This window comes from Podarcis erhardii (genome assembly GCF_964252035.2).
Source record: "Podarcis erhardii genome assembly, chromosome: 2".
Classification (NCBI taxonomy): domain Eukaryota; kingdom Metazoa; phylum Chordata; class Lepidosauria; order Squamata; family Lacertidae; genus Podarcis; species Podarcis erhardii.
Genome location: NC_138498.1, coordinates 51868461 through 52012639, shown reverse-complemented (window position 1 = coordinate 52012639; position 144179 = coordinate 51868461). Strand labels below are relative to the sequence as shown.

Here is a 144179-nt window from a genome sequence, read left to right as displayed (position 1 = left end):
AGCTTCATAGCTGAGCAAGGATTTGAATCTGGGTACTTTAAGTTCTAGCTCAACAGTCTGGCCCAGGGACAGGGAACAATTTGCAGACCAAGGACTACATTGCTTTCTGGGCAACCTTCCTAAGGTCATGTGCCAGTGGTAGGCGGGGCCAGATGCAAACGTGGGTAGAGCAATGGATGCAAATGTTTGTCACTGTACACTAGGCTAGTTTCTACACTCACTCAGTTCTAACTTCCACCTAAGCAAACAAGAGACATTATCAGAGTTCAAAGACACATTCCAGCTAGGCAAAAGCTCTGAGAGGTTAGCAGCCAAGCCTAACAAATGCATATTCTTGCTAGTTAGCATGACAAGGGGCTAATTCCATGGAGCAAGGTTTCCTGAACTTGGGTGTCCAGCTGTTTTTGAGCTACAACTCCCATCATCCTTGGCCATGGGTCCTGCTAGCTAGGAATGATGGGAGTTGTAGTCCAAAAAAGCATTTGGACACCCAAATTTGGGCAACCCTGCCATAAAGCTGTTTTGCAGATAGGCAGATACTCAGACCATAGAAATAGAATTGACAGAGAGAGCTCTGTGTGATGTCATTTCCCCTCCTCTTCTGGAGAGGAAGGAGCAAATAGTATTTCCCTTCGCACCCCTCTCTCTCATCCTTTGGCAATTGTTGGATGCAGACATATCTCTGCATGCTCCAGTTTTAGGCACCTGCCTGAAGCTGGTTATACTGCATAGTTTTTACTGCTGCCACCAATGCATGATTATATAAGTAAATCTTATTTTTACTTACTTTACAATTTCTTGCCTGATTCTTTGTTAAACAGGGTAAGAAGGGGCAAGGTAGCTTACTTCAAAGCTGGACTTACTCAAAACTACGTTTCACAGCCTAATTACTATGCTTTAAAGTTTGCTGCCAAGGATGGGATTTTGAAATGCTGTTCAACCCATAGATGTGGGCACCTAGAGGAATAAATGACAATTTATATATCCTCTCCTACCCATTAAAACCCATCCCACAAAAACAACTGGGATACAAAGCAGGAGCATTGGGGTGTGTGCCCTGGGGGAGTGGGGTGTGGGGCCTGGAGAGATTTTTAAGGGTCAAAGAGAAAGACCTGGAAGGATGCATTTGGCAACTGGGCCTGAAGTTCCCCACCCCAACTTTAGCTAGTACACAACATTCATTATCTTGCTGCCTTTCCAACAGATAGTTATTTGCATTTATAGTATAGTATTGTGACCAAGATGTAGAAGACTAGGCAGACAGGAGCCACCATATTGTTCTCAGTAAATACCAAAATATACACATAGGCCTTCTCTTCCCAGCATTCGTGGGTGCACACACCACAGTAAATGTGGGTATTTTGCTGACACCAATGCTTCAGGAAATACACAGCTGACGACAAGGAAGGTGCCTGAGGTACCACAAGATCAGGGCCATGCATTTTTATGCGACACAAAATAGAAACACAGTTAATGATAAGTCATCCATGAAATGATTGCTAGAGTCATTTAAATTAAAGAGGAGGATAGGATGAGTATACGCCAGGTGAATTCATTTGTTGGTTCAGCTCTCTCACTAAGGCTGGTCAAGGCAAAGTTTGCAAATTGCTCAGCATTTTTGCAAAGTACAGCAGAGTTCAGCTGCCAACAGGGCTTAAGGATCTGAGAAGGAAGAAGGCCCAAACTTTATGTGAGTTTTATCTTCACAGCAGCGTCATGTGAGAGTGATCTTCAAAGCAGTCCATTCCCAGAGAAGCATCAGTGACTGTTTCTTATTAAAAGTCTGCATCAGAGTCAATCTGCAACTGAGTAGATAAGGAGAGAAGGAAGACCAAGAGCAAGCTGCATATATATTATTACCTATACTATTAGGAGCAGGATATATTAATTCTAACAGTACTGCACTGTTAAAAAATGTACTAGGTTTTCAGCTTTCCATTTGTTTGTTCCTCTGTCTCAGTGAATAAATCTGTGAAAGACAGGTGTAGAGGCATCTTTGATCATAAACCTCATCTCAGACTTAAAACACTAGTGGAGGCAAGCATCAGCAGGTGTGATTTTATTCTAAATTCAACATGTAAATTTAATTTTACTTTCACAGATTTGATGCAAATGGATACCTGGCTTGTTTTCTTTTGATTGGGCCTGAGTTTGTGCAATGTTAACAGTAGGGTATTTGGCTTATCTTGATATAAATGGTGCAAATACATTTTGTATTGATTCAGCCCTCTAATTTCTTTCCCATAGTTTGTGGTTAATAGATAATTAGCTGGAGGCAGCAAGAATCCAAAAGGCTTGGGTTATTTCCCTGCTTCTTGTTGACATGGCTCCCATTGAGCTTCACCTGATATTTGTAACTTTATTGATATATTAAAGACAACAAAACTGTAAGCAGAGCCATCTCATCATGATTTACAAAACTTTAGGCTCTGTGCCACTGATGTCAAACAAGGACTGAGGGCTCTATTATATATACACACCAAGATAAAGCAGGAGAACTCTTAATGGGATTACGGCGATGTAAATACAATAAGACTCCGGTTATGTAATGCATGTAGCCACCCACCCATTCCTTCCACCATTAGTTTTGTAAACACAGTCAACATTCCTAAGATCTAGAAATAAGTCCTCATCTGAATCTCAACAAATACACCTTATATTGTATTGCCTGAGAGAAGCCAGGTTCTGACCCTGGCAAGCTTCCAAGGGAAGTGAGAGGGAGCCAAGGGTGGAGGCCCTTTGCTCAGCTAGCCTTGTTGCCAGCCCTGCACAGTTCACAGAAGTAGTGCAAGGGAAATGCTATGAGACATGACAACATCAATAGCATTCTCCAGAGAGAAGTACACAGCAGCGTATGCATTATGGGTGGCTGGGAGTTGCTCTTAGCATGCCCCATTGCATATGACAGTGGCAGACTCATGAGCTTAAAATCCAAAACATGTGCAAAGTAGGGCATGTGTGTGTGCAAAGGAGTGTGTGAGCAGGGGGTGCTGGTTCCTGACACCGCCCCTCTGCCCCACAACTACTTCTCTTTTTGCTATAAATTCATTTCTGATATTGGGGCCAATATGTTATCGAAGCTGACTATTCCAGTTGGTCTGGACAACTGGCGATGACTAGAATAAGAGATTTATCTTGTCCCTCCTTGCTGCTTTCTGCACGCAACCACATGTGCACACTCATGATCCTAGCTTCAGAAGCCCCAATCTTTATCATTCTCTACTAGGCTATTTGTCAGATCTGTCCAGTCACTATCTCAGCCGCTTTTCAAGTTTTGAAAGATCAGCCTTGTTCAGACAACAAAAGGAATAATGCAAAGGCATGGAAGGATAACAATGACATGGTGGTGGCAGGCCCCACCTCTGACCTCAGCACATTCTGCTAGAGATAATAATAGAGCCTACACATGAACATTATCTACGTGAAGCATCACCCATCAATTGCTTCAGATGTCTTGTAAAAACATTTTTTTGCCCAGGCTTTCACTGACCTGTAAGACTTGTCCCTGTTATTGCTAAAGTTCTGTTTTTATAATACTGTTTGTGAAGGGTAGCTTCTGATCTCATAAGAGGAAGGGTCTCATCAGGAGTCTTTGAAAGCTGGGACACTGAAGGCACTTGGCATCCAAAAGATAGAGGGGGGAAAGTCACTGTTTTATCGCTGTATCTCTATTTTTATGATACTGTTTCATTATTTTTATTTTATATACCAGAAATGTTTTACAATAAATGCACAGACTGTATTCCAACCTCCTGCTGAATGCATGACGACTGGGAGTAGGGCTGTATGCACATTGCACAATCACATCCCCACCCCACAGGCACTGAATGTGTGAAGAGGACTAGAAGAAGTGTAGCCAAGCTCATTTGGAAAGGTCAAAATCCCTATTCAAATTCTGGGTTGTCTTCAAATAACTTTTGCCCAGAACAGAGCCATTGAAATGAATAGACCTAAGTTAGTAATGGCCATTAATTTCAATGGGTTTATTCTAAGTAAAAATCTGTTGACTACCACTCCTTCTAAACAACAACATCAAGAACATGAATGCATCTCCCTGGTATGCACTAGGTATGCCAGAGACCCTGTGAAAAGAAAGGAGAATAAGGGTAAACAGCCCAAAGCGGAGCCAGCTCCAGCTTATTGCCAGCAGTAGAAAGATGGCTTTTAAAGCGAGAGCTGAGGGTGAAATGTGGTGAAAATGACTAATCCTTCTGCAAATTCTAATTTAAAGACATCCATATGCAGAGCGTCTCTTAGGGCACACTTGAATCTGTACAGGTTGAGCGTCTAACCTCTGAGACAGGGTGACCCTTGCTCTGCAAAGGACAGAACATTGCAGCACAATTCCATGCATGCTTACTTGGGCGGCCAGCGGAACTAAGTCCCCCTGTGTTCAGTGGGGCTCATTCACTCTTTAGTAAGGGTGTTTAGGACTGCAGTATTGGACTCAGGTTCCGATCTCTGCTCCCTGGGTGATCTTGGGCCAGTTACTATCTCTCAGCTGAACTGACCTCACAGAGTTGTTGTGAGAATAAATAAGGGAGGGATGTGCACGCCATCCCAAGATCTTTTCCTTAGAGAATTAATATATAAATTACAGACCTCAACATGTAGCTCAGCGGTAGAGCTGGTAGATTTTGGAGTTCAATCCTCAGCATCTTTAGGTAGGATTGGGAAAGGATTATCTGAAATCCTGAAGAACTGCTACCAGTTGGTGTACCAAGCAGGTGATATTCACCTAGATGGAGCAGTGGTCTGCTTTGCTATTGGGCAGCTTTCTAGACTCCTAATAAAGAAACAACTTCACAATCAAGCTCATCTTGAAAATATAGACTGGTCTGTCCCTTGACACCTTATTTCATTCCAGATCTGATTTCATAAGAGGCTGTTGCTGTTTTATCATGTCCTCTCCCACCACTGCTGAGATGTTTTTTTCCTTTTCTCCCTGTCGCTGGGAACTCTTGTAAATCTCTAGGGTGGGTCCCATGCGGACATCTGGTGCAATCAGAAACACAAGGGAGTGGCCCAGATGATTTGCTGCAACAGATCAAAGTGGCATGGATCTTGATCAAGCATCATGCTTCTAGTGGTGTTTTGTAGCTGCTGCCTCAGGGCAAGGTTGAGCCCTTCTCAGTGTCAGGAACACGCCCTGTATAATTAAGGGAAAGCCTCTGGCAATCGACACTGGCATACTCAAGGTAGGAGATCTCGTGGTGCCCATGCTGTCGAGATGGATCAGAGCTTGGGTTAGCCAGCATATGAAGAAGAAAACGTTTTGTGGGAATCTTTACTGTTGGATTCCTGATGTGTACCTTAATTCTGATTCTGAGTTGCTGGTCAGAAAATGCTGAAAGGACCTACTTGTATGATTCTACCATCTTCTAGTTATACAATGTATTTTGTTCTCAGGTGATTGAATGTTCTGGTTGTTCTGGTTGCACACAAAAGCTCATACCAATAATAAACTTAGCTGGTCTCTAAGGTGCTACTGGAAGGAATTTTTTTATTTTGCTTCAACTGGTTGTCATCTGTCTGTCTCAGGAGACAATGGAAGAGTGCACCTTCAGGTGTGAAGTCAAAGCATTGAAGAGTTGTGGTGCCTGCTGTGGCTGTAGAGAATGATATGGGAGAGATATGTTTTGTTGCAGCCAGATATATTTATTTTACTAGAAACCTGTGGTAAATATTTGGTTGGTTATTTCCAATTAATATCTGAAATTCAACCTTCTGCTGGTCTGTTTCCCTAACCAATTGACAAACAACCTTGCCCATTCCTTGGTCCTATGTGGCATTTCCTCTCATCTCCTTGTTTATAGTTCTCCAGGACTTGGTCCATACCCTCCAACATTTTTCTGATGAAAATAGAGATGTTTGATTCCATAATGAAAATTTCACTAGTTATACCCTATGCATCTTACTGGGTTGCCCCAGCCACTCTGGGCAGCTTCCAATATATATAAAAACATAAGAAAATATTAAACATTTTTTAAAAATCCCTATCAGGATTGCCTTCAGACTGCTCGGGGGTCAGATAACGCCATACTCTCCAACATTTTTCCAATGAAAATAGGGACATCCTAAGGAAAAGAGGGACATCCTGGGATCAAATCAGAAACCAGGACAGCTTCTCTAAATCAGGGACATCCCTGGAAAATAGGAACACTTGGAGGGTGTGTTGGCCTATCTGCCTCCCAAGCTTCCAGTCTCATTGGCCCTCTTAAAGCATACAAATTTTCTTGTGGGAAGAGTGCTGTTGTGTTGATATCTTGCTTGTAGGTTCCCATATGTATCTGGTTGGCCACTGCAAGAACAGGAAGCTGGACTAACTATATGTGCCTTTGGTTTATCTACCAAGACTCTGCTAATGTTTTAACCTATCCCCTCCTTCTCTGGTCTCTTGGCTCCTCAGTCCTCCACTGTAATCCACAATTCCCCAGTCCTCCACTGTAATCCACAATTCCTCTGCCACATGTAGCTCCATCTAGGCCATGTGAGTTGTTTCTTTGTAACGCCTCTACCTAGAGGCTGTATTGGTCATGGAATATAGAGGGATTTGTAGCAGGACTTGAAGGAAAGAGGCATGGAATGTTGGGAAGAAACAGCTAATAGTGGCTGGAGAAATTGAAAAGCAACAGTGATGATGATGATGTTGCATGCCACTCCCATCTCCAAGTGGCACAAGGTTCCAGATGCTTATCCAGGGTTCAATTTCCTTGGAATGAGGGACAGTGGAGACTGTGGTGTCTTTATAACATATGGTTTATTTACACATACATACAACCTGAGCCTACGGGAGGGGCCCACAGGATTAACACTCCAGAAGGTTTGGCTTCTACCATAGTCACAGCCTTGGATTCAAGCAAAAACCAAGTGTAGCTCTTACTGTCTGGCTTCTAGCCCAGCTGATACACATTCCACTGCCCCAGCCTTTGTTTTTCTCACAACCAGCCAGGTGAGGAAGCAGGCACACCCATTTGCCCTCTGGAACAGAGCAACCACCTTTGTTATATTAATAACCATACTTGGGAGGTAAACTACAACCCTTGCCAACTCTTACTGGATACAGGGCCCCAGGAACTGGAAGGGTCTCGAACATCATGCAGACTAACCCAACCCCCTGCAGCTCACAACACTAGTAATATTACTACTGCTACTACTACTAATAATAATGCAGAAGTTGGCAAATGAGGTGATGGAATGCTGAAGTGGAAGTAGACTCACTGTACCACTTCAGTTTGTGGGGTAAACCAAATTTTTAATGCTCTGACATGGAAAATTCTTTGCACATGGAAGAGCAACACAACCAGCAAAAGGCTTGGTTACAACATTTCCCCTAAAGATCAGCTTTCTGTTTGCAGGGATTTTTATCCCCCCCCCCAGGCACGGGGCTGGGGCGGGGGAAGCCCAAGCTTCCCCCGACCCCAACCCCCAGAACAGGCTGCTATCCGCAAGCCTAGGGAGCCCAGCGGGAACTCCCGCTGGTCTCCCCAGGCTTGCGGATATCTGCCCGAAGCCCAGGGTGCGCTCCGCTGTGCTCCCCGGGTTTCGGGCTGCAGGCTGCTGTCCGCAAGCCTTGGGAGCCCGGCGGGAACTCCCACGGGCTCCCAAGGCTTGCGGAGAGCTGCCCGAAGCCTGGGGTGTGCTCCACTGCGCTCCCCAGGTTTCGGGCTGCAGGCTGCTGTCCGCAAGCCTTGGGAGCCCGGCGGGAACTCCCGCGGGCTCCCAAGGCTTGCGGATAGCTTCCTGAAGCCTGGAGAGTGAGAGGGGTCGGTGCGCACCTGCATTCGCCCCATAGGACACACACACATTTCCCCTTCATTTTTGGAGGGGAAAAAAGTGCGTCCTATAGGGCGAAAAATACGGTACTTATTTTTACATGGAGGAAGATTCAAGTGTGGGTTTTTCCACCTGCAACCTACAATCTATTGTAGGTTCGTTCTGTTGCAGGTGTAAATCACTTTGTAAAAGAAAACAGAGTACAGAATGAACTGAAACACTTTTATCTGTCCATTACAAATAGTTGATGGGTCATTTAGAATACCCCCCCCCCCTTTGGTAAAGATTTGCTGTTTGATCCTGGCACCAACTTCATAGTTCTCAGGGAACAGTAGAGGAAGCGCCACACTTCCATTGAAAGATGTGATGGGCCAGATTAATTGGATTGGCAGTAGATACACATAAACTATTTAAACTGGGATTAGCTGATAGCAAATTGTTTGTTTAATTACATATTTAACCTGAATGATTTTTCACGGCTTTCGTTTGAGATTGGATATAGTTAGTGTTTAAACCTTCCCCACAGCAAGGGGTGTGATTCATCTCCATCTCCTCCTCCTCCTCCTCCTCCTCCTCCTCCTTATATTTAATTTAACCTAGAAATTTATACAGTCAACTTTTGCCACTTGGCAAAAGAATCACAGAGTTGGAAGGAACCCTGAGGGTCATCTAGTCCAACTCCCTGCAATGCAGGAAATCCTGCCCACAGCCATTCTTGCTTGGGTGGACTCGAACCACCAACCTTCTGGTTAACAGCCAGACGCACTCACCCATTGTGCCACTACAGCTCCTTCAACCAACCAGGACAACCTCCATCCATGACAGCAGCTCTACAGTTTGTCAGCATTCCATCACTTATCCTTAGATCATTCATGAATATTCTGTGATAATTGGTGTGAGGATTCTGTTAGTGACCTTTTGAACTATTTCATATGCAAGGTTTTCAATAGATGTGTCTGTTTTGCTGCTGGTAAAATCCCAAGGCACCCACACATCACATCTGTCACTTTTGTGTTCAGTCCATGACTATGCAGATGCCTCTGTCCTACTTATCTTCTCGACTATCCTATATCCCCTTAAAAAATGTAGCAATTCCAGACTCACTCCTGGGCATGGTGAATTTTGTCTGCACAAATGTGACTTTGAAAAGAAGAACAATACATAGTGAGAGTCTTTTGGTGGGACTTCTAAAATGTACAGTGCAGCTACCGAGGCCATAATTTGAAAAGAAGAAACTGAGTACAGGGGAAAGAGGAGCTCCTTATCTCTTATTCCTCACGCTGCTTTTTGCTGCTGAAAATTGCCCACACGTACTGCTTTTCTCCCCGTTTGGATAAAGGCAGGAGTAATCATTTCATTCTCTTCGTGGAGGTAACCATAAAAGCAGCTGTTTGGGTGCACTTTTCAATGGAAAAATAGCCCATGCGGAAAGGGATAAGTAGCCCCTTTCTCCCCAGACTGGTCTTCCACCTCAAGGTCTCCCCTCGAAAAGAACTGCAGAGCTATATATGTGTTGTTCCTCCTTTGTAAGAAATGCATGTTACCAATAAACAGTGACAAGATTCAAACCTTCAAGACAATAAAATTGCACATTATCACAAAAGAACACATGTAATTTCTTACATTCTGTCAGACTTCTTTTCCTCTTAGTTTTCATTTGGAAACAGATGTTTAAATGGAATTCCTAGGAAACCCTGGACACTCAGGAAACCTCATTCCTGGAAATCAGATTTGGAGAATTATTGGCATGTTCCTTGCTACCTTGCTGATTACCACCATGGCTTTCTATTTCTGTCTTAATTGCTGCCCCTGCTCCCTTTCCATTTGCCTGCTTTGGGTGTGAAAACAAGAGTTGATTTCTAATTTGATGTCATCTCTGAATGCTGCAGCAGCAGGAAATGTGAGCTACAACAGATGATCAGCGGTCAATCAAACCGGGTATCACATGCAGTCAAAAGTATAACGTTGATAACTAGACTTTTTCTGGAGAAGAGTTGAGTTTTATGATTTGACTGCACAGTAGGTTGGTATAGAAAGTGGAGACAGTGCTTCTAAAAAAACATGGGTGGTGGGCTCAGGCATATGTAACAGTCATCATGCCATATGCCATATAAAGGTTAGACTTCCATACTTAATTATAAGAGTTAATGTGTGTGTGTGTGTGTGTGTGTGTGGACATCTAAGCAGTCATGAGGAAAATAAGTTCTCTAAAATTGCAGAGGCACTTCTCCTCATGTATTCCAGGACTCAGTGCTGGTTTTTGAAAAACGTATTCTATGGTATTATCCCTTGTGACATTGAAGTTCTGGACAGGAGACCATTTTCTCTGTGGTTTGGGCTGGAATGCTTACATTTTTTTAAAAAACAAACAAACAAGTCTCTCTCCAAGGCCTTTGCTTCCTGAGAAACAGAGGCCTTAGGGGAGCATGTGGCTTGAAGGACAGAGGGCTACAGTAGGCAATAAGTCAATGGCCTACTGAGTCTTCAAGCCTTTCTCCTCAGCTAAGACATAGCAAGAGCGCTGAAGGAGCAGAAGCCTGGATTGGAGCTTGGTACTCCAACTTTGCTGGATAGCCTCCAGATGGGTGAGTGAAAGGGCCTTGGGCACTTGGAAATGTAATGGATGTGTAAATATGGGTTCTTTGAGGAGTCTAACCACCTGACTCAGGGTACAGTCAGATATTCCTCTGGGTGGCTTGCAAAGTGAATGGCCCTCTAGCTGGCTTGGGGTCTGTGGGAACCTGTGACAGTCCTGCTTACCCACAGCAGAGCTCTCCTTTGCTTCAGGAACACTGCCCAAGTTATCTGGTTTCTGGGGCAACACAGATTCACAAACTGTTGACATTTCCATAATCCATCCTTCCTTGAGGAGAGCCATACCCTACTGAATACTTTGCAGAAAGTGAACAGTTCCTTTTACTGCTGTCTCGTCGGAGTCTGCCTGCCTGTCCACCTGCCTGATGCATTACTCTAGAGCCTTCTTCCATGTTCTTCCCACATGAAATTGTGTTGGGTGTGTCAAAATTACATAATGGAAGGAAAAGCTGTAGGAGGTGGATCATCTTGCAAAGCTCTTACATCCCCTCCCTTTCCCACCACATCTCTAATCATGATCTGTCATCAGCATTATACTTTTGTCCAGACTAGACAGAGTGAGGAATGCAGCCAAGCTCCTTTAATTCAAGGGAAGCCCTGGGGTTGACCAATCTCCTGCTGAGTGCCAATAGTAATCAGCAGATTAGTTGGCAAGGGAGATGCCTTCTTGCAGCAGGTACAGCCAACCCTCCTTTTATCAAGTTGTGTTGATGTAGGTGAGCCCAACTATTCTTTCTACCATATAATTTACTTTTTATTTAAGTATTTACATAATGCATAGCTAAGCAGTCAACCTCTGAAACCTTCATTTGTTAAGACTGAAGCCAGATCTAAACACTAGCTGCATTGTTGGTGTATAAATATTTCAATAAAAGTAGGTCAAGAAAAGGGGAAGTGAATGTTTTATAAAATGTGCAGAGCGTGCCTGCTCTGCTCTGGGAGATAATTCTCTCAAGTCACCCTGCAACAAATTATACTACTTAACCAGGCAGCCTACCTAAGGATATTGAAGGAGAAAGCACAATTTAAAACAATGTAGATAAGTAAACTTTGATCAGAGGGAGGGTGACCGTTTAAGGAGCACATGCAAAAGTGTTAAAGAGTTACAAACTTTCTGGTGAAGACTGTGACGAGGCACAAACTATCTATGAAGACTCATATATTTGTCCCTTCCTCTACAGTCATACCTTGGATCCTGAATGCCTTACAAGTCGAACATTTTGGCTCTCAAACATCACAAACCCAGAAGTGAGTGTTCCGGTTTGCAAATGTTCTTTGGAACCTGAACATCCAATCTGGCCTCCGATTGGCTGCAGGAGCTTCCTGCAGCCAATCAGAAGCCACACTGTTCGACTTCCAAGGTACAACTTCCAAGGCACAACTGTACTCCCACCACGGTATTTATCAGTGTTTTTCACTTAAAATTAGTGACAACTAATAGACCGCATCTCACCTGGAGTGGATTAATGACCCTTTTGGCCCTGTCTTCTTTTTAGGACAAAAGTTTGCATTGTGTATTAAATATTGTTGAGGAAATGCAAGGGGTTTGAGCTAGGAGAGAAAATATTATTTGGGACAGTAATGTGCAGGAAGCAGCAGCTCTGGACCTGAACAGTGGGGAGAAACACATAGCCAATGTTAGGCTTGCCTTGCAAGATTGATATCGGGCAAATCAAAATGATTGTGGGAGAAGGACAGGAAAAGAAGTTTCAACTTCCTTTTCATCTGCCCACTTCACTCATCCTACCTGGCCTTTATTAGTTGCTTTGGAAAGTAGATTTCAGAACTGCTGTATTCCAATGTTTCGCATCCACCACAATGCATTGTAAAAAATTGGATGAAGGAAGAGTTTCATATGATTTTGCCTTATGGAAGAGGAGCCCTGGCTATTTTGAGATTGAACAGCTCAGCCAGAAATGCATCCAAATAGCCATGGTAACTGTCATAGGAACTGACATGTAAACAAAGAGAGATTCTGGCATTTAACCTATATTTATAGAATAATAATAATAATAATAATAATTTATTATTTGTACCCCGCCCATCTGGCTGGGTTTCCCCAGCCACTCTGGGCGGCTTCCATAAAAACCAGAAATACACTAAAATATCACAGATTAAAAACTTCCCTGAACAGGGCTGCCTTAAGATGTCTTCTGAATGTCAGGTAGTTATTTATCGCTTTGACATCTGATGGGAGGGCGTTCCACAAGGCGGGTGCCACTACCGAGAAGGCCCTCTGCCTGGTTCCCTGTAGCTTTGCTTCTCGTAATGAGGGAACCGCCAGAAGGCCCTCGGCGCTGGACCTCAGCGTCCGGGCAGAACGATGGGGGTGGAGACGCTCCTTCAGGTATACTGGGCCAAGGCCGTTTAGGGCTTTAAAGGTCAACACCAGCACTTTGAATTGTGCTCGGAAACGTACTGGGAGCCAATGTAGGTCTTTCAAGACCGGTGTTATGTGGTCTCGGCGGCTGCCCCCAGTCACCAGTCTAGCTGCCGCATTCTGGATTAGTTGTAGTTTCCGAGTCACCTTCAAAGGTAGCCCCACGTAGAGCGCATTGCAGTAGTCCAAGCGGGAGATAACTAGAGCATGCACCACTCTGGCGAGACAGTCCGCGGGCAGGTAGGGTCTCAGCCTGCGTACCAGGTGGAGTTGGTAGACAGCTGCCCTGGATACAGAATTGACCTGCGCCTCCATGGACAGCTGTGAGTCCAAAATGACTCCCAGGCTGCGCACCTGGTCCTTCAGGGGCACAGTTACCCCATTCAGGACCAGGGAGTCCTCCACACCAGCCCGCCCCCTGTCCCCCAAAAACAGTACTTCTGTCTTGTCAGGATTCAACCTCAATCCATTAGCCGCCATCCATCCTCCAACCGCCTCCAGGCACTCACACAGGACCTTCACCGCCTTCACTGGTTCTGATTTGAAAGAGAGGTAGAGCTGGGTATCATCTGCATATTGATGGACACCCAGTCCAAACCCGCTGATGATCTCTCCCAGCGGCTTCATATAGATGTTAAAAAGCATGGGGGAGAGGACGGAACCCTGAGGCACCCCACAAGTGAGGGCCCAGGGGTCTGAACACTCATCCCCCACCACCACTTTCTGAACACGGCCCAGGAGGAAGGAGCGAAACCACTGTATAACAGTGCCCCCAGCTCCCAGCCCCTCTAGACGGTCCAGAAGGATGTTATGGTTGATTGTATCAAAGGCCGCTGAGAGATCCAGCAGAACTAGGAAACAGCTCTCACCTTTGTCCCTAGCTCGCCGGAGATCATCAACCAGCGCGACCAAGGCAGTTTCAGTCCCATGATGAGGCCTGAATCCCGATTGGAAGGGATCCAAATGGTCCGCATCCTCCAGGCGTGCCTGGAGTTGTTCAGCAACCACGCGCTCAATCACCTTGCCCAAGAATGGAAGATTTGAGACTGGGCGATAGTTGGCCATACTGGCCGGGTCTAAAGATGGTTTTTTAAGAAGCGGTTTGATGACCGCCTCTTTCAGCAGATCTGGGAATGCTCCCTCACAGAGGGAAGCATTCACCACCCCGCAGAGCCCATCGCCCAGCCCTTCCCGGCTTGCTTTTATTAGCCAGGATGGGCAAGGATCCAGGAGACAGGTGGTTGGTTTCACGCGTCCAAGCAGCCTGTCCACATCCTCGGGGGTAATGGATTGAAATCGATTCCATGCAACTTGACCAGACAGAGCTCTAGCACTCTCCCGCCCCAGCCCTGCTCCCACGGTGGTGTCTAGCTCCTTCCGAATATGAGTGATTTTATCTGCAAAAAACTTTGCAAAATCGTTGCAGGAGATCTTGGGGTCTTTACAAAGCCCCGGTGGTAAAGGTGGTTCCGTTAAATTACGAACCACCTGAAAAAGTCTCCTGCTACTATTTTCTGCAGATGCAATAGAGGCGGTGAAGAAAGTCTTCTTCGCCGTCGCTATCGCCACTTGGTAGGCTCGACGTTGAGCTCTAACCTGTGTCCAGTCAGATTCGGAGTGAGTTTTTTGCCACCGACGCTCTAGCCGTCTCAGCGATTGTTTCATCGCCCTCAGCTCCGAAGAAAACCACGGAGCTGTCCGGGCTCCATGCAGTCGGAGAGGGCGCTTCGGAGCCAGACAGTCGATAGCCCTGGTTAACTCCGCATTCCAGCGGGCCACCAGGGAATCAGCTGAAGAACTGTAGGTATATCAAGAGCAATCAAGCCCAAGGTGCTGGAATCCACTTGGTGGTGATTTATTCACAGAAGAGGTGTGCATATAGGGTCTGTGAAAAATCATAACTCATGTTGATGTTGCTGTAGATTAGTGGATGTCTGAGTTACAAGCAAAATTGGGTTTGACATTTAATTACCAGAGGTAAGTGTTTTTGAGCTCTAATCATTCATTTGCGCAAGCCACTGACTCTTTAAAAGAATTTTTATCAGCTCATATCCTTAAGACTCCTGAATGTAATTTGGTACAAATTTAGTATTCACAAATTTAGGAAACCAGGCAGACAGTTTTGTATACTAGGTGGGCAGGAGCTATAAAATATTTTCATCCTACATACTTCTATACTTTAATCCAGACCCACAGTCTTCCTTGTTTTTCCAGTTTAGGGCCTTGGCACAGAACTGACAACATACTTCATGCTTATAAGCACCAACCTCTGGCATTCCACTCTTGGGAACCCCACCCACATGTGCACTCACACAGACACTCAGGCAAAGACCTGCCATGCTCAACTCTGTTTTAAATCATCAGCATTTCTTGCAAATGCCAACCTCTTGTCTTGCTTGGGTTGAGCTTGTCAGTTACAACAAATATATGCAAAGCAGGTGAATATTATCCCATGTGTACAAATTATAATCAGGTTGCTATTTGGTATATTGCAAAACAGATGAAGTAATATGGGATGAGTAAGTCCTAAGTAAGTATCAGTCCTGAGTAACTCCTAAGTAAGTATCAGTACAATAGAGTATTGGCAGAACTCATGCTCAGACTAAGAAACTGCACAACCTTCTTCCAAAATGCCTCTTCTTCAAAGTCCCTTGTACAGGATCACTGTCATGTTTCTAAGGATGCAATTTTATACCCACTTTCCTTGTTATTGAGTAGACACTTCTAGAACTGAACTGTAACCTTGTTCTGCTGCCATTAAATCCCATTAAAATAAATCACAATACACCTGCCTGCAGTTTCCAGTCCAGAATTTATATCCAGGATGGGGAACTTGTGACTCCTATCAGTTTCAGCCAGAAAGGCCAGTGGTCAGGGATAGGAGAAGTTGTAGTCCAACAATAGCAGCAGCAACAAAAATGTGAGCTGCAATCAGTGGATTTGCCAAAGATTCCTTTGCATCAACGTCATCATCAGCCTATCAATGTACATTGCACTAGAGTTTTGTAGATAAGAGAGAAGCTCCTGCCCCTAAGGAGTGTATAATCTAAATAAGACAGCAAGGAAGGTGACAGAAGGAGAGGAAGACAAGGGTAGCGAGGGATGTACAAGGGTAGCGAAGGTGTACAACTGCAGTCTCACTTATTTAAACTAGGCTACAGATGGGGATTAAGAGATGAAACCCCAAATCTTGCCAAATGGGTTTTGACAAGGGATTTGAAGGAAGAGAGATGGTGCCAGGTCCAGGGAGGAAGTTCTTGGCATAGGAGGCAGTTGGCAGAAAGGATGAATGGTTAAGGAACATGAGCCTTTCAGACAGCTGAGAGTTGTAGAAGTGGAGAAGTTCAAAGTTGGCAGGGATACTAGTCATATATTGGGAAATAGTAGCAGACTGGGTTAAATTGTGCTTGTCATGGAAGGGGACAGAAAACCAGGGTCCAGATTTGACCAGGGGTGCTACAAAATATCATACGAAGAGCCCTGATGGATTAGGCCAAGGATGTATCTAAGTCAGCATCCCATTTCCCAGAGCGGTCAACCAGAGAGAAGCCCCCAAGCAGGATATGAATGCAATAGCCATCTCTCATCATGGTTGTTTCCCAGTAACTGGAATGGTGCCTCTGATCTTGCAGGTAGCATATACATATAATGACAAGTAAACACTGATGACTCCACGTTTCATTGGTATCTAGGTAATAGCCAAACATACACATGAGGAGAATTTGGATCTACAGTAGCATTGCTATTGGTGTGTGGTTAGTTCCACAATCAGAAATTAAGCCACCCACCCTCAATATTTCACTTCACCTCTGAGCTCCAGAGACGTCTTGTGATTTTGAAAATACGTAATCAAATGGATCTACAGTTTCTAACAAGGTGTTGCTTTCCACCAAAGGGTTTCATGAAATATTGTATGAAAACAGTTTGTTTCCCCCCTGAAAGCCAGAACCTGGGAAAGAACCAATTCACAGAATACATATTTATGAGCACATGATATCTATCACATGTTCTTATTTTAATACTAGGCATGAGCCAGGAAGCCAGAACACACTGAACATTATTATTGCTATTGTTTTTATAGGGAATACTTTGCCTTTTGTTCTCTACATATCAGCTTCTACCTGGCTTGGAGGTTTCAGTGAAGCAATAAGGGAAGTGGCTCATCTATAAGGTAGTCTTCCCCACCCTGTTGCCTTCAAGATGTCCATAGAATCAGAGAATTGTAGAGTTTAGAAGGGACCCTGAGGGTAATCTAGTCTAGCCCCCTGCCATGCAGAAATCTCAACTACATCATATTTGACATATTACCATGCAACCTTTGCTTAAAAACCTCTAAGGAAGAAGAGTCTACCACCTCTAGAGGGAGATTGTTCCACTGTCGAACAGCTCTTACTGTCACAAAGATCTTCCTGATGTTTATTCAGAATTTCCTCCTCCCTCCAGAGCAGGAGAAAACAAGCTTGCTCCATCTTCTATGTGACAGCCCTTTAGATATTTGAAGATGGCTCTCATATCTCCTCTCTGTCTCCTCTTTTCCAGGCTAAACATACCCAACTCCCTCAACCATTCCTCAGCCCTATCAGCTTGGTCGTCCTCCTCTGCACATGTTCCAGCTTGTTAATATCCTTCTTAAATTCATCCACAGCCAGTATGGTCAATGATCAGAGTATGGTGGGAGTTATAGTATGACAACTGGAGGACAATTGTCATACTCTAACCAATATGACAATTGGTTGGGGAAGACTACCATAAGTACTTAAAATTGAAGAATGGAAACCATGTGGAGAGTGGGGACCAATGATGAGGTGAAATTATAAACTGAAGCATTCCAACAGGCATTCCAGATTGAATAAGAGCACCCAAGTGTTCCACAGTATAGTGCAGCTGAGAGAGTGTTAGACTTGTGCCAGAAACACCTGGGTTCAAACTTCCATTGGATGCTCTGCCATGGATGTGCTGCTGATCCTGGCCAAGCCACTGTTGCTCAACCTAACCTCTCTTAGTGGGCTTTTGTAAAGGGTAAAAAAGAGAGAGCAAACCATGTACACTTTCTGGAACTCCTTGGAAAAATAGGAGAATATTAAAGTGTCTGAAAGTGAAATGTGTGGCTCTCATTATAGGGCACTCACCTGGATTCCAAGTAGTGAAGAAACACAACAGGGACTCGGTGCAGTGATTGCTGAAGACTGCAAAGCAGGATCCAAAGAAAAGAAGGAACAGAACTTCCAAAAATAGCAAGCAGGATTACTGGGTTTTGAAAGGTTTTGAACTAGTTCACTGGGAGGGAACGTTTTAGCAAGAATAACATCAACTCATAAACATATCAGATGGCTTTTAAAAACACACACACCAGTTCCTGATATAATCTGGCGCGGGCTATTGCCACCACAATTATAGGACGACACAGTACTTAAGACATATTCTAATGTTGATGGTTGCCACATTGAACAGGAAATCCCAGGCCGGTTGTCATTGTTTAAGGAGTTGTGCACAACCAGTTGTTTTGATGTGATACAATAGGTTTGGGCAGATAAGGGCACTGGGTCCAGTGGCATGGGGCCTTTCGCTCTCAGCAGTCAGCTGTTATATAAAGCAGGTTGCTAAAGGAAATGTCTGGTTTGATTCTTCTTGGGCTCTTTATCTCTTAACAAAACAGTGTTTTGCTAGAGCAGGGGTGGTTAACCACCATTTTGAGGTAGGAGTGGGGGGCTGACCTGCAGCCCTAAGCAATTTTTCTGCCTTTGCAAGATCCCAGCAATTTTGTTTGTGGGGCAAAAATAACAGAAAAAATGAAGTAGACACTGAAGGGGCAGAGCAGAGTTCAGTAGTCAGCAATCAGATTGATCTTAGGGTAAGTGGTGAGGGAGTGATAACCCCCCCCCATCTCAGCTGATTTACATGGATCAGCTGACAGGGGTGGGCACTGTGTGCCTGTCTGTCTCCATGCAAGAATGTGCATGCAAGAGTGTGGAGTGGACACACCCACTGCTGTCAGCCCCCAGAGAGTTATCCAAAGATGAATATAACCCTCAGGCTAAGCATGGTTAGCTATTCCTGTGCTAGAAAATGCTATAGGCTACGTTGGAGTCATTCTGACCAGAGTGAAAGTGGAGCATTGGTTTTCCACTGGTAGACTGTGATGGTAACTTCCGCTAGTGAAACCATTATCGGTTTTTGTTACAGTATTTTTAAGAGACTCAGAAGGGAGAGAAGGAAAAAACAGGAGGCAAGTGGACATACAGGGTAAAAAAAAAGGTCCTCAAATCTGGGCTGAAGAGGACTATCAGTTGGTACAAAGTCTGAAACAGTTGAAGAGCACATAGTAGGGTGGTCCTTGGCATCATACTTTCACAGTGGCAGTAGCAACATCCTCAGGGTGAACAATGGCCCACTACAGAGGCAGTCTTGCTCCATATGGTTGCAGTAGCTATACTGAAACATGCTTGCAAGTTTGGGCCATGTTCTCAACCACCCCTCTGCTATGACATGAATGTGAGTTGGAGTGTTAATCCGTGCCCCTTTATTTCCCCATTCTCAAGGCAATCCTGAAGATGTGGCCAGGCAGGCAAAAATAAATAAATGTGTGCTTGGTTTTATTTTCTTCTATGTGTTATATTTTATGCATTTGGGAGATGTTTTCTGCACAGGCATGAATGTTGGCAGCCATCCACCATTATTAGGTAAGCTACCCTGAGCTCCTGCATAACCTGAACTCGCTCAAAGTGCTGCAGTGCCCTGCCTCAGTAGCCAGGTGGGCACTCTCCCTTTCCCTAGTCCCATTTTTTAAAGGGTGGAGGTTGTTATTGGGATCACTGGGTACCAGGAAAGATAATGGCTGCCCCCACTGCAATTTAGGTGGTGGTGGTAGTGAGAAATGGATATAAAGGAAAGGGAAGAGTTACAGCTGATTTTTAGAGAGGAGATACAGCCCAAAGAGAAAGAAATGGTTAGAGATATTTATCTAGGGCACAACTGGTCAGGGTAATTATTGAATGGCTCTCTGACAGGCCATCTAAACCTAGGGAAATGTTATCACTCTTCTATGGTATTTTTTAAAAAAATGATGGATTTTCTGTACTCTTAGGGTAGGGCGGGGCACAGGGACAGATGCTGAACATGGGGGAAGATGTTTTGATCACAATATTGCACCTCATAGAAAGCTAGTGAACAAAGGGTGGCTATATCGCAATATATAACCAGTGTGGGAATTGCACTTTCAGGGAAAATATATCCATTAAAAATAACAGCTGATTGGGATAATGGTGGATGAGTTAAAAAATGTTACCATGAGGTGATTTTCCCCTTTAGTTTTACATACCGTATTAACATGGTTTTGTGAAAAGATCCCCCATGTAGTAAAACTGAAAAGTTTCCAAAAATGTTAGCAGTCTAGTAATTTATAGGACAAGAAAACTGGGGATCTGGGAATATTTTTGGAAGACAACTGTACCTTGTAAAAATGAAGGGGGAAAGATCATTTGAGACAACGTTTTCAAAAATAATTGTGCAAATTGGCCATACATGGAAAACAATCGGAGGCTGTTTTAAGAATCTCCAGTTTCCGGTCATTAGCAATGGAAAAATGCAAAATAAGACCAGATCACACCCAGTAGCTTGATCTCGCAATCAAAGAAAACAATATATCGTATTCCCATTCTACATGTCACAAATTTCTCTGTCTCCATTTCATCTACCCTCAGTGCTTTGGAGCAACCTCACAGAACAGAAAAAACTCTATCTGACTAATAGCGACCGCATAAGCTATTTTTGGTTTGATAGGAGATTTAATAAGAAAGCTCTCTGAGAATTAATTTTCTTTCAAAGAAGAATAGAGCACATAACGTTCCTTTTCCTATAACTCAATTAAACAAGTTGCTTTCCTAATATTAGGAAGGCCTCTTTCCCCACAGCTGTTTGACATCAGTGATTTGGCTTAGCACATTCTCAGGGCCAATCAATATCCAGCCATTTTGTCACCAGGGGCAAAATAAATTCACTTCCACTATAGGGAAATGGGAGAGGAAAGGAATGTAGGCAACAGGCTGTGTAGGCAAACTGCAGGAATGGGCAGTGTTCTGTTCTGTTCTAGGCTTCTTTGTTTCTTAAAATTATACATGATAGTGTAGCACCCTGCTTGTGGTTAACGCTTAGCTGGAATGAAATATTCAACGCAGCAATAGAGAAATTAAAATAGTAATTTATTTGTCTGACAAATAAATAAGAGGCTCAGTGGTACGTGGTTACCAAGCTCTGGCCTGGCCTCCTGCCATTCTGGCCAGCACTTATATTCCCTTAATCCAGCCCCCTTTGCTCCTCCTGTGGCTGCCTCTGTCCAATCAGCCTGGTTGAAATTCCTATTGGCTGTTTGCTAGAGCCAATCACAAAAGATACACCCACAAAAGATACACCCATTTCCTTGCCCTTATAAGGGAGACAAAGAGCTATATATATGACATATAAGTAATAATATATCTTACATGGAATCTTAATTACCAGCTCACCTCTTGCCCTTCTTGCCCTATTGCCTTATAAAACAAATGTTTAATCTTACATTTTTATGTTCAACAGATGTCAAGGATCTTGAGTTTCACATCAACATTGAAAGATTTCCTTCATTTAATGTTTCTAAACAAAATGCCTGACAACTATATATCAAGACTGCTTAGATGGCGTCTTCTGTCTGGCAGGGTGGGGGGCTGGTGGCTGACTTAATTTCAGGATAAATACAACTCTTACAACCATATGAAATAAGAATCTAGCATTCCTTAAATCCTTTGCATAATTACATTTAAGCCAATATATTTAAGCTAATATATTTCATACATTTATCATAGGTAGCCTCTTAAAAGAATAAAGCTTTTCAAAGTGAAAAGGAAGGAACTCAATAAAACACAGCTTTTAAAAGAAGCCTCTTCAGTTTGCACCTCCCCCTTTCCCCCTCCTCTCCAGCCTCAAAATAAAATAGGAAGAAGCTGCTTCTTCTGCCAAGCCAGTTGCCTTTCCAACATTTAACACATTTTAACCTTTTTTAACTCTCTCAGTTTAAGAAACAGCTTTAGAAGAGACTTCCCCAAAAATGCTCTCTTTCTTTCTAGCTAAATGTTTTTCCTTCCATTTGCTCCTGGCCTTTCAACCTTAGAAAGAAGATCTGGCTCATTTTACTGGGAGGCACATTAGTATTATCTTTCCCCATTCCTAATGGTGTTTTCTCAGCCTTGGGGCAGCATATGTAATTCTCCCTTTTTATGACTTTGAGAATTGTTTTTCTACTATAAATCAATGGGGCCCTTCTTGTCTTAGGAGGAAAAACATCTTGCCAAGGTTCTTTTAGGCAGCTGGTCTTTTGCCTGGCATGAAACATTTGAAAATCCTTTTTTTTAAGCTCATTTTTAAATACAAGCCTTGATTGAAATATATAGAAGCTTTGATAAAAATGCAGGCTTATGATTAGATGCCTCATTCCCCCCTTTCAAGCTCAAGGACCTTCATCCCAAGTGTCCTTGATAGCTTGACCTTCATCATATTCCTGAGGTAAAGCTCTGTATAGGGCCATGATATGAGGTAGAGTTTCATTTGAAACCATCTTGCTAATTGTACTTCTAAAACATGAAATGATACATGGCATCATACATAAAACCAATACTACTACTGTCAAGAAAAACAAGCAAGACAATAGTATCCCTTTGAGTCCTGTGACATTAGGTAACCAATTGGTGAGCCATCCCATATCCCATCCTTCCCATGTTTGTACTGGGACATGTGCTATATTCTCCATCTTTGTGGCCAACACACGGATTGCCTCACCATTATCAGAAATGTTAAAGCAACAGGCATTCCCTGTCAAGTTCAAGACTCCACATAGGCCTCCCTGCCTGGCAAGTACATAATCCATTCCCATTTTCAGCTGCAAAATGGCGGCTCTACTTTCATCCAACTGTTGTGCAATAAGTCTCAAACTCTGGGCCGTTGCATTGGTTACAAGTTCCACTACTGCTTGCAATCGAATTATTCTGTTTAGATTATAAATAGGATCCCGTGCCCCTTGTATGAGCTCACCAGGATTCCAGGAGGCAGGATCATAATAGGCTATAATGCGCTCTGGTGGCCAATCATCAGTACCGCTCCAACTTTGGGTACTTCCTCCTGCTATATGAGAAATATCAGCATTCCTTCGTGTTCGCCTGGCCGAACTAGTGGGCATAATCCACATTGGTGGTAATACCCAACCCAAGAAACAAGTCCCACTCCATTTGGAAGGGAGTTTCTTGTATGCCCATTCTCCACATATCCACCACAACCATCGGGTCTGAGGTTTTTGGTACGGGGAATACAGAAGGCGAAATACCAAAAGGGGTAGAGAGTTCACAGTGCAGTATGTTAGATTGCCTTCTTCTGTCACAGTTATGTTCCACACCACTTTCCATGCATGAATAAAAGGAGGTGCACAGGGCAAGGCATTCCGAGTTCGATAGGTAGTACCGTGTGCCCAGGTATGACTATTCTTCTTATAATCCCAAGTATAGTGACAATGAGAAGAGCCTATCATGGGAGAATCAGCTGCATCTGATGATTTATGTACACAGAATTCCCCTTGTACAGGTATAACTCGTAATGGTTTAGTTGAGTTCCATCCGGGGAAATTCTGTATTTCAGTTTGGTGTGGCATTTCGCTTACCATACCAATAGCATCTAATGGTATCGGTAATAACGGCATACCTCCCTCTGAATCATCTGGCCCAAGAGAGCAAACAAGGCAATTGGTCCTATTTGCAACATTAGCTACCATTTCAGCTAAACCTACCCACATATTGTGGTCATGGCTGAATCCATATTTAGCCAATTTGGTCAGATTCAAGGACCCTTCCCCTTCCCAAGGGATCAGGATTAATAATAAAATCATGTTGATGTCTAGTATATGCATTCCTTCCACAAAAGATTACCTTATTATGATAGCAAATAATTATTAGCCCCAATATAATTCCCCCAGTGACAGAAATGGGGAACCACCAAGACCAAAACATATATCCCGAGGATCCCCAATGAGTAATATCTCTGATAATTGTTCCACAAGGGGGGCAGTCAATCAATTGTATTAGAGAATCTTTCCGTTCACAGTCGCTGGTTCAGACGCTCCTCAAGCTTCAGGCGTGCGCAGGTCAGCCAGCTTCCAGGTTGTGGCTGCAGCAGGCCGGTCGTCAAATGTTGCCCGTGACCTAGCCCGTTCCCGGTAGGGCTAGATACAGGGGTTTTTGGAGAGAGTTAGTTTTAAAGGATTAGAGGGGTCACCTTTGCACGTCCAACTGCCTTCAGACTTCTTCAAACGAGAGTGATGAATCCAGGGGGTCACCTCAGCTACCTTCACCGCTGTTGGAGTAGAGAGCAAGACGGTGTAAGGTCCACGCCACTTAGGTGCAAGTGGATCGCGTTTCCACTCTTTCACCCATACGCTATCGCCAGCCTGGAACTGATGAATCGGCTCGGCAATGCTGCACGGCGTGCGCTCGAGGGCCCACCTGTTAAGAGAAACAAAAACACGGGAGAGAGATTGCACTTGTTCCTGTGTCACATGGTCTCCTATTTGTTTAAGGTCAGCTGGAATATCCTGAACAAAGGAGGGCGGTCTCCCATACAGGAGCTCAAAAGGTGACAACTTAAGTCTTTTTGTGGGTGCACACCGAACACGAAACAGTGTTATGGGTAACACATCTACCCATCCCAATCCCGTTTCCTGGGTTAATTTTGCCAATTGGGTTTTCAGAGTCCGATTCATTCTTTCAGTTTTCCCTGAACTCTGAGGCCTATATGCTGTATGCAGTCTCCATTTTACTTGTAGGACTCGACATACATCTTGTACTACTTGATCAATGAACGCTGGCCCATTATCACTTCCAATGCATCTAGGTAATCCAAACCTTGGGATCAATTCAGTGAGGAGTCTTTTAGTTACCTCTCGTGCCTTTTCAGTTCGGGTGGGAAAAGCTTCAACCCATCCGGTAAGAGTATCTACAAACACAAGGAGATACTTGAATCCCTTAGAAGGGACCAGCTCTGTGAAGTCCACAATTAGGCTTTCCATGGGGACGTATCCCACATGCTGAATTCCAGGAGGTTGTACCGGTCCCTGCCTGGGATTGTTTTTAGCACAAAGAACACATTTCTGTGAAATGCAAGTTGCTAATTGTGATAGATTAATAATATACAACTTCCGACTGAGACTCTCTCTAGTTGCAGTACCGCCAAGGTGAGTAGATTCATGATAATTTCTTACAATTGTGCCTGCTAGATGATGAGGTACATAAATCCTATTGTCCGGCAGGATCATCCAACCGTCCCTCACAACTGCTCCTTCCTGTTCAGCCCACTTCCTCTCTTCTGGGGTATAGTGAGGTTTAACATCTTCTGGAACTACCTCTGGTATGAGGGCTGCTATAAATCCTCCCACAGGCTTTTGGGCTGCCTCTCGGGCTGCTTTGTCAGCAGCATGATTTCCTCTGGTTATTGGATCCCTTCCTCGTCCATGACCTTTGCAGTGCATTACAGCAATCTGTTCTGGAGCCCATACTGCTTCTAACAGGATTTCTACTTCAGGTCCATATTTCAAGGCCTTCCCGTGGGCTCCGATTAGACCTCTTTCTTTCCATAGAGCTCCATGTGCATGCAGGGTTAAGAAGGCATATTTTGAATCAGTATAGATGTTTGCCTTACATCCGGCTGCCAATTGCAGAGCTCTAGTTAAACCTATAAGTTCAGCCTTTTGTGCTGAGGTGCCAGCAGGCAAAGCTTCAGCTTCCACAACTTCCTCATTGGTAACCACAGCATATCCTGCCCGTCTGGCACCTTCATGCAGGTAACTGCTACCATCAGTATAATATACAACATCTGGATTTTTTAATGGCTCATCTTTCAGATCAGGTCTACTGGAATAAACTTCATCCATTATTTGGAGACAATCATGTGATTCCTCATCATCTACCTCTGGTAGGGGCAGCAAAGTCGCTGGATTGAGCATATTCACTACTCGTAGATGAATCCTGGGATTTTCACACAATAGGCCTTGGTATCTAGCCATCCTTGGGTTCGTTAGCCAATAACTACCCTTATATTCCATGAGTGTCAGAACAGCATGAGGTACATTCACATACATCGTCTGGCCAAAGGTAAATTTATCAGCTTCTTTGACAAGGCTCGCAGTGGCCGCTACTGCCCTTAGGCATGGAGGCCATCCTTTTGCTACTGAGTCCAATTGTTTAGACAAATAAGCTACTGGACGGTTCCAACTTCCTAATCTCTGGGTCAGGACTGCCGCTGCAATCCCATTCTGTTCATGTACATACAGCTGAAAGGGTTTTTCCGAATTAGGCAATCCAAGGGCTGGTGCCTCCATAAGTCGCTGTTTGATAACTAAAAAGGCTTGTTTCTGCTCAGGTCCCCATACGAATGGGTCCTTTTCTGCACCTCGAGTGCTTTCATGTAAGGGCTTGGCCAGACTGCTGAAATCAGGTATCCATAGTCTACAAAACCCTGCTGTTCCCAGGAATCCCCTAAGTTGTTTTCTTGTGGTAGGTTCCTTGATAAGGCAAATAGCTTCTTTCCTCTCTGGTCTCAATGCTCGTTGTTGGTGTGAGATGTCAAAGCCCAAATATTTGACCTTTTCTAAACATAACTGTGCCTTTTTCTGGGAAACTCGGTAGCCAGCTTCCCAGAGCAAGTGGAGCAGTTCCTCTGTCCCTTCTTTACAGGTATCAAAATCCTTTGCAGCTAGTATAAGATCATCCACATATTGCAGAACCACCTTTTCTCCCGGTATTGAGGGGTAACTTGTTAGATCCCTCGCCAAGGCAGTGCCAAATAAAGTTGGGGAATTTTTGAATCCTTGGGGCAATCTTGTCCAGGTTAGCTGGCCTTTTGTTCCTGTCAAAGGGTCTTCCCACTGGAAGGCAAATATAGGTTGGCTCTGTGGTGCCAGCCGGCAACAGAAGAATGCATCTTTCAAGTCCAATACAGTAAAAAATGTTGCTTCTGGTGGGATCAAACTCAGCAAGGTATATGGGTTTGGTACATTTGGGTGCAAGGTCTCGATAGCCTGGTTTACGAGCCTCAAGTCCTGCACTGGCCTGTATTCATCTGTCCCAGGTTTTCGAACAGGCAAAAGGGGTGTGTTCCATTCTGATTGGCAAGGCTTAAGCAGACCATATTTTAATAGGCGGTCCAAATGTTTCTGGATGCCCTCCGCTGCTCGCCGGGGTAAGGGATATTGCTTTACAGATACAGGGGTAGCCATAGGTTTTAGGGTTACTACAATTGGAGCTATATTCTTAGCCATTCCTGGTGGGCTATTTTCAGCCCATACTCCTGGTGGCACCTGTAGAGTTCGGAGGAGCTTGTTTAATTCTGTATCCAATGTGGGTTGGACTTGCAAGGCTGACATTAGGCGCCATGATTGTTCCTTAGGTACTGAGAGGGTAATTATTCCTGCTGCTTTTGATGGCAGTTTCATTTCTGGACCTCGAGGAGTGAAAGTGATTTGGGCCTGCAATTTGGACAGCATATCTCTACCTAAGAGAGGTATTGGACACTCAGGTATATACAAAAACTGATGGGTTAAACGATGTCCCCCAATCTGGCATTCCAAAGGTTGGAGGAAAGACCTCTTGGCTGACTGTCCAGTGGCACTTTTAATGACTACACTTTTAGATGCCTTTTTCTGCAATAGTTCTGGGAGTACCGAGTATTCAGCCCCAGTATCAATCATAAAATCTATTAAATGGCTCCCTAATTGAATCGTGACCGTGGGCTCCTGGAAGCCTAACTTTATGGAGTCCGGTCGTTCCTAGTCTTGGGTAAAATCCTCTTCTGCCAGTCCAATGAAATTGTCTCTACTCCGTCCCTGTCCTGGTCTCTGATATCTTCCATCTCGGATCATTCCCCGTCCCCGTCCCTGGTTTCTTGGGCCGGAGCCTGGGCCTGGGCCTGGGCCTGGGCGCACTTCTTCCAACCTCAGGAGTTCAGGACACTCCCGCTTCCAATGACCCTCCTTCTTGCAATTTGCACATTGATTCCTTCCCAGTGGTGGATTCCTTCCTCGCCCTCGCCCTCCATTTAAGGGGCGGTGGTCTTGCTTCACTGCTGTGGCTAGCATTACCATCTTTTCCTTCTGCCACTTCTTCTTCTCTTGTTTCTCAGCCTCATCCCTATTCCGATAAACTCGGCGTGCAATGGCCATAATTTGGCTCATCAGCATCCCTTCCCATCCTTCTGATTTCTGAATTTTCTTACGAATGTCAGAAGCGCACTGGGCCACAAATGTAGCAGTAATCATTCTACTGTTTTCAGGGGCTTCAGGGTCAAAAGGAGTCCATATACGATAGGCTTCTTGCAGCCTCTCTAAAAAGTCTCCCGGACTCTCATTTGGTTTCTGTTCTACTTCTGAGACTTTAGACATATTAGTGGGCTTCTGGCATGCCCTGCGGATACCTTGCACAAGTGTCTGGCGGTAGGTGGTAAGTCTGGCCAGGTGAATTGCATTGTTTGGATCCCAATTAGGATCTTCCAAGGGAAAGTTATCTTGGAGATGACGGTCAATATTATAAATATTTCCCGCTCTGGCCTGCTCACGCAAATATATCTGTGCCTTTTCAATTATGTCTCTCCTTTCCTCAGTGGTGAACAGAGTATTTAGGAGCTGGCGACAATCTGTCCAAGTAGGGCTATGAGTATTTACTATTGAAGTCACCAAGTCCATCATAGCCTGAGGTTTTTCTGCAAAAGATGGGGTGTGTGTTTTCCAATTCATCAGATCTGTAGTTGTGAATGGAATATATTGCAGGGTCGAAGTTCGAGGTGGCCGTGGTCCGGGTTGCCCATTAACCAGCGCAGGCTCCTCAAGTGCATCAAATACTCTTCTAAGAGGGGCTACTACGTGATCTTTCTCTTCACTTTGCTCTAGGGGCCTCAAATCATAGGGGATGGTATCTGTCGCAAGGCGTTCTTTTAGCAGCTTTATACGCCTGGCTGTATTGCTTGCTGACCGAGCAAGGTCTCCCTGTAACTTCTGTAACATTTCTCTGGGACTTGGATGTACAGGGGTTTGGGGTGGGCAATCAGTTGTTCCACTAAAGGAGACTGTAGATGGAGGTCTATTAGGAGTCACAGGTGGAATAACCACTTCTGCTTGGGCTTTATTATAGAACTCCAATGCCTCCTGAAGATATTTATCATAATCTATCAAGGAATCAAGCTCTGTGACTCCACTCCCATTATTCATTCCAGTTTCTTGCCTTGGGGTTACAACTGGTGGAGTGTTTGGATTAAGCTCCCTTCGATGTGGAGCATAGGGTGGAGGTGGAAGCACCTCTTCCTCTGGCCCCTCAAAAATGGGTTTGAGTTTATTTGGCAAGATTCCTTTCCTAGCTTCGGCTTTTACAGCCAATAATTTGCATCGTTTGACTTTGCATTCCCTTATCCATGGAGGATTTTTATTTAATGTGCTCAGCCAGGAATCTATATATGGAAATTGTTCTGGGCACCCTCCAGTTTCTTTGGCGATATCAGTCCAAAGTTTGCTTACTAAATTTATATCAAAGGTTCCCTGGGATGGCCATCCAGTAATTTGTTTTGGCCATTCTAGTTCACATAACGTTCTCAAGCGCTCTGGCGTCATTTTGACTCCATATGCCCCTGAGAAGGCTTTCTTAAAATTATTTAACATACACTCAAGAGGTGTATTTTCCCCCTTTGAACCCCCAACTCCCATTGTATGGCCCTGTGAAGTATCCACTCAGTCACTCACAGACGCGCTTCGTGGGTTTCCTTGCCTAGATGGAGTCGCCTCACTAGGAATCGAAGTACTGCCCACTCCACACTCAGGTCAGCTACAGATTGCTCTGTACTTTCTCACACATACAATGCGCTGGATACTTCACCACACTCTACCTCCCAATCCTTCCCTTTCCCTACACCAGATCACCATCTGATGTACCCAACCACCTAGCGTACTCAGTTTCCCCTTACTGAGACGCAGAAGTTTGATCAAGACTTCTCTTCCTCCTAATTAATTGGAGGGCCAAAAATCCCTTTGTGCACTTACCCTTGGTTGGTTCCCTGTTTCCCCCGGTCCGTCGCCGCCAGTGAGCAGGGTATCAGACAGACGAGTCTTCTGCGTTCCCCCTGGAAAAAATTACCAGTGCGCGCTTTGGGTAAGCAGTTGTCCTCTCTCTTGTACCCTGCCCAGTAGGGCGAAGGGGCTGCGTTCCAGCAGACCACTTATCCGAGTCACAGGGCACCATAAAATGTAGCACCCTGCTTGTGGTTAACGCTTAGCTGGAATGAAATATTCAACGCAGCAATAGAGAAATTAAAATAGTAATTTATTTGTCTGACAAATAAATAAGAGGCTCAGTGGTACGTGGTTACCAAGCTCTGGCCTGGCCTCCTGCCATTCTGGCCAGCACTTATATTCCCTTAATCCAGCCCCCTTTGCTCCTCCTGTGGCTGCCTCTGTCCAATCAGCCTGGTTGAAATTCCTATTGGCTGTTTGCTAGAGCCAATCACAAAAGATACACCCACAAAAGATACACCCATTTCCTTGCCCTTATAAGGGAGACAAAGAGCTATATATATGACATATAAGTAATAATATATCTTACATGGAATCTTAATTACCAGCTCACCTCTTGCCCTTCTTGCCCTATTGCCTTATAAAACAAATGTTTAATCTTACATTTTTATGTTCAACAGATGTCAAGGATCTTGAGTTTCACATCAACATTGAAAGATTTCCTTCATTTAATGTTTCTAAACAAAATGCCTGACAACTATATATCAAGACTGCTTAGATGGCGTCTTCTGTCTGGCAGGGTGGGGGGCTGGTGGCTGACTTAATTTCAGGATAAATACAACTCTTACAACCATATGAAATAAGAATCTAGCATTCCTTAAATCCTTTGCATAATTACATTTAAGCCAATATATTTAAGCTAATATATTTCATACATTTATCATAGGTAGCCTCTTAAAAGAATAAAGCTTTTCAAAGTGAAAAGGAAGGAACTCAATAAAACACAGCTTTTAAAAGAAGCCTCTTCAGTTTGCACCTCCCCCTTTCCCCCTCCTCTCCAGCCTCAAAATAAAATAGGAAGAAGCTGCTTCTTCTGCCAAGCCAGTTGCCTTTCCAACATTTAACACATTTTAACCTTTTTTAACTCTCTCAGTTTAAGAAACAGCTTTAGAAGAGACTTCCCCAAAAATGCTCTCTTTCTTTCTAGCTAAATGTTTTTCCTTCCATTTGCTCCTGGCCTTTCAACCTTAGAAAGAAGATCTGGCTCATTTTACTGGGAGGCACATTAGTATTATCTTACCCCATTCCTAATGGTGTTTTCTCAGCCTTGGGGCAGCATATGTAATTCTCCCTTTTTATGACTTTGAGAATTGTTTTTCTACTATAAATCAATGGGGCCCTTCTTGTCTTAGGAGGAAAAACATCTTGCCAAGGTTCTTTTAGGCAGCTGGTCTTTTGCCTGGCATGAAACATTTGAAAATCCTTTTTTTTAAGCTCATTTTTAAATACAAGCCTTGATTGAAATATATAGAAGCTTTGATAAAAATGCAGGCTTATGATTAGATGCCTCATTAGGACATATCTGGGTTTAAACAAAAGGATGTGCTGGCATCAGACATACGTGTAGTTTGAGCCTAGGAATGTGTTGGTTTATGCCTCCTTCAAATGAGGATCTCAGAGTGGTTTGTGAAGTGGATGAAACTGTATCAGGATTTTACAGATGGGCAGTAGCAGACAGCGAGGTGGGGTAGCTGTGCTTACCTGACCTCCCAAGCAATGGCGTCACCACTGAGTACTGGGATGGAGAGTGGGAGAGGTAAGGCAATGGGAAGGTCAGTGTTATTGTAGATGCATTGGCAGAAGGACCATTTTGGCTCTACCATCTTGTTACACCATGCCAATCCCCTTGCCCCTCCCATTCTCTCTCCTGGTAATTAGCAGCAACCCCATGGCTGCGAGGTCAGACAAATACTGCTGCCCCATCTCTCCATTTGCTACTAAAGATGGCGTCCATGATGCATGCAGAAAAATTACTCTATTGATGGTGACAAACTTACCGGATATTTCCATTGCTCTCTTTGCTTCTTAGCCCCAAAGGCAGTAGACCTCAAGTCATTCCCATGCTTGGTGTTGATTTTTCTTGTGATGCAGGAATCAGAGGTGTTGCTTTCAGGGTGTGAAATTATGCTATGAGCTCTTATTCAGAAACCTTTCCAAAGATCTGAAATACGTGGAAAAAAGACCCATTATACAAGCCTTTGCTCAAGAAAAACAGAGGACATGTTGCGTTAAAAATCATTGAGTGCTTCCAGGATAGCATCCTATTGAAATGTTGCTTTTTTATGATGAGCCAGAAGTGGCATTGTTACTGGAGGGTCACACTGCATGTAGACAAGAGCTTTATCTTCATTGTAGTCTCACAATGTTCTGTCCCTAAGATAAAGGTTAAAGTGGGCACAAAGCTTTATGCTTGGACTAGCCCCCCATACAACAAAATCTTAAGAATGTTTACCCAGAATTAAAGAAAGTCTGCTTAGAGCTGCAGTCTTCCATCATAAAAGTGTTCTCCTTTGAATTGATTTAAAGTGGCTCCTGGTTTGCCACAACTTTGTCAATCATTTAGTTAATCATTTCCCAGCATTAGATAGGCGGAAGTATGCTAAGAGGAGGAGGAGGAGCTGGTGGCTTTCTTTCTTTAAATTGGAAGGACTTCAGTGTAGTTATTCCAGTTCAAGCACATTTGCAAATTGCCATAAGTAATTGCCTTTCTTATTAAAATTGCTGCTGTATTTGAGCAATAGGTCTTAATCCCCATTGCCCCCCGTACTTCTGATTTCGCCTTCTTCAGTAAAGTAGCTAATTACACTTATTGGGCTGGCTATTAACCAGGAGGGACATTTAATCATGCACCATCTTGCATTTGCTCCCCTGAGTCCAGCCTTCCTATTTGCTCCTGTTTCCAGGGATTGAACTATCAGGATACCAGAACATTTACTGAATGCTGGGAGTGAATGGAGAAGGGACAGGGTGGGGGGTGGGGGTATTTTGCAAATGGTGACCAGCTAGCAAGAGTGGGGAGAGGGAGAGAGAGTTGGTAAGGTGGAGAGCAGAAAAAGGCTGTAGTATCTTTCACCTGGAAGTTACCTTTTTCTTTCTTTCTTGGGAAAAATAAGGCTTAGTGGGAGCTTTTTAGGTAAAGGTAAAGGGACCCCTGACCATTAGGTCCAGTCGCAGACGACTCTGGGGTTGTGGTGCTCATCTCACTTTATTGGCTGAGGGAGCCGGCGTACAGCTTCCAGGTCATGTGGCCAGTGTGACTAAGCCACTTCTGGCGAACAAGAGCAACGCCGTTTACCTTCCCGCCAGAGCGGTACCTATTTATCTACTTGCACTTTGACGTGGTTTCAAACTGCTAGGTTGGCAGGAGCAGGGACCGAGCAACAGGAGCTCACCCCATCGCGGTGATTTGAACTGCCAACCTTCTGATCGGCAAGCCCTCGGCTCTGTGGTTTAGACCACAGCGCACCCGCTTTTTAGAATACACTTAATTCAATCCTAATTAGAAGCAGGTCTGCTCTCTCCAGTGCATAATGGAACCAATGTCTGATTGCTTCCACGGTAGAAGTTCCTTGAGTGAAACTTCCTAGCAGGGAAGTTTCATGCTAGGCATTTACTCTGGAATTGCCTTTCTTCATTCGCTCACATTTATAGGGCTTCATCAGATTGCAAGCATCCTTTCCCACCCACTTGTAATTTATCTTTTTCAGTCCACAAAAATAAAAATAAAAATCCAGCTCTCATGAAAACAGCAGACCCCTCCCCCCACAATCCCACAGGTTTAAAGCACTGTGTAGCACTACATTTATTTGCAGAAATCTGCAGATAGCATAATGTGTTGCCAACATCTGGAAAACCATAGGAGCAATCTCCAGAAGAGATTTACAGTGCAGCACTACACATGTCTACTTTGACTGCAATTCTAGAGACACTTACCTGGAAGTAAACCCCACTGAACTCAGTTGGGATCATTTCTGAACAGACATTTATTGTCTTGCACTGTAAACCTTTAATATATAGATATATGTACATCTGCCCTTGATAACATCTGACATTGCTCTTGTTGGTTTCAGGGCTGGCCAGCCTATGATTCAGCACCATTCTGATTACATTATGAGCAAGTCTGAGATATAATCATATTGCAAATATAACATATATTTGACTTGGAACAAGATAATGACCTGGCAAAAATATCCCAGGGTTTCTCCATGATTGTGCATGTTCCCATTCATGAGCAATTTGCCTCCAGAGGACTGGAGGGCAAGTGTTTGAGCAAATATATGTTTGGCAAACAGAAGTTTGGCAGTTTAGAATTTGGAAAGCCCTTAGGCCTGTTTGGGCATTCAGAAAAAGCATGATGGCATAAAAGGTGGAGGCATCACAGGAACACACATTCCCAGGTCCAACCCAAACGGTCCCTGTCTGTTCCACCCTTGACTTTGCTGTGTTGAGCAGGAAAGCATGTAGGAGCATGATTGTACAGGGTTGTATTACAAGGTTCCTGATCATGGAGAGGCTTCTAACCAACATTCAGTTAAACAAACTTACAAGCCCCCTTTACACCTTTCTCCTCAATGAGAGTGATGGAGCAGGTAGTCAGTCGGGGGCCCAGCCCTATCATTAGGTAGAGTGAAGCAGCCACTTTACTTCAGTAGATACTGAAAGGTAGCAGCGAGGTGTTGGAGGACAGAGGTGTTTGTTTCATGTGGCCTGGCCTTCTCTGAAACTCTTAAGTTAGCCTGCTTCCTTCAGAAGCAAAAGGAAATGCTCTCCTGTCACAAGGATGGAAGTAAGAGTCAATTGCCAATCCAACCAGCTTCTGGCACTAGTTTGCTTTATGTCTTGGCTCAGCTGTGCAGGTGGGGACATTGGATGGTGGGGTTGCATATGCCCCATGTCCCCTTCATATTTCATTGCCTCCAGTGGCGTAGCGTGGGTTGTCAGCACCCGGGGCAAGGCAAGTAATTTGCGCCCCCTAACCCGTGGATTTGCGCCCCCTAACCCGTGGATTTGCCCTAACCCCAGATGTTGCGCCCGGTGCGGCCGGCCCCCCCTGCACCCCCCACGCTACGCCACTGATTGCCTCACACATTCTTTGAATGCCTGAACAGGGAGAGGGAGAGGGAGGGAGGGAGGGAGGGTGAACTGGGAATTGGCTGGAAGTGAAGCACCTTGAGGTGTTGGGTGTCTCTTCCCATCTCTCTCTGGATCTATGTGGGGCAACAGAGCTTCTGCCTTTCAGGAAAGTTGGTTTGCTCCTTTTAAAAATGTAAATGGACCTCTGACCATTAGGTCCAGTTGTGGCCGACTCTGGGGTTGCGGCACTCATCTCGCTTTATTGGCCGAGGGAGCTGGCGTACAGCTTCTGCGTCATGTGGCCAGCATGACTAAGCCACTTCTGGCGAACCAGAGCAGTGCACGGAAATGCTCCTTTTACATATTTGTAAAGGGTTAAACCACAGAGCCTAGGACTTGCCGATCAGAAGGTTGGCAGTTCAAATCCCTGCGACGGTGTGAGCTCCCGTTGCTCGGTCCCTGCTCCTGTCAACCTAGCAGCTCGAAAGCATGTCAAAGTGCAAGTAGATAAACAGGTACCACTCTGGCGGGAAGGTAAACGGCATTTTCATGCACTGCTCTGATTCGCCAGAAGCGGCTTAGTCATGCTGGCCACATGACCCAGAAGCTGTACACCGGCTCCCTCGGCCAGTAAAGCGAGATGAGCGCTGCAACCCCAGAGTAGTCCGCGACTAGACCTAATGGTCAGGGACCCCTTTGCCTTTACCTTTACCATTAAAGAATATAAATAGTACAAAGACAGCACCAGTACTGCCTCATCTATAAATGGGATTTCCTGAAAATCTTAGCATTGAGCTTACCTGCACATTTATTTTCCTAATTCCTATCTCACTCTGTGATCTCAATGAGATGTGAACTTTTTTACCAGTTTCAATAAAAAATATGAACAAACAACACTTATTCCTCAATTGGAGGGGTTGGACAAGATGATCTACAATTCTATGATTCATTGTTCTTTCACACACATGTACATTCTGGTTTCCTAAAGTAATCAGCACATAAGCAGATGCAATAAATTGCATGTAACTCTCTTTCTGTGTGTGTATTTACATGTGCTTGGGTGCACACTGTTAAAACTGTGCTGCAGAAATATAACACTGCATGGGTCTTGGAGGGTACTACATTGACTTCCTCTAATGCAAAGGGAAGTTACCACCCTGAACTCATTCCTTCAAGATTTCTGTGGAACTCTGCAGCTTAATTCTGAAGTTAGTAGGTTCGTGGTTGTAGCCTAAGAAGCAAAGCCAGCAAGCAAACAAACAATCCCTCAAATATAAAATAATAATAGAAAGTTATCTTAAATCAAATAACCCCCTAATCTTTTAAATCTGTAAATAATATTTTGAGCTGCCTTTATTTTATCTGTTTGGCTCCTGTTTCTCCCATCATTTTCTAGCCTCTGTTAATCACATGCATAGATTTATGCAGGGAAATGCAACATTTGGCTAAATGATAAGTTTCTAATATGTAGCAGTTATATTCAGTACTAGAGGTTATATAAGGAGAATCAGCTACTGTGGGATGATTTATTTTATATTTTCTGTACTTGATTACATTTTTACATTGTCCTGGAAAATAATGAATATCAGAGATTCCTAAGTCCCCAAGCCAACTGATACTATATCATATAGACAGTTAAGTGGCGGGGCAGGGGACCATTGGGCAGGGAGTCAGTATATAAAATACTGCTTGCAGGGTTGCCTATCCACTGGAGGCGAGAATCCAGAAATTGCATGCTGGATTCTCCCAGGATTCTTTGGGGGAGGTTATGTGCTTAAAATGTTAAAAAAATTGCTTCAGGGTTTGTTATCATAAGAGGCGCTAGAGTTACTCAGAGATAAACTGCACTTTAGAGATGTTTACTGATTGGTGGTGTAGCATGGGGGCTGCCACAGGGGCATTTGCCCTGGGTGCAAAGTTGTTAGGAGCACAACATTTCAACATTAGGCGCTGCCCTAATACGGCTGTGTGCTTCTGTTGCTGGGCTCTATTGAAAGCGGCTTCTCCATGTGAAACAGGAAGTGACCTCTGCATCATCTCTGTGGTTGTGGTACACATGCATACTCCATCCATTTCCCTTCCTCCCACCCCACTTCTGTGCAGCCCCGGGCACTGGCAGCCCATGCTACGCCACTGTTACTGAGGACTAGTATGACACAGAAAAGCTATTTGGAGATGTGTGAGATTTTATCCACCCCCCCCCCAAAGTCACAGTTGTGTCTCTAGTGAGTCAGACCCAATAACATTTAATAATGTAGATCTCATCTCGCTACTGTTACAATTTCACCTGCCCAATAACCGTTGTTGCTGGAAAAAACAGTTTGGTGTGCTTTGACTGAATTCATTGTCAACTGAATCCATTACCTTTCATTACCTAGTTCATTTGCAATTTTTGGCACCCTATTCATTAGAAGGCTTCCATTCAAAGCTTCCAAGTAAACAGATGTTCTTTGCTATAATGTAGGGCTAAGATGATTTCTCATGTTCCATTTCTTTATTGTTCCCCTTCTTCATTCTCTCCTGAGTTCTACTCCTCCTGAACTTTGGTTTAACTAGAAGAATTTCAAAGCTTTCAGTTCCATCAGCTCATTTACATCTTCCTCTGAATTAGAGGTGGAAAACTTCTGAAACACTTGATGTTGGTGGACTACAACTCCCATCATCCCTGACTACTAGCCCTGGTGGCTGAGGCTCTTGAGAGCTGGCATACAACAACATCCACGAAACCACAGGTTCCCCCATCCCTGTTCTACATTGATAGTTGTTGTTGGCATCTGTCTGTCTTGGGAGGCAATGGAGGAGTGCACCTTTACGGGGGAGGTCAAACTCTTGGAAGGTTGCAGCACCTGCTGTGGCTGTAGAGACCAATGTAGGAGAGATATGTTTTGTTGCAGCTGGGGCAGATAAAGGTGTCCAGTCGTGCTGCTGCAGAAACACCATGGCGTTTCTTCTCTCTGCACACCTCTCAGCAGTCATTCTTCCTCCGATCAAGCACAGCAAAAAAACTAAAGATTGATATCACAAATTATTACAGCAGTGGTGTATGTGTGTGCGTGGATCCACACCTGCCTCTCAAGCAACCACACTCAATCTTGTGAGTGGCAGGATCTAGAATACATCTAGATCAGGTGTGGCGAGCCAGAGGTTGCTGAACTGAAACTCCCAATAGTCCCAGCAAGCATGGGCCAATGGCCAGGGATTATGGGAGTTGTAGTTTGGCCACAGCTGGATGGCCAAAGGCTCCCCACACCTGATCTAGATGCAAAGTATCATATCAATGGCTATGAACAATTCTGCATTCAGATAAGCTACTTCTTTGCATTCTTAATGGTTGCGTGCACAGCCTTGGTAACTCAGAACCACAAACCTGAGGACTTCTTCCTAATTCTTCCTAGTTTCTTCCTGATTTGGGTCAAGTTTAACTCAACAATCTAGCACTCCTGTGCTTTGCTGAAGTCAATATCTAGGACAAGATGCAAAGCAACTCTGTAAATAAAATGGCATGTTTGGAAACTTCCAGAAGTCTGTTTTCTCCAGTGATGGCTGTGCTTTTGTGGCTAACCAGCATGCTGACAGGCTGGATACCCACTAGCCATCAACTAGGATGACCCCCATGATCCCATCTGTTCAAATACATCAGTGATGCAAGACTAGCAACAGTAGCTACAGACAGGTATGTATTCTAAATTACATTCTCTTTTATTTCTAGCTTTTCAAGAGATGATAACTGAAGAAGCCTGCATCTGTTTACAGAGTTTAGGAACTCCCATTACCCTTCCCTTGGCCTGTGCATTCACACTCTCTAGTAATTAGCACAGAAACTTGTTGCATCATGTGAGCAGGCTGTATGCTTCTTAACCGAGAAGTTCTATTTTAGCATATCCTGTTTCCTACCAATGACCAACAATTTGCTGCGAGGGTATGCGTCGTATTCAGTGCACTGTCCCAGAATTGATTTTTTGCTCTTTCCCATGCATATTTTCTTTCTTCTTCCAGACGTATTTTCAGTAAAGACTTCTGGAAATAAATAAGTTTACAGATTGGCTTGAACACACCTATATGTTCCCAGTGAATCTGCTGCAATATGCCCTTAAAAAAATGTTCCAGATTGGCTGTACAGTGGAGCCTCGACTTACGTACGGCTCTACTTACATACGATTCCAGTTATGACCTTCAGTAGGTGCTTCGACTTACGAACTTTCCTCTAGATATGAACAGAGGCCTTGCCGGCAGCCTGGAGCTCACCTCGCTGGCTGCGGAGCAGCACTGAGGACTCTGCTGCCGGAGAGAGGCCCCCCATCCCACCCCTGAATCTGTGGAAGAGGTGCCGCCTGCAAGAAGCACAGCAGGGCGCACTGCAGCCCCAAACCCCGCCTGGCAAGAAAAAAAAGTGACCCTGGCGGAAGTGAATCAGCTCTTTACTGACCCTTGCCCCACCCCCAGCTTGTAGCCAGGTAAGCCCACCCACCCTCAGTGCACGTAAGAAGAAGAAATGTTAATTTTTTCATCTACAATACTGTCTTATTTATTTTATAGTACAGTACATTGATTATTGTCTTCATTTCATGGATTTATGGTATCGTTAGACAGTAAAATCTGTGTTAAATTGCTGTTTTAGGGGGTGTTTTTCATTGTCTAGAACAGATCAATTCAATTTTCCATTACTTTCTATGGAAAAGTGCGCCCCTACTTATGTTTCTAGTTATGACCAGATCTCTGGAAATGATTATGGTTGTAAATAGAGGTTCCACTGTATCCACTGCCTCATGCCATGGGATTTCTGCTTCCTTTCCGCTGCCCATGTCTTCCAACCCTCTGCAGTGGGCTGCAGGAATAAGAGAGGAAGGGGATTTCTGCTGTGCAAGTGGAGTGGCACTGTTGGATACAATCCATTATATTTGCTGCAATGGGCTAAAACAAAATATCATAAATGTGCAGGGGAGAGGGAGAACTTAAAACAGAACTGTGGGGTTAGTGGGCCCCGAGATCATATAGCAGCTTTTTGGTAATAGAAGTTAATAGGTGGCATTAGCAAGGTATGGAGGTGAGTGCAGTGTGCCATGTCTTTGTATGATTTGATTTTGGGGGGGGGGGGAATGGGTAGCAAATCACATTAAAAAATAGACTTGGACACTCATTTGACATTTCTGCTAACCACGCAAGTGATAAAAAGAAATATTACAGTCTCTAATTGTAGGTGATATTTTAGAAAGGTCACTGTCTCTGTTGGTTGAATCAAAGATTAATATGTCCAGATCTATCTCAAATACAAGCCAGTGAAGTAATAAATGTGTGCAAAAGCAATTGCATGTCTGTATTTGTTCTGCCTTTGCACTTCAGCAGGCTTCTTGCATGACACTGCAAACTGGTATTTCATTCACAGAGAGTGTAGTATAGATGGACCTGGATTGTTACCATTCTGCCACATTAATTATGCACCAAGATTAGGCCCTAAAATAAGGAACCAGTTCAGTTCAACATGTTCAAAAAGCAACTGATTCCCGTTCATGTTCATGCATTTACAAGATGAACTAGTTCAGTTCACAGTTCAATTCAACTTAATGTAATTTAATTTAATTTAATTTAATTTAATTTAATTATCCCTGGCATTTATTTTTATTTTTATTTTTGCAGCATTCAGAGTGTTGCAATATGTGATGATGCTGAACAGACCAGACATATCCAGAATACTGCAGTTGGCAGTAGTGTCCGGGTGAAAATCGGCCAAATGTCCAGGGAAATCCAGATGCATGGCAACCCATGTCGGCAGTGCCATTTTTGCCATTTCCCCATAAAAATAGCTCAAAAACAACTGTGAGTCTTGCAAGACCTGCTCATTGCCCTGCAGACCTTTTCCCACCTGGCCTGACTGACTCCAACTACAAAAGCTGAGTCTGCTCAACAGACTTGGGCTGGGGTATTATTTAGTGTGTTTTGTGGTGGCCATGCTGTTGCTGTTATAAATTTTTTTGGTATCTTTTTGTATCTTATTACTGTATGCGGAAATGGTTCAATTTGGTTGTGTATTTTTGACGTTTTATTTATTATTTATGACTACATTTGTTATGTGGTAATTATGTGTTTTTTTCATATCGTAAGCCAGCTTGAACATGGTTTGAACTATGGAAAGGCAGCATAAAAATAAAAGTGTGTGTGTGTGTGTGTGTGTGTGTGTGTGTATGTATATATGTATAAAATATACTTAAGACTAAGAAAACATCAAGACACATACACAGTGGAATGTGAATGGTTTAATTTATTTCCCCCCATGATGATGATCTTTATGGTTATAGGCCCAAAGAGTCTTAAAAGTTTTTTTAAAACAAGCAAGCAAGCAAGCAAGCAAGCAAGCAAGCAAGCAAGCAAACAAACAAACAAACAAACAAACAAACAAGTAAGAGAATGAATTTGAGGATGAACTAGAAATGGTCTAAAATTCTACCCCAAAGCAAATTTAATTCATGTTCAGTTCACCTGGCAATTATGGGGACTACTTTCAGGTACTGTTCAGGGATTTCTGAACTAATTCAGTGAACTTTGTTCATCTGAACTAGTTCATTAGAAGCACTGACAAAGACCAACATAACTGAAAAAGTTGTGGTGTAACTGAAAACTTAAGTAAAATGAAAACTGAAGAAAATCTGCGGCAAGATGAGCTCCAAGTGAATGACTCAGCAGAAGTTGCTGTCAAAGACCACTCTTGCTGTCAAAGACCACTGTCAAAGACCACTTTATATTTCAGACATGAAACTTTTCAAGCAATGCCACTTCAGGGGAACTTGCAAAAATTTAATCAAGATTTGCATATGCAGTTCTGCACAATGGAGACATGTAACTCACCTTCCGGGGAGAAGCTACCATTATCTTTTTGTGCGGAAATGTGCCTGAGATAAGTGCTTTGAGACATGATGTGCCACACAGAGCTGTGGTCAAGATATAGATAAAGATATATTTATAGTCAGTGTGGAGCGGTATCTTTACATCTCATTCTGTTGAGAATGTCATGATATTTTATATGCCAACTGCTCATTCATACTATCAGTTGCAAAGAGCTAATTCAACAGAGCTCCTGTAATGCTTCTGGAGCTCTGCAATCAGGATGACGAAGGGCAGACTGCAATCATGCTGGATAATGGAATATCTTGGAAAGAATATTAAAATACTTATTTGTCTCATAAATCTAAAAACATGACCATTAAGCAACCAGTTTATAATGTCTGATGTACAATTAAAACATCTCCAAAATGACCCAATCCCAAACCACGGCATGCGAGCTGATAACAGTGAATTGCTTGAATAAATGAATCAACAGTGTTTATTAGCTGTTTAGGGAGCAGTTTCAGACTTGGGGCTTTCAATGATCAGTGAACACTTTTCTTTTAGGGTTGCCTCCAGACTGTCTTGGTCTCTGCTCCTGCCAACCTAGCAGTTTGAAAGCACGTCAAAGTGCAAGTAAATAAATAGGTACTGCTCCGGCGGGAAGGTAAACGGCGTTTCTGTGTGCTGCTCTTGTTCACCAGAAGTGGCTTAGTCATGCTGGCCACATGACCCGGAAGCTGTACGCCGGCTCCCTTGGCCAATAAAGCGAGATGAGCACCACAACCCCAGAGTCGGCCACGACTGGACCTAATGGTCAGGGGTCCCTTTACCTTTACCAGACTGTCTCACAATTTGTGCCCCTCACATTGACTCAGCTTGTGTTCCAAGGTCTATAGGAGCACGAGCATAAGAACTCTGGCTAAGAGATCATGCATATTTACTTACAGGCTTCTTGATGATGATCTGTGTCTGTATGTCTCTTTTCATGGAGGATGAGCCCTAGGAGGTTTGGATTAAGAGTGTAGAATTAGTGTTTGCCTAATTCTTAATTAGACTGATACACACTATACCTTTAAAGCACATTTGAGGTAGGTTTTCCTCCTCAAAGAAGTGCTGTAGTTTATCCCTCACAGAGTTACAATTCCCGGCAATCCTTGACAAACTACAGTGCTCAGAATTCTTTGAGGAGGAAAAGGTGCTTTGAATGCCCTCTAAAGGTATAGTGTGTAGTCAGCATTAGACTCTAGGAAACAGTTGAAAACAAATAGAAATAGTGTTCCTTCTTCAGTGATTCACAGCTTCGGGTAATCTCAAGTGGCCCCACCTAATATTTATGAAAAGGAGAAATGAGAGGACAAAAGAGGTACACTTGGCAAGATTGTTATGTTACCGCAACAACCAGTCACAAGAAGGTACAGTTTCCTTGCCCGGCTCTTTTGTTTGGAGGTGAGACAAACTCACAATCAGCAGTCAAGTCACCCATCCATTTAGAAGAAAACCATTTGTTTATGCTACACAGGGCTTATGGGTATCTTCATTATGACTTTAATCCCTTCTCAGAATCTGGTGTGGGTTCCATAGCAGGTTGCACACAACAGAAATCTGAGCTTCCAGGAAATACAGAAAATGTCCCTTCTGGAAAAAGAGACTCCGATTCTGCTCTTGCTTACTCCAATCATTATCTCATATTACATTATCTGGAGAACATGTCTTTATTTTGGGAACACAAAACTAGTCCATTTACAGAATATAACAACAACAACAACAACAACAACAACAACAACAACTTATTAATTATACCCCGCCCATCTGGCTGGGTTTCCCCAGCCACTCTGGGCGGCTTCCAACAAAATATTAAAATACAATAGTCTATTAAACATTAAAAGCTTCCCTAAAGAGGGCTGCCTTCAGATGTCTTCTAAAAGTCTGGTAGTTGTTTTTCTCTTTCACATCTGGTGGGAGGGTGTTCCAAAGGGTGGGTGCCACTACCGAGAAGGCCCTCTGCCTGGTTCCCTGTAACTTGGCTTCTCGCAGTGAGGGAACCGCCAGAAGGCCCTCAGTGCTGGACCTCAGTGTCCGGGTAGAACAATGGGTAATGGGCTTCGCAATGAACACTACAGAACAGTACTTCTGTCTTGTCAGGATTCAGTCTCAATCTGTTAGCCGCCATCCATCCTCCAACTGCCTCCAGACACTCACACAGGACCTTCACCGCCTTCACTGGTTCTGATTTGAAAGTGAGGTAGAGTTGGGTATCATCCGCATATTGATGAACACCCAGCCCAAACCCCCTGATAATCACTCCCAGCGGCTGCATGTAGATGTTGAAAAGCATAGGGGAGAGGACAGAACTCTGAGGCACCCCACAAGTGAGAGCCCAGGAGTCTGAACACTCATCCCCCCCACTTTCTGAACATGGCCTAAGAGGAAGGAGCGGAACCACTGTATAACAGTGCCCCCAGCTCCCAGCCCCTCTAGACAGTCCAGAAAGATGTTATGGTCGATGATGTCAAAAGCCGCTGAGAGATCCAGCAGAACTAGGAAACAGCTCTCACCTTTGTCCCTAGCCCGCCAGAGATCATCAACCAGTGCGACCAAGGCAGTTTCAGTCCCATGATGAGGCCTGAATCCCGACTGGAAGGGATCCAAATGGTCTGCTTCTTCCAGGCATGCCTGGAGTTGTTTAGCAACTACTTGCTCAATCACCTTGACCAAGAATGGAATATTTGAGACTGGGCGATAGTTGGCCATATTGGCTGCATCTAAAGATGGTTTTTTAAGAAGCGGTTTAATAACCACCTCTTTTAGCAGGTCTAGAAAGGCTCCCTCACAGAGAGAAGCATTCACCACCCCGAGAAGCCCATTGCCCAGCCCTTCCTAGCTAGCTTTTATAAGCCAAGATGGGCAAGGATCAAGGAGACAGGTGGTTGGTTTCACTTGTCCAAGCAGCCTGTCCATATCCTCAGAGGTAACAGATTGGAATTGATCCCATGCAACTTGACTAGACAGGACTCTAGCACTCTCCCACCCCAGCCCTGCTCCCATGGTGGAGTCTACCTCTTCCCGAATCTAAGTGACTTTATCTGCAAAAAACTTTGCAAAATCATTGCAGGAGATCATGTGGCCCGTACTGGGCCCTGATGGAGCAGGTGGTTCCGCTAAATTGCAAAACACCTGAAAGAGTCTCCTGCTGCTGCTTTCTGTAGATGCAATAGAGGTGGTAAAGAAAGTCTTCTTCACCATCGCTACCACCACCTGGATTTTACCTCAAGATTTTATGACATCCAAAAATTTCTTGAAATTTCTTGAAATTTTTGGACTTAGGAACTGAATGTTTCCACAAGCCCCTTAAATGCTGCATGCTACAGTTGTGGGAAGAAGGACAGCAGAGGTGGGGGGTATCTCCTGGCCTTTATATCTCAGTGGAGGCTACCAATTCCCAGCAGGGAAAGCAGTGCAAGTGGAAATCTCCAGCCATTTCATTTGTCTGACCCCACTCCCTTCCATGTCAAGCAGGAGCTGGACTTGATGTTCAAGTCTTGTGTTGCTGCCAAGAACTGAACATTCCAGGGATAGTTTCATGGCATCAGTTACTTTATAGCCACACATCAAGGCATGTGAAAAACCAGTTCTTGAAAATAAGGAAGTCTGAGGGATATGGGGTAGGTAGGTTTCAGCATCTAGAACAGGCATAGGCAAACTCTGGCTCTCCAGATGTTTGGGACTACAATTCCCATCATCACTGACCACTGGTCCTGTTAGCTAGGGATGATGGGAATTGTAGTCCCAAACATCTGGAGGGCTGGAGTTTGCCTATGCCTGATCTAGAAAGATCAGAAGGTTCATTAATCCAAGACCTGTGCAACAACCCCACCCACCCTGGTCTATGCCAATCCATAACTTCATGAGACATGCAAGAAAGGAAAACTTCTTTTTTTTGGTAGACTTATAAATCTGTCAGAATGATTGTATCCTGTTAAATCTACCAAACCTTATTGTCAAACATATTGCATTCTAAACCTCTTAGTATAAGTCTCCCTCATTCTCCCATTTTAAAAGTTTCTGATTTGTTCATATATGCCTTTATAATGTGACTTGTGAAAGCAGATATGATACTATGGCCTACCCAGTGCATACACTGATACTGCAACTTCCTATATTGCTTTGAGATCATTCATCTGGTCTTACAAACTGGTCATGTTGCTAAGGAACTTCAGTGGTGAGGGGCCTTAAAAACAACAACACACAAACTCATTGCACTTGAAAACAGTTGGCCCATTTCAATTCAGCTGCAGATTCCTTCAGGTCCAAGGTGGTGGGAGAGATGTTTGACTCAGTTCACATTTAAAGGTAAACCTACCAAATTTGCAAACTGAAACAGAGCCATCCTTCACAATATGTACTTTTCCAAAGTTTGGGATGGAGTTCTCTAGCCACATAATGTGTTCATAAGTGAGAATAAAAATATTACTGAAAATAGCATAAAAAAATGCATTACCTTAGGGGAAATTGCTTGCAAAAATATGTATATTAGGCAAAAATGCATTTAAAAATGCATATAGGAAAAATTTGCATTAAAATGCTGACCAACTCTCATGAGGACTTCTTTTTTAAACTGGTGTAGAAACATGAACCGTTGTGCTTGATTGGAAATATGAGAAACAAGAGAAACCAAAACTGACCTCTTCGCCCATCCCTGTCCTGTACTAGGCCTTAGCTGAGAGAAACTGAAATGAGCAGATTTGTCCATCCCTATCACTGCACTTTATCTGCTTCTACCAGCCCCTCAACAAACCAAACCAAACCAAACCAAACCAAACCAAACCAAACCAAACCAAACCAAACCAAACCAAACCCAGACCTCTGTAAACTGGAATCAGGTGGGTTGGTAACTAGCACTGGAACACAAAGACAGGCATATTTCTGAGTAAAAGCTGGTGATCATGCTGTGATACTTGCTCGCCTGCTCAAGAGCATCATTTTTAGCATTGAGTTGTATGCACTCTTATCATAGTTAGCGTGAGTGAACAAGTGTGAGAGTGTGTGTGTGTGTGTGGGGGAACTATGCAACATCCAGATCCCTTTCCCAATCGTCCTTTCAAATCCTTAACAACACCCAAAAGCATTTGACTCTTTTTCAGCCATTACACAGGAATGCTCAAAAAGCTCGACTGGCTCTCGTCAAGCTGTTGTGTATTGTTTGTGTGTGTCACATGTACGACTACTTAAAATAGCACCCCCTTTTGCAGCACTTTCAGTGAAGTCAATGAGGAAGCTAATTGAAGTCCTGAGGACAGCAGGACCAGGATCTTCGGTCAGCTGTGCCCAACCCACCATGAGTTTGGGAATGTCCAAAGTAGTTGATGTGTGCAATGTGGAGCCCTAAGCAGCTTTGTTACTGAGAACGTTCTTTCAAAAGAATAAACACAGTGAACTTTAAGAGATTTACAGGTAACACTAAAGAACTACCAAAGCCAGTGTGGCAGAGTGACAGGCAGGTTGGACCATAGGTGTCAACTTTTCCCTTTTCTTGCGAGGAATCCTATTCGGAATAAGGGAATTTCCCTTAAAAAAGGGGAAACGTTGACAGCTATGGGTTGGACTAACCTGCATTCTAACTTCCACTCAACCATGAAGCTTACTGGGTGACCTCGAGCCACTCACTGTCTCTCAACCTAACCTGTCTTACAGGGTTGTTGAGAGAATAAAATGGAAAGAGGGAGAACTATGAGCTCCTCAGAGGAATGGTGGGATACAAATGTAATACATGCATATATACATACATACAACAGGTGATGTCAGAGCCAGACCTTTTGCATGCAGAGGGTTCACTGTGAGGGGACCACTGACTTGATCACCAACAGAATGATCCCCCCACAAGGTTATTCTGTGGGACCAGGCTTAAAAACTTGAACTTAACCAGGCACCAAGATGCAGAATATGGGACATGGGTGGCGCTGTGGTCTAAACTGATCGGAAGGTCGGTGATTTGAATCCCCACAATGGGGTGAGCTCCCATTGCTCAGTCCCTGCTCCTGCCAACCTAGCAGTTTGAAAGCATGCCAAAAAGTGCAAGTAGAAAAATAGGTACTGCTCTGGCACGAAGGTAAATGGCATTTCTGTGCGCTGCTCTGGTTTTGCCAGAAGTGGCTTAGTCAGGCTGGCCACATGACCTGGAAAACCTGTCTGCAGACAAACGTCAGCTCCCTCAGCCAGTAAAGTGAGATGAGCGTCACAACCCCAGAGTCGTTCGTGACTGGACTTAACTGTCAGGGGTCCTTTACCTTTTAAGATCCAGAATATTATTCATCAAGTCACCCTGGCTCCTGAAGGGAGCAAATTTGCATTTTCAGATGAGTGGCCAAGGCAATGAAGCCCAACAAACAGCAGGCAAAGGACACAAAGTACCATCTCAGCACAATCTCCAAAAACCACAAGATAACTTCCTGAAACATGTGACTACTGTACTGTATGAATGTCCTGGCTTGTTCCAATTCTTTAGGCTGTTGTAAACCAGTAGGCACTATGATTATGAGCAAAGTAGTTGCTTGATAAAGGCAAGCAAAGAGCTACCTCCCTGTGTTTTATTGAGAGTGTTCAATCTAACATTAATTAGCAAAGAGACACAATCAACCCTAAAGTTAAATTACACAGCACTGCTTCAGTCTCTCTCTTCAAATGACAGCAGGCCTGGATTCCTGAAATCCATCTTATGTGAAGACTAGTATTGCTCCATTTTGTTCTCTTGTGACTGAGTGTAAACAAAGTCATGCCAGAAGTTGCACCTTTGGACTTGCAAAACCTTGTGCAATACCTGTTTTATAGGACCTGGTTTTTAAAAATTGAAGTATTACATTGAGTGGTGGCTAGGGGAGTGTGCCTTTCGCAAAAACAAAAAAGTTGCCAGTATATTTAGTTTCTCTTCAATGTATAAGTAAAGGTATCTAGTGAAATTGTGGTCATGTTTGAATTTCCTGCATTTGTCATATCTTACTAACTCATTTTTGCTTGAAGTGAGAAAACTTCTATGTATAGCACAGGGATGGATGCACTGGTGACATTTCCAGGTTTATGATTTTATTATTTCATTTATTTCTTGGTTTTATATACCATCTTTTCATCCAATGAATTTAAGGCAGTGTGCATAGTTCTCACTATATTTTATCCTCACAACAGCCCTGTGAGGTATGTTCAGCTGAGAGACAGTGACTGGCCCAAGGTAACTCAATGAGCTTCATGGTTGAGTGGGGATTTGAACCCTGGTCTCCCAGGTCCAACACTCTAACCACTGTAGAAGATTATCATGAGGGTCTTGCTACCTGCTTCAGAGACATCTACTGTGTTACACCTGCACCAGGGGCTATTGCATGTATTCTACATATTCCTACAGTGGTATCAGATAAGGCACTGCAGAGGCAGGCAAAATACAAGGGAGAGAGTTCCCCTTGGTGGGCTACTTCAGACCAAAGTTGTGGCTTGGAGAATTAACATGGCAGTGGTGGTTGGTGCACATTGCAGAGTGGAAGGCAAAGAGGTCAACAGTATGTGGAGCCAGAGCTAAGGACAGGAGGAGTCCACAAATTCTAGGCTTGTCACCATCCTCTCTGCTGAGTTCTACAAGAGCAACCCTGAGCTAAGGACTGGTTGTAATAAGGCAGGTGGATGGGGGCTGGGCTGAGGTTGGTGGAGCAATGTCCCATTCGCCCTAATAGACCATCCTCCACTGGAATAGGGATATGGCTGGATTTTGCTCCAGCAAAATCTGTGATAATAATGTAAGAAAAGGCTGATGGAACAGGCCAATATCCTGTTCTCTGAGGCCAACCAGATGCCTATGGGAAGTCCACAAGCAGGATCTGAGCACAACAGCACTCCCCACTCCTGCAGTTTCTAGCAGCTGGTATCCAGAAACAAGACTGTCCCCAACTGTAGATGCAGAGCATGTAAAGAACCCAAGGTAAATGCTGGAGCAAACAGCATGTTTGGAGTGGAATCACAATGGCCACATGAAGCGGCAGATCTAAGACCTTTCAGAAACAACCTGCCCAATTGGCAAGGTGAGTAGTTGGTGAAAACACACCACCTCCTTGCCGTGCTGGATGATGAAGATGCAGCTTTCTGAAGTAGACCTGTGGTACTCTGGACTTCTCCCTTTACATGCCATGGTTACATTTGTGATCCATTCTGCAATTTTAGGGAGTAGAACAGATTCATTTTGCTCTCTTATCACAACTTGCTGCCGCAAAACCACTTGCATGTGGTCACTGCTGCTGCTTAAGCAGCTGAGGAGAGGAAGTTAAGGGAACTGTGGCAAGACATGTTCCCGGCTGTCCCTTGTGATGACATACAACAGACTCCAGCTATTAGACAGCAGTGACAACAAAGTACATGATTGTTCAACATGGGGCATTTGGTGGTTTTGGATGTCACCATTCTGACAATCAATGATACCAACTGGGTTGAGAAATGGAATAGCATCTAGTAGATTTTCCCAGAAGAATGTGCCACCTCACCAGGACAGGATATATTTCCTTTTATGTTTAATTATTTGCTGCAAATAGCTGTGATAACTTCAGTCTTAATTATGCTTCAAGAAGCTTAAGATCCTTAACTAGATATGGTGTTAAGCCCCAAACTGATACAAGAGGATTAAAAAAAAAGCCTGCTCTTTCTCTCTCTCTGCTATTGGCTACATAGTTGACATTCTATAATACTCACATTGTAGCAGCTGGGAAGGACGACTGTTGCCCTCTCTGGGCATTGTAACAAAACCCACAACTCCTACTCATGCAAGTAGCAGGGATGAACTGCTAAGCTTTGCTCCCTCTGTTGCTGCCCGCATTGCCCTCCATGAGTTGGAGGGTGAACTTCTGAGGTAGGGAGCCTTTTGTATTTGTGGAAGCTCCACACATGATTTAAAACTCTGGGTTCTAAATAGCCAACATATATGAAACTGGAGGTCCACACCCCAAATTCCACACCCAGCCTCCTTTCTGAGTGGGTATATCACCGAGTCTGGCTCTGTGTCTAACTAGAGCACAAGGCGCTGTCCATGCCACTAACAGCCAATATGTATATATATATATTATAATATGCTTGAGGTTTGACTAAATGGGGTTTTTTGGGAGGGAGGTGGAGGCTCCTACATACCTGTGATTTTATAGTTTTTAGGGTGGGATTTCTGCAGTGATGAGAAGTTCCAGTGGTGCAGCACTTACCCAGGTTTCATTTCCTTTGGAAGGTCGCTGGAAGCCTATTGGTCTGCATTTATTTGCAAATATGCCGGTTGAGCACAGGTGGAGATTTGCAGCTGAAGCACTCCAGCAGGCAGCTGCAATCCACAGCTCCCACATCAGATCTCTTTTAGGGACAGCCAGTATCGTAAGATGCTTGCAGAACCCAAACTCGACTGTCTCTGGGCTAATGGACACAACCTCTTTTTCATGGGTATGTAAAATGAGAGTCATAATAGTGATCTATAGTTAGAAGTCAGCAGGTGTGTGGGGGTGTGTGTGATTGGGTTGTTGTTTTTATTTTGATTATATATAGTGTGAACCGTCCTGAGACCTCCAGGTATAGGGTAGTATATAAATTCTAATAATAATAATAATAATAATAATAATAATAATAATAATAATATGGCAACCCTATTTTCAGCTGCAGTTTCTCTTCTCACACAGATTATTATGAACCTTAGCTTAAGGAGTGGAAGGACAAGTATGCTCTTTTGCCAAAACAGCTTAGCGTTTCAGAGTAGTCTCCAACTATTTCCTAATCACTGTGGGCCAACTATTGAGAGAAATCAGCCACTCTCTCTAATGAAGGGAAGGTATTAGACAGTCCATGTTAAATGAATCACCTCCTGCCCAACCTTACAATCTCTTTACAATTGGATAAAAAGGTTATTTGGGCCCTTAGCTGCATAACTGGTCTGTTAGAAAGCAGGCAAAAAAGTTCAAGTAATGTACCTTCACTTTAGGACATTTCTTCCTTCATGGTTCTTAATAACGCCACTTCCTTTGCATATTTCAGTCCAAGCTCAAATGTCACTTCCTTCTGAGAATTTTGTTTTTGTTTTTTAAAAATATGAGTCTTGTATTTACTTTATATCACCACCAAAATACAGCAGTGACAACAAAGAGGGGCATACAGTCTAGCAGAGGGAGAAGAGGAGAGGGTGGTACTCAGAGTAGGCCCACTGAAATGGAAGAACATGACAAAGTTAGGTCCATTAATTTCAGCGGGTCTACTCTGAGTTAAATTTAGTTAAATACCACACTATTCATTTACTTTTTGATATGATTATTTATCTTTCTCCTTAATGTGGAGGCAGCCAAACAGGTTCTACTTGTATTACTTAATTTAGCTCTAGAACACAATGGAACAACAACATCCTTAAAATGTATCACATAACTTACAAAACTTGATTCCTTGCTCATTATTCTCTCAATAATTTTTAAAACGAAAATCCTTCCTTCTATATACCCTAAAAAATGTGAAAGACAGCATTATCCAAATGATGATAATGTCCATATGTTACTGTTAATGGCCTTGGGATACGCTTAACATATGGCAGAAAGGTTCTCTAGGGCCACAGCAGTATCACTGAAAGTAAGCAGAAGTTTGAGGAATGTGTCATCATTTTAGGAGAGTTCCTCCTTCCTGCTTCTAAATATTGTCCCTTCCTCTGCATGTTTCAGTCCAAGTTGCAATGGCGCCTGACCTTTCACCCCAGGTTAATTCTATGAATAATCACGTGTTGCAGGTGAGAACCTTACTTGGCACTGGAATGGGGGTGAGGGGGAATATTTCCCAGCTGGACTATGTCTGTTTGCTGTGGGGAATTGCAGCTCCATATTATGAAGCCCCCCCGCCCCCTAGATTCTTTCTGGTGCTATGTTACTCCACATGTCTACAGCTAAGACATTATCCCACTTCAATTTGTTATGCAACAGCAATGCAAAGGTCTGCAAAGTGGCATGCAGAGCAGGTGACTTTTTGTTCCACGCCATTAATGTTAGACGTGCCTTGTTGAACCAGATCAAAGTCCATTTACTCCACCATTCTGCTTCCAATGGCAGGCAGGCATGCAGGCAACTGCTGCTGGGCATGGGGAACGACCATTCCAATGTAGCAACAATGATTGCAGCGTTCACAAAAACCACCAGCGAACAAACTACAAACAGTGGCATCAGGTCTATTGATCATGGATTGTTAGTGAGCAACAAACCATGACATAAGAGAAAGTCAAGGCTTTCTGGCTTATTTATCCTGCTCACGCCAAGGAAGGAGTAAAGTGGGAGTGATCAGGCAGCATCCTCCAGCCTGCTACTCATTCATAATGCACCATTCTCACCCAGAAAGCCTGGCTTATTAATGTGTGAATGCAGCCATTGTGTGGCCTTCTGCCCCCTGTAGTGTTTTCTCTACAGTTTCATTCACACACACACACACAACCAAGGAAAACAGAGATTGGGGAGGAGCCATAACACAGGGGCAGAGAACATGCTTTGCAGGATCTCCATTAGTATGAATGTGGAAGATTTTTTCCACATGAGAGATCTTGGGAGAGCTGCTGCCAGTCAAAATAGCAGATGATAGTGGACTAGATAGACCAGTGTATGACACTGCCATACCCTCCTAGGCTGGAAAATGTTCCCTCTTTAAGAGCACACAGAAGTAATTCCCACTGTGTTCAGTAAAGTTTACTCTCGGCAAAGCATGCATAGCAGCACTGCTGCGGCTGCCTAAATCAGTAGTTTTGTATGAAGTAACTGTGAGAACTATAGCAGCACCTCTCTCTGCCTAAAACAGAGTGGATATTATTTGGGGCTTTGTGAGGTGATTGTACATTACAAGTACCTTTACAGCAGTTTGAATAGTCCTATTTCGCTGTTCTTTCCTAGCAATTGGTATTCAGAAGCATGCTGCCTCCGATCTTGGAAATGGCACAGAGCCATTGTGACTCTTCTGTTAGCAAAAGGTAAAGGTAAAGTGACCATTAAGTCCAGTTGCAGAAAACTCTGGGGTTGCAGCGCTCATCTTGCTTTACTGGCCAAGGGAGCCAGCGTATAGCCAGCATGACTAAGCCGCTTTTGGCGAGCATGACTAAGCTGCTTTTGGCAAACTAGAGCAACACACGGATATGCGGTTTACCTTCCCGCCAGAGCGATACCTATTTATCTACTTGCACTTTGACATGCTTTCGAACTGCTAGGTGGGCAGGAGCAGGGACCGAGCAATGGGAGCGCACCCCGTCGCGGGGATTCGAACCACCGACCTTCCAATTGGCAAGCCCTAGGCTCTGTGGTTTAGACCACAGCGCCACCCACGTTAGCAACTGACCTTAACTGTTTAACCATTAGCAAACTGACCTTAATTGTTTCCTCTCCTCTCCCCCCTTTTAAAAATGGTTTAAACTCACAGTGGATCTGCTTGTACTTCTTATTCCTTAGCAGCAACTGGAACACGTTCAGTAATGTTTACTATCTGGGTAGTCCCACCCCATTCAAAGGGAAGGACTGGAATCTCAAACAATGCTTGGCTTTGGTAAACCACCAGAATGTGTAGTAGAGTAACATTTTAAGCCCCGCCTCAGCTCATAGGAAAATTGCCTGTTAATGAGTCAGATCAGTGGTCCACCCAGCTCAGTATTTTATTTTATTACTATGCTGACTAGCAGTAGCTCGCTAGTATCCCAGACAAAGGTCCTAGAATCATAGAATCATAGAATCATAGAATCATAGAGTTGGAAGAGACCACAAGGGCCATCGAGTCCAACCCCCTGCCAAGCAGGAAACACCACCAGAGCACGCCTGACATATGGTTGTCAAGCCTCTGCTTAAAGACCTCCAAAGAAGGAGACTCCACCACACTCCTTGGCAGCAAATTCCACTGTCAAACAGCTCTTACTGTCAGGAATTTCTTCCTAATGTTTAGGTGGAATCTTCTTTCTTGTAGTTTGGAGCCATTGCTCTGTGTCCGCTTCTCTGGAGCAGCAGAAAACAACCTTTCTCCCTTCTCTATGTGACATCCTTTTATATATTTGAACATGGCTATCATATCACCCCTTAACCTCCTCTTCTCCAGGCTAAACATGCCCAGCTCCCTTAGCCGTTCCTCATAAGGCATCGTTTCCAGGCCTTTGACCATTTTGGTTGCCCTCCTCTGGACACGTTCCAGTTTGTCCGTGTCCTTCTTGAACTGTGGTGCCCAGAACTGGACACAGTACTCCAGGTGAGGTCTGACTAGAGCAGAATACAGTGGCACTATTACTTCCCTTGATCTAGATACTATACTCTCCAAGCCCTACTTGGAGATGCTGCAGAATGAACTTGGGACTCCCTGCGTGCAAAGCAACGCTCTAACACATAACTCTCCCGAAGTCAAAATAGGGCCATTATTTCAGTAGAGGCGAACACAAGAAAAAGGGATGTGTTGGAAGAACTAGGGACAAGCCGACCATCGGGTTTAGAAGGGATGGCAAAAGGGTATTGTTGCGGAGTGCAAACATTATGGAATAGGGGTGTGTTCCCCAAGCAGGGGTATGTATGGGGTCTGAATTCGGGTAGCGGTTGGCAGCGTTGCTGTAAAGCAGAGTGGCTGAGGACAGTGCGCGCTGCAGAGAAAGAGATCGGGGTGTGTCTCTCTAGTCTCCCTTCCGCCGCCACCCAAGAGTAGGCTCGTCGGCTCGTCCGGATCTTCTCTCTCCTTCCCGCCAAGAGGCTCACTTCCCACCAGGCGTGCAGCACAATTCCGCACCTGGGCCCTTCTCCTGTTGCTCTTCCCAAAGCTCTCCGCTCTCGGGAGCCGACGCTGCTTTGGGAGCCAGGCGCCCCAAACGAGGGGCAGCCACAGCAGCGAGCGGCGTCAGCTGGGAGATCGCGGGACCGGGGAGTTTGCAGGCGGCGGCGGACCAAAGCGGAGCCTTCACTGCGTGCACCTGCAAGCGGCGGCCGCGGGGCAGCTCGTCGGAAGGCGCCGCGATCCGCTGCCGCCCGTCGGTGTCCGCGCCGCGATTGTGCCGCTCCGTCTCTGTGTGTGGCTCCCTCCCTCCCGCCTATTGGCTGGGAGGTGCGCGACGTCACAATTGGGAGTTCCTATAACTCCCCCCCACTCTCAACATAACGGGCTCCGGGCAAGTTCTAGGCAGTCGGGAGGTGACGAAAGGGAGGAGGGTCCGAGCAGACAAATGCCTCCGCGGCGGCAGGTTGCATGCGGCTCCCGGTCCCGCCAAGTCCCGCGTGCGCTCGCCAAGCCTGGATCTTCTCCAGCGCGCCCGTAGCCGCCACAGAGAGCAGAGAGCCTGCAAAGGGCTCAGCGGCCGGGCGCTTCGGAGCCTTGGTCACACCCGGCTGGACGGACAGACACTCGGCGCGCGGACCTGCCGAGAGGCGCTCCAAGTAAGAGCGGCGCGCAAGAAGGGCTCGGACGCAGCTGCTTTCCCGGAGGGGCCGAGCGCGATGGAAGCGGTGAGCGCCGCCAGCGCCCTGCAAGCCACGCTGGGCGCCAACAGCAGCAGCGGCAGCGGCAGCAGCGGGCAGAGCGCGGGCAACTCGACCGGCTCGGAAGAGAGCTGGGTGGTGGGCATGGGCATCCTCATGTCCCTGATAGTGCTGGCCATCGTCTTCGGCAACGTGCTGGTGATCACCGCCATCGCCCGCTTCCAGAGGCTGCAGACGGTCACCAACTATTTCATCACGTCGCTGGCTTGCGCGGACCTGCTGATGGGGCTGGCGGTGGTCCCTTTCGGGGCCAGCCACATCATCCAGCTCACGTGGAAGTTCGGGAACTTCTGGTGCGAGTTCTGGACCGCCATCGACGTGCTGTGCGTGACGGCCAGCATCGAGACTCTGTGCGTCATTGCCGTGGACAGGTACTTCGCCATCACCTCCCCCTTCAAGTACCAAAGCCTCCTGACCAAGAATAAAGCCAGGATGGTCATCCTGTTGGTTTGGGTCATTTCTATCCTAACCTCCTTCTTGCCCATCCAGATGCACTGGTACAGAGCCACGGACTCCAAGGCCAAAGAGTGCTATGCCGATGAGACTTGCTGCGACTTCTTCACCAACAAAGAGTATGCCATCACTTCTTCCATCATCTCCTTCTACTTGCCCTTGGTAGTCATGGTCTTTGTCTACGCCAGGGTCTTCCAGGTGGCCCAGAAGCAGCTGAAGAAGATAGGCAAATGCGAAGGGAGGTTCCACCAGCAAAGTTCACAGCAGGAGCAGCAGGCTGGAAGGGGAATCCACAGGAGGGCATCCAAGTTTTGCTTGAGGGAACACAAAGCGCTCAAAACCCTGGGCATTATCATGGGCACCTTCACGCTGTGCTGGCTCCCGTTCTTCATCGTCAACATTGTGCATGTCGTCTCGGAGGACGTCATCCCCAAATTTGTGTACATCTTTTTGAACTGGGTGGGATATGTCAATTCGGCCTTCAACCCTTTGATTTACTGCCGAAGCCCAGACTTCAGGTATGCTTTCCAGGAGATCCTTTGCTTCCGGAGGTCTGCCCTGAAAATGTACGTCAATGGATATTCCAACAGCAATGGGAAAAACGATTTCAATGGGGGTCACAATGGCTATCATATGGGACAAGAGAAGGCTAGCGAACTGCTGTGCGAAGAAGGAAACCCCCATGCTGGGGAAGAGTTTTTGCACTGTAAAGGTACTGTCTTGCATGGTAGCATTAACTCCCAGGAGACCGAGCCTAGCACAGGGGACTCCCTCTTGTTGTGATTGTTGTCATTGCAAAGTGCAGAGAATAGAATGTAGTGGCTGTCTGGCAGCCGCACTCAAGACAAGGTTTACCCAGAATGTGGGAGCTGCCCCGTAGTTTAGCAGTGGATGGAAATGTTTAAGGATGGGCATATGTGGATTTGTATATGTGCATATTAGAGCCCCCTTCTTCCACCAAGGGTTAAGACACTGCAGGGGTTAGCCTACAAAGGAGTTTATTCTTGTGATGTAGTGTTACCAAACTCATCTACCTCACAGGTGTAGGAATAATATTGAACTGAGCTGCTGTTCCTAAAACTGAAATCCCTACACGCAAGAAGGAATTTGGTGCTACTGATGGCTCACCCTTTCATCGGAAAACAATAGCTTTAAAGACTGTTTTAAGGCAAGAAGTTAGGGTTGGCTGTAGAGTGCTTAGGAATCTGTAAAGTCAAGTGTTTACTTTTGTTTTCAGAATATTGTCCGTAGTAGTGACCAAGTTTCCTGAACATGTTCTTCGCTGCAGCAAACATTACCTTTGAAATCCTCACTAATGTCAGCTGTTTGTTGATATTAGCACAAAAAACCCTTACAATTCCCCTTCAATTTAGATTTGTATTTATTTTCTACCCACACAACCCTGATCTTATCTCATTTTCATTAGCCGGCACTATTCAAATGCCAGATACTTATGTAGTTGTGAAAGCAGTACCTGGTGTTGCTTTCCAGCGAAACCAGTCCTCCCTCGCTGTTCAGTTATGATCATTTCTCCAAGGCAATAATATGCTGGTGTCCTGCATTGGGGCTCACTGTTCCCTATTAGAGTCTTGGCAAATGGACTGGGCATCAGCTTAGATGACAAGGAACCTGTGTGCATTAAACCTTGTAAAATCATTAACCCAAACTTTTTGCTGCCGTTGCCATAACCCAGAAAGTGACAGCAAGAGACCTAGAAGAAGTGAAATACGTTTAAGCCTAGTTTGCATTAGGGTATAAAGCATTTCATTTCTAAGGGCAGAGGAGCTGAATCACCTGCTGTGCCAATGATTTCATTTGCCCTTCTCTGACTTCTAGCCCAGCAATGACAGGAAGGTAAAGGTATTTATTACTCAGAGCAGTGCTTTGCTGGTTTTGGATCAACAAGTAGCTAGCAAGCTGTTCTCATTTAGGAACCCTCCCACACTAACTAGTTAAGTTTATGGAATGATTTTAAAGGCATTAACCTATTAAAACTATAATTAGGGTAGTAATCACTCACTTTCCACTAATTCTACTCTTTCTGTTTGACTAAAACACAGCCCACAAGAACCCACAGGCAATGAATTCTGGGATAGATCTGGGATTGACCTGGCCTATTATATTCCTCCTTCATTTGTTAAATTAGTACCCAGTGTGCTTGATGCTCTACCTCATCCCTGCCCTGGAGGTGTTTAGGTGAAGTAAAGGGTTTATGTGGCCATTTGTATTTTAGGTTCACTGAGCTGTATAGCCACTTCCCCTTGCACCACCAGACATCTTGCCCCTTTTGGTTCTCTGTAAAGACTGCCTTCCTTTTCTGTTCTGGGCCTGCAAATCATCCTGTGCTCTTCTGCAAAACTAATCAGTGCTGCTGCTTTTGAACAAAAGCTGAAAGCGTGTCGTGACAAAGCTTGTTGCTGTGTCAATCAAACCCTGTTTCCTGATCTGAGTAGGGTGTACAACTCTTGTCACTTTTTGATTCGAAAAAAATAAAAGCATCTCAAACAACGACAACAAATGCCAAACTGTTAGGATTCTAGAAGCAGGAGATAATTCTTGAAATATTATTCTGAATGTTTTTGCTTTCACATCTGAACTGAGCTTTACTAATAAGGCTGAGACTGTTGCTGGGGATGCACAATCATCTCCCTGAGGCTGTCCGACTCAGTTTAGTGGGTATCTCTCTCTCTCTCTCTCTCTCTCTCTCTCTCTCTGTGGTGCATTATGAGTGGGCCAGCAAACATTGGCCACCTTCCATGTGAACTGCTGGATGTGTGCCTCTTTCGGTTGTAGTATATGACACAGTGACCTGTCGTGCATAACCCATAGATGTAGTGAAATACAGAATAACGAAATGAAATAATGGAGAAAGGCAGCATCTGCAGAAGGTCCCAGCATTTCCAGGTAGGGCTGGTGAGGAATCCTGTCTGAAACCATGGAGTGCCTTTGCCAGAGCTGAGCTCGATGGACCAATCTGACTCAATATAAGGCAGCTTCCTAAAAATCCATTTGTGTTTCTTCCATTGGCACAGAGCTCCCTCACCTGGCAACCAAAGCCTAACTCCCATTAATTTCTAATGTACTTGGGAGAGGAGAAGACTCATAGAATCATGGAGTTGGAAGGGACCAGACAGAAGGAAGTATGCATTGTTTTTTCCCAGATTAATTTGACTCATGGCAACGAAGATTGTGATTAATTGTATTTCAAAGGAGTCAGTATTTTTAGACACACTTTTGAAACAGCCTATAGAAATTCCTTAATTGATAGTTCTCTATAAAATGCTGGACGCTCCACAGGAGACTTTCTAAGGCTGCCAGTCCTATGCCCAGTTTCCTAGGAGCTGGAGCATAGGATCCCTTTTTATGGAGAAACGCTGAGTCAGCTCGGTCCAGTTTTGATTTGCCTGCTTTCTGGTTTGCTAGATTTTCTGACATGTTGCTTTCCTTTTCTTCTGAGTTTCCTTTATGTCAGCTCCAGGGCTGTCAGATGGGAACCTGATATGATGCATGAGTCAACAGGTGCAAGAAAGAGGGGGGTAGGAAGTCTGAAGTGGGTGGAGGACAAGTGCCAAGCTATGTCGTCAGGGTCTTTGGTCCTGTCAGGACACAGAACAAACTTGCAGATGATCCAACTATTGATGTTTTACATAAGTACAACCCTCCCCCATTCCATGCACAACTTTACTTTCAGGGCATGATTGACAAGGGGATGTGAAAGTGCCCGAGACTGACACAGCAGAGGATATAATGCAATCTGCTGCCTCTCTACAAGGCAGTGGCACATTTTCATTTCCTGTTTGTCTGCCTATCTGCTCATTATTATTCTAATTCCTCTACTTAGCATCTGGGTAGCTGAACTGAAGGCCTTCCCAATCTTTTGGGAACAGAGTGCTATTTTAAGCTCCCCAGAACAACCAGAGATTCCCTCCCCCAGCCCTACCCCCCGCTGTAAACATCAGAGAAATTGCAACGAGTAAAACATAATACTATATACATATTTCTTATGTTTGCAATATTGAAAACCACCCCCAGCACTTTTAAGGACATTAGTTCACCATAGGTAAATTTATAAAACACAGTAAACCATGGTTTATGATGATGGGAATGAGCTGCCTTCGGTTTGTGCACCTCTCCTCCTCTGGCACATCCCTGAGAAGGAGATCAGAAGATTTCACTTCCGTTTCTAGTTACTGCAGTTTAGCATTATGCCCCAATTCTAAACTCTGATTAATCTTAGCTATGGTTTGTTGAAACAAGCCAACTTCATAACTCAGGCAGCAGTGGTTTAGAAATCCCAGGCATCAGAGAATGCCTTGTCTTCCTTCAACGAGTTCTTGTCCCCTTTCTGCATTAACAACCTTGTGTGGTGTCAGGGCAGACCTCTTTGCGTCTTCCCTCTTCCTGCAGGCATATCTAAGGGGCCAAGATACTGGTAGTTGCCTGGGTTTGATTCATGTCAAGTGACATTCAAAGCGAAAGTTCTTCCATCTCTCTGAAATGATGCTTTGAGTGATAGGTCAACTTCTTGGAAGTTGAAGTCATTTTCCTTGGCTCTCTTAATATCAGAGACTTCCTGTTAGCACAGAACTGTTGTTGTTTCAATATCTTTGAATGTGTTTGTCCATTATTATTATTTTAATTGCTTGAAATAGCTACTGGCCAATCATGGTGTCTTTCATGCTGCTGGCAGCCAATAAATACATTTGGATCAGACCCTGAGAATTCTAATAGGAAGTTTCCTAGAATAGTGTCTTGATGGGAAAAACATTGGGGAAGGGGGGAAAACTTGTTTTGTTCTTTTAGGCCTAGCCTCATTTTTTAAAAAAAGTGTGTTGGGGACGCACTCAAAGCACTTTATATAAATATGTATGGACTTATATTTTGTTTATTGTCTGACACAATGTAATTTCAAGCAAGGGGCTGCTAAAAGAATTGTAAAGTAATGAGAAGCATGTATGATGTATGGGGGGAGGGAACAATCTTTGCATTGTGATATGAAACTGGCATTTGCAATCTTTTTGTGGTAAGGTAGTGTTCACGGTGTTGTCTGCAGGCCGGACATCGATCACCGTGACAAACAAACAAACAAACAAACAAACAAACAAACAAATAAAGGCTGAAAGCCTTTCTCAAAACAAGAACAAAAGTCTGCAAACAACTCTTAATGAAAGTGAGAGCAAGTGGTATGAACTGTATAGTGTTGACCGGAATGTATGGAGAGTTGTTTGTGCTCAAAACGCCTTTGGGATTGCCTCTCTTTGTTTTGTACATATTAAAGCACTGATGGACTTTCTGCTGTTTTACACTCCCTTTTCTTTTGCTTAGCAAACACTACAGTGGGCATCACTCATTCATTAACGGCATGTCCTGGCTGGTGTGTCTTTATTCAACACATGCTTGATAGGGAAGTTCCTTTCTCTGGAAACACAGAAGAAGACTCCTGCCTGCCTGTCTCCTTTCTGGCTGAACCAGTGAAAGATTTGCTGAGTCCCATGAGAAATGCTGTTTGCAGAATGTGCAACATTTATTTTTTCACAAAACTCTTCCATCTACCTCTGCTTTCTGAGCACAGCCAAACCCCTTAGCTCTGCAGTTCACAACGCAGAGTACTAACCACTATACGATCAAGGCTCGCTTCATTTTTTTAAAAGGCCATGCAGTTCAAAAGCATTTTTTGCCACATTCATATTTCCCGTCCCATAGTGCACCTTCATAAACCTTTCAACTTGTGCCTCTGTCAGGCTTGAGGCTTGTTTTTACTCAGGTCAAGTTATTACGGGACTCAAAAGCCCGGCCCTTCCTGAACTTGGATGCAAGAGGAAGGACGTGTTGCTGCAAGCTTTGGAGGGGAAATCCTACTGGCGGAACTCTGACAATTCTCCCTCCTGCTTGTCAAGTACACTTAAGGGATAGGCTCAGAGCAGCTCTCTTTCCAAACAGGATAGGAAAGCAATCATGGATTGTCTCCTGTATCTCTTCATTTACCCATAGGTTACAATCCTAAATGGATTTACAATGGAGTAAACACCAATGAACACAGTGGGACTTACTGCTGAGTAAACGTGTTGTAATTATGAAACATGCTTCCTGTTCCTGTATACAGAAAGGTGTCTTTCCATCAAGATTCCATCAATCAGACCACTGGTCCATTGAGCTCAGACTAGGGTTTCTGGCCCAAGAATGAACAGAGCACTATGAAACAGAATGTAAGGAGAGGAACCTTCTAGGAGAACAAATCTGGGATACTGTAAAACTCAATGCTCTACGCTGTTCCCAACCTTTGAAGCACATCTTTTGCTGGGGGGCTTATTTAACACTGAGGTCCCCATGAAGGAGGGAAATTGGTGGAGAATCAAGAGCACAGGTAATTTGGACAATCTGAAGGGTGAGGTACTTAGAACTTTCCAAACTGAATAAGTGTGGAAGGAGAAGTAAAGGTAAAGGGACCCCTGACCATTAGGTCCAGTTGGGACCCACTCTGGGGTTGTGTCGCTCATCTCGCTTTATTGGCTGAGGGAGCCGGCCTACAGCTTCTGGGTCATGTGGCCAGCATGTCTAAGCTGCTTCTGGCGAACCAGAGCAGCACACGGAAACGCTGTTTACCTTCCTGCTGGAGCGGTACCTATTTATCTACTTGCACTTTGTGCTTTCGAACTGCTAGGTTGGCAACACTACTATTACAGCCTTCTTGCAATGAAGTGCATCTTGGGTCTTGAAGTATGTTTTAAAGTAGATTCAAACTCAGTAGATGTTTCAGTGTTTAGAAAAAATGAAGTTTAGATTGAGGGAGCTTCTCCTAGTAGTACTCCACATGACATGTTCTTGGGTGCCTTATGCTTGCTGGATACCAATCATCGTACTCAAACAGCAGGCAGATCATTGCGGGTTTTGTTTTGTTTTTTAGTGTTATTGATTGGTTCCTCCCCTCTTCTTGCTTATTATGAGGTCCTAAGCAGGCCCAGTGTGTTGCTTCATCTTGGTAAGAAGCCTGACCACATCTCAGGGCTGTACTGTATGTGGAATAATGGCACTAGAAGGGTACACAATTGAGAAAAGTCAACAAGTCAACAAAAACATTTTCTCTTCAGATAAACATTAACAGACTGTCCTAGCACTGTGAAACCTGACACAGGGGACTTGGCAAAATCAGATGATGTTTGCTAATGAAGCCTGTTTCACACAGCATATGGCTTTTAGGTCGGTGTGGGGCAGAAAATATTCCAAAATGAAAAACGCTTTGGGAAAATTTCCAGGCGTTTTATTTTTCCACAGAAAATATTCCGTTTCATAAGCTCATTAATATCAATGAACGGATGACCACTTCAGATGCAATATTAAGCAGGTCTAACAGTTTCAACTTTTTTAGATTTGCTTATTAAAAACATTGCAAATTACTCTATGGCACATACCTCTGATTTGAATAGGGAATTTTCCTGCAATTCCCCCCCCCCCCCAATTCAAAATTTTCCAGAGAGACCAAATCACTGGCTTAGGTACAGGAGACTAGCATGCAGTACAGCACATTCACTGGAACGCAAACATGTTTACTCTGCCAACAGTATTTCAGGATTCCCTAAAGAAGACTCAGAATACAAAACTATACATGTCTACTCAGAGTAAGCCCTGCTGAGTTCAGTGGGACATACTTCCAGTTAAGTAAGTTTAGGACTGCAGCCTAATACACACCTGCAGACAAAGGTGTCAGAACCAGTCTTTATTATAGATAGAATTGTTTATTACATTTGTATCCTCTCTTAACTCCAAGTTGCTCAAGGCAACACCCATATTTCTCCACCGTGTTGCCTTTTATCTACACAACTTCATGAGCTGCAATTAGACTGAGGGAGAGCGACGGGCCTCAGCTCACCCAGTGACCTTCATGGCTGAGTGGGAATTTGATCTCAGGTCTTCCCAGGTTCAGTTTCACACACTAACCACTATGCCACATATTTTTTTTTATTTGTTTAACAAGATTAACATACCACTTAATAAAAAACAATATTCTAAGTAGTTTACAGAAATTATATATTCATTAGAGACGGCAATAAAAACAGACTTCCGGGCTCCACCCACACACTATGCATTTAAAGCAGTATCATACCTCTTAAAGCAGTCATGACTTTCCCGAAAGAATCCTGGATTTGTTAAGTGTGCTGAGAGTTGTTATGAGACCCCTATTCCCTGGGAAGTAAGGGCAGCAGCTTCAGTACTCTTCCCTCATGTATATTTCTACTCTGATTGACCATCACCTAGAGCTGTAATTGGGTATGATTGCTTGGCTCTTTTGGGTTGAGGTTGCACCAAGGCTATGCTTGACTCTGGCTACATTTGCACATTGTAAGCTGGACTTTCTGTCTTATAGTGATTTATCTAGAGTGAGCAGCATGCTGGTGCACTCACTTCATCTCCTCTGGTGTGAGCAGGATAAATAACCGAGGAAGCCTTAGCTTTGTGTTACGTCTGAATCAGAGCTTGTGGTTTATTTCTCTCTAACAAGACACGATCACCGGCCAACCTGTAGCCATGGCTTGTTGGGGAGCAACAAACCATGATTTCTGGTTCAAACATAACAGGAAGCTGAAGCTTTCTGATTTGATTATCATGCTCCTGCTGGGGAGGAGTGAAGCAGGAGCAAATTGGGCAGCGAGTACCAGCATGATGCTCTTACACAATAAACAATGACATGTCAAAAAGTCTGGCCTATTGTTATGTACAAACACGGCCATTGGTTGCCGATCTGTGGTTGTTGCATGACTGGGTCTGTAAACTATGTGAAAATATTTCACATGACTTAATCTTTTTTATTGCTGAGCGAATTGCTGGTAAACGAAAATATTACATTAATATTGGTGGCGGCCTAGTATGCAGAATTAAAAACTTCCTGAAACATGTTTTGCTGCAGTTTACTGAAGTTATCACTCCAGGAGCGCCCCATTTTGATGACACAGGATACTGAGCTGTTGCGCTCTGTGAGTTTTCTGCCCTCATAACAGTGCTTGCAAACATTCCAGAAGATATGGGAAACTGTAGAAATCTGTCCAGCTGACTCAGTAGCAAGAGGCAAGTTGGTGCTGTCAGCATATTACATGCTTACGCCCAATTTTCGCTTTGGATCAGCTTGCACATGGAGCCTTTGTGCTATCTCAGCTACCTTAAATTCTGAGATTCAGTCCACAACTTCTGTCGCTTGAATCCTACATGAACCTTGTATAATCTTGTGCTTGTAGTCCATACCAAATTGATGGGGACCTCAGGCTGGGGCGGGAGAGGAAATGCAGCCCTGCAGGCTTATCTGGTCCTTGGGTCTCATGCCATGTCACACTTGCTCTCCAGCCACACCCTCTCTCCCCAGGCCACACTCCTCACCTGCCCTGCTTTGCACACTCCTTGAGTGCTTACGCTTGGTTGCAATGTGTCTTTGAACTCTGCTAGTGCATCTTGCTTGTTTGAATGGAGCCTAGTGAAGGGTGTGTGAAGAAATTAGCCTGCTGTTCAAAGGTGAAATTTACATGTGTTGCTTTTCCTCCTTTTGCTCCTGACCCAGCCCACCACTGGCATGCAGCCCCTTGCCCAAAAGGGAGTGTGGCCCTCAGACTGAAAAGGTTTCTCTGCCCTCCTATAGAACTTCTTTCCTGGGTTTATGGAGTTTAATTCAGGCACATAGGAACCACCTGCTTTATGATCAATGTCAGGGTCCTGCTCTCTTTCCCATGTGGGAACAGGTAGGCAGGTATAAGAGATGTGGTCTACTGTGTGGTTCTGGCACCAGAGCCATGTCATGCCCTCCAAATGAAGACTTGTCAAGCTTCTTCCTTCTGCCTCTTTTAAGATCTCTGTTGAAGACATCTGCATGTCAGTGTTTTAAATACTTTTAATGTTTAGTTATTGCTATTCTTTAATGTTTAGTTTTATCTTTGACCGGCATTTGGGTGACTGCTGCTCTTATAACAGTTGCCTTTAATTTAGTTTTCCCTTACTATTATTATTTTTACTATTTTGTGCATTGTGTTTGTTTTGAATTGTGTATTTCATTATTTCTAAATTCCAGAACAGTAGGACAGGAAAAGAAAGGTGTTTCTCTTCTCCTGCCACAACTGCCAGTCTGGGTTGGCCAGCTCTGCAAGGGGACACTTAGGAAGACTGCCACCATATTTCCCTTATGCTGTCTTCTAAGCTTGGGCAGAAGTGAGACCCAAGTGCTTATGAAAGGAGGCAGGGAGAACACTTTCAGCCATCTCTCATCAGCGCCCAAGATAGCTCATGGTTCTCTGTCAAATCCCACTGAGGCACACACATGTAGTGTGAGGTCAAATGGTCTAGGTATGTGACGGGCAAAACTGTCCTACTGAGTCTGACACAAGGGTCTCAACAACCAATTTATGAAATTGATTTAGGAGAGGACTGTGTATGCTGCCTTGAGCATACATTAAATAAACAAATAATACTCACTCAAGTTTGCTAACAACTGCTGACAACTAAAGCTGCTAACAGAAGTTAAATGTAGCATAGTATGGATAGGCCTCCTACCAAAGTGTAGTGATGTGAGCTTCATCTTCTCTGGGAGCAGCATCCCTGCTGTTAGATAAGCCTCGCCTAAAGTCCACAGGTGTATCAGAAGCAGCCTGAATGCTGAATGAAGAATTGCTGACAAAATTGGTACCCCAAAATACTTGATGCCAGGATTATTATTATTTTAAAAAATAATTAAAACAAAATACGAAAATGCCAGGATGACGACGACAATTAATAATAATAATAATAATAATAATAATAATAATAATAATACTCTACTCTTATCCAACACCTGATCTGTGTATTTATTTATGGGCTTCAATAATGAATAGACTTCTGCCATTGCATGAGAAGCAATGCTAATCTCATGCTTCCAGCCTCTAACTCCTGGTTTTGAAGATTACATAAGCGATTCGGAAATGTGGTGTAATGGGGGGGTTGGGGTTGCTTGTGCGTAACCCGCAAACTGCTGCAAGCTGGGTTGTTTGGTTAAAACTTTCCCCCCAGCTGGACAGCCTCCAGTCTGTGGCTGTCTCAATCACTGGCAGAATCCGTCAGTGGGCATTTCCTGAACTTTTTCCAACATAAAAGTTCTTTGACACCAAGTCTCCGCCTAGCCTCCCTGCACGGAAGCTTTCTGTGCAGAGTGGGCATCCCAAGCGGAGGTTCTGTGCTCTCCCCGCTGGTCTCGCTAGAACAGTCTCGGAGCCCTCCCTCCGAAGCTCCCTCAGCCTCCCCTTTCTTCCTAGTGTCACGCCTATCTCCTTCCCCAGCGGAAGCTCCCCCTCTCTCCTTGCTGGTTCCCTCTCCAGCCTCATTGGGGAGCCTTACCTCCACCCTTGGCTCTGATGGCAGTTCCCTGACATGTGGCATCAAGGAAAATCTTTTCTGAACTCTCCATTCCGCCGTTGTCCTTCCCTATCCGGGCTCCAGTCTTCTGTATCACATTCCCTTCACCATATCTTATTTCCTTCATCATATGTGCTATGTGATTCTATTTAACTTGTGTGTTTTATCCAGCCCTTATGACGAAAGTTAATTTGGGACAGATTGTTCATTGCCCCAAATTAGACTCACTCCTTTCCTGCCCCCAACAAAAAATTGTACACTGTACCTTTGCTAGGTTGCCAAGACACCATCACTTGCACTTTTCTCAAAATGAACAAAGTGTCCTAAGCAAACTTTCATGGGCTAACACATCTCCCTTGCAGAGTCTACTGAGCATGTAAGAAATGCAATGCTGGAGAAGCCCTGGTGTCTTGATGTCAGGGATAGTCAAAGTGGTGCCCTCCAGAGGTTTTTGAGCACCACTCCCATCCTCACTGACCATTGTCCATACTGTGCGGGGCTGATGGGAGTTGCTGCTCTAAACATCTGAAGGGCACCACATTGCTTACCCTCATAAGTTCCTTAGAGCTGCTCTTACCTGACCAACCTCTCTTTAAAAAAGTATTTGAAAACTATTTTGTATTGAATCTGTGGCACTCAACTGATTTGGAGAGCCTATTTTAAAAAACGGAAACGGTATTAACATGCCCTCAGATGTCCCTCAGTAGAAATCTTGGCCACTTGGATTTTGCCTTCTCCATCAAAGTCAACTTGAAGTGTTTCCATTCATGCCAGCATCAGATTTCCAGCCCACTGAGAATCCAAAATGGTAGGTGTCCTGTTCCCAGAGAGGAATGCTGACTGCTATTATGATTTTGCCTCCCAAACAGGTAGATGCTAGAGTTATGCCCTTGCAACTAAGGATGAGGAAGAAATTCAATTCCGTTCACATTTAAAGGCGAACCTACCTAATTCTCCCTTTCCAACAACAATGTGCAAACCAAAACACAGCCATCTTAATGTAACTTTTAAATGTTTGCTGATAACTTTTTTATGCCACCAGGCTTATGCATACAAGTAAAATAACTGCTTTAACAGTCAGCTAGTGATTTTAATTGTTGTATGGCTTTTAGCGTATGGGTATGTTGATAACTGTTGCAAACCATGTTAGTTTTTAAAATAAAACTGCAGTATATAAATATTTTTATAAATAAAATGAATACATTATGCATTTCTGATGCTATTCTCCAGTCAAAAATGCACATATTGAAATGTGCATACAAATGTACATATTATTGAAAATAGCATACAGAAGTGCAGTATATTAGGAAACATTGGTTTGCAAAAATGTCTATATTAGACAAATATATATATTAGACAAATATATACATATATATATTAGACAAATATATACTTATATATTAGGATAATTTTGAGCTGAAATGCTGAATTTTCATAAAGGCTTTTAGAAACAAATAAATCACAAACAGGTGTTGGAATGTGGAGAACCGAACTTAAGAGTGGGAAAATAAGAAACTGGGGGAAACTGAAATTGACAGATTAGCCCATCCCTGCTTGAGGCCCAGACACCTTTAAGCCTCCCAATTCAGTGGGAGACAAGATAGCAGTGGCTCCTCCTGCCATATTGCTTTCCAGTAATCTGGTTTGTGGCTACCTCCTTTCCCCCCTGCTCTGTGATGCATCTTGGAGCCCTTCTCACTACTATAGATGATGATGCTGATGCTGATGCTGATGGGGCAGTGTACAACAGTGTCAGGACAGGACAATCAGCCATTGCACTGAAATATTTAAAGCTCTGCTGATGAGATGGCAATCATAGTAGATGGTTGAAAGCTAGCAAGACAGAAAACAAGATGCCGGACAGTCTGCTGGGCATATCGGATTGAGGTTTCATTGTTGCAAAGAAGGGAAACTGAATCCATGGATTTTAAGTGCCGCTTACCCTAGAATAGCTTTGGAGATAATGAGCACCAGTTGTTAGAGTAGAAAGCACAACTCGATTAGAGTCACAAGGGAAGGGGAACAGTGATTGACCATCCATTTTCTCAGTGTATGAGGTCTTTTTTTAAAACCCTATTAATAACTCAGCTGAATGAAAAGCCTTATTGTGGAATGGGAAGCTTACTTAAATTATACCCTCTCAATAGAAGAGAATTATAATTGAAAGGGTGTATAATATTGCTGGAAATCAGCAAGACTACACAGAAGAAACTCATCTTATTTACTCTTGTGTCTTTTGTACAATCATACATACTGCTGAGGGGAGGGGAATGCTAAGAAATTTAAATTCTGGCAGGTAATTGCTTATTATGTATGGTTGGGCCCAATTTGCTTCACACGTGTTCAAATAATGACTATTACTGGTATTTCTAGTGCTTGAATTGTATTCTTAAAGAGAATGTTTCTATTATTGTGTTAGGTTGCCTTCCCATGCATTTTTTCTGTCTCTTCAAGGGCTGGCCCTGTTATTGGACAGAGGGAGACAGCTGCCTGAGGCAGCAGATGCTGGGAAGTGGGTGGAAGTGTTGAACAAGCATAGGCAAACTTGGCCCTCCAGATGTTTTGGGACTACAACTCCCATCATCCCTAGCTAACAGGACCAGTGGTCAGGGATGATGGGAGTTGTAGTCCCAAAACATCTGGAGGGCCGAGTTTGCCTATGCCTCTTGTTGAAGGATAGATCTGTGAGTACTACTCAGCCTGCCCAGCATTTCCTCTTTCCCTCTGGTGCAGTGGAGGGTGCTGTCCGGTTCACCAGTGTTGACAGGCCTGATAAACGTCTGGGTTTTCCTGGATACGTCCAGGAATTGGAGGGTCAAAATGGCATCTGGGCAGATTTTCGCCCAATCAGCAAAATGTCTTGGAAAACCTGGATATATGGGAACTAGAGCAGTTTTTTTTAAAAAAAGACAAATGCTGTGAAAAACACTTTTTTTGGTGGGGGGGAGATGTTCCCCAAAATGCTCAACAACTTTGTCTGAAATTTCACTTTGGGGAATATGGCAACTCTAGTCAGATTCAACTGCTAGTCCAGGTCGGCTTCTATAAAATCGAAGGGACACTATATTGTCCTTTTTCTGAAGCAGCAAAATGCTTTGGGCTCTTTTGACTATAAAGTGTCTGTACTGTAAACAGTAAATGTGCCAATTGCTGAAGTGTCCTAGAGTCTACAGAGGAGGCTGCAGTTCAGTGGAGGGGGATCTGTTCTGCATGCAGAAGCTCCCAGGTTCAATTCCTGGCACCTCCAAGTAGGGCTGGAAAAATCTCCCTGTCTGAAAACTTGGTGAGCCGCTGACAGTCAGTGCAGGCCATGCTGAGTTAGATAGACTAAGGCTCCGACTCAGGCAGCTTCTTATATCCACAGTTTCTAGTGCTTCACAACAAGCAGATAGCAGTTCTTCCTTTGTTGTAGGGGATTCCAGACAACCTTCCTTCTTGATGGCCAATAAACTTTATGTATCCTTTGGAAAGCACCAATTGTTTTGCCCATGTAAAAGCAAAGCTGCTGAGCAGTGTGTGTGTGTGCATGCATCTGTTTGCTCTAAGCATTAGTTACTCACCAGAAACCCAGCCCTGAGTGTCACCGTGGAGCCATTTCACATTCTTCATGCCACTTGAAAGCAGTTTGAGGAGTGCAGCTGCAAAAGGCATGCCTTTGTCCTAGACACTCCTTGCAGACTTCAACTCTTACCCTTATAAAGACACACACACAAACCCACAAGGGTTTTAATTAGGTGGTATGAAACCCACACAATTGGCAACTTTCTAATTACATCTCTCTTTTGGAAAGCACTTAGCTTTCTTTCCCATGACCAGTCCGTAAACATGAATCCAGCCTTAAAATCTTTAAACATAGCTCTAGGTAAATCATTCTAGAGTAATATAGAAAGTAGAGGTTTGGAGTTGGTTGTGAGAGAGCGGAATTCTATTCAGTACTCAGCCATAGGTTCTTGGGGACGGAGGTGGGGGAGGGAGGTTGGCCGAGCCGGACTCAGATGCCCAAAGGTGTTGTTGTTTTCTTTTTTAAAAATAACTGCCTGCATAGGGCTATTTAAGGATTAAAGTGAGATTAATGTTATCGTAAACTATTTTGCATGCTAAAAGCATTATTGAAACCCCACTGTTACCCCCTTATATTTCTAAACATGTCATTGAAAAGGTGGCAATGCAATTTGATTTTGGCATTATTTCTGTACTGCTTTTGGGCTTCTTAAAACACAACAGTGCTGGCATTTTGTTATGTATTCCTCTTATGAGCAGCGCTTTCTCCTTCCCCAGCATAATGAATCCTTTAGCCCAACATTCTGGTAGTATGAAGTCCTTCCCACTGAATCTTACCTGCACTTAAACCCACACTTTCTTGTCTGGGTGTTATTAACAATGAATATATTGCAGTCAAGTTTAGGATTAGGGAATTATATCAAAGCACATGGTTAGGGCTGCCAGATTGTAATTTGCCAATTCGCTCTGTCATTTTAAAACTAACAGTTTAGCAGCAGATGCTGCAATAACCTGCCTACTTAGCCTTTGTCTCCACCCACCCTACAGCTGTCACCTGGTTTCTGTGTCATGTTCTTGGAATTCAACTTGCCCCTGTAGGCAGCAGAGTATGGCAACAGAGGTGATGTGGGGTGGGGAGTCAAAACCCATTACTATTTCTGCAGCAGGGTCTCTGACTCCAGTCAATGGCACACCTTGGCAATTCAAATTTCAGTGATGCTCTGCGCAACACCAAACCCCAATGACCTAGAGCCACACAATCAGCATGAAAGGGGAGCATTTTAGCACCTGAGAAGTAGTCTTCTCATGCTGACTGGAGCCAAGCAGAGTGAAAGGAGATGAATCAGCCACTGAGGATTGACTCCTAGGGTCACTCTGGAGAAGGCATGCAGGAAGAACACGGAGGAGGTTTTTGTATGTTCCAAAGCTCAGCAATTAGGAACAATGAAGACACAAGGGTCTTCACTTTCAAGAGAATGGTGTGCAAGTTCTGATACATACAAAGGAACTTCAAGGAAATCACAACGTAAGCCACTCCAGCAGAAGATATTGGAGCACTCCAAGTCATTTGCCCATGTACGTGCATAGAAAATAGTTGATCTAGCTGAAAGGCAACAAGCAGAGAGCTGCATTGATCATTGCAATACATCCCTAAAGATTTTTAATGTATAACTATACTATAATTGTATAATCTTAGATGGTTGTCTTATCTTAGAAGGGTATGTGGCTGTGAGGGGGCATGGATATGACTATAACGAAGGGTCTCGGCACTTCTGAATGTGCCTCCGCCACTGTATGGCAGGCAGAAGGACTGGGAAAGGAATGGGGTGAAGTGGGAGAAGCTGCAATGTGACTGCTTAAATGGTATTTTTAATGCTACATCATGAATCTCCAGGTTACAGTCTGGTAACACTGAGTCTTGATGAACTCAGTGGATTTACTTTGCTCCATAAATGGGTTCTTCAGGAGGTGAGAGTGTCATGATTCCAATTGGTCCCTGCTGCTGTCCATCCTAAATATTTTGAGCAGGTTGCTAACTGGGAAGGAAACTTTTCTCAGGCCTTGCCCCCAGCTGAAATCTCTCTACTCCCCCCCCCCCCCCGCGCTAATGCAGCTCTCCCTTCAGAAACAGTCTGAGAACCAGCAAAGAATCTCATTTTTTTGAAAGGCCACTTAGAGAGCAAAATAGCTTCGGCTCTGCCTCACTGATACTGAAATATGTCTTCACACCAATGTTTTAGGTTGATAGGTTCTGGAATTATTCTCTTTCCCCAGTATGGTTTTCATTTCAAGAGTTATCTTTTGTTGTGCTGTGTAAATCAAGAATTAGTTTGTACTGAAGAAAATGCAACAAATGAGCCTCATTAGATTGTGGACTTCAGAAAGTATGGGCTGTGTAGCACAACTGATAGCATGATCAATAGCTATTTATAACCATTTATTTGATGGGCTTTTTATATAACTGAGCTGGGCAGGCAAACAATACTTCTTGGTAATTTATTTTTCTAGGACTTATGAGATCTTCTCAAAGAGTATGAGGCTGAAATGCTGAAACCATTTGTCTGGGGCAGACCGATTTAAAGTCTTGTGTTTCTATAACAGATTCTCAAAATGAGTGGCTGCTGTGGGAAGAGGAGCAGCTCCCCATTTCACTTCCCTGTTTAAAGAATTGCTGTTCTCACCTTGCAGACACCCAGCTGCACAATGCCCATATTTCTGTTCTCCATGCCGTAAAATTCGTGCCACTACTATGCACCCAGAGTAAGGATGTGTGAGAAAGATACTTTGTCAGCTTTTCACGGTGGACTGACCTTGTCCAAGTGTCCCCAACCTGTATGCGGATCAGAATGCAGTTCCCCTTTGGATCACACACTTCTGTGGATTTTGTGATGTATTTTCAGTGCACAAAAAGTGCACACACACACACACACACACACACACCATTTTATGCAAAAGATACATGCAAAATGCATTTTTATGGGTGAACAAAAGCATTGAAAAGTGTGCATTTTACATTAAAAACTTCATTTTATCTAAAAAAAGTGCACACAAAATGCATGTAGTGGCTGGAATAGGTCCTGGGAGACCAGGGTTCAAATCCCCACTCAGCTGTGAGTCTCACTGGGTGACCTTGGGGCAGCCACCGCCTCTCAGCCTAATCTACCTCACAGGGTTATTGTGGGGATGAATGGAGGTGAGGCAGCCATGTACGCACCTTGAACTCCTTGGAGAAACAGGTAGGACATAAATGTAATTAATAAGTAAAATTAAATAATAAAAAGAACAAAAGGGAATGGAACTTGCACACAGCAGGATGGAACAGGCAAAGGGATGAGTGCCACGATGAGACCCAAAACAGGACAGAATTAGCTGCTCTCTCCATCCTTTTCTGGAAATGATTGGGGCAAAAGCCTTGGAGCTCAACAATACGTTGGTTCTGGGTGGGAAGATAAAGGAATGGATGCCCATGGTTGCTCACTGTCAAGAATCCTGGATAAGGAAACATTGCTTTAGGTCAGGGGTTGGCAAGGCTTACCTTGCCTGGGCCAGTTCACTGCCACGGAGCCCCCTCTGTGGGCCGGATTGCGGGCATGCGTGAGCGTGCGTGCCTGCGATTTCCGGCATCTGCATCTGCGCAGACGCAATTTCTGGTTCCACGGAATCGAGTCCCTGTGCCGTGCTGTGCCAGTTTAGCACAGTGCGTGGGGACTCGCCAAGTGGGCAGCTCGGTTTGGGGGCGGCTCGGGAGTCAGTAAAACAACTCCTGTAGGCCGCTTGTGGCCCATGGGCCTTAGGTTGCCAACCCCTGCTTTAGGTTTTATTGGTTGGTTTTGAGAGTAGCAGAAGTAGGTCTCTAGTACTAGAAATGCAACTGGGTGCTAAAAGAAGACTGACAGGTGACTGCAGCCAGTGTCGAGGACTAGCAGCTTAAGCCTTAGCATCACGTCATAGGAAAAGTTAGAACTCATTCGCATGATGCTGGAATCATGGGTTACATCTAGATCAGATGTAACAGGGTTGTGTATCCAGAACCAGACTTTTCAACATCAGGACCCCCAACTGTCTCATAGAAAGCTGCCTTATTGGGCCAGCTCATTAGCTTATCTAGATCGTCTCAGTATTGTCTTCACTTACTGGCTCCTCAGGATATCAGATGGAATTATTCCCCAGGACATGCCAAGGATTGCACCTGGGGTCTTTTGCAAGCAAAACCTCTGCCCTATCACTGTGCCATAACGCATGTTGCTGTCAACTCTTTGTTGGAAGCCTTTGCAGTGGTAAAATGTATATCTGTGCCTAAAAATCTCAGTGTCTTGTCATGCACAACAGGACTGCATATGACGGAACTTCAATGGTTTGCAAACAGTTTGTACTTTCAGAATGGAAGCCCCATATAAATGTGCTTCTGTGCCATCGAATACAATTAACTTATTTTAGATTGCCATTGGGAGAATAACATGTGAGCTGTTCCTCTTGGGCCCCTTCTCCCTTATGAGTCTGCAAGCTGACGTGTTAGCAGGTGTTAAGTGGCAGCTGTGGTCAGATCTCACTCGCAACGCTAGGTGATGACAAACTGTACAGTACCGTGCTGCGACCGTGAAGGGCAGGGGAGGGGTGTGTGATTCCGCTGGGTTGAACAACAGAAAAAACGGCATAATTAAGGTCAGGAACTTTGCTCACGAGCTGACGCTCGACAGCCACAAACTTGAGAGCAGTAGCGGGTATCTCAGGAAGTGACACAGTTTCTCAGCACAGCTAAGTTTGCTTTGGCTTGGAGAGCCAAAAACGAAGAAAAGACAACATACACCCACCACGAGAAAATCCTGGCTTTTGTCACTGTCAACTTCATAAACATCCAGCCTTGCAAACATCCCCCAGTTTGATATCACAGCCTAGCGTTGCCTCTGGAATCCTCAGGGAATGTGCCTTGATCCAAACAAGGGGTTTTTTTGTGTGATATGTGCACTGTTTTCTGCACTGAGATCATCCACCAGAGGCATATGAAACTGCTGCAAAATTCTAGAGCAGGGATCTGCACACACAGCAGCAGGCTACAACCAGCTGGTGTCCTTGGGGAATCCCTAAGCCCACCTGATCTACTGCTGGGGAAGGAGGCCAAATTTTGTGCAGCAGCTATTAAAATACGACATATAATGATTAGCACCCAGGATTAGTAGAACATATTGACCAATGGACACTCCTAGGTCAGAAGGGTTTCCTTTTTGACAGATAAATGACCACACAAAACTGCACTTTCATGTATACATGATTTTATATTATTTTACCTTGCCTTGAGCTTTTAAATTTTGTAATTGGTGGTTTTTTGTTTTGATACTGGTGATTGACCACAATGAAAGGACTTGACTACTACTGAGGAACAAGAATCCAGCCTGGTCATTCCTTCTAGTCATTATTTAATATCTGAGCTGCACGTACTTCTAGGAAAAGTTATTTGGCAGAGGAGAGGTGTGTGGAGCAAGATGACAGAATCTTTTGGCATATTTCTAAATTCCATTTTTTTCTGAACACCAAAAAGACTTGCATAGATCACACCCACACCATACGTTTAAAGCACTCTTTCTCTCCCAAAGAATCATGGGAACTATAGTTTACCCCTCACAGAGCTACACTTCCCAGCACCCTAAAGAAACTGCAGTTTCCAGAATTCTTTGAAGGAAGCCATGACTATCAAAGTGGATTCTGGAATTTGAACTTGGCAATCTATGCAGATGGCTTTGTATCACTCTCTCCCACGTAAACCCGAAATTGAGGTATGCGGAGCTGCTAGAGGACACCTAGAGATGGGAAGGTAAAAATTGGTGTTTGATTTCTGCGTAGCCCATTAGGCTCTTTCTCAAGGGACCAGGGTTATCATACCATATGCAATGATCTCTGGCAGGCAAGCAAGCCCCAGTAAGAAGTAATGACTCTCCAGCAGTTTTATGTACATTTATTTACAAAAAGACACATCCAGAGCCCAGCATCTCACCTGCTCACATTTATGCTTGTTGCTCAGTCTGACGTTTCTCCCCTCCCACAGCAGGAAGGACGTCAGACTCCCGCCTTTCCCCTCTTGCCCTTCCGTTGCCATCTGATTTCATCCAGACGCCTGGATCAGGGACTGAGAGGCTGACCTTCCCACCTCGGAGCTAAACAATATAAGCTAAGAGCATTTGCAGATGACCTAGTTTTGACTTTGCAGCAGCCAGAAGCCAGCACAAAAAGAGTTTTAGAACTAATTGAAATATTTGGTCAAGTGGCTGGTTTTAAATTAAATAAACAGAAGACAAAGGTGCTGGGAAAAAATCTAACGATGGGGAAAAAAGATAGTTTTCAAAGGGAAACTGGTTTGGAAATAACAAAAAAAGTGAAATATCTGGGGGTGAATTTAACATCTAAAAATGTGAATTTGTTCAAAGACAATTATGAGAAATGTTGGCTGGAAGTTAAGAAAGATTTTGACATATGGTCTAGGTTGAGACTATCCTTGTTAGGCCGAATTGCTGTTATTAAGATGAATGTATTGCCGAGATTGTTGTTTTTGTTCCAGACATTGCAAGTTCTAGATAGGATGGACTGTTTCAAGAAGTGGCAGAAAGATATATCCAAATTTGTCTGGCAGGGCAAAAAGCCCAGAATAAAATTCAAGATATTAACTGATGCAAAAGATAGGGGGGGTTTTGCTCTGCCGGACTTAAGACTTTACTATGAAGCAGCAGCTTTCTGCTGGTTGAAGCAATGGCTACTTCTTGAAGACACAGACATTTTAGACTTGGAAGGGTATGATAATTAATTTGGCTGGCATGCATATTTATGGTATGACAAGGCAAAGGTTTATAAGGGCTTTAAAAATCATATTGTCAGGAAAGCTTTGTATAATGTTTGGAATCGATATAAGGATTTGTTGGAAAATAAAACACCCAGATGGTTGTCACCAATGGAAGCTAGAGCGGTGAAAAAACTTAATATGGACTCTAATTGGCCAAAATATTGTGAAATTATAGAATATGACGGTGAAGAAGTTAAATTACAGAGTTTTGAGAAACTAAAATCCAAAGTTCGAGACTGGTTACACTATTATCAGATAAATGAGACTTTTAAGCAGGACAGGAAACTAGGATTTCAGAAGGAGAGGTCAAAATTGGAAACAGAATTGTTAGAGACCAATACTAAGAATTTGTCTAAAATGTATAATTTGTTGCTGAAATGGAACACACAGGATGAAACGGTTAAATCAGCTATGATCAAATGGGCACAAGACTTAGGTCATGATATTATGTTCGCTGACTGGGAACAGTTATGGACCACAGGCCTTAAATTTACGGCATGTAGTGCCTTGAAAGAAAACATAATGAAAATGATCTATAGGTGGTACATGACTCCAGTCAAGCTTGCAAAGATATACCATTTGCCCAATAATAAATGCTGGAAATGTAACGAATGTGAAGGAACTTTCTATCATCTTTGGTGGACCTGCCCAAGGGTTAAAGCCTACTGGGAAATGATCTATAATGAAATTAAGAAAATCCTTAAGTGGACATTTGTAAAGAAACTGGAGGCTTTTCTCTTGGGCATGGTCGGCCAATTGGTACCAAAGAAAGATAGGACCTTTTTCATGTATGCAACTACAGCAGCAAGAATTCTCCTGGCAAAGTATTGGAAGATGCAAGAATTACCTATTCTGGAAGAATGGCAGACGAAGGTGACTGAATTTATGGGACTGGCAGAGATGACCGGCAGAATCCGTGATCAGAGGAGAGAGACAGTGGAAGAGGACTGGAAAAAATTTAAAATATATCTTAAGAACTGTTGCAAAATCTCAGACTGATAAAATGTCAAGGGGTAAGAAACAGAGAATTATAGCTGTAAATATTTAAGTCAAGAGAATTTTGAGGGAAATTAAATATAGAAATGGAATGAAGGATTGCTAAAAAAAATTTGAAACAAGGGTGCAGTGAAGGGGAGGCATGGGGAAGTCATGTGTTGTTTATGAATGTTTTTATTTGTGTGTTTTTTGTTTATGAAAATTAATAAAAATTATTTTTTTAAAAAAGAGAGAGGCTGACCTTCCCCCTCCTCCCCCCCTCAACACAGACTCAGACCTCTGCTTATCTGCTGATTGCCTAGCAACACTCTGGCTGCCTTTCAACTCTTCCTCTCCTTGAGAGCTAACAGAGTCTTCCCCGGGAAGGGGAGGGTCAAACTGCCCTTTCTCGACTGTCAGCCAGCTCTCATCTGCAGAATCAATCCCTCGTTCACTTAGCTCAATTTCTGAGTCTGACTCTTCCCCTGCACTCGGGTGTGTGTGTGTGTGTGTGTCACGTTCCTGCCAACATACTTAGGTACATACATACATACATAGCTGTCATCCTTAGTGTCCTCCTGGACTCAGATGTGCTCCTAGAGGTACAGGTGGCAGCTCTAGGTAGGAGCACTTGCTAGCCATTGCATCTGGTTCACCAACTGCACCCGCTTCCTAGAAAACAGGGATCTTGCCATAATTATTCACAGATTGGTAATCTCGTGGATAGACTGCGGTGATGTTCTTTCCATGGGGTTCCATGAGCAAGATAACTGAATCCCCAGGTGGTGCAGATTGCTTAAGTCAGATACCAGTGGACTGGTGGATGTTTGTTCTAGGTGTACACAAAGAGTATTTTTAAAACTAATCCAGAGAACCTACTGCAGGTGTAGCCAACGTGATGCCTTCCAGATGTTGCTGAACTACACCTACCATCATCCCTGACTCTTGGCACATTGACTAGAGCTGATGGCACCACATACCTATTGAAAACCAATAAATATAAAATGTGTTACATAGGGAATGCTGCTTCACACTGAATGCTAATGACATTATTACTCCTGGAAGAGAAGTCTCCTTATTCTCTGTCTCCCAGCATCTACGTATTATAAGTCTTTTCTGTAGAATTTGTACCAGACTGAATAATGTTCAGCAGTTTGCAATGAAAAGCATTTGCCCTGTTAGCAAAAGCTTATTAAACTGTCTTTAAGTTTTGTTTTAAGAAGGCATTATTATAGTGAAAAGTATAAGTGTTCCTACCTACTGAAGGGAGGGGGTAGCATTGGGCTCAAGGATGCAAGGGTTAAAATGACAAGATGAACAAAGCAATTGTATCATACCTGCCTCCAATATTATTCCTGAATGAGACAAATCATTAAGTAGCATGGTCCATCAATATAAAAATAAATTCCATCTCCATTTTGATAGCAATGTACTTACTCCTTGATTTCTAAATTGTCTTATTCCTCAGTAACTACCATAGACATCTCTTGAGAGTTCCAGTGTGGTTAAACCTGTAGTAAAGGTAAAGGTAAAGGTACCCCTGCCCGTAGGGGCCAGTCGTGTCCAACTCTAGGGTTGTGCGCTCATCTCACTTAAGAGGCCAGGAGCCAGCGCTGTCCGAAGACACTTCTGGGTCACGTGGCCAGCGTGATGAAGCTGCTCTGGCGAGCCAGCACCAGCGCAGCACACGGAAACGCCGTTTACCTTCCCGCTATAAAGCGGTTCCTATTTATCTACTTGCACTTAGGGGTGCTTTCGAACTGCTAGGTGGGCAGGAGCTGGGACCAAAAGATGGTAGCTCACCCCGCTGCGGGGATTCGAACCGCCGACCATACGATCGGCAAGTCCTAGGCACTGAGGTTTTACCCACAGCACCACCCATGTCCCAAAAAACCTGTAGTACATATGGCTATTATCCAACTTCATGGAATCCTCTGGGGTCAACTGTGATTTTGGCATGATGTTTTGACTACAAAAGTTTCATTAATCTGTGCTTAAGAGATGGTTGAACACAAAGTCCATAGGACAATATAGGCTGGTCCAGAGAATTCTAATAATGCCATATCATATGCCTGTTTTGAGTTGGACCTTGAAATCAATAAGAAAACGCTGAAGGAAATTACTGACAAAGAGTTGGAGATATTCGGGGAGGCTACCTGCATCTTTGTTAGGATCTTACTTAGCCATGTAATCATAAAATTTGGGTGGTGGCAGGGGTTATTTAGGTCTGCCACGATGGGCCTTCCTCATCTCCGCCAAGCTAAGCAGTTGGCTCCTTACCTCTCTCGCCCTGACCTAGCCACTGTGATCCATGCGACGGTCACCTCCAGACTGGATTATTGTAACTCGCTCTACGTGGGGCTGCCCTTGAGACTGACCCAGAAACTCCAACGGGTGCAGAATGCCGCAGCGAGACTCCTTACGGGGTCTTCGCTTAGAGATCACATTCATCCGGTGCTATACAAGCTGCACTGGCTCCCGGTGGAGTACAGGATCAGGTTTAAGGTGCTGGTTTTAACCTTCAAAGCCCTATACGGCCTAGGGCCCTCGTACCTACGGGACCGCCTCTCCTGGTATGCCCCACAGAGGAACTTACGGTCTTCAAATAAAAACACCTTGAAGGTCCCAAGCCACAGAGAGGTTAGGCTGGCCTCAACCAGAGCCAGGGCTTTTTCGGCTGCGGCTCCAACCTGGTGGAACGCTCTGTCACAAGAGACAAGGGCCCTGCAGGACTTGACATCTTTCCGCAGGGCCTGCAAGACAGAGCTGTTCCACCTGGCCTTTTGTTAGGGCGCAGCCTGACTCCCTCCTTTGGCAATCTTTTCAAGACTTTAGCTTATGGTTGCCATTAATTTTGTTTTTAACTCATTTTTATAATGTTTTATAATGTTGTATTGTTTTAGTGTTGTTAGCCGCCCTGAGCCCGGCTTCGGCTGGGGAGGGCGGGATATAAATAAAATTTATTATTATTATTATTATTAGGAAGTTTCTTTCAAACTTTGGTCATGTGCCCATCTTTTCAGCTATCTGCCACATACTCTGGATCATTCTAAGATTCCAGACTGATTAGTCTTTGCTGTTTCTGCCACTGAATCTTTTCAATACCTTCTTTCCTTACACTCTGTAAGGCTGTGACATGCCTCAATGATAAGTTAATCTTCCAAGAGCCACCACTGGCTGGGAGCAGAGTCAAGCTGGACCTTGTCTTGACTTCATTCCGGGAATGGTCATAAACAGCAGCCTTGTTCATAATTGACTCTCCTCCAGGTAGGCCTTTTCGAGCTTGTCAGCCTCAGGCTTCATTTCACACTCATTCAAGTGATAAACATTGAAGTTTGCATTTTTTTCCTGGAGAATTTTACAGAACGTTTTTGCCTGGCACTTGTTGGTCATAATAACAGTGATCTCACAGAGACAAACTTGGCAACAGTTCTGCCTTATTTTGCCAATGTGTTGTGTGCATGGGCACCTATGCGACAGAGTTACAAGTAAGCATTATCCCCATTACTCATTAGGACGTCCCAGTTTGACCTGGCTGTGGTTGCTCCATGCAGAAATGAAAGAGAGCACAGACCATTATTAATTATGGCAAATTAATGGTGTTTCCCTCCACCCACCCGCCCCTGGAGTCTCCTGGCCATTTTCTCTTAGAACAGCCAATCCTTTGCTGCTTTTAATGGGGTGTTTCCACTGTTGTTAATAACTGCAAGCCATGCAAATGAAGATCTTTTACTGGCCTTCGTATTCTGCCCTAGCTTTGCAAAGCCAGAAAGGTGGAAGAGCAGAATAGGGGACCCGTTTTCTGTGACTAGCAAATGCAGTTTATGGAAGCGGGAGGCATGAGAAATAAAAGGCAGAAGGAAGTAACTAGGTTTTGAAATCAGGAAAGCAAAAGGTTTCACAAGGGTGCCATTTTATTAGTAATATGTCCTCAGGCAAAGGAGGTGCTTGGGCGGTTTCCTTGCTGCCTTGTTTCTTCTTTATCTAAACTCAAGGGTGGATGGATCTGTCGATTCTGATCTCTCTCGTTTTCTCATTCTCCCAGTCTTAATTTCTGCAATGTGGAATTTAAAAGGGATTTCAAGAAATCCTCGTGAAAATGCACCAGCAATTTGGTTTCTCTTAATATGCACCTTTCTGTGTGCAATTTTGCCTAGTATGGTTTTATGCAAGCAATTTCCTGTAACAGAATGCATTCCCCCCCCCACTACTATATGCATTTGTAGGCATGCTTTCTCCAGTGTAGTCATTCTTCTGCACATGTTTTAGTTGGAGAATTGCTTTGCAAAATTCAGAGAAGTGCGAAATTTGAAGGATAGGTGCATTTCTGTTCACAAATCGGTTTGGGAAGTTCAAATGAGGGAGCTTCACATTGAAATGTGGACCAAACTGAACTGATCTCCGACCCCACTACTAGCCAATTCACAATATTGTCTGTTAATTTGTTTCGGTGATATAAAGACAACAGTATCATAAATGCATAGAAAACAAGCAACCAGGATGTTGAGGCATCATTAGCAGTGAGAGAACTTTCCACTGGACACAAACTCTAAGGCCATTGGGAAGACCTTTTCCAGAGAAACAGGTCTCTCCAGAATGACACTTGATTATATGGAGGTCTGTGCACATGTGTTTTCCTGTTTGAATACAACAAAAAAAGGAAACCACGTCTGTATCAAATTATCTTGTGATGTTGAGCCTGGAAGGTTGCAGTGGCTCATTTGTGCTGGTTGCACTATTTGCTATAGCTTGTCGAACCAGCACTGTATGGTGTGGCTTGCTCTCGATCTTCAGCATCTGGCTACCTCCATATGGACTGCTGCCAGCATTAGGTTCCCCCTCAAATACCATCACATTTATATTCAGCCTTTTCTCCAAGGTGGCATACAAGGTCTCCCAGATTATTTTTTAAAACCCAAGTTTTTCAGGGGCTTGTTGGGACAATTGATTCTGCTTGACTTACCTCCAAAGCAGCAGCAAAGAGATGCTTTGCTAGTATTGCAGGAGAGTATTCCAGTAACTGGATGTGAATGTTTTCGTTCAAAATTACAGCTGCTGAAGCGCTCTGTGGTTTTCTCATTACATGGAACTAAGTACATATCCTGTTTCTAGGATCTCTCTCTCTCTCTCTCTCTCTCTCTCTCTCTCTCTCTCTCTCACACACACACACACACACACACTGCTTCAACTGCCTCTTATTTTTCTTATGAATATTTCTGCCTCACTATTTGCTTTGGGCTAGGAAATTTTTATTTTCCTGTGAACATAAACAGTGAACTGTACAAACTCTGCTCCTTGGAAAAGTGGGCCGCTGTTTGTTTAGAGGACATCTGGGATCCCAAATGTAGAACATATTTTGTGCAGCTACAATCTGCTCTTCAGGAGGACCAGCCAGGAGCAACCAGCTACTGGCTGAAACAGTCCATAGAAACTCGCACAACATATACAGTATCTGAGGTAATGCAGTTGTTCTGAATGTCTCTACTGTTGTATGCAGTTTAGCTGCAAGGCAAACATTTAGCCCAGGAGGGAGCCAAGAGGGTGCCTCCAGATGTTGTTGGACTCCAACTCCCACCAGCTCCAGCTAACATGGCCAGTGCTGAGGGATGATGGGGATTGTAGTCCACTAACATTTAAAGGGGACCCAATTGGATACCACTGGTTTAATCTATTTAGTTCTTCATACAGTTGTGAGCAGCGGCTTTTTCATAGACTAACCATGAGCCTGGATGTTCTTCATGCACACAGAAGGCTATGGCCATCTTTCAATGAACAGTAAATTTGTCTTTATTTGTACTTTTTCCTTGGACCTCTATGCATCAACAGATAGTGGAGCCAATTTTCCTATAGCAGCATCACTGCCATTTATCTGGAGGCTGTAAGGGGGGAGTCGTCTGGCTCTGAGGTTGGGTCTGCGGGGGCACACCAGCAGCATCCACAGCGCTGCCAGTTTGCCCTCCCAGCCGCAGCCTCACCACCACCTAGCCCCACCCCATCCAGGTAAATGGCTCCTGAATTATGCCTACACCACTGTGGTTGTGTGTCCTAAGTGCTGGCCATCCTAGCCCTCTGTCTATTGCTTCGTTTGAGGTTGGGAGCTTTTCCTGTACTCAGAAGGACTTATATTTAAATGCTTTCCAGGAATATAGTTGTTTTAGGTTTAAGGTTATTATCTTCACTGCTCAGTTCTTATATCTACCTGGATATTTAGGTCTGCCCCCCTCCCCACATTGCTTCAGTCTGCAAGTTATTACAAAGGCATTATTTCCTTCATTTTGCTTCTGCGGGTCATGCATTTCTGTGGGGATACCTGCTGTCACTAGGACTGTGCTGAACTGCTTCCCTGCCTTCTTGAAAATGCCCGCTGCTTGCAAAACAAGCACTCTTTCTTCCTGCCTCTTTGTAGTAGCTGCGTATGGAACATTTCAATGGGCTGCGATTGCCTGTGCTTCCTTTTGAATGCAATAAGGTGACTGAGGGATTCTTTCCCTTTAAAACAGGTTTATAATGCTCCGTTTGAACTTGCAGTGGCATGAGGCTTTTAATTTTTTTTTTTTTTTTAAAAACCCAGTATTCTTTGATTCCAAGCTTTGGTTTGTGATTTGATTACTCATTTCCCCTGGTGCAAAAGAAAGTTTCCCTATGGCACTGTGATTCTGAGCTAAAGGCATGTGTATGTCCCCGCTTCACATGCAAACACAGGTATACCAGCATGTGTAGACGTAAGCACATGATGACAACAGGTGAGGCATCGCACTGCATGACCGTCTTAGCAAACCACCCAGTGTAGGCAAGATGACTAGCACCCAGGTTGTTGCTGACTGCCCAATTCTCTGCTCAAAAGATGATCCTGTAGGAGGAGTGGCTGGGGTGGGGGAGAAAAGCCTGTTGTGTTTGCTGTGGCCATAGCGTCCCCTTGATTCTACCTGGTCATCGTCCGCACCCTCTTTGCTACCTCCAGTTTTAAGAAATTGCCATGGCCCTAGAGCACAACTGACCTACTGTCATCATTTCAGATGTGCTCATACAGTGGTACCTCAGGTTTCAGATGCTTCATGTTACAGACGCTTCAGGTTACAGACTCCGCTAACCCAGAAATAGTACCTCGGGTTAAGAAATTTGCTTCAGGATGAGAACAGAAATCATGCAACGGAGGTGCGGCGGCAGCGGGAGGCCCCATTAGCTAAAGTGGTACCTCAGGTTAAGAACAGTTTCAGGTTAAGAACGGACCTCCAGAACGAATTAAGTTCTTAACCTGAGGTACCACTGTACTTGCTGCAATGGCTGCCACAGCTACCCACCCCCATCTTCCAAAAGGAGTGATCTGCAGAATCATCCTGGGCCAGCCCTGATCCCATCCACCTTCCCCCTAAAGATCTGCATAAACTGGAACTGTGTCAGAGACAGCTTGTTCCCATGAATAAACAGTGGGCACTGCAGATGGTGCTGGATGGATAGGGAGTCCCACAAGGCTGCCAGCAGGTATAGCTGCCAGCAGGTATAGCTGCCAGCCGAGTCACCTCCACCTCCCTTTCCCCATTGGTCCATGAAGCGTACCAAAACTAACAGTTCCCTTAGTTTGATACCACAGCCACTGAGCGTTCACTGTCTCAGACTGAACTACAGTGCTGTATGGTCTAGGAGTTGACTCCTCTGTAAGGGTCGCTAAATGTACAGTTTGTTGCTAAGTGCCTTGGGCATATGCATCATTTCTCTGTTGTCTCTGCAGCTTGCCAGTTTGCTTGCTTAAACTGAGGCTCAGGCTATGAGCTGCACTCAACAGAATGAATGCTTCCCCTTATTTTGCCCCCTGTGATGGAAAGCAGCTGCAGAAAGGTTGGGGTGGGGGATATAGCCACTGAAGAGTTAAGCACCCCTCTCCCAGTGTATTGTTAGGATCTACATTGCAAATTTCAGTGATTGCTTTGGAGTGTGTGTGTATGAATGTGAAACAGATGCAGGACTCAACGTCACATGTATTTTGCCTTGGCATAATTCAAAGTCACTGCTTGTTTTAGGGTAAACTAATTGATGAACCATTTTAGGGCTTTTTGAAAACCATATTTCACTCCTGTGTCTGGGGTTTGTGTCAAATACACCATAGCCTTCTTCTCCTTCTTAACATAAAAACAAAGTTCTGATGCTACCAGTAACAGAATGGCCAGAAATATGTTACTCAGTTTGAGTCCTTCCCCTCCTCCTTCCTTTTGCTGACTGAACCATCTGAAGGTACTTCGATCTCTGGCAACAAGGGGCAGTTATTTTAACTCCATTTTGCTGGAGGGTAAAAGGTTTAGCACTCCTGATCTACAGCTTGTATTTCTTGACTTCTGGTATATGAACCAAAGCAGTCCTTTTACTTTTATAGGCTTGTTTGTTTGCTTTTCTTGTCTGTCCCTGGGTGTCTGTTTTTCATCACAGTGACAGATAGGCTGTTTCTCATGAATACATACGAAGACACCTTTCATTACTTCACATTGCACAGTTATGTATCCCAGCATGCAGCTCTCTGTCCCCTCCCCACTTCTCCTAGTCCTGACTCCTTGCATGTGAAAGCTGCAGACTGTCATCTTCCTATACCACTTACCCAGGAATAAATCCCTGTGCATTCAATGGGTGTTCACTTCTGAGCAGACAAGTAAATGACAGCACAATCCTATACATAAGTCACAAGTTTCTCAAAGTCTTGGAACTATCGAACAGAATGGTGGCATGTACAGATTGCAACAAATAAAGAATACGATGGTGATGGTGATGGTGATATATCTCTTCCTAGGACACTGTAATAATCAAATAGTTTGGTGTGAATCAAATAGGAGGGATAGGCAAATCTGTCAGTTTTCATTTCTCTCCCTTTTCACTTCTCCACATTTCTGCATTAGTTTGTGATACACACACACACATTCCTCTTGAAAATCACTAGCATTTTTTTTAAAAAAATAAACTTTTATTTTGCTTTAAACAAGTACATATAAATATAGACAACCAAAATTACAAAGGGAAGTTCCTTAATAGTAATAGTGAATTACTATTAATTCACTAGCATTTAAGTGTCAATTTCGCCTAATATACACGTTTGCAAAGCAAATTCATCCAAGTGCAAATTTTGATGGATGGCTGTGTTTCAATTCATGTATTGTTTCAGAAAATGCAGATTGGGTAAATTTGCCTTTAAATGGGAACTGAATAGAATCCCCCCCCCCATCCCTACTGGTCACAAAGTGATTATGTACCTATGTGCAAGCATACCAGTGTGCAAAGGCTCTGAATATTCTGTATCCTTCCTGTTAGCTGGGTGTAGAGTATATATTAAGAGCCTATGCACATTGTTTGATACTTGCATAGCCCCATGAATAAGTTCCAGTTAGCCCAAGGAAGCCAAAGTGGAACCAACAGTCATGATACTATTCCACATTTGTACCCACTTGGATTGTCTGCACAGTTCTTTATGGAGCTGCTTTCTCATATTTCAGAACATTAATGCCTCAAAGCTGTGTTGCGCTTTGCTATTTTAATCAACAAAGAAGGTTGTTTTCTAAACTTTTTCTTCCTCTCCCTGCTTTTTTTCTGAAGGAGTGGTGGTGAGTGTAAAGGCAGACTCTGTGTCTCTGGAAAGCAATTTTTAAGCCAGTTCCTCTATCAGGGTCAGTTATCTGCAGTAATACACAACTGTTCCATTGTTTCCCCAGTTCCCTAGCTGCATCCAGTCCTTTTTGTTGTTGTTGTACATGGTTTTGTCCCTTTAAGACGAATAGCAAGTCACTTTCTTCCACCCAGGCTTCTCCTTGTTCTCTGCAAGTCCATGCTCACCATGGGTGTGGAGCAGACATGTCAGTGTCTGTCAGTATTACAGTCAGTGTTCAGTGGTGAAAAGAAAATTATTCTGACTCTCATAATGAAAAAAGGGCAAATGACCACCTCACTGACAAACAGCAATGTACCTAACATGTTTCTGCGGAAACCACTTGTTGATAAAGAATAAATAGGAGCCATGTTGCTGGTGGCATGGGTGGAGGAGCCAGAGGGAGGGTGGTGCACCAGTAAAGTAATTTAGATCTGCCTTGGGAGGAGATGCCTAAGTGTGCCAAGTTTTACAGATAATTTTTATTGCTACTATTTCCCACATGGCTTTTCCACACTCCACAACAAAGCAACCTTGGCCAAGAGCCAGTGGCTGGCCTAAGGTCACCCAGTGAGCTTCATGGCTGAGTGGGGAATTGAACCCTGTTCCAGCTGCCTACCTTTCACTGTTCAACCTAGACATCTATGAAGTTGATTTTAAATTATGTAGTCGCTACACCTTCCACACAGGCATCAACTTCAGGTGAAGAATGATCTTCTTTCAAATGGAAACACTTCTTGGTGAATTCACGTTCTCAGATTATGGGAAAGCAAATCCTTGATGGATTTATCACCTCCAGATTGAATGTCAGGTAGCTGCCTGAGGCACCAAGAAGTAATCATGTAGGAAAACTGACTATGAGATAATTGATGAAAGTGACTGCAGACATTCAGTTTTGTGTGGCATGGTTGCAGCTATCATGTGAACTTCATTGTTGCCTGTGATTTTGTGCTAGACCATTTGAACTGGTCCTGTCATCCAGAAATCTTCCAGAAGCTATGTCAATACTTAACCAATCTCAATCTCAAAAGCTGTAACTTTTCTTCCCCACCAGCTGCTCATTTGCCTTTTCTCTAGCCCCTTCCATTGGTTGATTGCCAAGAGCTTTCTGTGTTTATGTGACTTCTCCCTTCACACCCATCTTTCCGATAGTTCTTTTAATGAAGCAATGGCATGTTCTTTGTTATGTGAAAGCCTGGCCTCAAGGAAAGCAGTGTTATGTGAGCGAAAGTGGAAATAGGAAAAAAAAATTGGCTAGACTATGCATGAGAAACACAGCATACAAAACCCAAAGGGCTGCACCCTAGCTGCCCAACCCTAGGGGTTTTACATGACAAATGATGAGCAATAGAAATGAGGTGTGGAACAGACTACTTGTGATACTTTAACTATTCCCCCCAAATCCTCTGTTTGATTCACTGTGGATCAGCACATGCCCAAAGAATCAGTAAGCTGTTCAGCACTGCTACTGCAAGTTGTAACAATGGAAAATATCCCTTGCACATTCCTAGGCATTCATTTCTGCCATGTGCCGGTATGCTGTGTATTTGCCTCAGTAATTCAATTTAAATAGTTTAAACCTGCGTAATTCTAATGCATTAGCAAAAGCTGATTCATAAATGCTAACCCACTGCCATGCCTTAAACTCTGCCCTTTCTCACCTGAGAGGTATATTTTTAGAACCTACCCTCTCTTTGTGATTCTAAGTTGTTTTTAATTGTTTTTAATGTATTTTAAATGGTTTCAACCCATCTTGGAACCTTAGGAAGAAGGGTGTATAATAAATTAAAACACCACCCTCATTTAAGCAGTGGTGCTGAGAGTTGTTAAGGGACCCCTATTCCCTTCAGAAAGCTACAGTTCCCAGAGTTTCCTGTGAAGAAGGATTGGTTGTTTGAACGCTCTGGGTATTGTAGTTTTGTGAGCTGAATAACAACTCTCAGCACCCTTAACAAGCCACAGTTCCCAGAAGCCATGACTGATGTGTGATATTGCTTTAAATGCATATGTGGCCATTGTGGCATGCCCCAAGGAACAACAATATTTTATGGAACAGTGTGATCTCTCTTTTTTTTACTGAAAACTCTCAGTGGTGTGTTTTTTCTTGCACTGGAAGCTGAACTGGAAGACAATGCAAAACTGGCTCTTCCACTTTCTGAACTCCTAAACCTTTATCTATAATTACGTTTTGCAATGTTTTAGCTAAGATAAACCAACTCTTCAAAAGCAGGAAAGCTGCATTAGAAAATTAAGAGTCTTATGTCTATATAAGATTTGGGGAAATGGTAGCTTCATAGGAGAGTAGAGCAGTCAAGGGATGAGAACACAGAAGGTGCTAGAATGGGTATGTTCCAAGCAAATACCCAGTTGCCATGGATGCAATGTTGCATTATGATGCCCTGCTGAAGTATTCCAAGTATTCCTTTGCCCCTGGGGAAGGTGTGCAATGCATCATGTGTTTCATACTTTCCATTAAAGTTTTCCTCTTATCCCAGCGCTGCTCTGAGGCTTCGCCTTCTTATATCTCTCACTGGAAACCATTGTGTCATCAGCGAGCCAAGCTGCCTCCCAAGCTCCATTTGTTTTATATCAACAGACTAAAAGATGACCTGGATCAAACTGGTGATTATTAAATAGTCCTGGGATGAATATTTGCCTATTTCAGTTTTATTCTGGAGGGTAAATATTTCTTTTTTAAAACAGCAACAGCAACTAGAACCCTTAATCACGAAGTATTCTGCCCTTTCCCAGTCAGGTACTGTAATGGTTCTAGGGGTTGCTCGTGTGTAAACCGGCGCCACACCTGGCTGGGTTGCCTGAGTGAACCTTTTCTGTCCGGACAGCCACTCACCCGTGGCTGTCTCAATCGCTGGCAGAATCCGTCAGTGGGCGTTTCTTGAACTTCTTCCAGCAAAGAAGCTCTTTGACGCCTAGTCTCCTCCTACTCTCCCTGCACGGAAGCCTTCTGCGCAAGGAGGGTGTAGGCAGCGGAGGACCCTTACTCTACCCGCTGGTCCCCGGCGAGGAGTCATGGGACCGCCTGGCCGATTCCCCCATCTGCCCCCCTTCTCCACTGGTGCTACTCTGATTTCCTTCCCCAGAAGATGGGCTGCCTCTCCCCATCCCGGGATGCTCTCCGTAATCCCTCTGGAGCCCGCTCTCTTCCTCCGGCCCTGATGGCAGTTCCCTGACAGGTACAGTGCCATTTCTGTCTTTCAACATCATTTTTCATTTCCCTCTCAAAGTGATTCCAATAAGGGAATCATGTAATAAACATGACACCATACAACAGACAAAGGATATTCACCCCCTTTTAGAATGAACCCCCACAACACACCAAAACAATCTGGCGATTTTTGAATCTGTAAAAAAAAGGGGCGGAGTTCTGCTATTGGTTCAGCCCTATTATTCCATGTCTCTGCCAAAAAACCAGCGACCTAGAAATAATGTGGTGCAATTATAGCCCCAAAGAAGCCTAAATCTGGGTGTTACACATGCTCCACCCAGGAATTTCAGGTCATTACTTGCCTTGTGTTTATATTTAAGACTCTGAGCAGGCTCTGTTATGTCAGGCTGCTTTCAGTTTGTTATATAACAGGTGCTGCCTGCCACTTGAAAGTCAGCTCAGTAACTTGGCTTACTGGGATGACAGCAGAATGGATGGAGAGGCAAGCTTAGCGTACTGTAGCCAAGTTCCTTGTGAGCATGACCTTCTCATGCAGCCTTGGCAAAACCCTCATGGAGGATCGAAACCCTATTTGTCCCACAATTGACAGAGCTGAAACTATTTTTAAGATTGAACAACACCCTCTCCTTCCCACAAACACTAACAGTGCATTTGAAAAATATTTATTGTAGCTACTTTCTTAATACTTCTGCCAGTCCAGAGGTGGAGAAATGATTTCAGCCTAGGATCGACATTATCTTCTTGACAACCTTCCAGGGACCACATAGTGGACATAGTGAGGTCATAGAAGAGCACTGGATGTAAATTTCTCCTTCGTCCAATAAGCTAGTTTCCTCCACCCAGGCAAGGCAGAGGAATTATTGCAGTTTAAGGACACATTTCAGCCAGGCAAAAACACCCAAGGTTCAAAGTAGGTACAATGGGGGGTATCACTGAGACTGTAGCGAGGGGGTCTGTGACCTGTGACTTCCAGGAGTTAGGAGGAGCCCAATGACCAACCCAAGTTCTGGAAATGATAAGAACAGTTTTGGTTTCTTACTCCCAAAGCCCAGTGGATGCAGATCTTAACAAAACCTTGTGAAATAATCTTAGAACGGAAGGGTCGTAGGTTAATCATGCAGCCTTAACCACATGGGGAAGATTCTAGTGAGAAATTCCAGAAAATTGCCTGTTAAAACCAAGGAAGCCAAATGTCAAGATATAAAGAATTTTATTAGAGAAGGGAAAGAAAAGGGAAGTCAACAACCACACACACACTCATGGGGGGGGGTCAGTTTGGCTTCCAAATAAAATCAATACAGTCCATTTAACTGAACTAGCTACTTGTGAGCTACTTGAGCAGTCGGGTTTCGGAGTTCTTTGCAGAAGAGCGGTTCTGGACTTCTGGTTAGATGTTTCCAGGAGGACCAACTCTCACATATTTTTAGGAATCTGAGACCTGTTTAAGCCAACCCCTTTATGGAGACCGATTGTTCTTTTCTCCATTTGTGTGCTATGCTCCATTTCTAATGCCATGAATAATGGAGGCATTGAGAAATTTATTTAGAAAGTAGTTCCACCTTCTTAATCACGCTATGTGTGTCAGTCAACAGAGCTGGCTAGTTCTAAGTGGATGCAGCATTATAAAAAAAGAGCTTAACTCCAAATGTTTATTCAGAGATGAAGCTCAGATACTCGCTTATTCATACTTGATGTTCAGGATCCAAAATCCCAAACACCCACAAGACAAGATGGCAGCATTGAGCTACGTTGGAATATAGGGGTTCCAGAGAGGCAGGTACAGTCAAACCTTGGTTCCCTATTGGATAGGTTTTGGAATGTTTTGGCTCCCAAATGCCAAAAACCTGGAAGCAAATGCTCCATTTTAAAAACGTTTTTCGGAAGCCAAACATCTGACGCAGCTTCCGCTGGAGTGCAAGAAGCTCTTGCAACCAGTCGGAAGCTGGACCTCGGTTGTAGAACGTTTTGGAAGCCAAACAGGTTTCTGGAATGGATTACATTCGACAACCGAGTTTGTCTGTATTTGGATTTGGGAAGATGATCACATGAGGGTCAAGGACAAAAATAAGTTTCCCTTACTGAATAGTAAGATGGTTTGGCATTTTGATATTGAAGAGGTGATGTAGCCAGGACCTCAAGACACAAATTAGTGGAGAAGGGTGAGTGTATTCAGGAGTATTTCCTGCTATATCTTGGCTGCGGTCCATCCATGCCATTGCTCAGATCATTTTTCTTCTTGTCCTCGTTACACATAAAACTATGAATCTTTTTTTTTTTAATCTGCAAAAAAGGACATTTATGTATTTCTAAACAGATTGTCAAAAGAAGGACTTAAACATATATTTCGGAGAATTTTTTGAGCAAACGGCTGTGTCAGAATATTCAGTAAGTGTGAAAGTGGAAGCAGAATGATCTTCATAGTAGGCTACAAGGTGTGGATCAGGCCAGTCCACATCAGAGTTTTCAAAGATTGGATTCCTCTGATATCCCTAGTAACAGCATCTTCAAAGCCCTTCAAAATGCATTCTTACTCATAAGGCAGCAAGCATCTTTCCCGCCATCAATTTGCAGGAGTCAATCATTTGCTTGACGTCTGGAAAAAAATGTTTCTGGTCTTACTTGTTGACCCTAATGACAGATTTAACTGCAGCTGAAATGTAAACATTATGATAGGGATTCTTTCTGCACCCAAATAGAAGGGAAATATAAATCTGCCTTAAACTGGAGTTTGAGTGCATTCAAATATCAATGCTTAACAAACTGTGTTCCCTCCTCCCACCACCAGTAGGATCTCACCCCTGATGGTATATAGAGGCAGGCAAAAGATCCTTCCAGCCTAGGACTTTCCCTCATCTAAGAAAGCTACTGCAACCACCAGATTTTTCTTTGGTCAGCCAAGATTTGGAAAAAGGGGCAGGGAGAGAGGCTGTTTGCCAGCAAGTAGAAAAAGCAAATTAAATTAGAGGAGCAGGTCAGGGGGGCAGCTACTCCAGCGCAGTCACACAACAGCAGTTGCTCTTTTTTAACTCTGATAAGGAGAACATATTTAGAAACAGGAGGTCACAGGCCATGGTTTGCTTTCTGAATTTGTTGGTGCAGTGGTCATAGAGCATGGGCGTTGAGAAGGCAGATTCGTACACAGAAGGGAAACCCTGTGATCTTAGCAGCAAGCAGAATTGTTTCACAAGTCAGCCGACAGCGGCAGAGACCAATGCTGAAAGCTCAGACTTTTGAATCCTTGAGAAGAGTAGAACTAAACTGAGCATGCAAAGAAATTTGAGGCTCCCCGGGACCTCTGTTGTTGTTTGTTGTTGTTGTTGTTGTTGTTGTTGTTGTTGTTGTTGTTGTTGTTGTTGTTGTCAGATGTAATATTAGCCAAGAGCAACAATTCCACCTAAAGTACTGCTATTCACACTACAACGCACAGTGTGAGCGGGAGAGGCTGGCCTTGTGCATCCCACAGAAAATTTAACTGGAGGAGGTGTGATTGTAAGTAAGATTGTGGTTGTTTGTTTGTTTCTCACCCATAATCAGTGCATGGGTGTGTAAGAGAAGGAATGTTTAGGTGGAACAGACTGCTGCAAAGCCAAATAAATAAGTGCTTAATAATAGCTACCAGTTGGCTTTAACAGTCACTGGAGACTGGGGAGTCGTATTTCATCCTCAGTTAAAAATCATTTATGTATAATTCCTAGTGTATAAAATTCTTCATAATTATGTTGACAACAGGTCCCTGAGGTTGGATTCCTGGCATTCTGCAGCTATGAGTGTAGAGTTCTGAGATATTATTTTGGGAAACAGGTGGCCCTCACCCTGCATTTGCAAATATAATGGGATTAAGGGTATTTAACACCCCCGCCCTCTTATGCCCACTGATTTGTTTGGTTTTTTGACCCCCAAATGTCCAACTTTCTTCTGGGGACCCACATTTCTACTATTTATTTTGGCATTTGCAGGGGCAAATGGGCAGGTATGGTAAGGAGTTAAGCACCCCATCCTGTCAGCTGGTTCTTCCCTCAAGTCCCACATCAGTCTTTAAATACAGTGTGTATAAAAATGATGCAAAAGAATAAGAGGTTGTAACAACAACAACATCATCAACAACAATCAAACTCCTTTAAACTAAAGCTACGGTAAGGTTCCCCTAAGATTAAAATGAACTCTGAACTTAATGCGCACATCGTCTCTTAAAAATAAGAAATGGAATTATGAAAGGACGCTTTTCTTTTTAAAGAACCAAAGGAGGCCATCTTTGTTAGCCCAACACAATAGTTCATGTATTACTATTGTGGCTTGAGATTGGACACAGTGTGCTAGTATGTCATCACAGATACGGGAGTTTAGGTCAGCCTTTGCCAACCCATAATCCTCCAGGTGTTTTGGACGACAGTTCCAATCAGCAGGTGTGTGAGTGTTAGATGAAAACATATGGGGGACACCAGGTTGGTGAAGTCTAGTCTTGTTTAGGTGGTGCCACTCTGTATCTCACCAGGATTATCCGCTCAGCCTATGTTGTTGATCTTGCCTGCTGGTCTTGTGCAAAACGAGCTCTGTAATATGTTCAGTTTTCAAATTATTGCTTATGACTCTACTGAGCATTTATTTCCATCTTATGAAAAAACTCTATTTAGGCTAGAAACAGGCACCCCTTGCTTCTGGGAAGTTCTGGATGTCTGCTATAGCCCAATTTATGCATGTTCACTTTGAAATAAGTTACACTGGGACTTTACATCTAAGGACTTTACATCCTTTACGTTGCGTACGGTAGTTGGGTTCTGAACAATGTAATCCATCGTAGATCTACTGAGCAGTCTGTCCCGCTGCGTCCAATGGGTCCTGCTCCCTAGTGTGTTTAGGGTGGCAACCTTAGCTTTCCGTAAGTGAGTGTGCTCAGTATCCTTGCATGTGGAAGCAGAGCTGAGCCACTGGGAGCAGTGCAGGGCTTTTCATAAACTTAAGAAAACCAGGGAAAAATTGAAATCTCTTGGTCACCTCATAAAGTCAGTGGCAATCCTCTAACAAAATTTGAGAAGGAATCCCACCCCTCTCTCAGGGATTTCTCAAGAAAGGTTCGTTTCGCTCCCCACCCATTTTTTCCAAAATGTTTGGCATAGCTCTGCTTCCTGATGCATCTGTAGGGTATGATTCTGCAAGCACTCCAGTGTACTTCATGCACGTCAAGGAACTTAAGTACATGCACATGACTGCAAGATTGCAGCCACTGAATTTGTGTTTTGCTCCTCTATCCTGCAAATGACTGGCTCGACTTTTCTAGAGTGCCAGTTCCCTGGAAGTGTCGGTTCTAGCATAGGAAATCTCCCTTTGTTCTCCTTGGAGCCTTTTGAGATTCCCTTTCCAACATACTGATAGGAAATTACTTCTTTTGAATCTATTGTGAGAAGGCAAGTCTTGATTAATTCAGAGTCAGTGATTTCCTTTTCCCCAATTGTCCTTAAAATGGCCTTTTATGTGGCATAGATCCCTATTGATAGCCCCCAAGCAAGTTACAAGAAGGATTTATATGTGTACGTTCTACGCACATCCTGTTTGCAGAGATGCTGGAGAGAGTTTTCAGGTCTGCAAACAGTTCTTCGTAACGTTTGCAAACACAAGCAACAGTGACAGTAGATGTGAGAGACTGCATCTCACTGTACTCATTCAGGCTAAACAGTGATGTTTCTGAGTTTGATTCCATTGAAGAGAGATGACAAGAGATGTGAAGGGTTCATTAAGCTGGCCTCTCCAGAGACCTACCCTTGTGGATGAGTGCTACCCCTCAAGACATGCCCCCCACCTCGCAGAGCTTTGTTCCTGTCTTCCTTTGCATATGGGAACCTGCAAATGATAAGGAAGATCTGCCCTTTAAGGGATTAGGGGTTTAGTACAAATGTGTGATGTTACATTATGGTTTGTTTATATTCCACTTCCTGATCAAAGGCCCCCCCCCTGAGGTATACAGCATATTAACACAAATATATATATATATATATATATATATATATATATACAAATGGATCAAAACAACAAAAAATGCCACAATCACAAAATGCCAATCAATCACACTTGATATGTGTTTTGAACTCGGCCTAGTATACCAGAAAGAGTGTCCCCACCCCCATCATTCAGCCCGGACACTGAGATCCAGCTCCAAGGGTCTTCTGGCGGTTCCCTCCCTGCGAGAAGTCAGGTTGCAGGGAACCAGGCAGAGGGCCTTCTCAGTAGTGGTGCCCACCCTGTGGAATGCCCTCCCATCAGATGTCAAGGAAATAAATAACTAACTTTTAGAAGACATCTGAAGGCAGCCCTGTTTAGGGAGGTTTTTAATGTTTGATGTTTTATTGTGCTTTTAATTCTGTTGAGCGGCTGGGGAAACCCAACCAGATGGGTGGGGTATAAATAAATTATTATTATTATTATTATTATTATTATTATTATTATTATTAACCCTGTGGCAAACAGGAAGGGGGGATCAAACAAACCACCGCTATCTTTCACCTAGGATGCACAAACTCCTATCTTTCCCTCATAGCCATGGTTTCATCTCTCACCCAGGGGGAATGGGGAAGGGGAGCAAGGGAGACCACAAACACTGGCTTTCTTTTGGGACCACTGATGTAACATTCAAATACAACATTGTAACAAGGGTGTTACTAAAGAATGATGCTTTCCTCCCACAATTTTCCTGCAGTCCAGATCCTGGGGATCTGTTTGTAAAAGGGAAGGAAGCAATAATATACTAATAGAGATTAGCATGAGCGAGACTTTAGAACCTCTTTTGTGGTGGAATGGTTGTTCAGCTCGGCAATGTTTAACTTATGTATCCTTTCATCGGCAAGAAAAGAAGATTTCTGGGATGCAAATTGTATAAAACCACCAACTGTGGCTCTGCGGAGAGCAAGCTGACTGGATGAAGAGAGGGCAAATGTGTCTGGTTTCATTGCTTTCAAGAAGTGGCAGGACGGGGGAATGTGAGCTTTGTTAGCTGAGTGTTTTTATCCCATGACACAATATAAAATAATCCCCACCAAATCCCAGGTCACTGTAATCTTATGTGTCCCTTTCTTCCAGATGTCTCTATTCCATTAGCATAACACTGTTCTTTTTTTTAAAAAGCGCTTCAAACAGTTAGATTTAGGGCTCAAATGTTTTCCCAGCAGGAGTCCACATCACCCATGCAGCTGCCATTTTCCAAACAGCAATCCCTCTGGACTTGATCTTGGATGGATCGTGCAAGGGTACCCATTTCAGGCTGCAATCCTATATGCACTCACCTGGAAGTAAGCACCACAACCTACGAGTAGACATATGTAGGATTGTGCTGTTGAGCAGTGAAAGCTCCAGCTAGATCAGTGTTTCCGAAACTTGGGTCTCCAGCTGTTTTTGGACAACAACTCCCATCATCCCTAGCTAGCAAGTCCAGTGGTCAGGGATGATGGGAACTGTAGTCCAAAAACAGCTGGAAACCCAAGTTTCAGAAACACTGAGCTAGATCAATTGCAGGTGGGGTCTCCAACAAAATGCTTCCAATAACTCCAGAGTTGATCTATAGTGAATGCTTTAATAATCCCAATATATCTGGTTACCCAAATCCATTCAAATCAATGAGTTGCTAACATTCAGGATGATGGGTAAAGGAAAGGACTCAGCCATTCAAATGTGGGCAAATGGGTTCCAGCTGGCAAATGTTAGATTCATGTGGTTCAAGTTTCCTGCATCCTAGGTTGGCTTTGGCAACAGTATATTATTTGGTGACTGTAAAAGAGAAGTTGTCTTATGTAAATGCACATGCCTGTTCATAGATATCAAGGTTTAGAAAAGGCTTAAGCATTCCGGTTGCTTGTTTTCATGGTGCATCTGCATTTTTGCATGATACGCAAATGATATTTATGCAGAGGAGAGGGACATGCCACATCGCATGTCAAGAGCTCTCCACTATTTATGCTCTGCATGTCATTATATTTTCCATGCAAAACCCCGTTCCTCATTAAAGAGTAACAAGCTTCTCTGGGAAGGTTCTGGACACAAGTCTCTCACTGGCCAGTATCTTGCCCTCTTGGCCAAGATCTGTCATCTATTTATGCTCTGCCTCCTGTGGAATCTTGTTCCTTCTTCAAGAGAAATTAGCTTCTCTGGGGAGGTCCTGGGCACAAGTCTCTCTTTGGGCAGGAACCTCGCCCCTTCTGCCCACTATAATAATGTAGCTTCTTGTTTCACACCTTGTAAATGTCACTTGGGAGAGGGGAGCAGCAGCTGAAATTTGCAATGTACGTGACCAGCCTCCTTTTCAATCTCATCTCAAGATCCCCACATCCCTTGCTTGACTAACCTGCTCAGATTTATCAAGGTGTATATATGGGTGAAATTGCACAAATCCAGTTTTATTATGAGCAGTCAAACTTTGGAGTCTAAAATGCTGAGAGGAAGATGCACCATCATAGAACTGAAAACACTGTAAGGGTTCAAAGATTTCAGGGTTATCTTCTTCCTCCTTAATGCTATTGAGTCAAGCCCTCCTTCCCACTCCCAGGAAAACTGGAACCCAGTACATTTGCCAGGGCAAATGCTTGCTACTCACATGCCTGAGATATTTTTTGAAAACCCAAACTCCAAATCCTTATATTCTTATCTTTAAAAAAACCAACAAGGGGAAAATGTCTATTCATGTGATGTTTATTTTATCTATATGTGTCGGTTGTTTCTATCCCATCTACTAACTGAATTTCTGAAAGCAGCATGCAGTTTATTTCAAGTACAATGAACTAGAAGGGCAATGTCATAGAGCCAAGCTCCTGACTGGGGCATTACTACTGCTTCCTGGACAGGGCAGGGCAGGGCAGGGCTGCCTTAAGAGCCAATCCACAACCCTGACCTGGCTCCTGCCCCGTCCCAGTAAGCAGCAGCAAATGCTGATGTTGCAAAGGGAGCTCAGCACTCTCATCTCATCCCCCTGACTGCTGACCATTGAGATTAGAGTGAGTACAGTAGGCAGTTTCTTCCACTGATAGCTGACATGCAACCGAAAGTGTCACAGACTTCTATCAGCTTACTTTGCTTTACGAAAGCTGAATTTTTGCAACTAATTATACAAATAAGTCCCACCCAGTTATGCCTATTAAATGCAATGGTGGCATCTGTTTGGCACACGGGTTTTGTTTTCCAGTAGTAGTAGACTATAATTCTGTGCCTTACTGTTTCCTGAAGGTTTTATATGTGTTTGTTCAAAGTCAGAGCAGGCCAACCCTGAAACAAAGTGTAATGTGCTGAATCCTGGTGTGTACACATTTTCAGACAGAAGGCATCTGTCAGCTGAGCAGATGAAGGAGGCAGCACTCAGCAAATTCCCTTCTACCTGCTGTCGTCCTCCAAATCAGCTCTGGAGGGGGACCAAAAATCTGCCTCCTATCAGCACAGCAACACCAACTGGATTCCACCCTGTGTGTGTTGCTCTAAATGCTCTTTTGATATTATAATGGCCTTTGTTTATCATGGCAGTGTTGTCACTCAAAATGCAACAATCTGCTTTAATAATACAGTATCCTTGCTGGGACACATATTTGCTTTAAAACGAAGTTCCACTTTAAAAGCACCAGTTTTAAAAGTGTAATTTTGTTGCATGTTCTTTGCCCCCAGGCTCTTCTGAAAATACATTGGTGCATAAAGAGGAGGGTATGCTATGTCTCATGTCATCCCTGTAACAACAGACTTGAGATTCAAAATTGTTGGCAGTAGATTGTCACCCTTTCACAGCTTTAAACACACACAAACCACTTCATTCCTCCCCTTAGTGCCTCCATGTAGAGGATCCATGATTTCCCAAGTGGTAGAAAGAGAGTTAGTAAAATGGGCTATAAGTAGATGGTGCACTGACCTTGTGTGTCGACAGATCTGTCAATCAATACTGAAATTTCATAAAGTAAGCCTCACTGCTGGCTCCATCATGCTGTTTCCATCCTACCTAATAAGCACTGAGCATTGCTTCTCATTTTCAAGCAATGGGCTCTGAGACCCCTCAGGTGAGACCTTCAAGTGGTCATTGGAAAGCCTGTGGCACCCTGCCAAAGAAGGGGAGTGGGTTTCCAAAGCATGCGCCCCCAGCACTCAGCTGTGTGGGCCATCTGTAACATCAGAGCAGATAAGTAAACGACCACCAAAAGGGTCAGGACAGAATTAAATGTTGCACTAAGGCAATATCCACAAAATCATTTCTGCTTGCCAGACAGAACCATTTCCCCAATCCACGCCTTGTTCTGGGGGTTTTTCTGATTTGGGGGAAGGCACAGGAGTTGTGTGGTGAGGGAGAAGAAGGGGGAGAGTCCTGTCATGATAGTGGGACCTGTTGCACTGGAACAGGAGTAGGCAACCTAAGGCCCATGGGCCACAAGCAACACATGGGGGTCGTTTAACCAGCCCACAAGCCACCCCCAAACCAAGCTGCCCGCTCGGCGAGTCTCCGCATGCTGTGGCGTGGGGACTTGCTTCTGTGGCACTGGAAATGGTGTCTGCGCAGACACCAGAAATCATGGGTGCGTGCGCTTACGCATGCGTGCAATCCAGCCCATGGCAGGATCTCCACTGGAGTGAACTGGCCCAGGCCAGGTAAACCTTGCTGACCCCTACACTGGAATCTGCTAGTGCAACAACTTACTTGGATCCAGCTCATAGTTCCCCTGCCAACAATGGTTCATTGTGACATTAAATCAGCCAATAGCATTAAAAATGTGAGCCTATTGAGAGGCAGAGAAGGTGAAAGTGAAAGTAAGATGGGAGAAAGGGATTGGAGGGCCTCATCCATAGCCTCACTTAATGAGGGCATTGTTTGCTAATTGTAACATAGTGGGGTAAGCACTCAAATAGTAGTTTATGGCAATGCAGAGGTAAATTGCCTTGTAATACTCCCGTGATGCTTTCTGCTTATTTGCAGTTGTCAAAATACCCTTTCACTATGCTCTTGGTGGCTTATACCTGCATGCATATGCCTGAGAGATGATGCCTTAGAATTCACTCTCCCTTCTTCTGGAGAAAAGTTCAGAAACTGGGTATGCATCTCGGCAAGTCTATAAATATTTCTAGTAGAGCAACCTGGGGAACTGGAAAAGGAGGGGTCCTGGTACAAGACCATGCAAACAGGTATGCACAAATGGTTATCAAGAGCCTGGAATGCATACCATAGTGCTATCAGAACAGTATTGTGTTGCCAGCATTTCATAAACATGTCATCTGAAAGAAACCAAGGGGTTTGATCACGAGGAAGTAACATTTCCCAGAACGGGTTAGAGGAGCTAGTCAGCCGGTGGGAATCACAGCTCTTTCAGATTCCACAAACAATTGCCTTACATCTGGAGAAACATTTCCATCACATGGAGCCAAGTGTCTACAAAGGTTTCCTCACTAAGAGTCTGAATCCATTTTAATCTGAAGGATTTGAAAGCAATTTATTGCAAGCATTTAAATTGTCATATGCCAGGCAAGGAAGGATACCCTGTTTCATATCCTTTAATCTCTTGTCTCATCCCTCTTCATTACCACTACTCTTTGGATCATGTCCAAAATGATCTGGTCTAGATACTCAAAAAGGAGTATTGATTGTAGCAGTGTGAATTTCTTATTTTAAATTAAGCAAAGCTATTCATTCAAAATGTCCCCCTTCAATGTGCTTCCAAATTTGCCATGCACCAAATAGACACTCAAGGTCTAGTACTTATTATTTTATTTATTACCTATTATACACTGCCTTTCAGAGCTATGCAGCTTACGCCAGGCAGTTGCTATGAAGCAAATTAAATACAAAATTCACCAGGGTATAATAAATCTAAAAAACCAGCAGTAATATAGTAAATAGATGCTGTAGTAAATAAATAAAGCTGTGTACAGGCTCCCATTTATTCTGCATACAGTGCTCTCCCATCGTTGGTTTGGGAAGCAGTGTACACACTTTAGCCAAATCCATATCTATCCTGTTATGTATGAAATACTGTGCTTTGAGAAAAAGTCTTAGCTGTGTTTTTAAGCTGGTAACATGAACACAGCTCAAGTGTTAAGAGTTTAATCAAAGGATGGTAATTATGTAATATTGCATAGGTGATCACACTCCATTCTGAGTGGCACTAGCTAAGGGTTTGTGCTGATACAGTTTGCAAAAAACAGCAGGAGCCCACGGCTGAAATTGCAATTCAGGTGTTTCTCTGGGTTCTGCTCCAGAATGATCATTCCCAGCCAGCTTCAAAAGCATTGTGATGTTTTATTAGCATGGAGGTGGAGGTAAATGCTTGCCTGGAGGTGAGATGGCAAAGGGTTGCAAGCAGTAATCAAAGAGGAGGCTTTTTGCAAGAATATTAAATGTGACAATTGGCACTTAATGACTCGCTGTGTAACCATGGCAGGAGGAGATGAAAGCAATTAGCCTCTCATATATGAGCCACAACAATATTCCGAGCTAATAATCAGCTATTGAAAGTACTGTATTTAATCCCCTGACATTCCTGGTTCAATCAACTGCTTTTCAGCCCCCTCATCCCCTCAGTTTCAGATCTCATTTGAATGGTGGATAGAACAAAGATGGGAGGTGAACTAATATTTTCAAAGAGGCAGGTAAAAAATATGGATGGACAAAGAACATATCTCTACTTCCCTTTCCGGGCAAAGTTAATAAGCAGTTTGGGTGAAAATTATTGTTGTTGTTTTTCCCTCCTGCAGTAGCACAACAAGAGATTTTCATATATGAGAATGGCTGATTAATAATACACTGACATTGACATGCATGTGTGAGTTCTCAAATGATCAAAGGTACGGTGATGTTGTGTTGTAACATTTCCCAACTAGTCACTCAAATTATGATATATATTTTTTGTATCTTGGAAACAATTGATTGTTTTTCTTTTAACCCCTGTCTTTTTAAACCATCTGCTCCTCCACCACCACCACCACCACCACCACCACCACCATATTATGATCTATTAGCTTTATCTAAGAACATAAGAACCACCTTGCAGGATGAGGGCAGTGGTCCATCTAGTCCTGCATCCTGTTCTCACTGTGGCCAGTCAGATACCTACAGGAAGCCCCCAAAGTAAGACCTGAGCACAACAGCACTCTCCCTCCTGTGGTTCCCAGCAACTGATGTTCAGAGACATATTGCCTCCCACAGTGGAGACAGAGCATAACCATTGTGGGTAGTAGGCAATGATGGCACCCTAAAGGCTAACAGCTTTATTGTGGCATAAGCTGTTGAAGCTGGCATTAGTTCACAAGAAACTGTTAGGCTCTGTTCAGTGGTGTTGCTCAGCTGATGCTGGCAAGGCTTCATGTAGTCATTCTACGTGCTCTCCCTCTCTCCAGCTAGGAAGTAGACATCCCCCCCATTTTGTTTCCATTTTTAAGAAAAAGAATGCAAATTCAAGGCAAAGACTGGCCTTTGTGAAACAATCAATCAATGTGAAACAATCACTTTAGGCAGCAAATTCTAGAGGGGCTACCAATCATCTGGTGCTGATTTACAGAGGATGAGGGGCTGTAGAGAAGAGAGGGGCTCCCCAAAAATTGCTTTCATCCTAATTCCACTGATAGAAATCTTACAGGAATCAGCTGAGCAACCCCATTGGATAGAGTCCTAACCATTTGTGTGTGTGGAGCAGAGCCCACTTCAACAGCTTATGCCACAATGAAACTGTTAGCCTTCCAGGTGCCGTAAGACTCCCTTTTTGTTTCTACAAGGTGGGGGGGGGTATATGGGGACTCTGTTTTCCGAGCCCCTGCTGTGTTGCATCTGTTCCACATTCTGAATAAACCGCAGAGTTGTTTATTGTTGATGGGGGAGAGAGAAGATCCCTTAACTCTACATTCTAAGGTACATGTTGTTTTTTTAAATTCCTTCCCCACCCTCTTCAATTTGTCTGCAGGGTTTTTCTATTTCCCTGGCATATTGGCACCACCAAGTGGTGATGTTCTAGTCTGCTATGGAATTAGTGCTAAATGCTTGGAAGAGGATAAAGAAACGACTTCTCAAAATATGAGGAGCGCAAACTGAATGGCGCACAAACTGGTCTTGTTTTCTGCTGCAGAGCCATGGAAGTTACTATAAATAAATAAGAATTTTATGGCAAGCCAACGTCTCCTGCCTCAAACTGAAAAATGGGGACTTCCCTAAACCTTTCTTAACAGACAGTATTGATATACTGCACAAGACAAATGTCATCTGTGTACTGTGAGGTTCAACTTTATTCTAATGATGCTCTGGCCCTTTTCACACCTGCACGTGGATAAGGGCTGGCCATGATCACTATTTCCCTGTATGCAAAAAATACTGCATGAACTCACCCTCTGCCTCATTATAAATGTGGAGGCTTAAACTTTCCCCCTTTCCTCATTGAGCATTATTGACATGAGAATTGCTGAAACTTGAGTCCAAAACAATATTGATCAGGATGTCTTTACTGGGCATTTCCAGCAAGCCACAGAGTGAGTGCAGAGTAGACCACACAGATGGAAACACTGAAGAGATGCAAAGAGATCTTTGTAAGGTTTAATAACAAAACACCTGTAACGTGCATCTTACATAGTTCTTATAATCATCACCCATCCATCCACCAGGGGGGTAAGATACAGAGTAAAGCACATTATATACCATTCACAATTGCTGACACAGCTAATTACAGTGACTTATCTGCACCTGCTACACTGCTACACAGCTGAAAAACTAGGTGAGGAGTTGCACTCTGGCTTTTAAAGTGGTATACACCCTATGGAGAAATAATGAACCCTAACATTTAAGCAAACTATTCAACAGTCTTGGGCCTCTCTGGATCTCCTTTTTTATTATCATTTGTGCTTATGGTGGTATCAGGGCAGTTATACATGACCCTGCTTTCAGTACTGTTTGTGCCTCCAAAGATTTTGAGGCAGGCATGTAGCTTCATTTCCAATTGGTGCATATGCCATACCACCCTGCTAAAATCCTTTAACTTTTTATTTTTTACTGTAGCTACTTTGCTTTAATTTTATTTTTTTGCCTCACTTTTGTTACACCAAGAATGTCCTGCCAGAGGACATTAATAAAACAACATTGGGGGAACATCACAGAACAATGAAGAAATGATTGAGCTTGTATATATAAAAGTGCTTGTATATATGCTTGCATATATGAAAGTGCTTGTATATAAAGTTTTATATGACTTGAGACCCAAGCTGTTGGGTTTCCATATGCTCCAACCCATAGCTTATGGTCTGTGGTAAAGGCCTTTCTAAGAGCACCACTGCTACAAATGGCAAGGAGGGTGGGCTTTCTCTGTGGCAGCATCTTGTCTTTGAAACTCCCGCCCAGAGGAAATTAGGCAGTCCCCATCCCTGACCATATGCAGGAGGAACTTAGACCTTTTTAGTTGTAGCTTGTTAAGGGTACTGGGAACTGTAGCTCTGTGAGGTATAAACTGCAGTTCGCAGGATTCTTTGGGAGAAGTCAAGTGCATATTGGATGTGCTTTGAATTTATAGTATGGCTATTCCCCTGCAACTTCAGCAGGCCCAAAGGCCATCTGGGCACTGTCTTCCCCATTATGGTGAGATTGTTTTTGAATTTCTATTTCAATTATAGTAATTATTTCTAAATTTGCATCTGTACACATATAATATTGGCATATGCAAATCTTCATCTTCTTTTTTTAGTGAGGCATTTCCTCTCCTTTGGGAATGCAGAAGTGGTCACACTACTTTGGATGCAATCCCGCTGGAACGGAGCATGTTCAAGTCCCATTCATGCACTTCAGTGGGAGCATTTGGCCCAAGCTTAATTTTCAGCTTAATTGCATTTTTGGAACAGTGTTGTATGATTAATGAGATCCCATTTTTGTTTGGGAATGGTTTTCCTTAAGTTCCCTGGACAGTTTTGCATGCATATACTTTATTCTAAGTTCTCTTCATTCATTGCCCTATCATCTGTTCACTTAATCACAACTGAATGGGAGAGTTTTTTCCACTGAACTTCTTTTCTTTACATCTTGTATATGCAGCAATAGGATTATAACAGTTTGGTGTCCTCTGCACCATTGGCCAGATTGAACTATGCCATTATGGTAGCCTTTCTCAAGCTTGGGTCCCCAGACATTGTTGCACTACAACTCCCATCATCCTGCTAACTAGGGATAATGGAAGTTGTAGTCAAGCAACAACTGGGGACCCAAGCTTGAGAAAGGCTGTGTTATTGTATACTTGCTTATGTTTGGGTTCAGGGGGCATACAGTAGCTCAGCTCTCAGAAAGTGTCTGTAATCAGGTGGATGTGCCAAAATCTTGACTGAATAGCAGTGTGTATTCCCAACTGCAGCCTGAAACATAACTGAATGGAGAGAGTCAAATAATGAGAGGTATATATATACCCTGAGATATTGAGGAGGGACAGGAAGTAACATTCTTAAATATATTGACAATATATCACAGTCACATAATGTCCAAATTCCAGAGGGGTAGCCACGTTAGTTTGTTGCAGCAAGAACAACAAAAAGTCTTTTGACACCTTAAACGCAAACATTTTTTTAATGGCATAAGCTTCTTTGAACTAGAGTCCACCTCACCAGATGCACAATGTGTAATTCTTGCTGGTCAGTTATATATCTACATAAGGGTGTAAAGAGAAATGTTAAAGTTGGAGTTAAATGACAATGAATTCAAAAAGTTCCATCTGTGACCATGCCGTTAAATATATGCAAACTGATCCTTCACAGCATCAGCAATTGGCAACAGCACGCTCATCTTAGACAATACAACTGGAGTTTAAATTATTAAAAGTGAGTGCAGATACCCTTCACAACAGCAATGGTGGTGATGGGGATAACAGCATCATCTTAGCACTGCTGAGTACATTTAACAGCAGCAGCAGAGCAGAATACCACTGTCTCTATTCAGACCCAAATGAACAGAATTGAACTTTTTGACAATTCAGCAATTTCATGCTGGAGTTTCCATTGGACGTTCCTTTGGTCCTGCTCTAACTACTCAGGGTGATATTTGAGCAATAGAATGTTCGTTAATAATGCAGTTTATGTGAGGGAAGTGGAACATAAGAATGGATAGAGGAAAAGAGACTTGGAGGAGCTATGTACTGTTGCCATAAAGAGCAGAAAAGGCAAGATAGGGGATAGGTGAGCTCTAGGATAGTTCTAGGTAGGGCTGGAGGAGAACTTTGCCTGAAACCCTGGAGAGCCACTGCCAGTAGACCATACTGATCTAGATGAATCAGTAGCGGGCTGAAAAAGGAACCTAAAGGAACGGTGAGTAAAGAAGGCAGGGAGTGGTGGTGGTGGTTTTTTTAATAAGCTGTAGGAAGCAATTGTCCTAAAGGCAGAAAGGATTGCATGCTGTCAGCAGAAGTATACAGGCAAAGAACAGGACCAAGCATCAAGAAGAGCAAAAATGTATTGAGAGATGTACTTATGAGTCAGTCTTTATGGCTGTTCTGAATGGTTTCATGCATGCTCTTGGATGCTGCTCAGTTCTTAAGATTGCCCTCCTTGCTGTTGGGAGGGATCATTTGGCCCTAGAGCGAAGGCAGGTTTGCATTAGGAGCGGTCAGTGGTCAACTATAGGCAAGCTTTGTTTTTGGGTCTGACTCAGTGAATGAATTTGGCCAAGTGTCATTCATGGGTCAGGAAGCATGGCCATGGGAGGTCCTGGAACCTAAATCTCTCACTGGGTTACCCAGAGCAGCAGATAGCTAGAATTCCAGCTCAACATCTGATTTTTTGCTTCATGAGACAGATGTTTAGGGCAAAAGCATCTGTTGTGTTTTCGCTCTCTCACTCTGCATCTCTTCTTCTCATTCCTCGTTCATGCACAACAGTAAAAAGAAAAAGATAAAAAAGAATTAGGTTGTCAAACACTTATTCGTTTCCATCACAATCCGATGAATGGAATTTTTACATCATTTGCTGTAGTTTTACGGGATAATAGTGTTCACTGAGGAGGAGAAGGCGATAGTTTATTTACCCTTTATACAGTGAAGAAAAGGCGAAACCAGAGAAAGAATGTATGGTTGTGAGTGGTTCACCTGCATAGAGAACTAGGCACATCTGCTACAAAATTTGGTTGATTTTCCTACCAGTTTAACACTCATGACTTGCATAAATAATCCTAGGACCTGCAGCTTGCTGAGGCTGCTAATTATGTCATATTTATTGAAGTATTTTCAACGCCACTCTTCAGCCAAAGAAAGCTTCCAGGGTGGTTTGCAGAAGTCAATGGCAGGACAAATCTTAACATCGGATTTATAATCTGAAAGTGGCACAAAGGGGAAAAAGAGAAGAGGAGATAGGAGCAGGGAAAGCCAACTCAAACACTAGTTCTTATTTATAAAGCTTTAACAACAAGCTGGAATGGAAACCGTTCAAAGAGAGCATGAGCCAAATGTGGCTGGTATCTCAGTTGAGCCAATGGAGTGGCCCTGCCTCCCTTCCTCCCCCTTGACTGCAGTCTGATGGAATAGCTGCTGTCAGGTGACTGCTGAGGGAAAAGGAAAGCTGATGATGCCTTCAAAGATCTATAAAGAGAAAATTTATAGCCCCTTACATTTCCCTGGAGGGTGAGAGAATAGCAATTAAACTATTTTAGATGTAGATGGGCCTTAAGCATTTAGTTTTCAGCAAAGTCTTCATGCTTTGGGGAACAGAACAGCCCTTCACAAAATATTAGCGGTCATTCTCTGTGTCATAAAGGGATTGTGATCTTCTGAAAATCTGATTTGAAAGCTCTATGGTTACAAAAATAAAACAAAGCAAGTTAACAATGGATTTTTTTTTTAAGCTTTCATATATTAATGTAAATCCTTTCAAACGAGATAGCTGAAAAATTTAAAAGTAAACTTACCCCAGTATTTGAAGATAAGACAATTCATAACCAGTTTATTGAAAAGATTTGGTACACTGAGAGAAAACACAAGGTTTGAAATATTAATTTCAAAAAGCAAACACTCAAAAGGAATCATAGGAGATATATCTAAAATAACTGCAGAACTGGAATCATCCCAGCCAAGATGTCAATCAAAATGGGATGCAGATATGCCTAGCAATACATCTCAAGAGAAATGGGCCTAGTTCTGGGAGAAACATTTCCAAATTTACACTTTGTAGGAGTTTAAAATCTATAAAATCATGACTCATTGGTATCTGTTTTCAGACAGACTGCATAAAATATATCCAACAATAAATAATCGGTGTTGCAGATGCTCCAAATGTGACTATTTGTCATGTACTTGGAGGAATGTCCGATTATTAAATGATTTTTGGAGTCAGTATTAACAGAAAGTGATATATGACACCAATAAAATTAGCAAAAATGTACAAAACTTGCAATAAATGTTGGAAATGCAATGAGAAAGAAGGTACATTTATGCATATGTGGTGGGATTGTAAGAAAGTAAGGGGGTTCTGGGAGATGATATATAACGAACTAAAGAAAATGCTAAAATATAGCTTTGTTAAGAAACCAGAAACCTTCCTGCTGGGAATAACAAGAACGGACATAAATAGGAAAGACTGTAAACTTTTTCAGTATGCAATAACAGCAGCAAGAACATTGTTGGCCCAAAAATGGAAACAGGAAGAAGTACCGACTTTGGAAGAATGGAGAACAAAATTAACAGATTATGCAGAACTGGATAAATTAACTGGGAAAATTAGATTCCAAAAGGATCATAGGTTTTTTGAGGACTGGAGAAAATTTACAGAGTATTTGAAAACTGTATGTGAGGAATGTACAATGCTAGTGTGCTTTAAAGAAGCTTTGTGAAAATACAAGGAATATTGCTAGAAAGCAAATAAGGACAGAAATATAGTATTTAATGGCAATATTAAAATTAAGGAATGTGAAGATAGGATTTGAACTACAAATGATTGTCAGAGAAGTTGAGGGAGGTCCAATAAGCTAAAATATGTGATGTGTAAATTGGTATGATTGGAGTTTTTCATGAATTTTTTTTTTAATAAAAATTTATATTTTTTAAAAAAAACAACAACAGAAAGCGATAATGTCCTTGGCTAAGTCCACCCCATGAATCGTATTCTAACAATATTTGAATATCTCAACATCATCATTCCAGAGTCAAAAACTGGTAGCCTATTTATAAACTGCAGCAAAAATTTGGGAAATGACCTTTATGACTAAAGTTACAACTCTTAATAAGAGTAAGAGAAGACATACAAATAGAATATAATTCTACCAGAAAATAGAGTTTGTGGCTACTATATGCAAGGTGCAAGAGCAAATAAATTATTATTCCCTGTTAAGGGGCATATAGGCATTAGAGAAAACTTTATACATTTACTACAGATTAAGCATTTTATTGTGTTTTGCAGAAGCTTGAAATGTCTGATATAAGGATTTTTGTACTTATATGCATTATATTTACTAAGTTATCCACCTAACTTATGAATTAAGCTGTCAGCTGTGTATGTAGTATTGTCTTCCTCTTATTCTCCCTTTTGTAATCTACCTTGCAAACTCAGTGATCTGTAACAAATAAACTTTTTTAAAAAAAAGAATAACAAAAAGCTGTTGCACAAAAAGGGGGGGGGGGTTGTGACAAACTGAAAATATATGAGGAAAGTGCCAAAAGTTGAATATTTAAAGAAAAAAACATTCGAGTTGGAGAAATGCCACACATCATTCTGACCTCTTTTGCTTTTAAATGAACATTCTCATTTTCTATGAACACATTATGTCAGGCACGTCAAACAGGTAGATCGTGGTGTACCGGTAGATGACCGGACATCTGTGGTAGATCACTGGTAGATCACTGGCTCACCCCAAAGAAGCTGAACAAGTTTTGTTCCCCTAAAAAAAAGGTCAACATTTTTGCCCTGCACCCCAAAAAACCAGGGCTTTCCTCCTCCCTAAAAAGCCCAATAACTTTGACCTGAACCCCCTAAGAGGGGATAGATCACTGCCAGTCTTTAACTCTGTGCATAGATCGCAGTCTCTTGGGTGTTGGCCACCCCTGCAGTATGTCATTGGCATACACAGAATGTGCCTAATCCACATTTTTTTAAGATCTAAAACAATTTCATTCATATACAGCAACAAGGCACAACAGTTTATCATTTTAGTTATTGGATTATTGCCTTAAACACATGCACACACACAATTCCACTAATGCCCATGTAGAGAAGACTAGTTTCAAATAATTTAGAATACTAAAAGCTTGATCCTTTTCGTTGTTATCATCATTATTGTTTTTTTTAAAAAAACAGTCTTGATTGCTTCACAAGTTTCATGGTGTGGGAAACTTTAATATGATGGAATTCATACAAATAGACATGGCATCAAAGTGTCTGACGTTATGCCTCCTTTGGGAGGAAAGGCAGGTTCAAAATTTAATAAATAAAATGGCACCCTGGGACACAAAGGCATTTAGCTAGGAATGAATGAATCATGTTGCTTCTGCGTCAAAACTCATTGGCACACTGTATTTTTGTTTTTTCCTGAATTTGGATATCTACCTTTTAAATCTGGATTCTGGAGGGTGGGGTAGTCAACTGATCTTCCTCTTCCTTCATTAAGAACAGATTTATTGTACCAACATAGGTTGATGCAGCTATCTGTTTATGCCAGCATGCTGTTGCGCCTTGGTTAAAGCATGTCAGGCCTAACAGAGGGCATTGATGAGAACATTTATAGACACATGAATGACTATGAAGGCCTCCCCAAATATTTTTGAGTGGACCTCAGGATTTACCATCAGAAATATGCGTATTTCCTGAATTTGGTGCATAGTTTGGGAATGGTATTATATTTCCTGCATCTGATGTATATTTTGTGAACTTTATACATTAAATTTATGTATATTTCCTGAATTTGATGATATACTGTGTCAACTATATAAAGGACTGTGTATATGTATGACTTCATTTCCACGGGGGCTAGAGAAACTTATCTTAGGACCCCGCAGGTTGAAAACATGTAATGTAAAACTAAGGAGTACAAAGGCTTAAACCTAGATCTTAAGGGGAACTTGCTTTGCTAACTTCACACAGCAAGCATTCAATTTTTGGCCGCTCCAGCTGTTACCTTATCCCAACCTTTCATGCTATTTGACTACACTAGCATCCATTTATTCCAAGTTCACAAAGGACCTATCTCAAATCTATTACCTATCATTGGAGTGATGCTCCAGCATGGTTGTAAGATCAGTGTTGCTGTTCCAAAATAACATCTGGACGCTATCCTCCTATTCTCTTAGTCTGCAGTGGAGGTTGCAATTGTTACCATTAAGTAGATTAAAATAACCGAATGTGTATTTGTTTTAAAACTTTTCTGAATTGCCCTTTCATTTAAAAATAAATAAATCCAGGGTGGTTTACAATAGTTCATACAACACAATAAAAGAGCAATAATCAATAACGTGGTTAGGGGGAGCAAAGGCAGCGCTAAAAACAGTTGCAACAGAAGTGAAACACCAGAGGTTTTAAAGTATATATATATAAAAAATAAAGTATGAGAAAAGGGGAAAACATAGTACTTAAAAAAGATTATGATATCCGTCAGGTGAGCTTCTCTAAGGTGAGAATTTCAGAAGTTGGGTACCACAGGCAGGAGCACCACAATGCATGTTGTTTGTCATTGCGTTCCTCAGTACTATATATATATATTTATGAATCAAAGGCTGCCATTCTAGGCATGTTTAGCTGGGAGTAGGTCTCACTGACTTACTTTCAATGGCAGCCTGTAGGGTGAGTTGCTAAACAAAACCAGCACCATTCCTATCCATATGTTTACATGCTGCAAATGGCCTCCACTCTCACTCCGCCCCCCCAAGTTAGTATGTTTGGACCCAATGCACATTGGTTTCAGCTTACCTACTTTTGCCATTTAATTGTTCCAATTATCACCCAGTTTGGAGAGCTTCTTCTGGAGCTCTTTGCTTTTATGCTTTTTACCAGCCTAAATAATTTGGCGTCATCAGCCATGGGCACACCAGCTAGAAAATAAGTGAGCAAACCACATGCTCAAGATGCTTTGCAGGGCGTGAATGTACATGGGATATTCCTACACTGAGAGAAGAAAACCTCAATGAGAGACTGTCTTTGAGACCTTTGGAAGAAAGGTTGTATTGGTCTAAGACATGCTTAGACAACACTGGGAAACCTGCAGCCCTCCAGAAATTGTTGGACTCCAACTCCCATCAGCCCCAGCCAGCATGATCAATGGTCAGGGAAGATGGAAGCTGTAGTCTGGCAACATCTAGAGAACCATAGATTCCCCAACTCTGGTCTAACGTATATGGAAATTAGAAGAGAACAATGATTAACTCGTTTCCACCCCTCTCTTCCATAAGTATGAAATGCTTTCACAGATGTGGACCACTGTTACAGTTGTAATAACTGAAAATCAATCCTTAGAAAGATTAATAAAGGAAGGAAGAGTATTGAGAATTTATTAGAACTGAATATGAGACTGGGTCCAATTATTAAGAAGCAAAAAAGAGAGAGAAAGAGATAAAAAGAGAAAGTAATATACTGAGAAATTACAGATAGCAGTTGCATTACGTGACTCAAGATTCCGGCATGCTATTGCTTGAACGTATTAAAGCAGAAACGTGTTTAATTAAAATGCACAAAAAGATACAAGCAGGATGTCAATGTAGTGCTGCAGGGGAATACAAAAAGGTTGTCTTAATTATCTCCGTAAACTTGACAAGCGTATGTCCTAATTTGCATCAATATTGTAGCAACCTTAATATCATAGTGGTGCTTCTCTTCTGGGTGACCTATGGAACCCAGCTGCAGCAGAGAGGTCATGGCCTTGGAACTCCTATACTTTTGAGCTCCTGTCTGCATAATACCAGCCAGTTTGGGGGGCAAATAGTCTAACATTTCTCCAATGAAAATAGGGACACTCTAAGGAAAAGGGATCAAATCTGGGATCAAATCAATCAAAAAATGGGATGGCTTCTGTAAATCTGAGGCTGTCCCTGGAAAATAGGGACACTTGGAGGTTTTGTTGTCCTGCTATTCAATACAATTTTACCAAACATCATAGCTAAAGCAGGAACAGCAAACCTACAGTATATGGTGCAAAATATCCCATTCCCTCTTGCACAGAGCATTCATTGATGATATAGAAGTGCTTTGAATCCCAAGATATTGCCATTAGGTAAGCCATTAGGTCTGTTCACAATTTTTAAATTTAACCTGCTATCGATACTCCTGTGCTATATCATTCTCCTACCATTGATTATCCAACCCAGTTGTTTTTCCTCTCTCAGAAAGTTCCTTCATAATCTCAGTCAGTGTCTTTTTGTGCAGGAGCAGCCCCATAACGCAGCTAGGGCTGATGACAGTTGCGGTTCAAAGCATCCAGAGAGGACCAAGCTGGGAAATGCTGAGTTGAGGCAATGCATTAGATATGGCAGACCAAACAAACCCTGTATGTGAGGTCTTGCTTTTGTTGAATTTGGATTCTCATTTTGTTGAATGTTGGTTTCTCATTACAGACCCACTTTGGGGTTTGAAAGAAGTTGTTATGTGATGCCACCAAAATCAGTGTCGTGAATGTGGGCAGAAGTACAAATGTTAACTGTGACACATCACCCTTTGGGTGCTTCCATACTCCAAGCTGACCAGATTGTGTTTCTCTTTCCTCTGCAGAGATCCCTGGGTGCCCTGGAATGGTTGAAAGTTGAGCGGGTTAAGCTTTCGCCCTCCTAACGATTTGCAACTCTCAGAAGCTCATGAAGAGACAAGTCTAAGCTCTGCTTTACTTTTGTTGGCACAGAGGAACTTCACATTCCCTTGCACAGGGATGAAAGGAAGGACAGCTAGCAAACCAAGTTTCCAAGCTGTGAAGCATAAGAAAACTGCAGTGAATGAACCATTTCGGGGATTCAGCTGTGAGAAGCCAAATCAGTTCTGTGTAACTACTGCTTGAGATAGGATTGGTGGAGCCTTCGCAGTGCAATAATGAAAGGCTTCCCTAGAGCTGAAGAACATGAGTTTCCAGAAGTAGGGGAAGAGTTAATGATTTTATTAACTCACCCACACTGTCTCCGCTGGAAATATCCTCAAGGAGCTGAAAAGCTTTGGGAAGACATTTTCCCATCTTGTTGTTAGTCTACTTGCAGAAGGGACATCAAATATCTGGCTTCCTGGTGAAGCCAGCAGATTGTTGGATTGGGACGGGATCATTATGCAGCCGAAATGTGAAAAGAATTTGGGAAGTAATACACCGAGGAGCACTCTTGTAAAACCAAATTGGTTTGCAGTGCACATTCAAAGCTGGTTTCTGCTCCTGGAAGTATTTCGCCAACTTTTCCCCAAGCCAGCACCTGTCCCCATAGCCAAGTGGTTCCACAAAGACAGAAGTGAATAATCACCTTGTGGTAGGATTTCACAAAAAATGACTCAACGTTTACCAAGGCCCTTATTCAGAGGCAGTTCTCAGTAATATTGACTTCTGTGCAATTTCAAGAGACCCCAAGAGACCAAGATTGAAAGGCAGCTTCTCTCAAAAAATTTTTTTTAAAAAAACTTGTACGCAACCAAACACCCCTCATATACTCTTCTTGAAGCTAAGCTTTCTGCATCAACCTCCTGGTATCATAGGATGCCTGCATTCTTCTTTTGGAATCTTGAGATGTCTGGCCTTGACTACTCAGCTCGTTCCAAGTGCTGATGATGTTTAACCCCTTCTGCCAGGAGACACTTCCAAGGCTTTGTAGGAAGGGGAAAGAAGCCTTGTTGAATACTTGGGAGAGACAGACCACTGCCAGAGAAGCTTATGCGAGGAGTCTGGAGTCGAAGTTGGATGGCCAAGGGTGGTTTTAGAAAAGGGGAGAATCTTTCAAGTTGTGGTTTTATAACAAAACTCAATTCGCTGTATATTACATTAACAACTCTGAGGTGTAAAAAAAAAAAAGGTTTCAAATGTAATCTGTTTCAGCCTGGAAGGCAACAGTCAGCTTAAAAATGCAGAAGGAAAGGTTCTTCATTTTGATGATTATGTTAAGGGCTTTGTCCCGTAAGATTTAAAAGATGCCTGGAGCCAAACTATGAATTATTGAGGCTTCTGTGTGTGTAGTGTCCTGTCCCTTTGACGCAGTGTGCAATATTGCTAAGGATCAAAAGACCTTCTACTGTCTGCAGCAAAAGAGAAGGAGAAACCCATGCTATCAACTGCAAGGGGGAATGAAGCTATCCATCAGCAGAGAAGCTGGTGTTCTTGCCATTGTGCATGACAAGTGATTGTACTGCCATTTGCTCTCATGGACTTTGTGCAAGCATGAGCCTCTTATTCATTGGACCGCTTTGAACCCATTGGATTCCTAAATATCATGTGCGGGGGGGGGGGGAGAAGGGATTTGGGGCTCTGCAGGGCATGTTGCCTGTGAAATTCAGACACACTGGGCTTCCATGTGTGCTGCTCTAAAGTTGTGGTGTCTATTTATTTATTTATTGGGTAAGGTGAGTTCTGGTTTCCTCATCTTCCTTGCTATGAGGGAAGATGGTGCAAAATCTCACAGAGCAATGGGTCACTGGCTGCTCCAAAATAAAAAAACCTGAATCCATTGTGTGATGGTGTCCAATATCTGTCATTTTCTTCTTACTTTGCTGGTCCAGAAGAGACCATGTCAGTATGCTGCTTCCTCCACAGTGCATTCTGTATCCATTTCTGCTTTCTTAGGTACACCATGTGTAGCATAAAAAAACCAAATTTGATTTAATGCTCAGAGGTTCTTTACATGCTCTCTTTGTGTACAATCAGCTGGCCTAGAGCCTCAGTGGATATAAACCAGGCCAGCTTCACTACAGTCTCTCTGTTTATCTATGCATATTTCTCCAGTGGAGCCGCTCAACTGTAGCTTCATTTCATGCAAGCTAGTTGTGCATTTGCTGCGTAAGCAAACATTTTCATTGGCCACACTGGCATTTAACCATTATCTACTACTACTACTACTAATTATTACTATTATTATTATTATTATTATTATTATTATTATTATTATTAATTTATTTATACCCCGCCCATCTGGCTGGGTTTCCCCAGCCACTCTGGGCAGCTCCCAACAGAATATTAAAAACACGATAAAACATCATAGATTAAAAACTGCCCTAAACAGAACCAAACTAGGCAAGACACAGAAGACCAGTGAACAGGATCTCCTGCTTAAATAGATACATAAAAGCAGGCACAGGGCGATCTTAATTGGGACTATGGTGCTGAAGAGACAGGCTAACCTTTTCACCCCGTGCCATTTCCTCCATGTCAACTTCATTTTCAGAAGCTGCCACTACTATATTGGTAACATGTTTCCCCCCACAAGGTAAGTGGGAGCTTCAGGGGTGCATGGGTTCCTGCAAATTATGCAGGGAGGTAACCCTGCAACCAGTAGTGATCTGTGGCTGGCTGTACCTATTTCCTCTGATGCCCCATCTCCTCCAAGTATGCCTGACTGGGCTCTGGCCTTGGCCAAATCAAGTACACAGTCCTAATAAAAACCCTACCAGAATGCATCAGCTCAACACTTTCTGGCCTCTAACAATCTGCCTGTATGATGACCCAGGAATGTTGCCATCCCTATTTAGAGATTATTGATGTGGGTTACCAATAATTCTCTACACTTGGCAACACTTGTTGCCAAAGGCTAAGATGCTGTTGTATCTATCCCTGCCATTCCCTAGTCCTTGGGGTGCCTAATGTAGCCGCACCTATTTTAGAGCTGCATCCCTTCATCAGGAACATTAATGGAGGTGGCATCAAAACAGCTGCTCAGCATGCAAAGACCACCAACAAAAACCCATGGCATGGAAGTTGCATGTGTGGTTATGATGCTCTCCAACATGTGTATAAGAAAGTGTCCAGGAGCAGCTCACATTTGGGCAGTACAACCCCATCGGTCTGCTGTGCTATTCCCCACTAACACCAGCACAATATTGGTGTAGCTTCATCATTTCATCTTACTGATTTCAAACAGCAAAGCAGACAGCCAGATGATACCATTTAAAAGGAGATATAACATAGCAGCAACCTGTTACAGTTTTCATTACAGCTCTATTACCCTCCAGTTTTGGTGGTGTACATCAATAATGCTCTCATGTTAGCCATGCACAGAAGGGACTGATCGATGCAGAGTGACCCCAGGTTGCCACCTTTCTAGGACTCATACAAAAGGGCAACCACAGAGATACTACACCATCCAAGGAAGCATAGACCTCTGTAGCAAAACAGTCGCAGTTGTCCAACAGCTGCTGTCAATAGCCCTGGACTCCAGGGTTCTCTGCGGGAAGATCTTGGACCTCTTTGTAGCATAGACATATCCAGACAACTCACACAACCATGCCAAGCTTACACATGGAAATAACACAGCAAAAGACAGAGTTGGGCCTTCAGATCATGCTTCGCCAACCACATAGGTCCATTGGGAAGGAGCATGCATGGAGAACCCATGAGTGACTCAGGGAAAGGATTCGAGACCCATGAGTATCCATTCAAATGATCCATGCAGTGTAGCCAAGGAGAGTCTCATGCACAGGGAAGAAAGGGAACTAGAACTGGTAGCTCAAGGGGACCAGGATCAGGAGCTACCTGCTAGCTCAGCAGGATTGAAAAGCACTGGTAGGGTTGAGTCTCACACCAGGGAGAAACATTGGATGGACACCGTAGCCCCCAAGGCAAAACTCATCTTTTGATTTCCTGGCCAGAAACAATGTTGTCAGATGCAAAAAAGTTAGACGCAACATGACTAGAAACCCACACTTCCCATGACACACAGAACAGTTTTGTTTGTTTTTTTCTACAAAGCCACAAAAAGAAAGATGCATGATGCAAAACTTTTGTAAAGTTTTGGGCTCAAGCCACAGACCCAAACATATGACATAGGAGGTTTCCTTATACCAAGTCAAACCATCTGTCGATTTGGCTCAGCACTGCAAACACTGGCTGGCAGTGGCTCTCCAGGTTTTCAGACAGGATAAAAAGCACCCCAACATTCTTGGTGGTTGCATGTGTCTGGACATAGATTAATGCAGCATTTGTTTACCATCATACTGACTCCTGCAGACGACTTTGTTTTTTGAGTCTGAAAAGCTTTGAAGATGCTGCTAGGTTTTGGAAAAATTTGACAAAGGAGCAAATGCTTAAGCTTCATTTTCCAAAACAGAAAGTATCTAAGTTCCCCTGATGCTTTGCGCTCTCTCTCTCTCTCTCTCTCTCTCTCTCTCTCTCTCAATATTTTCTTCTGAAGTCCCAAGTCTCTTCTTTCTCCACTCACCCTGGAAACTGACGTAGCCCTTGATCTTACTTAAGCATTTGTCTGCCATAAAGCACCCCAGCTTCATCCTTTCATGGCTAGATGCGCAAACATGAATGATTGGAGTTTAAACAGTCTTGATGGGAGCATGTAAAATTACTTTATGTGGCTTTGGTTAAACAGCCTTGTTAAGCTGACAGCACTTGCAAACAAGGCTGCCCAAGTGGGGCTCTTTTATTAATATATTTAATCTTCTCAAAAGGAAAGAAAAATGCTGCGATTCATGTATGAACTGCACAAAGAAATGTGTTTGCTATCAGTCACCACACTAGCTTCTAGCTTTTTCATTCTTTTTGCCAGTTTCCCAGCTTGCATAGGAATTTTTTCCCCCAGATGTCCATTTTCTGCACACACACACACACACACACACACACACATCCCAACTAGGGATGAAGGAGAAATTGGATTCTGTTTGCACTTAAAGGCAAACCTACCTGATCCTCCCTTTCTGAAACAATACACAAACCAGAACACAGCCATCAATCAAAATCCATGCCTCTCTGACCATTGCAAATGCAGTTCTCCAGCCAAGTGGTGCATGTAAAAATGCACCGACTACGGTAAAGTGTGCATTAAAATGCACATAGAGTAGTAGTGAACATAATGTAAAAAAATGCATTATATCAGGAGAAATTCATAGTAAAGTGCTAATGAATTTTCATAAGGATTTTTTTCTTTAATCACAAATTGATTTGGAGTTGTGAGAACTGAATTTAAGACTGGGAAAATGAGAGATAAAATAAAAATTAACAGCTCCTCCCATTCCTTCCCTCAACTCTTGTTCTAGTTCTAAAAGCATTAGGACAGAGTGGGGGAACCTGTGGCCCTCCTATTGTTGGCAGATTTCAGCTTTCATTAGCCCAGCCTGGAGGGCCAAAGGTCAGGCATGATGGAAGCTGTAGTTCAGCAACATCTGGAGGACCACAATTTCACCACCCCTGTGTTATGAAAACAGCAAAAACATAATTAGTTGATGTTATGAAAGTTCACTGATATATTCAGCACAGCGGGGGAAATGGTCACCTTGAATCTCCAGCTACATCACATCATTTCATTTCTCTTCCTCTGAAATAACCCAAGTTTTACGTTAGTTTATCATTTTGGATTTGAGGCATCCATTTGCCACTTCTCTCAGAGGAGGAAGGTGTGGGAGTGCCTCCTTATTTGCATAGGACAACCATTTAAATGAGTACAAATTTGATTGAACAATTTTTGGATTCAAACTGGTTCCATATGCCCCACTCATCCGGTAACAATGACTAATATAGACAGCCCATTCCACCAAGGAGGAAATATCAGAAAATGTATAAGCCCCAAACTTTACCAAACATAAGAACCTGGAGCAAAATTATTTATGCCACACTTCTAGCAATGCAGACGCAGGGATAATAGGCAAAAGGAGGCAACTGTCTCAAGTGGCAAATGATGGGGGTAAGCAGGATCAGTCCTCCAACTGTTCTTCCTAAGCCTCACAGCCATTCCTATTGGAGAACAGAGCTGTATATGCTACAGGTCCTCTCCCTCCATGCCCCTTCCCCACATAAAAACTAGCCTGTTGCCTCAGATATGGTGGAAGAGGCTATCCTAGCATCAGTGCTGAAGTAAGATTCATCTGCCAATCCAATCAGCTTCTGTGACTGGAATAGGAAATGGACACCATCTTGTCTGCTTTGTGCAGCAAAATGTTTTGCTCCTGCCCTGTAGAGATGATCCAGCAACAACTTGGTGCACTGAAGAACTCTCTTGAGCTCAAGATATCTATATGAGGTGACCCAAGCTGAATATATGTGTGTATGCCCATCAAGGTCCTATGCTGTGCTGTACATTATAGTGCCTTTGGACCTGAATAAGTATAAAGCAGATTCGTACAGTAATTGTTCTGCTAATGGAGTAGAACATCAGAGCAGCGCTCAGAAACTGTTTTCATCAAGACAAATAGAAGAAATATGCAACTGTCATTCTGATCTATATTCTCCACTTTTACTAACTGGTAGAACTCAAAATTGTTGGTTTTGTGGGTTCTTTGATGCTTTTGTCTTATGCTTGGAAAAAAGGCAATAAAGCTTTAATCTCTACAGCAATCAGCAGCTGGAGAGATATAGTGAGTGACAAGCATAGATTGGGCAGTAGCAATACCCAGCTGTGGAGCTTGGCTTGCTGAGCTCCATCCCAGGCTAATTACTCCAATTAATCTTCCTATTTGCAGCTAATGGGGTTATCTAAAAAGGAAAAGTGGGAAATGGAAGGATAAAAAAGACAAGCTGGGAGAGTTAATGGTGTAGTGGATGTTGTGCTTTTATCTGGGAGATCCGGCTTCAGAGAGCCAGTGTGGAGTAGGGATTAGAGTATTTGGACTAAGTCTGGGGGGGACCTGTGTTCAAATCCATACACGGATATGAAGTTCACTGGATGACCTTGGGCTAGTCACCACCTCTTAGCCTAACTTACTTCTAAGGATGGGAAAGAAACTTCACTCAATTCTTACTTAAAGGCAAACTTAAGCAAATTTGCAATTTTCCAAAACAATATACAAACCCAAATGCAGCCGTCCTTTGAAATTTGCACTTCTTTGAATTGTGTAGTGCAATTCTCCAGTCAAGGAATGTGTACAAAATTGTGGATTGTAGGCTTAAGTGCACATAAAAATGCATATGTTAGTGAACAAAGAATACAAAAAAGGCAATACATAAAGGAGAAAATGTTTTGCAAAAATCTGTCTATTAGGCAAAAATTGCATTTGAACATGTGTGTAGTAGGGAAAACACTGACGGATTTTAACAAAGGCATTTTTTTTTTTTAAGGAAGCTGATGTGGAAATGTGGAGAACCAAACTTAAGATTGGAAAAATGAGGACCTAGCCAAAATTGACATATCCACCCATCCATACCTGCTTCACAGATTTGCTGTGATGATAAAAATGAGTGGGAAAGAACAATGTATGCAAGAAAAGACTGTATATAAATGTAGTGAATAAATAAAATAAATAAATTATTGTTTGTCCATGAAACTCACTGGGTGACTTGGGCCACTTACTATATCTCAGATTACCTGCTTTGTTGTTTTAAGGAATATTTCACACCCACCCCATAAAGGCTTCCTTCGGATCCTTGGAGGTAGGACGGGCTACAATCACAACAGTTCTTGGCCAATCCAGGGGATGAAACTCCTGTGCCAGCAGCATTAAGTGCAGGCTGTAGACAATGATGCTGATGACATTTCTGTAATCAATGCTGTGGTGACACCTTCATTCCTGACAAAGGCTGCTATGCCTTTGTTAGCTGCATGATAGTGAGAAATGAAAAGAGGTGTTGCTTTCTCTTCACATTTTCCCATCACAAGAAAAGCAGTACCTGCTGAATACATCTTTGTCATGTCCCTGTTAAATCCTCTGTATCTGTCAGGAATGGAGGCAACAACCATATCACTTCTCCTTTTGCATGGCAGACAATATTGCAACTTTTTTTTTCTCTGTGCCTTTTGCAGTAGTCCCAAACATAGAACTGCTGGTGCTTTCACCATCAACTTGCTTTTTTCCACGTCAGGAAAACTTTCATCTAATAAATTTATATATCAGGCTGCTGGAAGAGATACAGGAGCAGCAGCAGCAGTAGACAGCACCACTAAGGCAGACTAACAAGCCCTTTTATCAATTATCATATTTATTGTCCAGTGGGTTTGTTCAGTAATTTGTCCTGGGATAGTTAGATGATTCATAAATAATCTGGAATCAAGGCAACATGAGTAGAATCCTCTGCACAACCGGGAATCCTGATAAAGCTGGTTCCCCAATCATGCAAGGTCTCTGCAGAAATTCCCTGCAGGGGAAGTCTGAGGACCGAGTAGGCAGGGCTATTTGCACAGGGATGTTCAGGTGAGGAAGCCAAATGTTTGCAGGTCAGATTATGAAATCCTAATCAGGCTGTAAAAAACTCTAAGGCTGCAATCCTATGCACATTTATGTGGGCCTAAATCCAACTAAACTAAAAGGGGTTTACTTCTAAGTAAATATACATTGGTAAAAGGATTTTCCAGGCAAGATGATTGGGCTGCATAATGGCAATATAATGTGCACTGGGATTAAGATTTTTTTAAAAACAACAATAACAACCTAGCAGCTTTACATATATGCTAATGAAGTCTAAAATGGCTGCAAGCTCCCAAGAAAGAAGTCTTTTAGAACACAGTAGGAAGCTTATGGAAAATGTGAGCTCAGCTTGCCATAACAGCGAAAAAGGCAAATTCACTGTCAATGCATATTAGAGAGGGGAATGAAATAAAACAGAAAACACAGTAATGCCATTGTACATATCTGTGGTGTTCCATTTCCAATACTTAGAATTATTGTATGTGGTTCCCGTTACCTGAGTTTCTGGAAGGCATTGTGAAATGGGAGAAGGTACCGAAAAGGGCAACAAGAATGACCTACACACACACACACACACACACACACACACACACACACACACCCTATACACCGTGCTATTTTAGTGTGATCCCCAACTTGTATATACTAATAGTCAACTCAATTGGCCAAGTGCCAGTTCTTACATAGCCAAAACAGCACCATCCATATGCCACAGCGAGGTATCACCCAGCTTGAAGGAACATGGTGGGACCCCAAAGCAGCCCAGTGAAGATGGAACATGCTCTGTGGCCACATAATGATCACTGGCTGCTGGAGGAGGGGGAACAGAAAGACAGGAGCAGGGGGGATGTAATGGAATGGAAGTGTCCTGGAGGAGAGCATGCCGGACTGGAACTTGTGAACAGGAGCACTCCATAACTGCAACATGTGTCTGCACTTCTCAATAGCCATGATCCTGTGAACCACCATGTTCACAGAAGTATGCTAGGTCATATTGAACTAATAGTGTTACCAATATAAATTGCTTTCCATTAACAACTCTCTATAATTTTATTTCTATCCAATGTAATTAGTAAGCCTGATATATGGCCTTTCACAGAGGTGTTCTGCATGGGTTAATGATGCTGCCGTGCAAGCTGGCACCATGTCATCAATCTACATAAAATGATGGAAGGAGACCCTTTGGCATTTTTGAAGCAAGGAATAGGCCATTCTGAGATGCTTGGGTTTTGGAATATATTGCAGCCATCAAGGGATCTGAAGTTCATTCTCTAACCAATTATGACAGGTCTGAACAAAAAGTCATTTCTGCTTAAAGTAGTTCATAGCTTTACTCATGGCAGCTTCTACCTCTTTCAGTGCCAACTCTTTCTCTTCCTTTTAAAGATGGGAAGTAAATATTTTGTTCTTTAAACTACTGTTTGAGGTTTGATTGTTTGTTTTTTACTTTAATCACTCTAAAACAGGTGAGAGACTCAGCAGCTGCACATACTTAAAATTATTATTTTTAAGTATATTAATGCTGATTATGCAGCAGACACATTATTTGATTATCCGTGGAAACTGACCGAAAAAAGCCTTATCTCTTTAAAATAGTAGCATCATGCCAGAGGATGCATTGTTAAGAGCCATTTCCCCTCTTTCATTTATTCCGCAGAGTAACTTTGCTCATTTTCCTACTGGAGAAACGAATAGAATTAAGTTGGCCATGTGCCATCTGCACATCTGACAGTGGCAGGGAAGAGGAGGGAGAAAAGGTGTAGCAAAAGTGGAAATTATACTAATTAAACCCTGGGAAACAAGAGCAAAACATATCAAGGTGTGACAAAAGCAGTTGTGGATGCTGTTGAGCAAACTGTTATATAAGAGCAGGAGAGAGAAACTGGAGAAGCCAGAGAAAGTTAACTACTAGGGGACATTTCTTAACTACTTCACTGCTGGCCTCTGATACAGCTCTGCTCTTCCAGTGAAGGGACATGTAAAATGGACACAGGCCTTGAATAACCTCAGATCCTAGTTCAGCATCAATTTTTGAAGGCAATGGACATCTTAATGTAGGGGAACTAGTTGCACATCACCCAAAATGGACATGATTTGCATAAAATTTGCCTATGCTTATTTTGGTTCACTTGTAGAAATAGTTACTGTCATTCAAATTGTTGTACAATATGTCTTGCCATAGTGGGAGAGATTTGGGGTGCTTCAGATTGCTGTTATTTTCAGTGGGGATTGCCAGCAGATTCAAGCGGCTTAATCACAGTTGATTGGGAGGTTTCACATAACAAACCCAGCTCCTGAAAGTATTGGATGTTTTGTGATGTGGAAAGTAACAGGAAAATTTCCTGGAAACTGTGGGATAACAACCCCTGCTTTGATGCAAAGTCATCTAGCCTCCCTACAAACAAATCGGAGTGACTGCTTATTTAAGAGCAAAAGTTGTCTAATCTCTCTGAAAACAAATCAGGACGAATACTAATTTAGGAGTGCAGGGAACACTAATAATAAGAACAACAACATTAACAATAATAATCTTCACATTTTTCAGTTATATACATTTGCAAAAAATATGTTAACTCAAATGATCTCAAATACAAAAGTCATCTCTCCTAACACTCAAACTAGACATGATGCTGGAAGTCCACTCTTCCCTGCAGTGCCCTAATCCAAATCATTCTTCACATCTTTGTCTGTTCTTTTGGAGAGAAAAAACAAAATAGCAAAGGTTCCCAATTCAGAGCTAGCACACCTTGTCTACTTTGAGTTTTGAAATTGAAATTGAAATACTTTATTGTCACTTGTACAACTTGTATACAGTGAGATTACACGAGCACTCCCCACTCAGCTCTCTTAGTCTTAATTCCCTTTGTTTACTGATGCACACCCATCAAATCCGAAAGTCAGTTGCCCTGTTGTTATCTTTTCATTCAGCAGCCTAACAGCCCACGGATAGAAGCTGTTCTTTACCCTGTTGGTGTGACTAATCATGCTTCTATACCTTCTGCCTGAGGGCAAGAGATCAGGAAAGTGCTGACCAGGGTGTGAATCATCCTTAAGAATTTTCCTCACTCTCCTGAGGCAACATTCTTCCGCTATTTCATCCAGCGGATTCAAAGGACAGCCCATAATATCTTGTGCTGTATTCACCACCCTCTGTAGGCACTTCCTATCAGTTGATGTCAAACCAGCGTACCACACTGTGATGCAGTATGAAAGGACACTTTCTATTGTTGAGCGGTAGAAGGAGATCATCAAATGTTGATTGACATCATTCTTTCGCAATACTCTGAGGAGATGGAGTCTCTTTTGGGCTTTCTTAACCACCTGGGTTGTATTTATTTTTACATTGTTTTGTGCTTAAATCACCCTCATTTATTATTATTTTTAAATTGCCCTCTATGGAGGTCTCAGGGTGTTGCCCAAAGTGCATCACAGAGACGCAAAACAGGTGGCAACCCTATTTCTGCACTTATAAGAGAAGCTTTTGATTTCAATTCTGTTTGGTGGAGCAGAGAGATGTGTTCTGCCTTGGACAACAATCTATGAAGACCCTGATGTTTACCTTTCTTTAATAAAGCTTTTTTTATCAATGTAAGATCAAAGATAAAAAGAAAATAAAACACAATCAATGTTACAAAACATAGGAGCAGTACAGAGGTTGCATGTTCCAAATAAACAGAGAGCAGATAATGTAGAAAAATAAAAGCAGCAAAATACATCATGAAAGCCAAATTTCACAGTGCGAGTTTTGTATATCTTAATTTGACACGTAATAATTGACATCACCCACCCACCCAAGGCATTAAAATGTTCTGGGTCTTTTTTAGCCTTAGAAATGTGTGATTTGTGAGTTATTTCTCTGCAATAGCTGAAGTCCACATATTCTTGTACCACAATGAGGGGTTTGTGTGCTTCAGTGTCTTCCATTTCTGGGACCTAAAAGTTCTACTTTTTATGAGAGATCTGTCTTACAATAGCTCTCTTTACACACATACCCCCCCCCGTGATATTCATACATCCTACAAATACAGCTCATGTTGTTTTAACCTGCCTGTTGACATGCTGAAGAATACTAAACATAACACTCTTGTGATATTTGATAGTATAATATTGCTACATAGTTAATTCTATTTAATTGTCTCACAAATCTTTGCTTGGAAGCATTAGGCAAACTGACAGATCATGAGGCAACAAATGCCACAAAGACTGAAATATCAAGCACACATATTTGGAGCTTTTCTAAATGATAAACACAAACCTCATCTTTCCTGTCAAAGGTTAGAATCCAATTTTGTTTGCTAAAAGCTTTGCTGGTGTTTTGGAGACAGAAAACTAAGGGAAACGGTTTTCCCTTCTGTGTGCAGGGAATATTTTGTATGGTGGAACATTCCATTGTGTGAGTTTTCACCTGCAGTCAGAGAAAGTAGTTTAGCTGAGAAAGAAGCTCATCGTTAAAGATGACCATGTGCCCATGGATCACACTGAACTTGCTCAGAAATAAGCTGACCTCTCCCCCCCCCCAAAGTGAAAAGGAGTTTGGTTCATTTTTCAACCAATCCAACTGTGGATCCAAAAATCCAATTGTGGATTTTTCATGGGGACACTCCCTCAAAGCAGCAAAGACCCTTACCTGCTGATTGCCTAGGGAGTTGTTTTGATTAAGGTTGCCCTGGGAAAGATGCTTTTGGATGCAAAACCTATCTCCCACAGGGAACTCTCTTGTCCTTAAAGGACTAGTTTCTCTCCTTGAGCCAGGTATGTCCAAAGTCCAGCCTGTGGGCCAAATCTGGCCCGCTGGTCGATTTAATCCAGCCGACAGGCAGTTTCTTCCCAGGGTGTGAGCATGGGTGGTGGTTCCACTGGGCGATTATTCGCTGTGGCTTGCTAACCCACCTGCCAGTCAGCTCTCACAGCCACTCACCGTGTGGCTCCTGGAGCCGCCCACTCGTAGGCTCATGCATGCGCCTTGCTCTTTACCCCGGTCATTTGCTATTTCATTTATGCGCCCTGCGCGTGGCTTGAGGACCCATCCACCCGTTGTCTTGCACATGTGCCCTCTCCTCTATCCCGGTTGGTGGCCGGCTTGCACAGGCATCCTGTGTGTGGCTCTAGGTCCCGTCCACCTGTTGGCTCTCGCATGCACCCTCGTCTCCTGGCAGTCTGTTGGCTCGCGCAGGCAGCTGGCGTTCAGCCTTCTCTCCCACCTGCCATTTGGCTTGCACTGCCTCCCAGCAGTCATCTCTCCCTCTGTGCTGCCTGCGATCCAAGCCAAAAGGTATATGAAAAGTATTCTGTGAGTAATCCTAAAAAAAGGTGAACAACTCTGGGGATTTTTTTTTAAAAAAGGTCAACAACTTTGTGGTAGAATCCTAAAAAAAGCTCAACCACTTCAATCCTTTAAAAGGGTCAACAACTTTGGGGTAAAATCCTACAACAACTTTGGTCGGCCCTCACACATGTTCACTTCATCAAATCTGGCCCTCTTTGAAAAAAGTTTGGACACCCCTGCAGTATCAGCATAAGGGCACAATGCCTGCTCTCTTTCCTTTGAGAAAGCAGCATCAGTGTGAGGTCACAATGGGCGTCTCTCTCCTTCAGGCTAGCGACATCAGCATGAGGTCACAATAACAACTCTCTCTCCATCAGGCATCATCATGAGGGCACAATGGCTGGTTTCTCTCCTTCAGGCAAGCAGCATCAGTGTGAAGTCACAATGGACAGTCTCTCTCCCCATCAGGCAGTGAGCAGCAGGGACCTTTCTGCAGCAGGCATCTACGGAGTATGGGCATCATCTGTCCCTCATGGAGCCAAGAAGAATCCTGGTACTTGGATACAGATCCAGTGGGCATGCACAGGAGCACATGGTCACAGTGGCCATCAGGATCTCTCATTGAAATGGGTGGCGTTTGGGGGCAGAGAAACAGCAAGCGAGGAGGGAAGGGTTGGCAGGAAGACATTCCAGCTTTTGTAGGGTTCCTACATATGAGTGCCTGAGGGTGGCCTGATACCAAAAAAGGTAGAGATAAGCAAGGTGGGCACAGAAATATTAGCAGCAGACCAGATATTGGTACAATTTGAGAGAAATAACAAGCAGAGATTTAGCAGGCAGATGCATAGGAGACCCTATCTACAGATACAGCAGTGCTTTGGGTTTCAATGTGTGCCCCTACTGAAGTGGGGTGCAGATTAGGAGAGAAAAAAACTAGGTGGTAGCAGGCAGCCTTTTGGTTTGGCATAGGAGAATTTCAACACGCAAAATGTGCTAGATTTTTTTTTTTTTTTTTGAGTTGGGGGAGAGAAGGAGAGAGAACATGGTGGTTGACAGGCACAGAAACTATAATATACTTCAACACCTGATTTTATCAGAATTTTAATGTATATTTCATATTGTAGGTAAACTTATTAGAGACTTTGATGAACCCTGCAAACAAATACTGTTAATTACAATAGTAAATAATATAATATAGAGGAAGCCAATATTCAGGCAGGAGGCATTGGGAGCAGTGAGTGGGGGGCATTGTGTGACAGGAGCAGCGATACTTGCCCTAGACTTGGCATTATGCAGCTCACCCCATGCCAAATGTCTAGGAACTCCAAGTGAAGGTTAACCTTCAGAATGACCAGCTGCTCCCAAGTGTCATCCATGAAGGGGGTGTGGACTCACAAATATTGCCTGCTACAGAGAACACTAGTTTACTCAGAATCCTGGCTGGTGGGCATGACGGGAGTTCCATCCTGGCAAGGCAAAGCTCCATTTAACCATTCTGGGTTAAATGATGGGAAGAACATAATGTGATCTGCAAGGGGTTCACTGAATCAGCACCTGGCAGTGCTCTATATACTATCTGTTTCCCAGGGGACACAGTTGGCTTCACATACTGTCCCTGCCCCAATGTACTGCACCCATGTTACTTGCACTGAAGTTGCCCAGCAAGGGATAGAGTTGGTCATGTTAGTTCTAGGTATACTGTTCAGCTGACTGCTGTTATGGCTATTTCCCTTGTTTACAGATCACATCAAAAAGGCTTTGTGGACGTTCTGAGTAATACTTCCTCGCCTATTTTAAGCCGGAGCTTGAGGTTTCTAAACTTGCAGGTGCTTTTTGCATTCAAGAGATTTTTCATTTGTTCTGTGTTTACTGGTCTTGTGCCCATGGCCAGATATGAAAAGAAAACACAGAAGATGTTTGTTGAATCAGCAAGTGGTGGCTTTAGAATGCCATTTGTGCAGCTGAGCCCTTTGGCAGCCTGCTCCATTTCTTCTCTGTGCATACATACAGAAGAAGGATCTGTGAAAGTGGAGGGTTATGAACAAAGGCAGAAAAGGGATGCAGAGAAATGGCGAGAAACTAGCTTCTCATACACGCTATACCTTTAAAACACATTCAGAGCACATTACACTCCTCAAAGAATTATGGGTACTGTGGTTCATTAAGGAGTGCTGGGAATTGTAATCTGTGAGGAGTAAACCAAAGCACCCAGGATTTTATGAGGGAAAGAATGTGTTTTGAATGTGCTTTAAATGTATAGTGTGTACTGTTGAGGGGGGAAAACTTTCAGTTTGGAGCCAATAATTTGTTTGCACTCTTCATCAGCCTGGTGCTTTCCAGGTGTATTGAACAACAACTATGCTGGTTTGTGCTGATGGGAGTTGTAGTCCAAGGCTGCTTCCAGGCTGTCACTATTTTATAGGTGGGATTCAGTAACACACCAGCAAATTCAAGTGGATTGGGAACCCTTGCTCAACCTACTTCCCCGCCGCCGCCACCAAAATCATACTTTCTGTGAAATGAAGAGTAGCAAGAGAGCACACTGGGAAATGTGGAATCCCAACTGCTCCATTTGGTATTGTATAACATCCCTGCAAACAAAGTACAATGAATGTTTGACAAACAGCTGAGGTTGTACAATCTACCTGAAAATGTCACGTAAACGAATCAGGATGAATGGTCATCCAGAAGTGACCCAAGACATCCGGATGGCACCAGGTTGGCAAAGACCACTCTGTAGCCTCACTAACTCTTCAAAGAAAAAGAAATGATTTTATAACATAGACTCATGACACAGAAAGCAAAATAAACGGATCTGCTTTATCCCAAAAATTGACAGACAAATCCACTTGTCCCACTTGTCCCTTGCCCTTTTGGTACATATGCAAGAAAGGGTTTCTAACACACATATGTTCTGTCTCAGATTCAGTTCCAGTTCCTGCTTTTTTGTAGGGATGCACTTGAGCAAGATGCTCTCAGTTGACCCCATTGCCTCATCCTCATCACTGTTGCTGCTGCCTTTCTGCTGTCTCTCTGTGGGTCAAGTTCACATCACCTCCCGGAGGAAGAGGACAAGGGGTGAGGAGGTCACTGCTCCTCTTTCTGCTTGTCTAGTTGACAAGGACAGGTGAGTCTGCAGCAGCCACAACAAGAAAGACAAGCATCAAGGGCAGAAGCTTCCAGGAATTGGCAACATGCCCTGCAATGGAGACATTGGACTCAGGAGGTGCCCAACATTACTGACTCTTAACACACAACCCTGCCCAGATCCCACTGCACCATCATTCCTTTTTAGGAGATTCCTTTTTCTTCCAGTTGGAAGCAACAAACATTATAGCAATTAAAGGAGAAAGAGAGAGGGAGAGAATAATCAGTTCCTTCCCATCAGTTCTATTTTAGTTTCTGATTCTCCATGACCTATTTTAACCCAAAGTACAATTCTATTTAATGCTTTTCTAAGGTCCAATCTAGATGTGAGATTTGTCACGTAGTTTGCCGTTCTGTACTGGTTTCCAAAAAACATACTGTCCATCAGTATGCAGATGATACCCAGCTCTACTTCTCCTTCAAATCAGAACAAGTGAAGGCGGTGAAGGTCCTGTGTGAGTGTCTGGAGGTGGCTGGAGGATGGATGGCTGCTAACAGATTGAGGTTGAATCCTGTCAAGACAGAAGTAGTGTTTTGGGGGGACAGGGCGGGCTGGTGTGGGGGACTCCCTGATCCTGAATGGGGTAACTGTGCCCCTGAAGGACCAGGTGCGCAGCCTGGGAGTCATTTTGGACTCACAGCTGTCCATGGAGGTGTGGCGTTTGCCTGTTCTTTTGAAAATGTCTGTACAGGGGGAGAGAAAGAGTTAATAGGTAGACCAATAGAAAAGCCAGAGGTGGAGCCTACCTGTTTATAAAAGGGCTTAGCCCAAGGTTTGTTTAGTTAGTTAGTTAGTTAGTTAGTTAGTTAGTTAGTTAGTTGGTTAGTTGGTTGGTTGGTTGGTTAGTTGGTTAGTTGCTTGGTTGGAAAGAAGCAGTTGGGAAAAGCTGTTGGGAAAGCAGTTGGCAGACAGATGGAAACAGAGAGACAGTGCAGTTGGCTCTTGTGTGAGGGGAGGTAGAAGAGTTAGAGACAGAATAAAATAAGACTAAGAGGGTAAAGGGTAATAGCATTTCAAATGCATTTAATGTTTATTTGTGTTTGCAATAAACTACAATCTTCATTGTTAACTTAAGAACCTGACTGAGACTAAGTGATTTACCACAGGGGAAGTGGTTGATGGCAGCGGATTAGGGGTGTACGGGTCAATAGTCCATGAAACGATCGAGGGCTCCATACGAACGCCACAGGAGGCGCATGTCAATTCTGTGCTCAGGGCAGCTAACTACCAGATCATACAAATTTTATTTTTAATATTTAAATCTATTCAGAACTCAGAATCTGCCTTTCCTTCAGTGGTGTAACTAGGTAACTTTAGACTCTAAACTTAATGGTAGTACCTGGTACAGACCAGCAGCTCTTTGGATGGGTACACATACTGTTTCACTTACTTCAAAATTTGGCAATCCATCCCTGCTGCATTTAGTGGTGGTCCAACTCATTCTGCTAAGTGGGGCCCTGAACATACTGCATCCATTCCTATGCACGTATTCAGAAAACCCAGTCCTTTCAGTTTCAGTTTCATTGTTTCCTCTTAATGTGGGGGTGAGGGATGACACACTGCAGAAATCCCAGCACAACCCAGGGGCAGTGGACACATTGTCCACCCTTCTCCGAAATCTTTGTCAGCAGTGCTGCACTGCAATGAAATAATTCCAGCATGGGGGGGGGTGCCTCCTTTTTGCACCCTGCCCGCCTGCAGCCCATCAAACTGATAGGTGCTTGGCTAGTTCAATATAAATAAAATGGTGGTATGTTCTGGTATAATCTTTATAAACACAGATAAGTCAATTTTGCATAAAGGAGAACTTTCTTTATTCAGTTCACAACAATGCTATGAGAATAAGTGCTGCACAGAGCAATCAAGATTTATTGTGATTTGGTTGCTGTTGTTTTTTAACAAGACCCAATATACTCCAATATCATAATCTTCAGGAGCACTTGGAGTTTTACCAGCTTTAAGTTGCATTTCAGTGTGAATGATGATGGGTCAATAATTGTCATCAATTGATTGCCTGCCATGGGAAGGTGCACTCTCAACTGATATACTTTGTTTTTCCTTGTGATGTATCATGTATTATTGCAGCCATAGTTCAAAGTAGACTGTGGTATCGGATTGAAAATGAGGTCATTTCTGTCTGGATATGTATCTTCTTATGGTGAAGAGTTTACTCAAGCAAAATTTGTTCCCTAATCCCTATATATATTGCTTTCATGTTGTCTCCCTAAGGCTAATAATTGTCCTTGTTGTGGGGAAAAGAATTGTGTTTGCATCTCATGGTCTCTCTTTGTGAAGGTTTGTAGTCATAAACTGGTTACCATGGCAATTAAATGTGAGAAGCAATAACTTCCTTCTGCATTGTGAGGCAACTATTGTAAAAGGAAAAAGTTCAGTTCTGACAAAACCTTGGAAAAAACAATGGAACTCAAAATATATTTTGACAATAAATGAAGCAAATTGCAACATAATCTTGAGAAATGTGCTTCACTACCTGGATTTACCCCTCCCACGAGCCATTACATACCAGCTTTTTTCATTTGGTATCCATTTGCCTTGCTAATGAAATGATTATCTTCTTTCTGGGGGATAGGAGAGAATTCTTTCTGCCATTGTTTAAAGGAGTTTTGCGCCAATTTGTTTATACATTTCCCTCTTCTTTTACAAATCATCTATATATCAATCTTAACATTACTGGAAACTTTCACTGAGCTTAAAGGAACTCACTTCTGAGTAAACATATTCAGGTACTTTCTCAATGAATGTTCTCTTCCTTTGAGAGGTGGGTGCCAAAAGCTACATTCTGGGGCCAGCCCTATCATTAGCCTGAGTGAGACAACTGCCTCAGCTGGAAGTTTGCCAGCTGGTGGCAGCAGCCACCTCCCCACCACCACAATCCTCTTTGATTCCCCTAAGCTAGCCTTCTCTGTACCTGAGTTAGCCCTTGGGTGGAAAAATGTCTAATCACTGGTGCTAAAATAAGAGTTAACTGCCAATCCGGTCAGATTCTGTATATGGAATGAGAGGGGGAGACCGTTTTGTCCATCAGCTCAGGCAACAAAATGTCTTGAACCAGCCCTGGTATCAACCTACTATAATAGGTCTGCAAAGCAGGATAGCTGTTAGGGACTGGTCTACCCTGCCTTTCTCACTCTGCCTGCCTGGTATACCCATCTGCCTCCTTGCTCAATCCACCTGCCTCCTGTTCTGTCTTCATGCTGCTGTTCATATGACAGCCTTATAATTTTATTATATAGTAAGAAACAGATGATATAGATATAGATATAGATATAGATATAGATATAGATATAGATATAGATATAGATATAGATATAGATATAGATATAGATATAGATATAGATATAGATATAGATATATGGAAGTTGCTATAAACCCATCCTTTATCATCCAATGACAAGTAAACTCTGTAGAGACATCTTTCTGCTCAAAGGCATTTGGAGCACTTGACACTTTCCACCTAACAATCATTGGGGGGTATAAAAAATGATCTTGTGTAAGCAAGCCCAAGGAAGCAATGAGGAAACATAGTGCCTGAATCTCTGAAGAAAATTGCCAGCCTAAGAATGGCCCCTCACTACAAAAAAGAAAAGCTCAAAACCCTGATTATCTGAACCCAAACAGAATTTATGATTTGCCTTTTCCATCTTCTGTCATTCTGCAGCTTTTCTTTCGGGATGTCAAGTACTTTGAGGGAAGGAGTACTCTATAGTCTCTGACTAGTGTCATAAAGCTTCCTAAACTATAAAAGGCCACTCATAGTAAAGTGAACTGGCAATCGTTGAGATACAGACCGATAAGTGCAATTTTATGACAGATTTCTAAGGAATAATAAATAATAAAACTGAGGAGAATTTGAACCATTACTCAGCTTCACAGGGAGAATTCAGGAAGTGAATGATGTCCAAAATAGCTGTAGGGACAATTTGTGATACTTGTTATTTACAGAAAAAAACAAAGTCAGCAAATAAAAAAATAAAAAAAGCATTTCAACAAAGCCACAGTGAGGAACAGAAAGTACTCTGCAGGAAAGAAAGAAAAGAGAACCATTTGTTGTCATGGGATTTTGGCTACAATAAACAATTAGAGTATAACTTTAATATCCACACCTCTTTAATCCTCCTTGGATACATACTGTGTACCCATGAGTTCTTTCTTCTTTTCAAATCCCCCTTTGTCGCATAGACACACTCCTTCACCAGACCTACACAAACATTGTAAGGCCTGAAAGAGCTGTCTCATTCCTTGGAAACTACCACCCTTGCTAAATTGGTCTCTCTGCTCCCTTTCCTTGTACCTGTGCAAGAAGACACAGTATCAAATGACAGGACCCCCCCCCCACTCCTGTTGTGCCTGTATGGAAAGCTCCGGCAAGACATGGCAAGATAAAGAAACAATTGATGCTGGTATCTCAAAGTGTACCGAATTTTCCCAAATCATTTTAGCAGTTGTGGTTGAGTGAGATAGGCTCCTTTGTCCTGATGACTCATGAGGCTGATTTATTTTGCAGGCCTACTTAAAAAATTAGTCATAAGTAGAGGTGGTAAAGTAGAAAGCCTGCCCACCAATTCTATGTGGCTTATGAATCTTTGGCAGAGGCCTTGATTATCTTCTGCTTTAAGGCAGAAGGCGGTGGGCAGTTTGGGTGAAGAAATATGGGCACTGAATAGGTTCCTTATATGACAGCATTAACAAGAGGAAAGATAGATCAAAATAGGGATAGATTCCATTATAAGCCAAACCTTTTAGTTTGGCCCCACTGCTGACTTGTTACAGAACTCTTCTGCCTGTGCTTTGATTTTAAGAACCTACAAGAGAGCCCACAGGATCAGGGCAACGGCCCATCTAACCCAGCACCCTGTTCTCACAGTGGTCAAACAGTTGCCTTTGGAAAATCCACTAGCACCTTTGGTCTGGTTAATGTTGCTGGCACTCAGCCTGGTGGCAATAGCTTTGCTGCAAACCAGCAACTAGGGATGAGGATGGAAGTTTGTTGTTGTTGTTTAGTCGTTTAGTCGTGTCTGACTCTTCGTGACCCCATGGACCAGAGCACGCCAGGCACTCCTGTCTTCCACTGCCTCCCGCAGTTTGGTCAAACTCATGCTGGTAGCTTCGAGAACACTATCCAACCATCTCGTCCTCTGTCGTCCCCTTCTCCTTGTGCCCTCCATCTTTCCCCACATCAGGGTCTTTTCCAGGGAGTCTTCTCTTCTCATGAGGTGGCCAAAGTATTGGAGCCTCATCTTCATGATCTGTCCTTCCAGTGAGCACTCAGGGCTGATTTCCTTAAGAATGGATACGTTTGATCTTCTTGCAGTCCATGGGACTCTCAAGAGTCTCCTCCAGCACCATAATTCAAAAGCATTAATTCTTCGGCAATCAGCCTTCTTTATGGTCCAGCTCTCACTTTTGTTAAAAGTTTGTTAAAAGTGAGCAAAATAAGGAGCAAGAGCCATCAAAGCTTCCTCCACACTCACTCAGAAACAGATCTCCCGTGTTACATGCAGGAGTTCATAAGCAGTCTTCAATACCAATCTTCTGATGAACTTTTCACTCTGAACTGTAGTCATTCTTCTCAATCTCTGAGCTTAAGCTTGTAACTCTTCTCAGTTCACTGTCGTTGTTGTGTACAAGTGAAGCACAGAATGCTAAAGCAGACTAAGCATCAGCATGAACTGAGCAGGTTTGATGAGAATCTCAAACACTAAATGAGCATGGGCAAGAAGTAAGCCCCATCACTAGTCATGGTCCACTGGTAGGTTCTGACCCACTGGTTAAAGACTGATAATTCAGACAACATATATAGGGGTTTCAGTTGGAACTAGGTGCTTGCCAAGACAACAGTTTGCAAAGCTAGGTCACTGGACCCTGTGAGCTCTCCAAGGCCCTGTAGGTCCTTTGAGTGTCTTGGGTTCCTGCCAGGACACTGCCCAGCTTCTCCTGTGAATCCTGAGTTCCCATAGAACAAGGTAGAATGAGGATGCCACCACCATAAAGGCCCTATTCTCTGTGCTCAGCAACATAATTTCTGAGAAAGAAAGCACACTTGGTGGACAGCAAAGGAGTTTTGAGGGTGCTGATAACTAGAAGTTTGTGGCTGGCCGTCTCTCGATCCCATTCCCTACTCAGCGATCAGAGCCTGCACCAGGCAGGCTCGTTCAGCTGCGAGTAAATATGCTTCACTTAGTTTCATCTTTAATGAGGAAGAGGTTTAATCATTAAATAGCTTTTGCCTTCAAGAGCAGTTTAATTTCATTCTAATTTGTCTCTTGCTGAGCTGATGAATAAGGGAGGCCAACAAAAGGTTTCACAACAATTCATAACAAATTTGGCTGCATGAAATTACAAAAACACAGCCATATTTTCCCAGCCTGAGGGGACTTGGGGATGTTCACACCATAATGGGCATCTGCTGCATGAAGCCTGTTCTTGTACATGGGTAGACCACTTGCCTTGATTTACCACCATCATGTGCCCAGAAAGGTCTCTGTTCTTGTGGTACCAGAACAGAGATAACCTTGATGAACTGGGAAATGGGTTTTATGTGAACTTTGACCATGAAATGACTGCCTGAAAGTTACCTTAGGACAGCCAGCAATATGAATCTGGCCTTGGGCTTCCAGTTTGTGATTCCATACTCTGGCCTGGATCCCAAGAAGCAAAAGCAGCATTCAGTCAATAGGTGCTGTTCAGTTTCTCTGTCTTATCGTAGGGCTGGCTCTGCCTGGAGACCTAAATGCACCACACTGCTTTCTTTAGTGGCTTTCATTAGACAGAATTTGGTCATTAGCTTTTTTTTTTAATCGTTTCCTCTGGAGGTTTTTCTGGAGAGTATGGACGTGTGCAATATACTAATACCACATTCAATTAAACAGCAAGATGCAAATTCTTTGGAAATGGAAATTATTAAAAAGTTAACCATGTGATTTTTCATTTACAAAATGACAGAATGTTCTATGAGGCAGAAAACAAGAAAGGCAATCAAGTTTTCTTGTTAAATGTTAGCTTTGAGGAACACTGTAATCAATCATTAACGGTTGCTGAATCAATATAAATAACCTGAAGTGGCTCTAAGCAGCGGGGCAGTTTCTGTTTACAAAGGGATGAATATTGATGTGGCCAGAATTTGTGGAAGTTCATTTCACACAACTAAGCCTTCTCCATGGGGGACGGGATTGGGGAGTAAAATAAAAAGGATTTCAATAAAAATAAATAGCTTGGATCAGTCTTATAGCTGACTACTAAGAAAAACAACTCATGATACTATATCTTACACACACACACACACACACACTACATGTTGGAACAACTTAGAGATTGCTGTTGATTGCTGGTTTAGCCTCACTTTACAGATTCACCAGTAACACAACTATCTTGGCATATCTCTTCAGCTGTGGCTGGTCCTGAATACCACAGAAAACAATACAACTCAAGATGTCATTATAATGGTGGCCATTTTCGGCATGGGGCGACTGCCTATGCATAATAGATGGCTGCAGTGTCCAGATGGAATCTGTGACCCTCCCAATCCTGTAGATCTCCCACACAAGTCAGACTCAGCCAGTTTGACCAATGGTCAGGGATGATGGAAGTTGTAGTCCAGCAAAATTGAGGCCAGAATTTCCTCATCCCTGTTCTACAACAATTCCCCTCGAAAAACAGTTTCAGACATTTTTAAATCTCTGCTTGATTCTTTTTTTGACTCCTAAACTTGTGGATTACTTGCTCAGCACTAGAGCACTTCAGAGGCCCGTTCCGTTCCAAAATTGGGAGCTTATCTCTAACATTTTAAAAGTGTTTACCATTATGTCTTTTGTAAATGGGAATGAATAAAAGCCAGGAGATGGAGAGAAATGCTTTTAAAGTTTTTAAGTGCTCGTTGTCTGTAATGAGGGCAATTAAAATAATCAACATTGTAAAAAAATGGCTTTTAATAAAAGGTCTGGTCTGACTGTGGGCAACTCATTGCAAATCAAAACGAAACACTTTGTGGAGAATGTATCTGAGCCGTGCTCGTATTCTGCACTTGCTTTTCTTTTCTCTAAATGCCTCCCACCATCAATGTCTAATTTGAGGCCATTAAGAGTAAGGACTAGGAAAGCTCTCCAGGCCTCAGAAAACTTCACTTAAGCAAATGTCTGTTATTACAAAAATCATTCATGTTGCAAAAGTCATGTGCCCTCTGCTCTCTGTTCTTCAAGCAGAGCTGTTTGAAATGTATGTATAAAATGTAGTTGGATGGGCAGTGGTGGGGAAGCATGTTAGTTGTGATCAGACAATGACAGTGAGATATTACAGAGAAAGGCCGTGCAAAGGGCAGAAAGCGTGACACAATCCCCTCAGGGTACATATTGCAAAAGCTGATTCACAGTCAGAGTGCCATTTTAGATTTGTTTTTGTTTGTTTTTCTTTTCTTTTCAGGAATTAGGTAGAGCAAGGTGCAAAGACCTTACTTTAGGATAGATTCTAGATTAAATTCAAGTACTTTTTAAGAACAATACAGTGGTACCTCGGGTTAAGAACTTAATTCGTTCTGGAGGTCCATTCTTAACCTGAAACTGTTCTTAACCTGAGGTACCACTCTAGCTAATGGGGCCTCCCACAGCCGCTGCGCTGTCAGAGCACGATTTCTGTTCTCATCCTGAAGCAAAGTTCTTAACCTGAGGTACTATTTCTGGGTGGGTGGAGTCTGTAACCTGAAGCGTCTATAACCCGAGGTACCACTGTAGTTGGAATTACTTCTTCTGCCTCATCATATTTCTAGCAATCAAATTATATGTTGGTCAGGGCTAGGGTTGCCATATTTCAGAAAGTGAAAATTAGTTTTGCCCAAATTGTTGAGCTTTTTTATTATTAGTGCAAAATGACATTTTTGAGCTATTTTTAAGAAAAACCACGAAAAATGAAACTGCCAACATGGATTGCTGTATGTCTGAATTTCCCCAGATGTTTCAGCAATTTCTGCCAGACACTATTTCCAATGCCGGGAAATTCCAGATGTATGGCAACCCTAGTCGAGGCCTTCTCTACAGCAGCCCCCAGACTTTGAAACTGTACCTGACCCTCTTTGCACTCCTTTCTGGTGTCAGCTAAAACAATCCTCTTCCATAATGCTTTTTAATGAAAAATGAGATGGTCTCTAGCTGCCTGGGTTTTATAGCTTTTGCTGTCTATAAATTGTTGGGGTTTTTTGGCAGATAGCTCACTCAGTAGAGCACAAGACTCTTAATCTCGAGCCACTGTGTTGCCCTCAGATTTGCTAAACTACAACTCCCACCCTCCCTGATAATTTGCCATGCTGCAAGGGGCTGATGGGAATTCTAGTCCAACAACATCTGGAGGGCACCATGTCTGCTTTCCCTGAAATGGAGAGGATTGCCCTCACTAAAGGAGGACACATGGTCACTCTACAGCTCATGCATCACACTCTTCATTTCCATGACTGTGAGTTAAGAATGCTGTCAAAAGCATTGCACAAACCAGGTTCTAGCTCCCCAGGAGGAGAACGGCAAAATTAACAAGGATTAAGTACACATTTCTTCATATTCCCTCACTGTAAACATGCCTTTACTTCTCAAGGGTTGCTCTGTTCCTCTGATTTGACATTGAGAGTCTGCTTATCTCTTATTTTTGCCAAGGGTCCCAGACAAAATGGTACAGAGAGTGCATCTCTGAATTGTAGCAGCTGAGGGAATAAATAATCTTAAAACGAATGTTAAAAACATGCAGATGACTCTTCCCTTCCATACTTTAAGAGGCTTCCTTTAGAGAAGCAGAGTCTATTCCCAATCCTAGCATGCCACTGCGGACAGGAAGCACAGTAGACACGAACGGGTGGAATGTATTGTCTTGATATTACAGATTACACCAATCAGACATTTTTTTCCACAGAAATCCCCAAATCCCTTTCCTGTTCAGATGCTGCAGTTATGTTCCCAAATCTATGAAGGTTGGAGCAGGAACATACTTTTCCTGTGATCTCGCCTATAAGCCTTTTCCCTTCCTTACATTATCCTCATGCCTTCCTTTCAACATCAGGACTCTCTGGAAAAACGGGTATGTTTCCTGATGCAATAAGAAGTTGTCAGCAGCATGCAATCTCAGCAGTAGGAGTGATTTCTATCAGCTGCTTGGACATGTTATTGCCTCCAGTTATTACAAAGCAAAAGTAAGCATAACCGCAAGCACGTTATATACTTTCTCCTAAAAAGTAAAATAGATAGCGTGGAAATATTTAAATTGGCATAAAACGACTTTGGTTGCTACGGCATTGAATTATAGGCTGAACTATGATCTTTGACATTGCACTTAAACTAAAAACAATCTAATTTGATTTTACACTGCGGAAGCTGATCATGCTGCCTTACAACTCCAAACCTTCTCCTCTCTGTTACTTTCACATATAGCCACTG

At 43.2% G+C, this 144179-nt stretch overlaps 1 protein-coding gene and 1 long non-coding RNA gene across 5 annotated transcripts; one reads left to right on the top strand and one right to left on the bottom strand.

Annotated features, from left to right (window-relative positions):
• Positions 1 to 55809: 55809 nt before the first annotated feature.
• On the top strand, positions 55810 to 118729 carry ADRB2 (adrenoceptor beta 2). 4 transcript variants are annotated; one of them, XM_081852128.1, is made up of 2 exons: positions 55810 to 57428; positions 62042 to 63122. In XM_081852128.1, exons 1-2 carry the CDS (start codon positions 56222 to 56224, stop codon positions 62299 to 62301), a joined length of 1467 nt encoding a protein of 488 aa, XP_081708254.1. In that variant the 5' UTR covers positions 55810 to 56221; the 3' UTR covers positions 62302 to 63122. The 4 variants fall into 4 exon arrangements, with proteins under 4 accessions (XP_081708254.1, XP_081708255.1, XP_081708257.1 ...); XM_081852129.1 differs by lacking the exon at positions 62042 to 63122 and adding an exon at positions 99033 to 99109 and having other exon boundaries at positions 55819 to 57428; XM_081852131.1 differs by lacking the exon at positions 62042 to 63122 and adding an exon at positions 59749 to 59881 and having other exon boundaries at positions 55825 to 57428.
• Positions 92788 to 102998, bottom strand: LOC309336465. The gene is made up of 3 exons (XR_014154033.1): positions 102729 to 102998; positions 102060 to 102306; positions 92788 to 94784 (listed from the first exon to the last, which is right to left on the bottom strand). It is a non-coding gene; the product is annotated as an uncharacterized lncRNA (long non-coding RNA).
• Positions 118730 to 144179: the final 25450 nt, after the last annotated feature.

Coding starts and splice junctions, on each gene's coding strand:
- ADRB2 (XM_081852128.1), top strand. CDS start 56,222: ATGGAAGCGGTGAGCGCCGCCAGCGCCCTGCAAGCCACGCTGGGCGCC. Junction 57,429..62,041: donor AGAGTTTTTGCACTGTAAAG/GTACTGTCTTGC, acceptor TCTTTTGCTTAG/CAAACACTACAGTGGGCATC.